We start from the raw sequence: 121,896 nt of genomic DNA on the forward strand, positions 1-121,896 counted from the left end.
CTTTCAGGGAGCAGGAAAATTTTTTGCATACCTTTCCATGTAAAAATCGCTTACAGCACCTTTAAGGTTTTACTGAGCATCCTCATATTTAAACGTATGAATGTGTTTTAAATGTCTGAATGTTCACAAACAGTACCATTGCTTGGCTGTTTCGAACTTCTTTTTACCCCTGAATGAAGAACATAGAAGAACTTCTGTGGAAGTATATTGGGGCCTTCAGTCACCATTCAGTGTCATTGTATAGAAAAAATAGCAGTGTCAACATTTGTCCTCATGTTCCACAGAAGAAAGAATGCAGGTTTGGAATGACGTTAGGGTGAGTAAATGTCAAAAGAATAAAAAAAATGTTGTGCAAACTACCCTGAAACACCCCCATGTGATAAATTTTCATGATAAAGCCAGTAAAAGTGTTTACATTTGCGTAGATTGAAATAATGATAAGAACTTCCTTATGCCACGTCACTGGATTATCTGAAAAAAAGCTAAAGCAAAACTGAAAGGAACAAAAAAGTTTCATGCAAGCTTTGACTTTGTCAGTATGATTTCTGATATTCTGATTACCCAAAACTGAAATAATGCATACACTAAACCACTTTAGATTTTAATGTCTGAATCAATTTCCTTTCACTTTGGAGTTTTACCATGCGCTAGCAAACAGAGGTATGTACAGACACACACAGACCACTCCAGAAGGCAAGATCAAGGGATATGATTCCTTTTTGCAAAAGAGATTTATTGTTTCAAACTAAAGGTATTTCAGCAGGAAACATTGGGGTTTCCCACAAGATATTAACACTGATTTATGCCAAATGACAGCAAGGCTACTTTTAATTCAGTCAGTGGCCCATTATGCTGTTGTAATACAGATAATGAATACACAGATATAGTACAAACTCTCCCAAGACAATGGCCTTCCTATTGCAAGTGTGGATAATTTTCCAGAGACAGGCAGGGCGTGTTTTTGGCAAATTGCACCAGATTCATCTATTAGGCATCCCCTTTCATTACTGAGTTTCTGCTGTCCATCTCTGGGGCAGGCTTATCATGAGGCTGCCTCTCAAAAGCCAAGCCATTGCTAAGATTTCAGGTGCTGGGGGACTGGGCTAGCTGGAAACAGGTGTTCCCTCTGTTTGTGGGCCACAGAGGTCCCGGAATGGAAGCATGGGAAAGGGCAGTCACTGCCATAGTTCTACATCAATGGGCAGCTAACAGTGAGCCATTGATTTCATGAATTCAGCTAAATTGGCATACTTAAGTAGAGGCTATAAGTAGTGGTAAAAAAAAGGGGAAAAGAGAAGTCTCCCATCAGTAGCTTTAGGAAGTGTGTGTTGCTTTTAATGACATACCAGAGCTTGAGTAGAAGCATGCCGCACAGACTCCCACCCGCCTATGTTTTTTTGTTTTTTCTTTTTCTTCAGAGTGTCAAGAATTTCAAATATGACCATTAAGGAAGTATTTATGGACTTCTACCTAACCATCTTGGGGGTCAATTTAAAAAGTAACAATAAACAGCAACACAAAAATAATTTCTGAACACATTTCTAAGTCATTCATGGCCAAGGTGGGTGATGTGGTGATTGGGAATGATCTTACCTGAAAACGGTACGGTTCTTATGCTGTGATATTGACAGCAAGGCCTCAGTCTATGGCTGTTCCCTATCTGTCACTCACTCGACGTTGTGTCGATGTAGTGACACTAGGACACTAGGGGTCACTCTTGGGAGCCCCAAACACCTCTGCTTTTTGAAAAAAAGGCCAATGGGAATTGGCGAGTGGAATTTGCATGCCACTCCCCCGGACATACAGGTATAAAAGGAGCTGGTATGCAACCACTCATTCAGATTTTCTCTTCAGAGCCAAGCGGTTGCATTCAGTGCACTGAATTCAATTTCTCCCTACCATTCACCTCAAACTGCTGGATTTATGGCACATTTCAACGGCTTCTCCCCCTCTGCACCCATGGAGTGCAGAGAACGCCCCTGGGTGCTTGACAGAGCAAAACAAAAGAGTATATTCTAAAAGAGTGTATTTTCAATTCTAAAAGAGTGGCACACACGGAACGTCTTTTTAAAGATGCCTTTCCGTTTGTGTGTTATTCCTGGTTGCGGTCGCTTCTGACGGCCACGATCGCTGTCTTATGTGTCTGAGCGCTGCCCACGCGGAGACATCGTTCGTGGATGGGTATTGTCCTCATTGCGAGAACATGACCATGGCAACGTTGCGGTCACGGCTTGCCTTCGTAAGAAAGCAAGCCACCCCAGCGGCTCCCCGCCTCTGTCCTTCTATCTACGGGTATGAGGCCGCATCGGTTAGCACTGGGGGCGATTTGGGGACTTCAATGGGAGCACCTCCACCAGGTGACCCCCCACGGACCTCCCATTCCTCAGCACGCTCGCTCGCTCAGGGCGAGTTCGACCTCTTATTCGGGGCCTGGGAAGACGATGAGTTATCGAGCGCAGCATCGGAGAGATGGCTCGTCCAGTCTGATGCAGAGGCTTCGGCTGGGCTTCCTCCTTTGGGTATGGTCACCCAGTCTCAGGCCGACGCAGAGATGACGGACATGCTTTCCCGGGCAGCCACGAGCATCGGGCTAGAGTGGAACCCTCCACTCTCCCCTGAACCCTCGTGGCTCGATGATTGGTTCCTGGGCCCATAGCGCCGCTCACGGCCGCACCCCGCCCCAGTTCCTTTCTTCCCGGAAGTGTATGAGGAGCTGACAAAATCATGGGGGGCACCTTTTACTACCCGATCCTGATCTTTCAGCTTCCCCTCTCTTACTACCCTCAATGGTGAGGCAGCCAAGGGGTATTCGGTGATCCCCCAGGTGGATAAGGTGCTCATGGTGCACTTGTGCCCGCAGAGTGCCGCCACCTGGCGCTGGCGCCCGAAGCTCCCGTCCAGGGCCTGTAGGTTTACGTCATCTCTGATGAATAGGGCCTACAGTGCCGCTGGACAAGCCGCCTCCGCCCTGCACGCCATGGCTCTCCTGCAGGTACACCAAGCCAAGGCACTAAAAGAGCTGCACGAGGGTGGTTCAGATGGACTACGGGGACGATATTCCTCCTCCCCCCTCCTCGACCAATCTTATGGTGGGTGTCAGAAGCCAGGTAAGTGCCTCAATGACTCTGGACTCAGCACGGCCACGGGGTTCGAGCCTCCTCGAAATGGCGCCTCAGGCTCCGCCCCGCCGCGAGGCCCCACCCGCCGGTAAGTCCGATGCGATTGTCCCCTTGGTCCCCCTCACCCGGAGTTTGGACGCATGGCTCGCGCTTTCTCGTCGTGATGGCTGAACCGAACGAGCACGCACAGTCGGTGCTGAACTGTCTGAAGGCATTCAGACAGAAGACAGCGGTTCCACTGAAATTTTTCAGAGGCTCCTGGGGCATATTGCATCCTCAGCAGTGGCCACAACGCTCGGGTTGATGCATATGGGACTGCTTCAGCACTGGCTTCAGATTCGAGTCCTGAGATGGGCATGGTGCCATGGGATACATCATGTGGTCGTCATGCCGATCTGTCACCGCCTCTTAAGCCCTTGGACCGACCTTGCATTTCTACGGGCAGGGGTTCCCCTAGAGCAGGTCTCCAGGCGCATCGTGGTCCCAATAGACGCCTCCAAGACGGGCAGGTGCGCAGTATGCAATGGGCACACAGCCACCGGCTCCTGGACTGGCCCGCGGCTGCGTTGGCACATCAACTGCTCCGAGTTGTTGGCAGTACTGCTCACCCTGCGGAGGTTCCGGCCGTTGATCCAGGGCAAGCACGTGTTGGTCCAGACGGACAACATGGTGACAGTAGCGTACATCAACTCTCAAGGCGGTCTACGCTCCCGTTGCACATCACAACTCGCCCGCCGTCTCCTCCTCTGGAGTCAGCAGTGCCTCAAGTCGCTGCGAGCCACTCACATCCAGGGCGACCTCAACACTGCAGCGGACGCGCTGTCATGACAGGTCACGCTCAGGGGAGAGTGGAGATTCCACCCCCAGGTGGTCCAGCTGATTTGGAGTCGATTCGGTCAAGCACAGGTAGACCTGTTTGCTTCCCAGGAATCCTCCCACTGCCCGCTTTGGTACGCCCTGACCGAGGCACCCCTCAGTATAGATGTGCTGGCACACAGCTGGCCCCCGGGACTACGCAAATACATGTTATCCCCCAGTGAGCCTACTTACACAGACCCTGTGCAAGGGTAGGTGCTCCACATGTCACAACACTGAACTACCTGCTGAAATGGCCGGGACCTTGTATCGGCTCCTCAGCACAAAACCTGAATGAGTGGTTGCATACCAGCTCCTTTTATACCCGTATGTCAGGGGGAGTGGCATGCAAATTCAACTCGCCAATTCCCATTGGCCATTTTACAAAAAGCTTGGGGCTCCCAAAAGTGACCCCTAGTGTCCTAGTGTCACTACATCGACACAACGTCTCATTCCCTTCATCAGGGAATGGAGGTTACGAAAGTAACCAGGATGTTCTCCTGACCAGCATGGTGAGATCAAACACAGGTTATATCACCTCTGGTGACACCTGTCAGAAACACAAGTGATCAATGGGACAGGTGTAAATGTGGGCATGGATGTTTCTAGAGATTGTTCGAGTGCAGTCTTGCCAGTGGAACTTAAAAAAATGTAGCAGATATCCATACATGTGTTTAGAAATATGCAATAATAGATGCACTGTGTAAAAATATACATTTAAATGTTTATTTTTGTCTGAATATAAAAAAACACATTTTCTGTTCTCCAGTCAACTGGCCATGAGCCAAGGGCTGTACACCATACACTGACACTGACATTTTGAATATTTGTTTACATCCGAGGCCATTGATAAAAGTAGTAGTAACTCTAAAATTAAGAAATGATTGCTATTTTTACTTGTAGTAGTAGCCCATGAAGTAATGGTGTAAAATAAACAATTGTAAACAATATCGAGAAGCACATTTTGATTTAATAGATTAAATTGGAAATGGCCATTCTCAGCTACGTAAGCCTGCCAATTCATTAAAAGGGGCATTTACTGTAAATTGCAATCTCATTTGAAATTACATACTGTATATCCTATGTCTGTAATCATTATTTAGTAATTATCTAGAGCTACTGGCAAACACCAAATGACTAGTAGCTTTAAAACTGAAAAATCAGCTAGTCCAGTCAGCTATGGCGTTATTACATTACGGGGATAATGAACAGCTTTTTAAATATGGCAGATATGTCTGCACCCGAATTTCACAGCACATTCATCTTAAACCTGAAGTGAAATCATCATCATGAGGCCACGAGCCGAAAACAAAACATTTGCAAATGCCATTAACCTGCCCTCTCCGTTCCAATCTGCGCACAAGTGATAATATATAGATGGGACTGTCATTAAAAAGAGTTTCGGGCTCCTTGTGGATTCATTTGCACTGACCCAGAATGCAGTATTTTCTTAACACTAGCAGCAGGCCGCTTTGATGTTGTCTGCCTGTCCAAACAGCCCAAGTGCCGCTCATGGAGTGCAGCCCATGCGCCCGATCTGCTGCGGTGGACCGAGGAGCCATATTAATCATCGTGAAGTCAACGAGAGCGCCATCATAAATCGCGCGGCTCTGTCCTTAACGGAGAGAGTCTCTGGCCGCCCTCTCCTCATTTATCAACAAGCTCCGACTCCGGATGCAGGGTAAATATGAAGGAGGGATAAGGGGTGGCTGGAGCTTGTGATGTTGAGCATACCAAGGAGGGTCGTAATGACTTTACTACTATGAGTGATGTGCTTTCTCCTCACGCTAACCTCACGAACAATAAATACATACGTCACAGCCTCGCAAAGTTGTCCTGAAGCGGATATCACGTAGTGTAGGCCCTACGGGAATGTGCGCCTACTTCATACAGGTACACTCAGTATATTCCTAATTACAAAATTACCACTTTTTGCATTGACAGTTTTGTCCCCACCACTTTTTGAAATAGCTTTCATCATATAAGTGTTTGATGCAGAAGAAACATCTCCAGTTCTTGAGCAGAAGTTTCCATTTCATTCGTATGTGTTATAAAAAGTGGCGATCCAGCGCTGGAGTTTGTCATATTAATATTATAATTGAGTGCTCGTCCTTGTACTAGAGGCAGAAACTTTACCATGAAACCAGTCAGTAATTCTGGCTATTGCTAAAGCCTGTCTGAGACATGTAGGCTACTTATCCACTGACTAACACAATCCCAGTCCTTACAGGTTTAGATGTGGATTAAGCTATCAAATTAATTATGAGAAATATTTATTGGAGTGCTTGAATTGGTCATCAAGAATGGCTATTTATCAAAATACATTTGACATGGACTCTTTTCACAGTGATGACGCATTTATGCCTTAGCAGCGTAAATCTAGCAAACTTTTTTATATTTGCAATTTTTTTTACAATTATTTAGTTTACATTTTTTACGTTATACTTTGTATTATATTACCCTGGAATACATTTTTTAAAAACTTGTTACCACAGCTGCGATGAGATTTCTCATACAGTACATCTGATGAGGGACTGAAAGAAAATTTGGACTCTTTCTCCCTTCTGACTGCTGTAATCCACCACTCTCTATTTTTTTTGTTCTTTTGGAAAGCTGTGAAAGCGTCACTTTGTGATGCCATAATAATGTTAATATTAATAATAATTATGTTGTTGTTGTTGTTATTATTATAGCAATAACCAACAACACAAGAAAACTTAATTTTAATAATGTATATAGTAGGAGGCAGAGAAAAATAACATATGAACAGGAACAAAACAAAACAAAAGATAAACAGTTCCAGTGTGAAAAGGCAGCAGTTAAAGTTCACCAAAAAATTATAATTCTCTCATGATTTACTCACCTTTAAACCATCCCAGATGTGTGTGTCTTTCCTTCTTCAGCAGAACCAAAATGCTGATTTTTATAAGCACTTTTCAGCTCTGTATGTCCATACAATGCAAGTGAATGGGTGCCACGAGGCAGCTGGCTGTTTGACGGTCCAAAAGGCATATTTAGGCAGCATAAAACCAATTCACACGACACCAGTTGATCAATTAATGTCTTCTGAAGCAAATAGATAGGTTTGTGTAAGAAACAAATCAATAATTAAAACGTTTTTAAACTTTAAATCGTTGCTTCATCCCACCACTGTATTGGTGTTTGAAATGACCTAACTCCCGTGTGATGTTCGTTCCTCTGTTGTATACAAAGAGCGCACTTCCGACTTCTCACGTGAACACGCCATTGCACTTACGTCACGCCACAGCTCTGTGATGGGTCGACTGGTAGCAGGAAGCATTTTTTAAAAGTTAATAAAGTGTTAATTATCGATTTAGTTTTTACACAAACCTATCGATTTGCTTCAAAACACATTCATTGATCGACTGGAGTGGTGTGGATTACTTTTATGCTGCCTAAATATGCCTTTTGGACCATCAAACAGCCAGCAGCCTGATGGCACCCATTCGTTTTCATTGTATGGACAAATAGAGCTGAAATGTGCTTATAAAAATCTGTCACGGTCCTGTCACTTTGTCAGGTTGGGTTTTTGTCTGACGGGACCGTGACATCATCCTCCCATGTTCTGTTTTGTGTTTTGTGTCCTGTCTTTGTGTTGAGCGCACGGGTCTGGGTGTGAGTTACCGCAGTGCGCTCTTCGGTAATGTCACGGTCCTGTCACTCTGTCAGGTTGGGAATTTTGTCTGACGGGACTGTGACATCATCGTTCCCTGTCTGTCTTGTGTTTCGTGTACGTCCTTTGTGTGAGCACATGGGTCCGGTTGTGAGTTACGGCGAGCAGCACCTGTCCCTTGTTTGTTCCTGCTTATTTTAATCCCCTCATGTGTTGTGTCCTTTGCTGGATTGTTGAATGTAGTTTAGTGAATAAATGTATTCTTTAGTGATTGTTTGTGTGTTATCATTATAGAAAGCTGTTTGGTGTGAAGTAACTTACCTCACTCTCTTTGCCTAGTTGGTCCTGTCTCATGTATCTGTTTGGCTGCCATCTCTGTCTGCATGTCGGGAGTGTGGTTGCCTTCCAGTTTGCTGTGTGCTTGTTCCCTGTGCTCACGAACCTTCAGCGGAGGATTCCTCGACTCTACCCGCGTGTCGGGAGAGTGGATACCCTCCAGTCTGCTTTACGCTTATTCTCTGCGCTCACGAATCCTTAACGGAGGATTCCTCATCTCTGCCCACATGTCAGGGGAGTGGTTACCTTCCATTCTGCTGTGCGCTTGTTCTCTGCACCCACAATGCTTCAACTGAGAATTCCGCACAGATCTACCTAAATTAACTTATTGTTAATTAATCCTTTGAACTGTTCCTCTGCTTTTGGGTCTCTTTGTCTTGCTCTCGCTTTGTGACAGAACAATCCAGCCATAATGGACCCAGCGGAGGAATCTACTCTTCGCTCCACCCTCTCTTAGCAGGGAGCTTTACTGGGATGTCAGCAGGATAAAATCTTCGCATCTAACCGGGCTCTGGAGATGGTGGTGCTGCAGCTCGCTGAGCTCACCTCTGTCATTCAACAACTCCACCATCCTCCCGATGTGGGTCCCACTCAGGAAGCACCCTCACCAGCTCTGGTGGTTCCCTATGTTTCTGGGCGCTCAGAGGCTCGTATCCCTCCTCCAACCCCGTTTTCAGGTGAGGCAGGATCCTGTAGCACATTCCTTTCACAATATTCCTTGTTCTTCACGTTACAGCGCTCTGCTTTCCCGTCAGAGAAAATGAAGGTGGCATTCGTCATCATGCTCCTCACCGGAAGGGCCGTCATTTTGGCGGCACCTGCCGAAACAAAGACGTGATTAAGTATATTGTCACAGAACTTGCAAAGTTGTGTATCCAGTGCACAACGGTACAGGTTTGGGAAAAAAATTTAATACATTGCAGACACAGTACAAATTCGTGTTCATTTCGAGGGCTAGCTAGTCTCCAGAGTCTGATACCTCAGCTTGATTTTCCCTCTTACTTGTAAAAAGGGCGGAAAATTAAGGGCGGTTTTAGGGGAACACTGCAGGGCTTTTGACCCGATGGTGGAAATGCAGATCGATTTTGGTCTCACGGCTCGAGGTCGATAGCCCTGGCTCACACTGGCCCAATAGTGGAAAAGTGGTTAATGCCTCCAACTTAAGGCCATTCCACACTGGAGGCGATGTGATTATTCGAAGCTGATCGCAGATGAATGGCCCTTTCACATATAAAGTGATGCAAATGTTCTCTGTTAGGACATTCACGCATTTACAATTGGTGGCGCTAATCGACAAGCAATTTTACTGCGGTACGGTAGGTAGCTCAATGCACCTTTGAGCTGGTCTGCATTCCGTGTATGTCCAAAGTGGGCAGCAATATAACCTCGCAAATTTTTTCCAGGGCCGATATTTGTTACCAGTCCACCCCTGGTCATACCTACAATTGGGTGACATTTTAGTTCTCAGTGCAAGCTGTGCTATTTCTGTTTATATTTTGTGTGTCCCTCAATTTATTGTCCACTCTGTTATGTCATGATTCTGATTTAATTGAAGATATATGTTATGAAATGAAATCACACACAAAAGAGGTGACATTTGCCGTTCAGCAAAATTAATTTAAGTTATTTGAAGTACTTAACTCTTTTGTTTTATTTATGTTACTTCTTTGGGGCTTAATGTCGGTGGTCCAAACAGCTTTCTGTCCTTTAGCGGCACCAAATGCACTGGTTTTGGTAACTGCCACAGCTACTAACGCGTGATCCACAACTAAAATTATATTGGTTGAAACGTTTCTTTGCCGGGCGTCAAAAAAAAAAAAAAGGCTTTTACACCTGTTTTTTTTTCATTGTGTTTACCTGCTACTTTACTCCATCATCTTTCTTTTTAGGGCAAAAGATACATTGCACTGAGCAACCCACAAGAACAGCTCATCAACACTATGAGTCCTTTTAACGTTCATACCTCCAACTCCTAAGATGGCTGTGGTTAGAAGTGGCTCATCAGTGCAGTGTGTGAGTGATGACTCTCTTAAAGCCCAAGACAATTGTCATGGTTAGGTTACACTCTTGGACACCTCCTCAGCACACACACTCACACTTGCGTTTGTCTGTATGTGTATGAGGAGTCACGCACATATGCATTCAGACACATGCCTCTAGGACATCATTTACAGCAGTGCCACAGATAACACCAGCTCACTTTCAGCATTCACGTTTACTTTGTAAAGGAATAATTTTAGACAAAATGTTCTAGAATGAGGATAGGGAGTTTTGGCTGGGATGTTGTTAGGAGCTCAAAACAATTTCTGTTCCTCAAAAACATCATACTCAGGTTTATCGTTAGAACAATCCTTCTAATAATCCTTCTAATATTAAAATGATAATGCAAGTAAACCGTAATACTTCAAAAGTACATCTATGCACTGCACACAATAAAACTCTATTCTAGAAACATATGAAGGATTTAATAATGATGGGGATGAAATATACTATATCAAACATGAAAATAATATGCAGAAATGTGCAATATAACAATTACAAAATAAGTGTCATTAATCATTTCTTTAGCAGTAAAGTTATATTAGAGAGATGGTTACAACCTAAACAAATATGTAATATGTACATTACTGTGCTATGAAATCGGAACATATAGACAACTTGAGATGATTATGCATTTCATTGGGAACTAACTTATAGTGGCTTTTAAACAGACTTTTAAACAGACTAGTATCTGCTAAAACGACAATGGAAAATTATAAATGGAGAATGTGCTTTTCTGCAACTGGGGTAAAAGAAACGAGAAAACAGCGGCACACAGACACTTAGGGAATCTCAAACGGCAATGTTATAAAATACTCAAAAGTCATGAATATTAGAAAACATGTTACAGTAACTTCACAGGAAAACGTAGATACAACACGATCAGTTAACACACGAGTAATGTTTGATTCATAAAAGCAGGATAAGCAATATTAACAACCCTACCAGAAAACATATCCAAGCATTATAGCAAGTAAAGAACTTCGCTAAACTGTTTACAGATAAGCATCCATCCAGACTGCTGCAATGTTGTCCTGAACTGTGTGACTGATTGAACATCGTGGTTTCCCCAGCCGGAACATGCGATAGACGGTACTTCTTTTCTGTGTTTACGGACATGACATAAAAATGCAAGGGAGAATAACATAAGCCTGCGATTTCGTGCCAAATCCGACCCTTACCGTAGTGAATCGGGGTAAGGCAAGGACATTGTTTTGAACACTGATTGTTTATGTACTCAATCAATACTAGAATTTTGTTAATTTTTTACCCAGAAATCTTCTGTAGTGCTGCTTTACATTTTGTCAATATTTTGTCATGTCATATTCATTCATTTTGGTCCATTTTACTCTAACTGAAATGGAATGCAATTTTAGTTGACAAAAAATAAAATTTTAGTTAACAATAATGTGCAAAATGACAAAAACGTCAAACTGCAATAGACCAAACTTTAAACATTTTTTTTAAAAATTATTTTTATTAACGTATCAAATAAATAAAAATGTATCAACATACTTTTGAAATACTTGTGAAAACTGTCTTTGTTGTGAAAACCTTAGCTCCTAAATAATAACATCTTATAATATCACATATTAGCTACTTTTATAGAAGTTACTGTGTTATTACAGTAGGCTATTTTTCAGAGTTTAAGAGACTGGGATAATTACGTGGGATGAAATGCCATGTAGGTCGTTGTTGTGTTGAAAATACGGCATAGTTCTGACAATAATGTAACAAGTTCACCAATGCATTCGCTTCATTGTTCGTGTTAATGTAATATTACATTTATGTTGTGAATATATCTGCATTTGATTGAGCTAACTAGGCCGCTAATGAATTAGTGTAATTTCTTTCTCATTATATTTTTGTCAACAGTTTATTTTTATTAAAAATCATTTAATTGGGGCCTGGGTAGCTCAGCGAGTATTGATGCTGACTACCACCCCTGGAGTCGGGAATTGGAATCCAGGGTGTGCTGAGTGACTCCAGCCAGGTCTCCTAAGCAACCAAATTGCTAGGGAAGGTAGAGTCACATGGGTTAACCTCCTCGTGGTCGTGATTAGTGGTTCACTCTCTCAATGGGGCGCGTGGTAAGTTGTGCGTGGATCGCGGAGAATAGCATGAGCCTCCACATGCTGTGAGTCTCCGCATTGTCATGCACAGCAAGCCACGTGATAAGATGCATGGATTGACTGTCTCAGAAGCGGAGCAACTGTGCTACCACGAGGACATAGTAAGTACTGAGAATTGGGCATGCCAAATTGGGGAGATAAGGGGATAAAATTAGAAAAAAATAAAATAAAAAATAGTTTACTTATCACCATAATCTGTCTTTTTAGCCTTTTCTTTATTATCCATAAGAAAGTTCAAAGTTTAAAACAAAATTGTTTTAATTTTATTTAATTATTATCATAATGTGTGTTTTTTTAGCCTCGTCTTTATTATCGTTGACAAAATCCAAAATAAATCTTTGGTACTATTTTCATCAGTAATTTCGTTGACAAGATTACCATTCTGCAACCAATGGTAGCTGACTAGCCACATATTTAAAGAGAACTCAACACAATTTGAACAACTGAGCCACCACCCTCTAATTCAAAGGCCCATACACAAATGATCAAACAGCAAATAAGTGGTTTCCCAGGGTCTCTATGACGACTGTGAGGGGTGTGGACATGGCAATCTCAAGGTTATAACATGCTTCCCTGTGAGGGGCAGGACAGAGGGACAGAAAGTCCATCATCAGAACCACACTGGACTTGTCCACACTGTGGCAACCCAACAAAGCTACCCAAAGACAGATGACAAGCACACAAAGAAAACACAGGTGGCTATAGACCACCTGGACAAAGAGAGAAAGAGAGAGAAATAGGTAGCTCCCCTTTGAACTTTCCGCTTTGGGGATATTCCCCCCCAGCCTGTAGTCTTCTGGTCAGAATCCTTTGTTTCCTTTGACCAATATGTCCATGACTATGTCTATAGTAGTACAATGTTTATGACTTAACTGGCTTTGTTTGAATGTGTATTGTTAAATTGATATCAAAGCAATAATAAATGCACCAAAAGCCTGCTTTATGATCAAATGTCAAAAAGAAGTGAAGTAAGCTGTCAGGATGTTTGTTACAAAGTGTTTTAGTTTAGCTTACCTGGCTTGTCCATTGTCTGCCCTACAGGTTTTGTAGTTACAGGTTATATTTCATAATAATGTTTCACTGCTGACCCTTTCTTCACCATTACTTTGATCAATACTGTTTGATAATTAATGGAGTTGTTATGCTCACTAATCCAATTACATGCTTTGCTCTCTGAAAGGTCTTGGTCTGATCAAGATTAATTTCAAATGGAGGGCTACTTCTATATCTACTTTTGATCTGAGAGTGATATATTAATTCACTGACCTCCATCGATTTCACTCAGAAATTCCACAGAGCCCAATGTGACAACAGTGATGATTGGGAATTTTTAAAGCCAGTAGATCTTTTTAGGGAGGAATAGCATCCAGTGAAAAGGGAAACTACTCTGCCTTTCAGAGCCTTCAAATATATGAGCTGAACTTAACCCATCCTGCATAGATATTAAAGACCTTTGGAGCAGATTAGACAATCTAATTGATGTAACAGGCAAAGCAGTTTCCCACAGGAAGACTTAACTGCACCTTTTCCTTTTTGTATTGTCTGCATTATTCTATTGTCTGAATCTGAGCTGTCTCCAACAGCACTTCTTGGAGTACTGTTGAAGACAGTGCTCAGATCTTTCCAATTATCATTACAACAGAACTAAAGCTGCTGAAAATAACATTGGGATTGTGCTAAATTCAGGACCTGGAAGTGTCCAGAATCCATACGGGTCAATAGTTTTGTTACAACTCTACATGAACTGTGAAGTTTGTCAAAGTGAAGGAACTCTGCAAATCCTTTCCATTCTTCAACTATTCAACCTCCAGTTTGAAATAGGTTTAACCTTGTGACATTACTGGCATAAATCCTCACATCCAGCGAAGGCTGTCTGCAAGTGACTTCTGTGGCTATCATAAAGTGAAACAGACAGTCTTAATTGCTGTTCCAGACTCAAGGAAATGGGACTAAAATATTTGCATAATTTCACGGAAGGCAGAGGAAATTGCTAAAACATGTGAGCCAGAGTCCGTGTGCAACCCAATACCTGTTCTGCCTGGCTCTTGGGTGCCACCCAGTGCTGGATGTGCCAAGAAGAAGGCACGTGTGTGTGCGTGCGTGCGTGCATGCTTGTATATGTGTGTGTGTGTGTGTGTGTGTGTGTGTGTGTTTGTGCGTCCAATCAGAGGGAAAGGTCATGGGCCGATCTTATCTTACCTCTCTCTCACAATCCCGAGTGAGACAGCCTGTCAGAGCTCTGCACCAAAGTTGGCATATTAAACACACAAAGGGTGTTGTATTTCATATTTTGTGACATTTTGTTGGTTGGCCCCTACATTACAGACATATTGGTGTGATTGCTTTAGGTTACTCATTTCATTCCAAACCCATTTGACTTTCTTTCTTCTGCGGAACACAAAAGGATATATTTTAAAGAATGACGCAATCTCTTAAAAATGTACCCAAAAGTGTCATAAAGTAGTCCATGCAACTTGTGCCTCAGATACCAATCTTCTAAAGGCATACAATCACTATATACGATGAACAGATATTCATTGTTGTTATTCACTCTCAGGTCAATATCAAGAACAATGTATACAGAGCCCAAATCAAATATGGCGATACGTCAATAACATTAAACCTCACTGGTTCTTGGGTCATGATGTCATGACACTTGGTGACGAGACAAATGAGGTTGGATATTATTGATGCATCGCCAGATTTGTGCTCTGTTTACAGGAGTTAATGAATGATTTGATTTCATTTAAGAGTGAATAACGACTTAAAGTAGTATTCCGGGTTCCATATATGTTAAGTTCAATCGACAGTATTTGTGGCATAATATATTTAGACTCGTTCCTCTTTTTCTTTAAAAAAAAAGCAAAAATGTGGGTACTACAATGGAAGTGAATGGGACTAACCCATAAACGTTATAATACTCAAAGTATAGCCACAAGAAGTAAACAATATGCATGTTAGAATGATTTTAATGTTATAATATCATTTACTAACCTTTTCTGTTTAGTTTTTATAAACGTGCCTTTATAAAATTATATGTTTTAAATTTCTACCTGTGAACCCTCCAAAATTTGAGTCGAAATAATGTTTTGTGGTAATGAACATTATGCCACAAATGCTGTCGACTGAGCTTAACTCGTATTGAACCCAGAATATTCCTTCAAATTTCAGCCTATTTAACGTACAAAGTGATCGTGTGGATTCAGAAGACTTGGAATATGAGGCACAATCGACTATTATTTTTATGAAAATCAGCGTTCACAGCATTCTTTGAAATATATCCTTTTGTGTTCTGCAGAAGGAAACAAAGTTAACTGGGTTTGGAACAAACTGAGGGTGGATAAATAATGACAGAATTTTCGTTTTTGGGTGAACTATTCCTTTAACACTCAATCTTTTTTGGACAAGAGGTATGCACTATGTCTCCAACTTCGTCATAGTCCTTCCATTTTTTTAAGTATTCCAGCAACACTTTCCGAACTGCACAAGACAAATAGCACTCACTTAACAACGTGGGAGAAACAAAGCAACAAGACATCTAAGATTTACAATCAATCATATTAATTTCATAAACAGCAATTACACATCATACCACAGTGAAACGGAGAGAGTTATGCCATGGCTGTTAGCCCGTAAGGTTTTCAGCACAGGCCGTGCTTAGTCTTTCTTTTCCCACACAGACGCAGACAGCCGTGGGTGGAAGGTACAGCTGAGCGGCGTAATTAAGCCCACATCGACATGTGGAAAAGGCATAGAGCCTGTAGAGTATGGAGGAGAGTATATGAACACTTCATATAGATCTATAGGGAGACTTACAAACTCACAAAGATATCAACCACACTGAGATGTTGGTAAGGGTTTGTAACATTGTAAAGGGAAGAAAAGAAAGTTGTCAAGAATCATATAGTGTCTTTTTGTTTGCCATCAGAGGAATAAAGGACATTGATGGTGCAGTAATCTCTAAAGCAGTGTACTGATGATTGGCTCTGGGGAACTGATGAACTGACCCTTCGCTAAGCCCCGCCCCCCTTGGTTACAGTTGCTGCTCGTACTAATAAGCTCTGCAGAACTTCTCACAGGAATGAATGGGAGATTGCCGTGAACGATGCGGTTTTTGGCTAAATATTCTCATAAACGGAATGGGTAGTATTTTTATGTGGGCTGGTATGAAGAGTGACATTGTAATGCATATTTATCTTAAGTTTTTTTGTAACAGAAATGGTTAACTTACACAGTCATTGGATTAAAAACTGTGTAGACTGTGAATAAGAAGCAAGGCAAAAGATTATTACAGTCACTTTAAAAAAGAAAAACTTCATTAAATAGCGATTACACATCTCTTAACATTAGTGTAAGTGCACAGAGCGTCATGGTTACTTGTGTAACCTCCGTTCCCTGATGGAGGGAACGAGACGTTGTGTCGATGTAGTGACACTAGGGGTCACTCTTGGGAGCCCGAGACACCTCTGGTCTTTGATAAAAGGCCAATGAAAATTGGCGAGTGGTATTTGCATGCCACTCACTGGACATACGGGTATAAAAGGAGCTGGTATGCAACTACTCATTCAGGTTTTATGCTGAGGAGCCGATATAAGGTCCGGCCATTTCAGCGGGTAGTTCAGCATTGTGGCAGGAGGGACACAACGTCTCGTTCCCTCCATCAGGGAACGGAGGTTACACAAGTAACCATGACGTTCCCTATCTGTCACTCACTCAATGTTGTGTCGATGTAGTGACACTAGGGGTCCCTATACAAAACGCCACAATTGGCTGAACTGTGTTACGTGAACTGGCGTGAACTGGTGTGGTGGGAAGACTACTGTGTGCCTCATAGCCAGCACACCAGGTCGACACGTAACCTCCCCCAACATATTTATGTGTCGAACGGCCCTTTTTGGGGACAAGTCGACTACCCAAAATATAGAGACAGGCTAAACCCAGTCGTGGCCTCTTTTCCCCTTCTTTTTTTCCACTCCCTAAAAAAGACGGGGATTATCCGCCTGGGCCGCCAGGTCTAGTCGGGGGGTGTCCCTCCCGAGGGGAAGACACAGCGGAGACCACACCTCGGCCAAAGAGAGGGGGGGATATTTAAGTGGAAAAATACGTCACATGGTCTTTCCAACCATGTGGGGAGTCTTCAAGGTAGATCCTGCCCAATGGGGGAGGAGTTACTACAAACATGGAGACTGGGGCAGAGGGGCTCTGCCCAAGGAAGACACAGTTTGCCAACAGGGAAACTAATTAGCGGAAGATATATAATCGCATGGGGTTAGCCTTACAGGGAACCACCACATACAGAGCACCTACCCCAGAACAGGGCTCTTAGCGCATGTACTGGGCCGGCAGCGAGTCTCTCTGAAAACTCGACTGCCACAGGGCTCGGAGGAAGTCAACCAGGGAACAAAGTTTGTGAACACTACTGGGAATTAATGGCGTGCGTCTTCAGCTCCAAGGGAGGTGGAAAGCGCTTTGTGAGATACACCTGGCCAGCTATCCCGGGCTTATCCACTTGTGTTGCGTGCCACTACCTGGGATGAATCTGGTTCCACCCGGAAGTTGTAGAACCTTGCACAGGTGTTGGGTGTTGCCCAGCCCGCTGCTCTGCAAATGGCTGTTAGAGAGGCACCCCTGGCCAGGGCCCAGGGAGCCGTTACACCCCTGGTAGAATGGGCTGGTAGCCCTACCGGGGGCGGCATGTCCTAGGCGACATATGCCATAGTTATGGTGTCAATGAGCCAGTGGGTGATCCTCTGCTTGGAGACAGCGCTTCCTTTCTACTGTGCACCAAAGCAGACAAAGAGCTGCTCAGAGATTCTAAAGCCCTGCGTGCGATCCAAATAGATGCGTAAAGCGTGCACCGGACACAGCGATGACAGGGCTGGGTCTGCCTCCTCCTGGGGCAGCGCTTGCAGGTTCACCACCTGATCCCTAAAGGGGTGGTGGGAACCTTGGGCACATAGCCCGGTCAGGGTCTCAGGATCACATGAGAGTAACCTGGACCGAACTCCAGGCACGTTTCGCTGACAGAGAAAGCTTGCAGGTCACCTACCCTCTTGATGGAAGTGAGCGCAGTCAGGAGGGCAGTCTTCAAGGAGAGTGTCTTAAGCTCGGCTGACTGAAGATCTACGTTGCAAACAGCACCCCAGCCCATTTTGGAGGCATTTGTCATGACCACGACGCTCCTGGAGACCAGTTCTAGAGGAACACCTGCCCGTAGGAACGAGAGGTCAGTCTAAGGGCTGAAAGGACGATGACAGACCGGCGTGATGACCACGCAGCGTGTCCCGTGGCACCATGCCAATCTCGGGACTCAAGTCTGGAGCCAGTGCTGAAGCGGCCTCATATGCATCAACCTGAGCGGGGTGATCACTGCCGAGGATGCCATATGCCCCAGGAGCCTCTGAAAAAGTTTCAGTGGAACCACTGTTTTCTGTTTGAACGCCTTCAAACAGGCCAGCACTGACTGGGCGTGCTCATTCATAAGGCGCGCCATCAAGGAGACTGAGTCCAACTCCAAACTGAGAAAAGAGATGCTCTGAACCGGTAGGAGCTTGCACTTTTCCCAGTTGACCCGAAGCCCTAGTCGGCTGAGGTGTGAGAGCACCAGGTCCCTGTGTGCACACAACATGTCTCGAGAATGAGCTAGGATTAGCAAGTCATCGAAATAGTTGAGAATGCGAATGCCCACCTCCCTTAATGGGGCAAGGGCAGCCTCTGTGACCTTCGTAAAGACGCGAGGAGACAGGGACAGGCCGAAAGGGAGGACTTTGTACTGATATGCCTGACTCTCAGACGCAAACCGAAGGGTCTGTGTCGAGGAAGGATCGAGATGTGGAAGTACGCATCCTTCAGGTCTACCACTGCAAACCAATCTTGATGCCGGACACTCGCCAGAATGCGTTTTTGCGTCAGCATCTTGAACGGGAGTCTGTGTAAAGCCTAGTTCAGAACTCACAGGTCCAAGATTGGCCACAACCCACCGCCTTTTTTCAATACGATGAAGTATGAACCCCTTCTTCATCTCGGCTGGAGGGACAGGTTCTATCGCACCCTTCCGTAGGACGGTAGCGATCTCCGCGCAAGGTAGCAGCATTTTCATCCTCCACCAAGGTGAAGCGGACACCGCTGAACCTGGGCAGACGCCCGGTGAAGTGAATCACGCAGCCGAGTCGGACGGTCCGGACCAGCCCTCGTGATGGATTGGATAGCACAAGCCATGCATCCAAGTTCCGCACAAGGGGGACCAAAGGGACAACGTCACCGGACGTACCGGCAGGTGGGGCCTCGTGGCGGGGCGGAGCTCGAGGTGCCACACCACATCATGGCCGTGCTGAGTCTAAGGACATCGAAGCACTTACCTGGCTCCTTGTGACAACCCCCGGAACAGCCTGGGACAGGGGAGGAAGAGGCCTGTCCTCATGACCCGTGGAGACTGTCACATCAGGGGTGGACCGCCGCTGGAGCGCCAAGCCTGCCAAATAGAGTGGTGGACGGTGGTCGTGATGATGGCCGTGCACACTGCATACGTGACCCAGGGAACAAGGAAACAGCTCTTGCTGAGCTCTTGAGTACTGCAGCCACTTGGGCATGCAGCGCAATTAAATGCAAAAGGTAACAAAAAGATGGAGAGATCTGCTTACCAGCTCCAGAGCAGCGGGTTTCGTTGTACCTGGGTTGCCCATCTCAAGGATGCTTTGAAGCCTTTCACGGGTTCTGGGCGGCCGCGAGACAGGTGGCGTCTACTTCCTGCAGTGGGCTCCATGCCGGGGCCGGGCCGAAGGGGCGGGCTGTGGCGGAGCCGGTGCAGTCACCACAGGGGGACGCCCTTGGCGATGAGTAGACGGTGTGCGGGATCTTGAGCCTCTCCGGGGCAGGATATGCCGGCTAGCATCCGTCTACCGCTCCACCATCGAAAACTACTGGGCAAAGTCCTCGACGGTGTCGCCTTTTAGGCCCGCCTGGGAAATGGGGGCAGCAAGGAATCGTGTCTTGTCGGCCTCGCCCATTTTGACCAGGTTGAGCCAAAGGTGGCGCTCCTGGACCACTAGTGTGACCATCGTCCGCCTGAGAGACTGCGCCGTGACCTCCATCGCTCGGAGAACGAGGTCGGTCACTGAGCACAGTTCCTGCATCAATCCCGGGGCGGAACTACCCTCGTGCAGTTCCTTTAGCGCCTTGGCGGACTTGCAGGAGAGCCATGGCGTGCAGGGCGGAGGCGGCTTGTCCAGGGGCACCGTAGACCTTGGCCGTCAGAGACAACGTAAACCTACAGGGCTTGGACAGGGGCTTTGGGCACCCGCACCAGGTTGCGGTGCTCTGGGGGCATAGGTGCACCTCGAGCGCCTTTATCCACCGGGGGATTGCCGAATAGCCCTTGGCTGCCCCACCATCGAGGGTAGGGTAGGGCGGAGAAGCTGAAAAGATCGTGACCGGGCAGTAAAAAGTGCCTCCCGCGACCTTGTCAGCTCTTCATGCACTTCCGGGAAGAAAGGAACGGGGGCGGGGTGTGGCTTTGAGCGGTGCCGCGAGCCCAGGAACCAATCACTGAGCCGCGAGGGTTCAGGGAAGAGCAGTGAGTTCCACTCTAGCCGACACTCGTGGCTGCCCGGGAAAGCATGTCGTCATCTCCGCGTCAGCCTGTGACTGGGCAATCGTCCCCGAAGGGAGGAGCCCAGCTGAGGCTTCCGACTGGACGAGCCCGCTCTCCAATGCTGCACTCGAAAGCTCATCACTTTCACGGGCTCCGAATAAGAGGTCGAACTCACCGTGAGACGAGCCGGCGGACTCATCCGGAAGCCCGGTCGGGGCAGACGAGCGTGCTGGGGAATGGGAGGTCCGCGGGGGTATACCCGGCGGAGGCGGTCCATTGGGGTCCCCAAATCGCCCCCAGTACTAGCCACACTGGCCTCATACCCGTGGGTAAAAGGACAGAGGTGGGGAGCCTCTGGGGTGGCTTGCTTTCTTACGAAGGCGAGCCGCGACCGCAACGTTGCCATGGACATATTCTCGCAATGAGTACATGACCATCCACGAACGCTGTCTCCGTGTGAGCAGTGCCCAGACATGAAAGACAGTGATCGTGACCATCAGAAGGCGAGAGATAACGAGCGCAACCAGGAATAATACAATTGGAAAAGCATCTTTAGAAAGACGCGTCTTTAAAAAGATGTTCCGTGTGTGCCGCTCTTTTAGAGAAATATACTCTTTTAGAGAAATATACTCTTTTATTTCTGCCGAAGCACCCAGGGGCATTCTCTGCAGTGCACCAGTGCAGAGGGGGGAGAAGCCGCTGAAATGCGCCGTCAGATCCAGCAGAGGTGAATGAACAGTAGTATTCAGCTCAGTGAGCATGACCGTTTGGCTCCGAAGAGAAAATCTGAATAAGTGGTTGACCAGCATACCAGCTCCTTTTATACCCGTATGTCCAGGGGAGTGGCATGCAAATACCACTCGCCAATTTTCATTGGCCTTTTATCAAAGACCAGAGGTGTCTCGGGCTCCCAAGAGTGACCCCTAGTGTCACTACATCGACACAACTTCGAGTGAGTGACAGATAGGGAACGGTTTATTTACTCACAATGATGCTGTGCACTATTTGCTATCGCTTTTACTATGACCTGAATCAATGCATAAATAAATGAACGTGCAGTTATTAGCTTTGTTTGACCTTGGAGCAAATGTAGGTGTTGTTGCAGATGTTATAAGTTCATTTTAGAATGAGGGCTGACACAGTTTAATCCATAACATGCTCTTCTCCAGATTTATTTAAAGATTATAAAAAAAAAAATAAAAAAAAGAAAGAAAGAAAAACACGGCTTCTATCCTGTCTAGGTAACGTGTGTCACTATTACAAGTGACCCGGCAGCAACAGTTTGCAGACATGTACATTTAAATTTTATAATGAAATAAATTTATATGGTGGCACAATTATACGTTTGTCTACAAAACTAATTTCAAACATTTAAGCATACACCTTCAGATCAAAAGATTTTTAAGATCATGAGAAAGTCAGTTGTTTCAGAACTTTTGACCGGTAGTGTGTATATATATATATATATATATATATATATATATATATATATATATATATATATATATATTAGTATTATTTTTTTATAAAATCCCGTTTAAAAGTACTTAAACACACATTACTCCCATACACTCTCATTGTAAAAAGGCAAACCCGTGTCAGAGTAATGGCGGCAGGGCAACAGTTGCTAATACAGGATTGGTCAGAAGCGCTTTTAAGGCAGGGCTTAGCGAAGATTCAGTTGTAAGGTATGAACTAGGATGGTGATGATTTATTTTTAAGCCTCCATAGATTGTTAAAGGTGCAATATGTAAAATTTTTCATGTAATATTTTTCTTTTTTTTTGCCAATATGTGAACGGCTTGTAACGCAAAATAAAAAATAAGCCCTTCCCGGACTTCCTAGTTTGCCTATTAAAGCCTGTAGACTGATTTTCATGCGAAGGGAGCGGGTCGCTTTTGCTGGGAAAATCCAAAGGATGTGACATTTATGCATGCTCCCGAGAGCCTTGCCTCAGACAGTAGCTTCTCTTCCGCTATTCAACAGCGTCAACAGACAGTCTGCAACACTAGGTAATGTTATCTAAGAGATGGAATCCAGCAAACGTCCGGCTCCCAGCACAACACCGACTCCTACACAAACTCAGAGTAAGGCAAAAAAAGTAAGACTCTAGTGAGTCCCGTCTGGCTAAGCGGGAACGTGATCGTGGTCGAGCGAAAACTAGAGTGAACATCGGCAGGGCATTTGATTCCTGGAGGGACCTTCGTTTGGTTTTGGGGATCAAAACCGACCCTGAATTGGCATTCTTCTTATTGGACAGGTAAGCTTACATAACTGCAAAGCATGTGAAATATAGTGCCATAAGGACTGATCTGTGTAATTTTAGCTAACTTGATCTTGCCTGCTAACGCTGACGAATTGCAAGCTACCTTGTTTCGTAACTTTCAAATAATTTCAACGATCTTCTCTTTATACTAAAAGTCAGGTTAATGTCAATATCAATCTGTAGTCTAACAGTTACTTACTTTTAATCTGTCAAAGCAGTTACTATATTAATATCTGACTAATTTGCTGATGTTTAGTTGAAGAGACACTAGAAATTTGTTTTAGAAAATTGTATTTTAAGAAATAAAAAAGAAAAAAAAATCTTTGTTTGTATTTACCTCCTGTTCACGTCATTTTTGAACAGTTTAATCTTGGTCAAAATGCCTTTGGATTCTCAACAACAATTAATAGATGAATTAGTAAATGTAAACATTTGTTTTAATTGTTATGATACTTGTTTATGTTTCTGCAAAGTCAAGACCATTTTAGAGCTGCACTTTGTAAGATTTTTTGGTTAAAAATGAACAAATTGCCTTTATTGATTAAGTACATGAACAATCAGTGTTCGAAACAATGTTCTTACCGTACCCCAATTAATTAAAAATAATTTGAATTTTTAGCTGTCGGGTCGGATTTGGCGCGAAATCGCTGGCTTATGTCGTTACTTTTGTGTCATGATGTCATGTCCGTAAGCACAGGAAAGAAGAGCTGGCTGTCACATGCTCCGGCTGAGGACGCTGTTCAGTTCAGTCAGTCACTGTCACACAGTTCTGGATGGCATCACTGCAGTCTGGATGGATGTTTATCTGTTATCCGTTTGTCGAAGTTGTTTACCTGCTATAATGCTTGGAATTGAATACAGTATGTTGTCTGGTAAGGATAATGCTTTTATGAATCAAACATTGCCCGTGTGTTTGCCCGATCTGTTGTCAGGGGAGTTTACTGTATGACTTCTGAAACTGACTTCTTGTACATATTATTTTCATGTTTAATAAAGTATATTTTATTCCCATTATTGCTCATTTTATGTTTATAATTTACAGTGTTATTAGGCCTACAGTTTCACTTGGTTTATCAACTGCCATGTTCATTGTTCAGTTTTTCATTTTAGTAACAGTTTTAGTCTTCTGATAAAAATGTACTTTAAAAATAGTCAATATTTCGTCGCATTATATTCATTAATTTTAGTCAGTTTTACAAAAATTACATAAAAGTTTAGTCAGCGAAAATAATATCTTTTACTTGATGATGATGTGCAAAATGGACAAAAAATTGTCAAACTGTAACAGACAAAACTTTAATGAAATATTCAAGTATTTAGAAAAAATAAATAATCTTTTTCTAATGTAAACATGTATCAAACATACAGTATAAATGTACATAGGCCTACTGTCCTTGTTGTGAAAAACCTGAGCTCCAGAAATAATAATGAATAGACAGAAGTATTAGCTACTTCTTAGAATTTAGCCTTTACTCTGAATTCTTCATGATTTAGAGGCTTATTAATTGTCCATGAAAGATATTACATTGCGTGTAGCACGTTTCTTATGGAAACAGTGTATTCACAATGCAAGTTACGATTATTCTGACTAGCGCATCATTTAATTCAAGTTCTCGTTCTTTCGTTTCGTTATGCAGATGTAAGTTGTTCCATAAATGTTGTGGATATATTGATGAATCTCATGTAATAAAATCATTTAATAATCTTCATGATGCGCCTTTTTTCGTCTCATCTTCGTTATCGTTGACGAAAAAAAAACTTTTTTCATCAATGATTTCATTGACAAGATTAATCATGTATAAATAATGAAGTCTTGCATTGAACTCGAATCAGCAGCATCACGAGTTTCACCTCTTAAATTGATAATACAATACAATACTTGGCGGCCTGTGTATTTCAGCGAGTAAAGACGCTGACTACTACACCTGGAGTCGCGAGTTTGAATGCAGGTTGTGCTGAGTGTCTCCAGCCAGGTCCCCTAAGCAACCAAATTGGCCCGGCTGCTTGGGAGGGTAGAGTCACATGGGGTAACCTCCTCATGGTTGGTATAATGTGGTTTGCTCTCGTTGGGGCATGTGGTGAGCTGTGCATGGATGCCACAGAGAATAGCGTGAAGCCTCCAGGTGCCATGTCTCCATGGTAACACGCTCAGCAAGCCACGCGATAAGATGTGTGGACTGACGGTCTCTGAGATTCGAGATTCGTCCTCCGCCACCTGGATTGAGGCGATTCACTACACCACCATGAGGAGAAAAAAATAAATAAAATACAAAACAAACATTAATAGTCGATAAAACACTTGAATAATCATATTAAAATATACTTGTAACTGGTGGTGATTCAGGAGAGTCCCCTGTTCTCTATGTAAAAGTGCTTTGAGTGTACTGTCAGAAATGTGTATAATTCATTAAAAATATGTGAATACAAGTGTTGTTTATCTTCATCAAAGCAAGTAATATTTCAGTTTTAAATGTTTAATCATATAACATTATCTCAACATGAAAATAGCATGTTATGACTCTGGCTCTGAATATCTCCATGATCACACAGGCGATGTCCAGGTAAGCTCAGATCATGAGATTCATCCACCAGAAATGCAGTGCCAAAACACGAATCACGTTTAGTGTTCTTCTGCAAATTGCTTGCAATTTTAAGTTTCAACCACAGTTGTCTCTAGAGAGCACGAAGTTACGTAGTGCAGCTTTAAACTAAATACAAATTTCTGCCGTGATTTCTCACTGTGATGAAAATTTAGAATAGAAACAATGGATTTTTATGAAGACTTTCACACAAGAAATGAGTATTTACGTGACAACAAAGCGAATGTTTTTTTTTTTTTTTACGGTGAGTGTGCATTTTTTATTTATGTATTTTTTGTTTAAATGGTCCGACCAATAAAATTTGAGCTTTTAATTAATTTTCTTTGATTTTTTTTTCTTTTTGATCGGCTCACTAAAGAACTCGCTTTCTTGTCTTTCGTACTACGATTTTGTTTTGCAAACTTTGGATGTGTTCCATTCAGAAGTGATCATCCCTGTGCCCTATTCCCTTCAAACACTTTACCATAGCTTTAGGAGGGCTGAAAGGTGTGGGGCTCAAAAATAACGATTATTCAGTCATTTTTATTGAATATTCATTTTGAAGCGATCTCACAGCATGGCTATCATGATTGTTCTCCCTTCAGTGTGCACTTCAGAGGCTGATTTATCCTGTTTGGAACTCAGGGTTTTTAAGTACTTCTTCTCATCTGTGATAGGTGAAGGGTGGACCAGCTGAAAGGGGCATTGCACTACCGGAGTAAAATTGACTGTCGATCAGAGCAGCTAATTTTAAATGCCTGAATGTGCTAACGGTGAGTATTTGCATCGCTTTTTTCAGCAATTAGTCTCACTTTGTTGCAAAGCATTCGGTGTGAAAGGGCCTTCAGGATGTTTTGGGTGGTTACTAATATGTTGCTAGGTGGTTGCTAGGGCATTACTTAGTGGTTGCTAGATGATTGCTTACATGCCCAAGTCAAAAGAGACCATCCCCGAGTCTCTGTGACATACTGATCCCTAGATATTTGTGGGGACCTTTTTAATGGAATTCAATGGGATTTTCCAATCATTTTTTATCTGCCGGACAAACATTTATATTTTGAAATAAAAATCTTTTAGCATATATACCATGATTCTGTATCTTCTGTAAAAGTAAAGTACCACCACTGACAACACCAGATGACGCTCTATCTAGATAAAATGCTACTATAAAAACTTGTGTTCAGTGTGGAAAAACAAGCCTTTGTCAATGTTCATCTTTATAATCAAAAGGGAGGTGTGCTGTATATCTGCTGTACTCTACCGGGTACAGACAAAAAACACAGAAAAGTTGTTTTTAATTTTCTAATCAATCTAATCAAATCTATATTAGGGGGGTTGACTTCTTTACTTGCCCATATGGTCAAAGCTTCCATCATACAGACCAAATAAAAGATAAAGGATCCACTGATATATGATACACTAGAGCAAGCCTTCCACGTGGTCACAAAAATCCATCAATGAAGGAGCTGTTGAAGAAAAATGTGTTCTTGTGGTCAAAAACAATCCCTCTCTCTCTGTCATGCATGGCCTTGCTAGTCCTTTCTGGATTAGCTGTCTGTCGGCACAGGTTCTGAGGTAGCCTTGGACCTTGTTGTTTGTCTCATTCTGCACCAGTTGCTGGGCAAACAGTCAGCCCTCATCTCTGCTCACTCATCCCCACGCTTAGCTTTGATCTGATAGCCTCTGAGCACCCCTAAGGGCTCTGAGGTCACAAGCCAGAGAGGAGGTCAGGGGCCTCTGTCCATCCTGCCCTTGCCACAGTGTTTACACTCATTAAACCATGCAAACAACACCACAGCTACTGTTAAAACACACTTTCAGCATCACCTAGACACAAACATACACATTAGGATGCAAACAGATGAAAACGCACATACGCACATCTTCAGACTTACAATCCAGATGTGCTTTTGATTGATTTGTCCTAAGCCAGGTGCCTTCCTGATGAAGATGGATGACTTAGGTTGACGCCAGTGATTCATGGGCAACTCGCAAATGCTGACAAATATCGGGGGTGATTCTCACAGGTCTATAGTGAGTAACAGCACAACATAATCAACATATGACAATATTCGTGTGACTCTGTCTTAGGTAGAGATACGGTAGAGCCCTGTCAAGAGAATCTAATGTTGTGGTTCTTTGTTGTCTGCAAAGTCCTCTGGTCAGGTTACTACCTTTACCACAAAGACAATAGGAAAGGAAAGAGTCAATTTCTTACTGTAGGATTATGACCAGGATATGAAATTAGCACTCGCCACCCACCAAATGTGGGTATTTCATGTGCAGTGGCAGGTAATTTTGCGCATCTATCTGACACCATGGCGGGCGACCTGTAAAATATCTCGGGAGTGACAAATTACAAGAAATGCCATTAGACACAAAGACGCGCATTTGAAGAAGCACATTTGATTATATTTTGAAGAACAGACGAAAGAAAAGGCGTCACTGATTCGCTGTATGTTCAGAGGTTTATTGGTGCTCATGCACGCAGCGTGAGCGTTTCTTACGGAACATGCACATATGATGAGTTCTCACTATTTCTTCTCCATCAGTTACCTGGGAACAATTTGCAAGTATAATGTTGTCTGTGAGAACACTGCATATGACCTCAGACCATCTCAGGATGCAATGACAATGGGACTACAGGTGAATTGTAATGTTTCATGATTCAGTACAACCACAGTTCTTGATGGTTCTTGAACAAGAAGTTTCTCTTCTGTGCTTGTTCACAATCTAGCCTCCATTAGAATGTTGCAAAACTATCATTATGATAATAATATTAGCCTGGTATTATATGTTATATTTTATATTCTAAAATAGCATTGTTAAAATTTGTTTTTGATTATGATGGCTAATCAAGATAATCCAGTTGTGTGGCAGTAGGGGTTCCTACAATTAAAGATGAAGTGTGTAGTTTATTGCCAAGAGGTTACTAAAGTGTTTTAGGTTATTGATAGGGCCTTGCTACGTGATTGCTATGGTGTTCTGGGTATTTGCTAGGTTGTTACTTGCAAGCCCAAGCCGAAAGTCTAGGGGGGTGGGGGTTCTGCACATTTTGTTGTCCTCCAGGCAGATTGAAAGTAATAGCACAACTCTAAAGCTAATCAAGCTAATCCAGTTTTGTGTCAGTAGGGGTACCTACTGTACAATTATTTAATAACAAAGTGTGTAGTTTCTGTGCCACCAGCATCACCAAATGTAATTGTAAAATTAATGACTGTTTTTAAACGGTCATCCATTGGTCGGAAAAATAGATAGTCCCGCCCCAAACGCACACCATTGGTTGAGCTAATGCCGCCACGTCTGTCTGGCATTGTTTTGATCACACCAGAGCAACTGTTTACACTTTTCGTGGAAATCAACTTTTTCACCTTCTTTTATTTCAGTGGAACACAAAAGGGGATATTAGGCAGAATGTTAGCCTTGGAATTTTTGACAAATGCCAAAAATAAAAAAATATATATCTTTTTCCCATAAAATCAAAGTGAATGGTGACTGAGGTTAATATTCTCCTTAACATCTCCTTCTATGTTCTACAAAAGAAAGTCATAGGGAGCTGGGTACATAATGACAGAATTAGCATTTTTGGGGGATTGAACTATTCCTTAAAATGGATAATTCCCAAGAAAATACACACTTCATCTTTCAAAATTAATATTTGACTGGCCACCATCGACCACCTCCCCAATTCCCACACAGGTTGAAATCACACACACACACACACACACACACACACACACACACACACACACACACACACACACACACCTGAGCCTCATTCACAATGACAGGCACTACTTACCTGCCCACACGCAGACACACTCTCACACACACTGTCATGAGAACAATCACTCACCCACATTGACACTCAGACATCAGCGCCTGCTCTTTGAAGTCAGTATAATTAACAGGCCATTCGATACACTATCTGCCCAAGAGGCTCCTGGTTTCAGAGGCACGTAGGAGATCCATCAGTGGTTGCTAACTGGATGCACAGTCAACGATCCCATTGTGACCCTTTAATGCACCATAGACCTCCAGCAGAACATGAGGTCACACCACCACCCTTAGGTTCTCCACATATACATACTGTACGCATACAGACGTGCAATGTGTTGCATGCAATTAATAAGATATATAGTCTGTGTAGCCTGTGATAAGTAATTCATGGATGTGTGTGAATAAAAGATGATGGCCTGCAAACTGGTGCATGTCACACAGATGTTAATGAGCTGAAGTAAATGAGACAGACGTACAGCCGATGACTCACAATATGCATAATGGAGGACAATGACCGTCTACGCTGAGGTAAGACTGACCTCAATAATATGGACTATGTATCCAGTCTCAGCATTAATGTTTATTGATTGTCCTAGTGATGGCTTAAGTAAAATCTACCAGAAATGTTAAAGTCACTGTTTATAGAGTGTTTAAATGTAGGATAATGAACTGTTGAGGAATACACATAAAACCGAGTCAAGGTTACAGTCAATTGACAGAGTTTACTGAAGACAAGGTGTTTTCCATTCTCCACAATTCCAATTGCAACAGTCAGAAAGATAGGTTACAGATGAGTTCAGGGAGTGAACTAACTTAAAATACAGAAATAAGGATTTATAGGCATATGCAAAATTGGTTTACATCATAGATTTTCAGATATTCTAATTGGTATAAACATATTTAGATGAAACCACTTCTATCTGCATGACAACATTACTATTTAAGAGATAACATTTTTTATCTTAACCATAACTGATTCTATTTTTAATAGGTATCATGAGTTGATGGCCATCTTTTCTCGTGATGTTCATGAAACATCCAATCCATAGAAGTTGATTGGCTAAGAGGAACCTAATTAACAAAAACATAGTCACATTCCCATGAAGGAAAAATGATTCGAGAAAACAAACAGGTCTTATTTACACAAGGCTACATGGCATTCAGACCTACCAGGAAAATAGGGCCTGCAAGGAGACTTGGAAAACATAGAGAAAACAATAAACACATACTGTACAACCCATAATATACCAGACTTCCACTCACTGTATAAGTAAATCAAACATATAATATAATCTAATCTTACTGTCACTGAACATTATTCACTGTATTCAGCCGCACCCCTTTTCCATGCTCCACTCTTCCAAATTTTGTCATCTAACTTCCTGTTTGTATTCAAGCTACTGAGAAGAGTCAATCAAAATGGATTACGAGTGGGCGCACAGATAGTATTTTTCCCCAAGAATTGATGGTGTGAGTTTACATCACCTCTTTACTACCTGAAAATGCACGTGAGGTGTTTTTTCTGTCACTCTAAATGTTAGTATTTTCCGACACCCATGGTGGTAAATTGGACCTGGCAGATCACATTCAGACAGCTACACACCTGCACTTTTTCATAATACAAGCGTTTAATTGTTATACGTGTAATTCTGCTTATTTTCTAGGTTTCAGCTTGTTAATAATTTGTGTTAAAATGTGTAGTTGATATGACATTTCCAACAGTGACAGCTCGTATTATTACACATGCAAGTTCATAACATTTAAGAAAATTACAATTGTACTTTTTAAAATTATTTTGTCACACTACATTTTTTTTAGATGCTTAAATGTTATAAAATTTTTTGTAAATTAAATATAAAATAAAACATATACTTCTACATGTACTGTATATGTGTATGTGTGTGTGTATAAATATAATCATCCTTCCCCCGTCCCGGTTTAACACTCAAAATATGTGCTTACCTTAACAATAACACGATGGGTGAATGACACGAAAAAATGGCCAGGCAGTGGTGGTTCTGGCTTACTTGGTGAGATCGGATGTGAATCATAATTTGGATTGCCCTCGGAAAGTAATAGCACAAGTCTCAGCAAGCTGTACGATTTGACTTACTGTATCATTCATGTACCCTGGTGGCCAAAAGTTTGGAATAATGTACAGATTTTGCTGTTTCGGTAAGAAATTGGTACTTTAAGTCACCAAAGTGGCATTCAGCTGATCACAAGTATAGTCAGGACATTACTGATGTAAAAAACAGCAACATCACTATTTGAAAAAAAGCCATTTTTGATCAAATCTAGACTGGCCCCAATTCCAGCAGCCATCACTCCAACACCTTATCCTTGAGTAATCATGCTACATTGCTAATTTGGTGCTAGAAAATCATTTGCCATTATATCAAACACAGCTGAAAGCTATTTGGTTCATAAAATGAAGCTTAACATTGTCTGTGTTTGTTTTTGTGTTGCCACAGTATGCAAATAGACTGGCATGTCTTAAGGTCAATATTAGGTCAAAAATGGCAAATAAAGAAACAGCTTTCTCTAGAAACTCATCAGTCAATCATTGTTTTGAGGAATGAAGGCTATACAATGCTTGAAATTGCCAAACAAAACCTGAAGATTTCATACAAAGGTGTACACTACAGTCTTCAAAGACAAAGGACAACTGGCTCTAACAAGGACAGAAAGAGATGTGGAAGGCCAGATGCACAACTAAACGATGATAAGTACATCAGAGTCTCTAGTTTGAGAAATAGACAACTCACATGTCCTCAGCTGACAGCTTCATTGAATTCTACCCGCTCAACACCAGTTTCATGTAAGAGAAGACTCAGGGGTGCAGGCCTTATGGGAAGAATTGCAAAGAAAAAGACACTTTTGAAACAGAAAAACAAAAAGAAACGGTTAGAGTGGGCAAAGAAACAGACACTGGACAACAGATAATTGGAAAAGAGTGTTATGGATCTTAACCCCATTGAGCTTTTTTGGGATCAGCTAAACTGTAAGGTGCGTGAGAAGTGCCCGACAAGACAGCCACATCTATGGCAAGTGCTACAGGAAGCGTGGGGTGAAATATCACCTGAGTATCTGGACACCTTACAGCTAGAATGCCAAGGATCTGCAAAGCTGTCATTGCTTCATGTGGAGGATTTTTTGAAGAGTACTCTTTGAAGTTGTTTAAGAAGTTTTGATTTTTTTTTTATTATTTATTTATTTTCAAATTGTAATAGTAATTTTTCACATTATTAATGTCCTGACTATACATTGTGATCAGTTGAATGCCACTTTGGTAAATAAAAGTACCAATTTCTTTCCATTAGAGCAAAATCTGTACATTATTCCAAACTTTTGGCCACCAGTGTACGTAACAAAAATGGTGCAGGACAAGTTACGTTCTTAAAGAGTTTGTGTTAGCAAACACCACTGATAATTATACAGCCAATTGTTATTTATGGTTATCAACATGTGTGGCCTGTTCAATTGTTGCCATGAGTTTCTAAATGCCTACATTTTTGTGTTGTCTCTTTTGCAACCTTAGTTTTAATGATGTTTCAAAAATGTGCAAAATAATATTTTCTTTCTTTCTGTCAATAATGGGACCTTTAAAACTATGCCATTTGTTTGACCATTCAAAGAAATGTAATAATGATAATTCATTGGTCAAACACAATCTTGTGGACTACATTATCTGATATCCGTGAAATTTATCTGATGCGGTCACTGAAAGGTCACCACAGAGAGCATTGAATTAGCACAGTAGTTGTTTAGACATCTCCATCAAAATGTATGACATGCCTGTTTTTTTTTTTTTTGTTTTTTTTTTTTTTTTTTTTTTTTTTTGGTTGTTGTTTTTAATGTCAGCTCATTCCTCACTTTAGGGGGGAAATTAGTTTTTGTTCATAGAATAGTTGGTTGGAATTTGCTGTAAGGGCATGTTATTGATTTCATTAGGTGCAGTACAGAGGTGGTCAGTGCCATTAAAGAAATATCCCGGGTTCAATACAAGTTAAGCTCAATCGACAACATTTGGGGCATAATATTTACTAGCACAAATATTTATGTTGACTTGCCCCTCCTTTTCTCTAAAAAAAAAAAAAGCACAGATCTGGCACTTACAATGGATGTGAATGGGTCCAATTTGTAAATGTTAAAATACTCAATGTTTCAAAAGTATAGCCACAAGGCGTAAACAATATGTGTGTTAACATGATTTTAGTGTAATAAAATGGCTAACCTTCTGTGTAAAGTTATACAATTATAAGCTTTACATTTCTGCCTTTATACCCTTCAAAAAATGGCCCAATTCACTTTCATTGTAAGTGCCTCACTGTAACCTCGATTATTATTATTATTATTATTATTATTATTATTATTATTATTATTTTAAGAAAAGGAAGGCCGAGTCAAAATAATTTTTTTGTGGTAATCAACATAATACCACAAATGATGTCGATTGAGCTTAACTTGTATTGAACTCTGAATATTCCTTTAAATAAAAGCTTATTCTCATGCTATGTACCCCAAATTTTACCTTCATACTAATAATTTATTATTCATCCTCACTATTTATTTTAATATTTGTGTAATGGCAAATATTTTTAGCCATTACAGGTCAGAGCACCTTAAAATGAGGATATTTATTTAGGTAAGAAATATATTACTATGATATATTGCATGATATTATAATATTCAAAATAAAAACAACAACAATCAACAAAATATTACTATAATATAATATTCAGGTTGGCTAGGTTTTTAAATATTTATAATAATTTTTATTAAAAAAAATATTATTTATACTACAGTGCAATATTTATTTACAAGGAAGGGAAATTAAACATTTTATTGTATGATTTGCAAATTTAATGTACATAAATAACATGATGTGCATTAAGCCTAAATTGTAAAATTATGCGAACAAAACAGACTATTAAATCATTAATCGCAGCTAAATGTTAGCCACTTTTTTGACAGCCCTAGGCAGAAGGTATAAAAAGGAAAGGGTGTATTTATAACATTTGAGAGTAATCTCATTTTTGTGGGTTACTCAAGTAATTGTCTATACTAAAGAACCAGTGAGTAGCACAGTGCCGGGAAAATTCTTTGTTTGATGTGGTGGACACAGCCAAAGGCTATGGCTATAAGGGAGGAAGTTTAATCCACACTCGCAGGTGTGTCACACCTTTGTTGCCTTCTCTGAAGTTCACAACGGGCTCGGAGACAAAGGCGAGAGTTCCATGTGCCCATTGGAGCCCGGAGAACAATACAGTGACTGTGACTTACTTTATCCCTGTGGACCGCTGACAGCTCAGGCCTAAAGCCACACTAGGCTTCATGTTTGATCAGTGACTCTGTGCTGTGTCTGTGGACCAAAGCGATGGGAACAGTGAGTATTTATAGTAGCCAGAGTCTTGCCAAAAAGGGTGAACCAAAAGCCATTGTGGGAGAAAAATATTATCCTCATTGTCAACCTGCGGCCATCATTGCTGCACTTGATGGATGAGAAAGTATGTGTCTGGAGGGGAAATGTCTCACTGACTGCATGAAAGCTTTTCAGGCAGCCCATAGATATTTGTAATGGAACTGTCCCATAAAGAATAGAAAGAAAAAGAGAGAGAATGAATGTAATGAAAGGATGCTCCATTGCAGTTTGCCTTTCAGAAAGCAGGTATCTGTCTAAGTTGATAACTTGCATCACCTTATTCCTGGACAGATCTACACATTATAAAAGACTAAACAACATTTTGGTCCACATTTGGTGACTTAAAAATGAAAATATTTTTTACAAAGAAAAGGCACCATTTAGGGGTTCCACAGATTGCCAAACAGGAGGAACCTTCAAGAGAACCTCTAGACAACTGTGTCAGGGTGTTTCTAACATCATATTGCTCAGTGAACTTTATATATGAACTTTGATAAGGCCTCGAAGCCTTTTGTTTATAATGAGGTCACTACCAGACTAAAAAAAAAAAAAAACACACCAGCATATGTTGTGTTTTTAAAGTTGGTCCACAAGATGGGATGCTGGGCTGGTCAACCAGCTTCACCAGCTAAATTTTGCTAGTGAACAATGTGGCCATGTTGCTAGACCAGCATAAACCATCCATTCCAGACTTTGAATCCCACAGTAAATTTGGCAAAGTACATGTAGCAGGGTTCCCACACATCCTGGAAAACCTGGAATTTTGCTATACAGTTTTCCAGTCATGGAAAATTAGGAAAATACCTAAATGTCCTGGAAAATAATTATTTGTCCTGGAAAATATTTAAGTATAATAAAATTGTTTGACTGTGTGGCTTACATGGTTTTTGTTACATGTACAAAAACATGGTAACGATCAAAACTTGGGATAGGTGTCAAATACACAATTTCAAAAGGTTGTCACTGCTGGCGGCTACACATTGTGAAACAACGTCAGCAGTTGACTGTCATAAACAAAACCGTCACGTACATTCACTGCTCATTTGCTGTCCTCTCTGATTTGCTTCGACTAAATAGTATAAGTATTTATACAGTGAAAATATATATATATATTTTTTTACATTCTAACATTGCTGTTGTTTTAACTACAAAAACATTTGAGTTGTAAACCTTAGACAACGGTTGACGGTCAGACTGAAAATTATGTTTTTGAAAATTAGTTCATAAAATGAGTGGTAGCATGGTGATGCAGCCTTTACACTTCGGGATGTTAATTAATTTTGAACAATCCGAGTACACTTATACCGTGTTTACCATATGTACGACCCTATGATTTCTGCGATGCTGAAAAAAGAAGTACTGAATCACTGAATCCAGTCATACACATGGCAATAGCTATAAAATTTGGAATGTCTTGGAATTTTACATATTCTGTTTGAAAAGAATGTTTGAATGTACAAATATTACAATTAAAATTGTGTAATGCCCTAATGTGATTATTAAATTGCAAAAGGATGATTTAATTAAATAAAAATATAATCTGCATGTGCTGCGTGCTTTAAAATGAATTTTGCTTAATGTATTCAGAAAAAAATAACCATTCAATATCCACAATATACAGTGGTGTGAAAAAGTGTTTGCCCCCTTCCTGATTTCTTATTTTTTTGCATGTTTGTCACACTTAAATGTTTCAGATCATCAAACAAGTTTAAATATTAGTCAAGGATAACACAAGTAAACACAAAATGCAATTTTTAAATGAAGGTTGTTATTATTAAGGGAAAACAAAATACAAACCTGCATGGCCCTGTGTGAAAAAGTGTTTGCCCCACCTGTTAAAACATAACTTAACTGTGGTTTATCACACCTGAGTTCAATTTCTCTAGCCACACCCAGGCCTGATTACTGCCACACCTGTTCTCAATCAAGAAATCACTTAAATAGGACCTGCCTGACAAAGTGAAGTAGACCAAAAGATCTTCAAAAGCTAGACATCATGCTGAGATCCAAAGAAATTCAGGAACAAATGAGAAAGAAAGTAATTGAGATCTATCAGTCTGGAAAAGGTTATAAAGCCATTTCTAAAGCTTTGGGACTCCAGAGAACCACAGTGAGAGCCATTATCCACAAATGGCGAAAACATGGAACAGTGGTGAACCTTCCCAGGAGTGGCTGGCCGACCAAAATTACCCCAAGAGCGCAGCGACGACTCATCCAAGAGGTCACAAAAGACCCCACAACAACATCCAAAGAACTGCAGGCCTCACTTGCCTCAGTTAAGGTCAGTGTTCATGACTCCACCATAAGAAAGAGACTGGGCAAAAATGGCATGCATGGCAGAGTTCCAAGACGAAAACCACGGCTGAGAAAAAAGAACATTAAGGCTCGTCTCATTTTTGCCAGAAAACATCTTGATGATCCCCAAGACTTTTGGGAAAATACTCTGTGGACTGACGAGACAAAAGTTGAACTTTTTGGAAGGTGTGTGTCCCATTACATCTGGTGTAAAAGTAACACCGCATTTCAGAAAAAGAACATCATACCAGCAGTAAAATATGGTGGTGGTAGTGTGATGGTCTGGGGCTGTTTTGCTGCTTCAGGACCTGGAAGACTTGCTGTGATAAATGGAACCATGAATTCTGCTGTCTACCAAAAAATCCTGAAGGAGAATGTCCGGCCATCTGTTCATGACCTCAAGCTGAAGCGAACTTGGGTTCTGCAGCAGGACAATGATCCAAAACACACCAGCAAGTCCACCTCTGAATGGCTGAAGAAAAACAAAATGAAGACTTTGGAGTGGCCTAGTCAAAGTCCTGACCTGAATCCTATTGAGATGCTGTGGCATGACCTTAAAAAGGCAGTTCATGCTCGAAAACCCTCCAGTGTGGCTGAATTACAACAATTCTGCAAAGATGAGTGGGCCAAAATTCCTCCACAGTGCTGTAAAAGACTCATTGCAAGTTATCGCAAACGCTTGATTGCAGTTGTTGCTGCTAAGGGTGGCCCAACCAGTTATTAGGTTTAGGGGGCAATCACTTTTTCACACAGGGCCATGTAGGTTTGGATTTTGTTTTCCCTTAATAATAACAACCTTCATTTAAAAACTGCATTTTGTATTTACTTGTGTTATCTTTGACTAATATTTAAACTCGTTTGATGATCTGAAACATTTAAGTGTGACAAAATGCAAAAAATAAGAAATCAGGAAGGGGGCAAACACTTTTTCACACCACTGTACATCATGACATCTTGTGTGTTTTTGCTTAAATATTACACCCGTTGGGCACATAAAATGTCCTGGAAAATTGTGCCTTGAAAAGAGTGGGAACCCTGATGTAGGTAAAAATTTCTTCAGCTGAAGTCGTTGTGTTTACCGAAACTCAAACCACTGCCCCATTTCCAGTTGAAATTACCAAAGAGTGCCACCAAAAGCAAGTTATTTTTTTTATTTTAAGTGATGTTCTACAGTCAACAGGAATGCATATTTTATAAACTAACCCAAAATCCAACCCTAAACCTAATCTAAAATGTAATTTTAAAGCAAGATGCAACCTCCTAATAACGCTCACCATTGTTTATGTGGGACCTACATATTTTCTGTGCAACATGCTATTAGTAGCACTAGACAAAATTCGATTTAACTTTAAACTGATGCAAACATGCCTGTTTGGGAATGGTGCTTCTCATTAATTTGGCTAAATAAGGTTGATTTTATGATACTTTTGGAAACAACATTTTAATTTCCAGCCTGACTATGTTGGCTCTTCATAGAACTGCCTTTTTTGATCAAAATCAAATCCCTTTTTGATTGGGTGCATGGAGGTTTTTTCAAAGGAACTTCAAATGGTGCCTCAATTGTTTGACTTTTACAGTAGGTACTTTTTGTACAGAGCATCAGTTATTATATTCTGGACCATCTCCATGTTGTGAAAGCTGACACCTGGAACGTTTTCACAGGTGACATTATTCTGAAACACACCTTAGCCCTGGAGACTAACAAAATGTGCACCGTTGTGAACAACAATGCCTTTCAGGAGCTCACCTAAACCTTTTTGTTTGGTTGACAGTGGCTGAGGTTCCCTCCCTTTTCTTGTAAACAGTAAGGAGAGAAGGGTGCATACCTTGCAAGAAAATATCATTGCCCTGAATCACACTTCTGATCAGGACAATGGTATGAAAATAGTTTTTTGCCAACACTACACCTCATACTTACAAAATGACCAAGAAGAGAAGATGAAAAAATGAAATTGAGATGAAAAGAACCAGTAGGAAGAGAGGGATCTGGTGGAATGTTTTCTTGTCAATGTTCAAACTCATAACCGCCCCCCACACCCATCCTCTTCTCCTCTCTTCCCTGGTTTGACCTTCCTCTGTAAGCACATCGAGCCACAAAGAGGCTCCATTCTCTCGGGTGATAGAGCGCCTTGCTCTTGTGCGGAAACTCTATCACCTGCCTAAAAGAAAACTGTGTCATCTCCCCCCACCGTCCCAGCAGGAAGTCTCCAGCCAAGCAGATCACACACCCTGTAATATTCGCAGTGACCTTCAGAGCACCACCAAACTTTCTCACAGTCTCTCGTGCTCTGTGACACTTATACTGACTACAATGGATCTAGTTGTGGATTACACTGAGCACAAGGCAGTGACTTGGCACGATGAATCGGAAGCCATCTTCAAAGGAAGTGGATGGGCAAAAAGCGTGGCATGGTTTTTGCAATGCCAGTGAAAACATACAATATTTTCATAACCTCCCGTAGTAAAATGTGAGAGTTTGGAAGGCCTATTTAGATCCAACTATCATTGTTTAGTGGTATATTTATTTTATAAATTGGGCAATATTTTTCATGAATAGTTTTTTTTTAAATGTTCCAAGATAAAGCTAAAAAGAAACAAGATTAAATGGCCTACTTGTTTTAAATTAAACCAAAATAAAACAGATGTTAAACTGATAATCAAAGTAATAGGCTCTGTTTAAAATTTTCTTCCTCCTTGCTTTTGAGTGAATGGATATTAGATAACAAATAAGCTCAGAATGTTCTCAGAATCTTGGCCCGCCGTGGGTATGCATTTAGTCCTTTTGGTTAAACTACAAAGAAACCCTCCGTGAACTGTGCTGTTGGCTTTGGACCTACAGTTCCTTCCTGTTCATGGAAATTTTTGTCTGAAATGTGTTTTGGTCCTCAAAAATTTGGACTTGCTTATGGGTTAATGCCTGAAAACACAGCTCCATGTTAATGAAAATGTGTTCCACCTGAATAAAGGAAGGTTAAACATACAGAGTATTTCAAGAATTTAATTAAGCTTTTGGACGTTTTTGCTCAACACAAACACACCGTGAAAGAAAGCGGCAGTTTGCTAAATTTAGCATTAACTGAAACAATTTTTCATTACTCAGTGTAAATTAGCCAAGCATTATGGTTCAAATGACATACAAAAAACTTATTGACAGTGAGTGTCAAAATGTAGTTGCAGCTGTGTTGATTCTGAAATGAGGGCCTGTTTAAGGGCCTTTACATAGTGTTGTATTATGGACCAATATGGACCTCTGCTGGCCATGTACAGTACTTTTAAAATGTTGGAAATAAATTTTACTCAAATGTTTGTTTTAATTATTCAAAGTATAAAACTAAAACAAATTAAGATACTGTATTTTTTCTCCATACGAGAATTATATCTATTTTTCCTTTTTTTCTGTTTTTGATATGAGTGCGATATCCACTTGTATAAATCATATAACTAATGGGAAATATTTTACTTTCAAAATGTGAAGGAATGTTGAACTTGGCTGTTTCGCTGTCTGCAGATTTTATTAGTTCGGCCAATCAAACAAATTATAGGCCTATTATATATACATATTATATCCATGTGGCCAGAACAAGCAACCTGTCACCACTAGATGGAACTATTAATGTATTTATGTGATGACTAAATCATGAATCTTATACTTAAAACAATGTATTTATTAAATTCGTATGTATGATGCATGAAATGTACAATGTGTATTGTACACATCCTTTTATTTTAACTCACTGTGAGCTCAGTGAAGCCCAGAGCGCTCATCAGAGGTCGAGAATGTGAGAGCCATTTCTTAGCTGTCCTTGCCTGACAAAGTGCTTCATCTCCTGTGAGAGGATCTCAGGGGACCAGTTCAGTGTTCTGGGAAACTAACTGCTCGACAGCTGCAATCCTCCACGAACGTGATGAAAAGTCGGCTTCCTCTTCAAACTGCAACATTATAATTACCACTGTGCACATGGGCTCTTCCAACTTGGGCAAAACTCACACAATGTTACATTTTTGTACTTCTCAAAGAATTCAGTGGGTTTCCACTGTCATTTAAAACTTGGAAATGTCAGGAAATTTTAAAACTGTAAATTCCATTCCTGGAAAAGTCATGGAAATTAACAAAATCATAAAGAGTAACAGAAATGTCCATAGCGACTATACATTTTTCTAATTATGCTTGGCTTTAAAATATTTCAGTCACTAGAAATTGCTTTTGATGATTTAAAAAATATATAGTCTTATCCAGTAATCACAAATGTTAGAAAAGTGATGGAAAAATTATACAAATTCATTGGTCAAAATGTGTGATATATCTGTTTGTAGGCAGCACAAAGACATAAAAAAGTTCAAAAACCTTTTCAAACAATTAAATGATCTGAGTGAATATCTTTTCAATTGATTCTCTGCAAATTCTCTGGAAAACATGGCGTAAAATGTTTTTTAAGCATATTTTGAAAATGCACTTAAGAAATTAACCTTTGACACAGTTTATCTTTGAAATTACACCGCATTTTTCGATGCAGTACAAGTTACTGCACTACAGTCTGTTAGTTACTAATGCATTCTGCAAGAGACCTTTTTTACCTTTTAGAAACTAAATCAAATATTTGATTATGTCTATATTAAATGCATTAAGCAAGCTGGCACAATGATGATTATTATGAACAAATAGCTTTCACTAACATTTATCATAGTAGCCTATTCCTTAAAAAAAAAAAAAAAAAAAGCCAATACTGAAAAACAGAATAACCAAACAAATGAACAAGTATATCACAGATTCAACAAGCTAAATGTGATACACTTGATCGTGTTATCATAATCACACATGTGTACTGAGTTCTATAAATGAATTACACATATAATGACATTTTACGCTCATCATCTCATACAGAAAGAGGAAGATAGTTTATTATGCCTGATTAAATGGGACATTTAAGTGATGTAGACATAGACATTGAGCGATTAGTTTCAGTGAGAGTGTAGTAGAGTTAAGAATACAAATCATTGACCAAATAACAAACTTTACAATCATAAATTAACAAACACACTTTTGGGTACTAGAAAACATGTGAACAAATGCCAAGATACCAGGGATATTTACTGTCCTATTCCATCTGTAGCATTAATTACATAAGTCATACTGCTGCTTAGTGAAAAAAATAAATAAATAAAAAATCTAAACATCTCCCAGGATAAACAAACTAAAGAAGATTAACTTCCTCCAGTCAAGCTGACAGAGTGATTTTATAGGAAAACATCCTATCTAAAATATGATCTTTACATGTCTGGCGGGTGGTTAGAAGTATTGCATTTGCCTTAAAACAATAACTTTTTCATTTTGTGTATTTCCATGGTGATGCAATCCATTTGTATTTTTTATTTTATTTCTCCCCTTTTCTGACCTAAGCAATAGATTCCAATATTTCAAGTGTTACTGCCTTGGTAGTAATACAGAAAGCATTTAAAATTAATGAAACATATACTGCATATGTAGTAATATTTGCATTTCTTTGCTAGAATAAACATCATCACTTTATCATTATTATAAGCAAAACAATCAAGCATAAGTGATACTCTTTTCTTACTTTCTAGTAATAGAATGCCATTAAAGAAACGTCTTTAACTTAATTCCAAATTTATATGCAGGCATTAAAGACTATGAAGACAGATGGTTTCCAATGATTTTGCTACTATTTATTTACTTGTATGTAGCACATGTAGTCTTCACAGTGTAATGGCCCTTGCTTTAAGTTCAAAGGAAGTGCATGAGTACAGACAGTAAAGAGAGAGAGAGAGTGTGAGATAAAAAAGAAAAAGACAGAGAGGTGCCAGATGTTTATGCTGTAGCTCCACATAGTCTGATCGCTGTGGGAATGTCTTTGGTGTCCTCTAATCGTGCTGAGACCCCAAAAGGCCAGGTCTGTGAAATAAGAATAAAAATGTTTTCCACATATTGCAGGTTAAATGGCATGAAATGCATTGAAACCTGTTCAGTGTACTACACAGAGATGTACATGTGCAATACATTAAATAGGCTAGGCTTTTGCAAATATGTAGACTTTAAAATCTCTGATAGAACTGACTTGACTTGAATGTGTCATATACTGTATTTATGCAGACTTAGAGACAACATATGTAGGCAAGGTAGTCTCATTCAGGCATATTCACATTTAGCATTGAGGATAAAATATTTTAAATCCCTTACAAAAAGGTACTATGCTGGTATCATGGTACAGTGGGGGTTGTAGATGTTAATACCATGGTGTTTTAGTAAATGCCATTGCACTAAATGATTACCATATTCATGTAACTTGGCATTTCATGATACTCCCATTAAGGTATTTTTGTAGAATATGGTACTATCATGGTACCTGTCCAAAAAACAATGTTGTACCATAGTACTTTTTGGTACCTTTTTTTTAATGATATATGTAAGAATTTAGTAAGTAAGAATTTAAAATATGTACTAAAGTCCAATACAGGAATCTGATATATGAACACACACATACATTTATAATTCATATATTTGAACATAAATTAACACATTAAAATTCCATAATTATTTGGGGAAATGGATGTTACGTATACAACCCCAATTCCGAAAAAGTTGGGACAGTATGAAAAATGCTAACAAAAACAAAAATGAGTGATGTGTAAATTATATTCACCCTTTGCTATATTGAAAGTACTACAACTACACATTATATGATGTTTTACCTTGTGAAATTTATGGTTTTTGTTTAAATGTACAATCATTTCAAATCAGATGATTGCAACACGCTCCAAAAAAGTTGGGACAATCGAGTGTTTTCCACAGTGAAACATCACCATTTGTTCTAATAACACTTATTAAGCATTTGGGCACTGAAGACACAAATTTGTTAAATTTAGAAAGTGGAACTTTCCCCCATTCATCCATTATGTAGGTCTTTTGCTGCACAATTGTACAGGGTCTTCATTGCCATATGGTGTGCTTCATAATGCATTCTCAATTGGAGACAGGTCAGGACTGCAGGCAGGCCAATCTAGCACCCACACTGTCTGCTCACACAGCCATGCACTTGTAATCCAGACAGTATGTGGTTTGAAGTTGTCCTGCTGTAAAATGCAGGATGCTGGAAAAGATGGTGCTGGATGGCAGTATATGTTGCTCCAAAATTTTGACATATCTGTCTGCATTCATGGTGTTCTCACAGATGTGTGAGTTACCCATGCTATGGGCACTAACACACCCTTGGCCCATACAGACACTGGCTTTTGTACCTGACACTAATAACAGCTTTGATGGTCCTTTTCCTCTTTGGCCCAGATAATACGATAGCTGTGTTTTTCAAAAACGTTTTGAAATGTAGACCAAATGTGTACCAAAATACACAGTTACACCGTTCTACTTTCCATCTAAGATGAGACCGAGCCCAGAGAAGTCGTCAGCGCTTCTGGACAGTGTTGATGTATGGCTTCTGCTTTGCATAATAAGTAACTTAACTTGCATCTGTGGATACAGCATCGAGTATTGCTGACTAACAAAGGTTTACTAAAGTAATCCCAAACCCATGTTCATGATATCCATTACAGATGAATGCCGTTTTTTAAGACAGTGACGTCTGAGGGATCAGAGATCATGCGCGTTCAGAAGTGGTTTTCGTCTTGCCCTTTACGCACTGAGATTTGACCAGATTCCTTGAATCTTTTAACTATATTGTGCACTGTAGAAGGTGAAATGCCCAAAATCCTTCCAGTTTGTCTTTGGGGAACATTGTTCTCAAAGTGCTGGATTATTTGCTGAAGCATCTCTTGGCAAATTGACAAGTCTGGAATGATCCTTGCTCTTGAAGGACTAGGCTGTTTTTGGAGGCTCCTTATACAGAATACAGTACTATGACACAACTGCCTCACCTGTTTAACATCTCCTGTTTCACATCGCCTTGTTATTTCAACTCGTCAAATTGTTATTAGTCTTAAATTGCCCCTGTCTCAACTTTTTTGGAGCGTGTTGCAATCAACTGATTTGAAATTACTGTACGTTTTTTAAAAAACTATAAAATTCACAGGTTAAAACATCATATAATGTGTAGTTGTAGTGCTTTCAATATAGCAAAGGCTGAATGTAATTTACAAATCACTCCTTTTTGTTTTTATTAGCATTTTTCATACTGTCTCAACTTTTTTGTAATTGGGGTTGTATGAAAAAATTAGTATTTAAAAATGTATATTAGTTACATGTACAGTGCATGTACAAGTATGAAACTTTTTATCGAAAACCATTTATGAACACACATATGTGTCTTAGCAATAGATATTGCCATATATCACACTGCAAAAAGTGGTAACCTGCAACCTGGAGCTATTTCTATCTGACCAAACCCTTAAAAATTAGTTTTGATGGTGTAGCCTAATGTATTCAGGTTGATTCAGACATCTTTGATAACACTTTTGACTTGAATCAGACCAGACCATATATGTTACCACATAAAAAAAAAATTTTTAGTGCAGATTTATTTATGGGCATAATAGTGAACAATAAAAACACCAAACAAACTTCTTGACCAGATGTGGATGAATATAAAATCCAATTATAAAGTCGGACAACACTCACTCATACCAAGTTTACAGGATGAACAAAGTCGTTCTCGTATCTGTCCTCTTGTAAGAGTAGTCTGAGGTGAGATATATAGCTGGATGCCAGACGCAGCGTGTCCAGCTTTGACAGTTTGGTGTCTGCAGGTACCCATGGCAGGCTGGTCTTCAGCCGTGAGAAAGCTTTACTCAGAACTCTCATCCGCGCCCTCTCTCTGGCATTAGCTGCGTTTCTCTGAGACTGTCGGCCATCTTTTGCCATCTTCATTTGCTGCTTGTTGTTGTCGTTGGCACCAACTCGTGGTCGTTTTGTCTTTCCTTTCAGATTGTCATCGACACTGAATTCATCGTCTGAGTTTTCTAGAGAACGTTCGTCCATGCCAGTGATTGACAGCTCCTGGACGTCTTCAGGATCACTCACTGAACCGATGGACATTGTGACTGCACCTGTTCCTCAGAGTGGAGAACTTGCTTTCCAACAAATTTGTGTCCTGTTTTGCAGTGGTATAAGATATTTAACGTCCTTGCTGAAGGCTCAATGCAACAGCTGCAGCCTTAATTTCAAATCGCAAAGAAGCCCAGACAGGACATCAATACAAGGCCATTATAAAAGTACCCAAAGTTCAAGGTCATTCAGCATCTCCTGAATATGAAGACTGTATCTTGCACCCCTCCTCACGAGCATCTCAAAGCTTGCCCTGTGGCATACCAAGCACCAAGCATTTAAGTTTTGGGATTTGGCAGGGTCACTCTGGATTAGGGATTTCTCCTCCCCTTTCCCCCATATAACTTTTCCCACAGTGATCACACTTGTGATCTCAGTACCACTGATAACATAGACAGCATGAATGTATTATCTGCCATGAACTGGGACAATGAGTTGTTTAACCTAGAATTAGGTAACAGGCTAATAATAGACTAGCTTAAATAGACAATTCACCTAAAAATGAAAATTATGTAATCATTTACTCACCCTCATGTTGTTCCAAACCTATATGACTCTCTTCCATGGAAGAAAAAAGGAAATGTAGGCAGGGACTCACAGCCTCAGGCTCCATTCACTTTAAAAAATAAATAAATAAATAAATACATTTAAAAAACTCATCAGTCAATCATTGTTTTGAGGAATAAAGGCTATACAATGCTTGAAATTGCCAAAAAACTAAAAAAAAAAACTGAAGATTTCACTCAAAGGTGTGCACTACAGTCTTCAAAGACAAAGGACAACTGTCTCTAACAAGGACAGAAAGAGATGTGGAAGGCCAGATATACAACTAAACAAGAGGATAAGTACATCAGAATCTCTAGTTTGAGAAATAGACACCTCACATGACCTCAGCTGACAGCTTCATTGCAATTCTTCCCATAAGGTCAACATTCATGAGTCTTCTCTTTACTGGTGTACATGAAACTGGTGTTGAGCAGGTAGAATTCAATGCCACTTTTGAAACAGAAAAACAAAAAGAAAAGGTTAGAGTGGGCAAAGAAACAGACATTGGACAACAGATAATTGGAAAAGAGTGTTATGGATCTTAACCCCATTGAGCTTTTGTGGGATCAGCTAGACTGTAAGGTGCGTGAGAAGTGCACGACAAGACAGCCACATCTATGGCAAGTGCTAAAGGAAGTGTGGGGTGAAATGTCACCTGAGTGTCTGGACAAACTGACAGCTAGAATGCCAAGGATCTGCAAAGCTGTCATTGCTGCACATGGATGATTTTTTTATGAGTACTCTTTGAAGTTGTTTACTATTTTTTTCAAATTTTTCATGTTATTAATGTCCTGACTATACATTGTGATCAGTTGAATGCCACTTCGGTGAATAAAAGTACCAATTTCTTTCCATAAGTGCAAAATCTGTACATTATTCCAAACTTTTGATATATATATATATATATATATATATATATATATATACATACACACACCCCCCTCCCCCCACCCCCCACCCCACCACCACATGCAGTTAAGCAAATAGAAATGTCTGAAAGGCTTATCAAAAGTTCTTAATCCACTGGCTATTTCACAGAGATATTGGGTTTCCACTTGGTTAGAACACTCTCACACAGCCGCTGCACTTTGGCCACAGCTGTCAGCACTTTACATTACATCTGCAGGAATGGCAGGATGGGGGGCAATGACTGAGACCCTGTGGGTGAAGGGGAAATATACTTGTTGACATTCTTCACATGACCAGATTGTGATCTCATGTATCTCCCTTATCATATATAAACTTATAAGCATGTAAGGTGCGTGGCAGAGGATGGAAATGTGCACGCCTGGCAAACGAAAAAATGATTTATCATTCAATTATTCTAGGCAGATGTCAGTTCAGCTGTGTTATGAAAAACTTTGTATGACTGCATCCTCTAGTGTAACTGTTCTTACACCGAGGCTGCAGTGGGCCTACAATCTGTGTACCTCAGCAATAAATCGAGATTCATCAGACAAGGCTATGTTTTTCCAGTCTTTAACTGTCCAGTATTGGGGAGCCTGTGCCCACTGCAGGCTCAGCTTTCTGTTCTTGGCTGACAGAAGCGAAACCCGTCGTGGTCTTCAACTGTTGTAGCCCATCTCTCTTAAGGTTCGACATGTTGTGCATTCTGAGATGCTATTCTGCTCACTTCAATTTTACAGAGTGGTTATCTGAGTTACCGTAGCCTTTATGTCAGCTCAAACCAGTCTGGCCATTCTCCGTTGACCTCTCTCATCAACAAGGCATTTCTGTCCGCAGAACTGCTGATCACTGGACATTTTTTGCTTTTGGCACCATTCTGAGTAAACTCCAGAAACTGTTGTGTGTAAAAATCCCAGGAGATCAGCAGTTACAGAAATACTCAAACCAGCCTGTCTGGCACCAAAAATCATGCCAAGTTCAAAATCACTGAGATCCCATTTTTCCCCATTCTGATGGTTGATGTGAACATGAACTGAAGCTCCTGACCCGTATCTGAATTATTTTATGCATTGCACTGCTTCCACACGATTGGCTGATTAGATAATTGTATGAAACTATAGGTGTACAGGTGTACCTAATAAAGTGGTAAGTGAGTGTACAGTGTATATATAAACTCAGGAAAAAAAATAAACGTCCCTTTTTCAGGACACTGTATTTTAAAGATAATTTTGTAAAAATCCAAATAACTTTACAGATCTTTATTGTAAAGGGTTTAAACAATGTTTTCCATGCTTGTTCAATGAACCATAAACAATTAATGAACATGCACCTGTGGAACGGTCATTAAGACACTAACAGCTTACAGACGGTAGGGAATTAAGGTCACAGTTATAAAAACTTAGGACACTAAAGAGACCTTTCTAATGACTCTGATAAACACCAAAAGAAAGAAGCCCAGGGTCCCTGCTCATCTGTGTGAACGTGCCTTAGGCATGCTGCATGGAGGCATGAGGACTGCAGATGTGTCCAGGGCAATAAATTGCAATGTCCGTACTGTGAGATGTAGTACAGCACTACAGGGAGACAGAAAGGACAGCTGATCGTCCTCGCAGTGGCAGACCACATGTAACAATACATGCACAGGATCGGTACATCTGAATATCACACCTGCGGGACAGGTACAAGCAGGGTTGGAGAGTTACGGAATACATTTAACGGGATTACGTATTTAAAATACAAAATATAAGTAACTGTATTCCACTACAGTTACAATTTAAATCATTGGTAATTAGAATACAGTTACATTCAAAAAGTATTTTGATTACGGAAGACATTACTTTGCATTTTATTGTCATTTGTTTCATTTAATATTTAGTACATATACATATAAATGATGCGATCCAAAGTGCACTTGAGCAGCGTTGAAACACTTTCTTATGATGTGTTACATTCATACGAGCAGACAGAGAAGTACGTTTGAAGTAAGTTTGGAGCACAAAAAATAGAAATAAACCTTGTGTAAATTGTCAGCTTTACGCTAAGCTAAAATGCTATTTCTAGCCATTTTACATGCACATGTTACCAGGCACGATCATATTTTTTTATCAAGAAAATTCACGTTGGATCATAATTTCTTTTTTCTAGTAAGACCTTTGATATTAGGGCAGAAATCTTATTCTTGATAATAATTTTTGTATTGTTTTCCTGTAAAAATATCTAAAATTCCTTAAAAACAAGATCAATTAGATTTATCTTGTTTTAGAAACAACACTGCATAAGATATTTAGGTTTTTCAGAGAATGTATTTTTAACGTGTATTTTATCTTACTGTACTGTACTGAGTTTTTATAGTCAAAACAAGTGAAACAATCTACCAGTGCTGAAGAAGTAATCCAAAGTATTTAGAATACGTTACTGACCTTGAGTAATCTAACGGAATATGTTACAAATTACATTTTACAACATGTATTCTGTAATCTGTAGTGGGATACATTTCAAATGTAACCCTCTCAACAGTGGGTACAGGATGGCAACAACAACTGCCCGAGTTACATCAGGAACGCACAATCCCTCCATTAGTGCTCAGACTGTCTGCAATAGGCTGAGAGAGGCTGGACTGAGGGCTTGTAGCCCTGTTGTAAGGCAGGTCCTTACCAGACATTACCGGCAACAACGTCGCCTATGGGCACAAACTCACTTTCGCTGGATCAGACAGAACTGGCAAAAAGTGCTCTTCACTGATGAGTCATGGTTTTGTCTCACCAGGGGTGATGGTCAGACTTGCATTTATCGTCAAAACAATGAGCGTTACACCGAGGCCTGTACTCTGGAGCGGGATCGATTTGGAGGTGGAGGGTCCGTCATGTTCTGGGGCGGTGTGTCACTGCATCATCGGACTGAGCTTGTTGTCACTGCAAGCAATCTCAATACTGTGTGTTACAGGGAAGACATCCTCCTCCCTCATGTGGTACCCTTCCTGCAGGCTCATCCTGACATGACCCTCCAGCATGACAAAGCCACCAGCCATACTGCTCGTTCTGTGTGTGATTTCCTGCAAGACAGGAATATCAGTGTTCTGCCATGGCCTAGTGAAGAGCCCGGATCTCAGTCCCATTGAGCACGTGTGGGACCTGTTGGATTGGAGGGTGAGGGCTAGGGCCATTCCCCCCAGAAATGTCCATGAACTTGCAAATGCCTTGGTGGAAGAGTGGGGTAACATCTCACAGCAAGAACTGGCAAATCTGGTGCAGTCCATGAGGAGGAGATGCACTGCAGTACTTAATGCAGCTGGTAGCCACACCAGATACTGACTGTTACTTTTGATTTTGACCAACCTCCCCCCCCCCCCCCCATTTCTGTTAGTCACTTGTCTGTGAAACTTGTTTTATGTTCATACAAATATTTACACATGTTAAGTTTGCTGAAAATAAAAGCAGTTGAAAGTGAGAGGACTTTTTTTTTTTTACTGAGTTTTTACTGTATATACAGTATTTACTGTATACAGTATACTATATACAGTCTAGGTAGGGTTAATTAGGTATAAAGTAGTCGAAAATTATCCTGAAAATGAAGTTCAGTCATGAAACTCTGCATGGTGAAAGCTGATAAGTTCTTTGAACATGCAATCTGTTAGCCAGTTGGCTTGCACACTCATTGGCGAAGTTGATACTGTAGGTCCTTGACATGTTACCTCTTAGCTAATCAATTTATGTCTCTCTTTGCCTAACATTTATTGCCTCAGTTTTTCACAGGTAAGTTTGTTTCACTGCAGCATGCTATGGCAGTTTTCTCTCTAAAACCCTCCTCTTCCCCAGCACCACTTGTCTAGATCTGCTTCAAGGGAATTGTATCAGTGGTATTTTCTCTGATGAGGCAAAGGAGGCAGTGCCTCCTCAAAAAATTTGGATGAGAAAAAGAACTGACAGTACATACAGTACATAAAACACATTAAATATTACAAAATGTGTGCTCAAATAATGTGTATATCAGTCATATTTCTAAAATTACACAGTCCAACAGCAACTCTAGCGGTTAAGTTTCAGAGGAAGGCATTGCCTCCCTTCAGCTCATTATGATCTCAATGAGCTCCTAAAGGGTGGCGTGAATGTGAGTGGGATAACTGTGGAATATAGGCAAAAAGTCACATGAGTGGAGATAAACTCTACATTTGATTGTTCAGTGTCCTGTCATTCATTCGTCAATATGATAATACCCAGCCCACCTATCATGCTTGCACTGTGAATGGAGTGAACTGGTGGAAGTGGGTGGACTAATTACAGAGTAAACGATTCACCGTCACAGACAACACCACTTCTGGTCACGTCAGAATAAATATGAATTTGAAATTACTTGAAAAAGAGCATGAAATGGTTTGTGAGTCAGCTGTTTTTTTTATTTTTTTTTTATTTTTATTTTTTTTGTTGTTTTTTTTTTTGTTTTTTTTTATTTATTTATTTTTTTTGTGGGCACTTCTTTTAATTTAAAAGCGCTCCTCTGTGCCACCATGACACCTGTGGTACTTACAGAAGATTCCCCCCATTATTATTCTGAGAGTTGTCATGAATGAATTTAAAGAATTTGAACAGCACAGTGGTACATCTAGTACATAATTGCTTTGCCTTAAAGGGATAATTCACCAAAAAATCCATATCCATGCTCCAAAAGTACATAAAGGCAGCATTAAAATGAATCCATACGACTCCAGTGGTTAAATCCACATCTTCATATGATAGGTGTGGGTGAGAAACAGATCAATATTTTAGTAACTTTTTGCTATAAATCTCCACTTTCACTTTCACAATCTTCTTCTATTGTTTTTGATGATTTGCATTAGTTGTTCATATCGCCACCTAATGGGCAGGGAGGAGAATTTATGGTAAAAACGGACTTAAATATTGATCTGTTTCTCACCCACACCTATCATATTGCTTCTGAAGACATGGATGTAACTACTGGAGTCTTATGTATTCCTTTTATGCTGTGTTTATGTGCATATTGGTGTAAAATGTTGGTACCTATTAACTTGCATTGTGAGGACCTACAGAGTTGAAATATTATTCTAAAAATCTTTGTTTGTGTTCAGCAGAAGAAAGGAAGTCATACACATCTGGGATGGCATGAAGGTGAGGAAATGATGAGAGAATTTTCATTTTTGGGTGAACTATCCCTTTAAATCTAAAAGGTTTAAACCTTGTCTAATTGTAAATTATATGTTGCGTAATACATAACAATAAGCTGCACTTTGCATAGTTTTGTATATCTCTACATAAGAAGCAGAGGTGTAAAGTAATTGAGTAAAAATACTTGAGTATTATACTTATTATTTTTTGGGGATTTGTACTTTTCTCGAGTGCAGTTTAAACTGAATAATTGCACTTTTACTTAATTACATTTCCAAAGAAAAAATAGTGCTTTTTACTCTTTACAATTACATTTTTGCTTGAAAAGTGCTCATTACATTTTTTGCAATCATTTTATTTTGTCTTACTGGACTGAAGCCGCCTTTTCACTGTATCTGACAAACGAAAGATGACAGACCAGTGGTCAGTCATTTCAAATGGAGCGTCACATGGTGGCTGTGTGGAGTTCCGACCATCTGCAGAGGCGGAATTTTGGATCTGTTTTGAGCTTCGGATATGTTGAAATATTTGTTAGATAAACCGTATGTGACCACCCGACTGAATGTAATGTATTTATTCAAAACTATGAGCACAAAGTGAGAAACACTGATGGTTTTTGTCCTAAACTTTATTCTAAACGCCTGCTACTGTAAGGCCACAACCAGAGACTCACTCATCCCACCACCAGAGGGAGCCCTCTCCCGAATATTGACTCCACTCCGTTCCTTCTACAGTCACTTCCTGTTTAAAAGCCATGTGCTTCCATGTGCACATTGCGAAGTATTGCCAGTTCACCTGCCTTACTGAGCGTTTTACCAGTGTATTCTCATCTTGCCTCATGTTATGATATTCTGCCTGTTTATTGTTTGCCTGATATCAACCTTTGCCTGTTACTGACCATGTTTGAGACTTCTGATTTGGATTTGTTCATTAAACTCTTCTGCAAAATGGATTCTAACTTGATCTCCAGTCTGAGTTCAGATTGGATGATTATGAAGTCAAAAATGATCATTCACGTTGCATATATATATATATATATATATATATATATATATATATATATATAAACAATAGGCTTTGTAATTAAATGTGTACATGTCATTTATTTGTACACTTGCCTTCATATTTAAATATAAATATCTATGAATTTCTACTCCCTATTATTATTGTTGTTGTTGTTAGGCAACTATTCATTATAATAACTATAAAACCTAAACTTAACTGATATTGTCATAAAGAAGCAACCACATAATGTTTTGGTGCTTCTATGACACTTTCGGCTCATGTTTTGACTCGCGTACTCTTCAGGACTCGTATGCAACACTATCAGTTGAGCTACCGAGCAATTTGATCAAACTTAAGTTGTAAATGAACTGATAGTCTGTCGTTTTACTCGTGATTTGTGTGAAAGGGGATAAAAGTAATTGTTGTTTTAGCGCATCTAGTGTTCATTCAACCAGGAAATCGTCGTGTTATGTACAGCAGGCCACATAAAAATACATTTGCAAAAATGTAGTTATTGTAACATGATTCTTTAAACAGGTTGCAAATGCCACTTGGGGAGAAACATAACAGTCGTCAGAGACAGTAAAAAGGCGACTTAACAAACCAATCGAATTTAACAATATCCTCTCTCAAACAATCTCCTATCTTGATGTCATTCTAGCTAGGAAAAAAAATACTTTTTAATTTTGTAATACTTAAGTATAATTGAATGTGAATACTTTTTACTTTCACTCAAGTATGTTTTTAGCTAGATACCTTGACTTTTAATTAAGTAAAGATTTCACTCAGTATCCATACTTTCACTTAAGTATAATTTCTGAGTACTTTTTACACCCCAGATAAGATGTGTGTGCAACACAGGGATCTCTGTTACCAAACATGAAGAATGCTAAAACCAAATTTCCCACAGTTTAAATTTTCTCAGCATCTCACAATATTCTCACTAAACTTGATATCTATGAGTCTTCTTTCCCACTTAATGAGTGTGAAATGAAGATTTGATATTACAATGGTCACCCTTAGCCAGAAATTGTCCAAAAGCACAGCTGACTTGCATGCTCCATTTTTAGAGGGTATCTGCCAAGTGTAGATAATTTTGAAACAGACTACAATAAACAGTTTACGCTCCTTGTTCTGTGGAATTTAAAATATTAATTCTTAAAGTAAGACCATTTTTATTCATTGTTAACTATCAGTTGATTTGTAAAATATTTTGTTTTTACTCTCATATTTATTTACTAAATAGTAATTATTTACAATGTAGGCCTAATGACTGCACTAAAACATTTATTTATAACCAGAATAGATAAAGAAAAGTTTAGAAAGAACGGTTTAGAAAGAAAAACAAGAACAGTTTTTACCTTCAGGTCATTTACCACATGAATAATTAAACTGCCTTCAGGACTCCCCATGGTGCAATAATGTAAATAAATATCTTATGTACATATGTAAATTCACTCATATTTAATTCAATAACTATAAATGGCCCTACCTTGCACATATATTACCATTTTCACATGTACATATGCCATTCTATGTTATATGTCCTTTTTTTTTTTTTTTTTTTGTATGTCTGTTTATACTCTTACTTTGTTTTATATTCTGTGTCTCACTGTAATGTTCTGTGTGCACTTACATACAATACATACAAAAATAAATAAAAGTCCTTGTGTACGTGAGCACACTTGGCAATAAAGCTCATTCTGATTCTAAATACTAACTGTGTATTTCTAAAGGTGACAAACCACTGACACAGACTGTGAAAATGTCCACAATATTGGTGTTCTATTCACCAAAGTGAGAACAAAATTCAGTGACAAAAGTTCTTCAGCTGAAATTGGTCTGTGCTCACTGAAATTTGAATCACTGTCCCCCAGTGGCTGAAGCTGGAAGTGTTGTTGAACACATGGGCACATGTGAGCTCTTATTTCTGGGTGAAATTTCCACAGAGTGGTGCCAAAAGCAGGCTGTAAATCGAGTTGTTTTTAGATGTAAAAGATGTAATACACTCAACAGTAATGCATATTTAATTAACCATATGCATTAGCATATGCATAACCATGTGCACCAGATGCATTAACCTTACCCAAAGCTCAACACAAAAGTTAACAGAGTAAAAATTTAATCTCAGAGAAAAAAAATGCAACCTCCGAATGGTTAATTGATTATGTGAACCAAATGTGCAACACGCTACCAATAACGCCATAGGAAATGATGAACACATTTAAAATGATGCAAAAATGTCTGATGTAAAATGCTGCTTGTCAGTAACTCTGCAGAATAGGGTCTATGACAGGGTACCAGAACATTCGGTAGAAATATGTCGATTGTCATGTTCCCGTGCATGGCCAAAGACACTCTGTAAAACTGCTTACATAAAATTCTTCCATAGAAATCTGTAAACTTGCTGAAATATTTGTGCAGGCTATGTATACAGTTGTTTTGGTGACTGGAATTTTCTTTAGTCTAAACTGATATCACATCTCAGGAATTCTCACATTTCTCTTTCTCATAGGACAGGAATGCTTCTGAATCCTAGAACATATTCACATGCTTTCATAATCTAGTAGGTCTAAACTTGAGCACATGAAAACATCAATTAGCTTACAAATATGTTGCTTTGAGCTTGCATGGATTATAACAAAAAAAATGTATCTATTTACTATCTCTTTGAGGAAACCTCTTGTGGATGCTTCAAGCTGCCTTGCTAAATCTTCATGAAAAAAAAAAGAGTACACAAACAAATTTTAGTATATGAAGCAGCTACAGAGGCACCTTTCATGGCATTTTAACTCTAATCTCTATTATAAACAACAGTATAAGCTTTTCATTCCCAAGCTTCCACATGAGGACTAATTACAACAGTGGTGGCACTAAATGCTCCCACATTGTTTTAGTACAGAGCAAACATGAGAAATGTGCAGTTGTCTGTCAGTAAGCATGTTAGTGGTCGTAGTGTGGGCAGTGCCTCTTTTCTTTTTCTCTCACACACTGTTTTGTGTGAATGAGTAAGGAGGACAGGTGCAGGGCTATGACATCAGCCACTCCGTGTGCTCTCCTCCTGCCTTGGTTCCCATGGTCACCATAGTCTCACAGCTGCAGTGTAAAACAAATGGCGTGTAACGGCATCAAAACGGCCATTAGGAAAATCAATATGCCCCATTTTAGCAAAGCCTCCCATGACTTCAATCAAGCACATTTAATTGAAAGATGTGAGTGGCTGAAGAGTGAACTATCCATTTCCTCCCAGGCCCAGTCCCTGACTTTGACAACAGTGATGGGGTGAATCTTCCCAAGAACATGCTAAAAAAACATATAAAAGCAAAAGTTGCTGTTAAACTAAGGCGTGAAGTCCATAAATGTTAAATACACATGTTTGAATACACATTATTTCAAAAGTATAGCCACAAGATGTAAACATTATATGTGTCAACATGATTTTTACTATAATAAAATTAGAGATTTACCATAGTTTACTAGATTACAGGGTTTACAGGTTTATGTTGTCATGACAACAAATTTGTAAAATTGGATATAACTTTACACAGATTTTATCACACTAAAATCACGTTAACACGTATAATGTTTATGTATTGTGGCTATACATTTGTAAAAGTGCATATTTTAACACTTACTTATTGCTCCATTAACTTCCATTGAAAGTGCCGCACTATAGTCACAAATGCTGTCGACTGAGCTTAACTTATACTGAACCAAGGACATTTCTTTAAGGAACATAAAGATTTTTGGTATTGTGACACTGTTTTCATGACAATTAAGCACATAAACCCTCTGATTCTCAGTACCATAATGAAAAAAAAAAAAAAAAAATATCATTCTCAGGACTAAAATGCAAAAAAATAATGATACATTATGGTAGTAGTTGACTTGTACTGTCTTTTATTTATTCTAATTTAAATAAAACAAATGATTGCATCACAGTAATTTGTATCGTAAAACAGTAAAATAAAATATTGTAAAAAATCATGAATAATGGAAATTGCAAAAATCTCAAAGGTAAAAAATCATGGCACATTAGGGTAATAAAACTTATCTTAAAATAATGTCACTGTCAAAATCATAATAGTTCTAAAATAAGGTTTTGCTTTCTTTTGATTGATTGATTGATTGATTGATTGATTGATTGAAATGTGACCTCGACATGTTTTAATGACAAATGCTTGGCAGAAGTGCAAAATGTTGCACATTTACTGAGATAAACTGAGAGATCAAATGAAGTTTAATTATTTCCTCACATTACAGAACCTTCAGAGATTGTCAAATCTGTTTATCAAATCTGTGATATCGAAAGATGTGAACACTCTGTGACTGAGATCTTTTTACATCTGTCTAGCTGAGAGCTGGCTGGTGCGTGTGAGCAATTTTGTGCTGCTTACCCTTGGGAGGAGCAAGTGATGTACTGTATCTGAGCTCTACAAACTCCTGATGCTGTAAAGCACTGACCACATGACGGATGAGAATTGTTGTTCTCTCTCTCTCTCTCTCTCTCTCTCTCTCTCTCTCTCTCTCTCTCTCTCTCTCTTATAATGGCATTTGTCTCCCTGCTTTTGAGAGCAGCGGATCAGGCTTTAATGTAAGAAAATTAAAGAGATAGTTCACCTAAAAATTTACATTCTCTCATCATTTACACACCTTCATGCCATCCCAGATGTGTATGACTTTCTTTATTCTGCTGAACACAAACAAAGTTTTTAGAAGAATACCTCAGCTCTGTAGGTCTTCACAATGCAACTGAATTGGTACCAAAATTTTGAAGCTCCAAAAGAATCCATGTCTTCCGAAGTGATATGATAGGTGTGGGTGAGAAACCAATCAATATTTTAGTCCTTTTTACTATAAATCTCCACTTTTTTTGTTTTTTGGCGATTCACATCATTTGTGCAAATCACCATCTACTGGGCAGGGTTGAGAATTTATAGTAAACAAAGACTTAAATAATGATCTGTTTCTCACCCATACCTATCATATCACTTCTGAAGACATGGATTTAACCACTGGAGTTATATATATATATACTACTTTTATGCTCTCTTTGTGTGTTTTTTGGAGCTTCAAAGTTCTGGCCACCTTTCACTTGCATTGTATGGACCTACAGAGCTGAGATATTCTTCTAAAAATCTTTGTGTTCAGCAGAAGAAAGAAAGTCACATTTGGGATGGCATGAAGCAAATTTTCATATTTGGGAACACTCTTAGAACTCTGGCTTCATGCTGAAAAGACCAGCTTAGACCAGCATGAATCCAGGTTGGTTTATGATGGTTAGTGCCGGTTTGATGTCTGTCCATCTGTAAATCACTTGCGTAAGCATTTTTGTGATTGTTTTCTTTTACTGGCAGCATGGGTCAAGTAATTGTACTCAATTAATGCTTTTATTATGGCTGAAAAAATGAACCTGTATCATTCATGAGCGACCAAATCAAAAGCAAATCCATTCCATCTGGACATTGTGATCCTTGTCATCAAATTTATTACATCTCATGACGTGCATGCAAAATCACAAAGTGATTTTTACAGTGTTTATATCTGTGCAGGTGCATATCTTAATCTATGCCCAACATGAGTGACTTTCACTTAAGTCTGTGAAATCACCATTGACAATCTGATTAACAAGATGATTTTATGTTATTCTGCTTTCATGGGAATTTGGCCAAGATGTTGTGGTGGAGATATTAAAAAGTGAGTTGAAACAGACCCAAACAAACGAGGGTTACACACTTGTGCTACCCTTTGGCAGAACAACTTTAAATGTAGTATTTGATATGACAAAGCATCTCAGGGTTACTACATCTGGGCACAAGGCCAGAGGAAATTTACATAATTCTTCTATTCGGAGCACAGCTGGTGGACTGATCAGGGTGATAAATCTGTATAGGTGATGCTTCGCAGGTTGAAAGTGGTCTATGAGTCCACTTTAGGGGCTTGAAGTGCATTATACTGTAGTAATCATATTAACCCTGCACAATGCATTTCTCAAACCACATCTTATTTCACACCTGGAGCTATTCAGGATCCTCATTGCATATCAAAGCATTGCACTGGATCCTGTAAATGGTTTAAACTTGAGTGACATTATGAACATCCCTATAATTCAGAAATCATTCCAACAATTCTGTTTCTCTGTTCAGTACAAACCTTTTAATAGACTTGCTCACAATATATCTGTCAGTGTATCAGGTAGGTCACTTTCTAAATACATCACAAAAAGTCAATTAGAATAAAAAAAATGAACATAGTGGTCTGACGATCACACTACATATATAAACCACAATATATAACCACAATATATAAACCACACAGTTAACCACCAGATATGCATGCTAGAAACAATAATAATAATAATAATAAACACACACACACACACACACACACACACACACACAAAAAAAACACTAATGCTCTAAACTATGACATAAATATACCTAAAAAAAAAAAAAAAAAAAGTAATATCAGAAATGATGGCTGCAGGGAACATTGGATTCGTCCATTATGATGGCTACAGCATGATGTCATTGTATCTGATTTTACTTCCTTTTTGCAAGTGCTTGCATGAGAGGGACCCACTTTGACTTTTGGCATGAGGAGGGAATATGTCTTAGAGCTCTGGGGTTCTGTGGGCCATCACATTCATCAGCCTCAGACGTGATTTCCATCTTCTGGATGATCAGATTCAGCAAGTTATGCTGCTTATCAAGCACACTGGACATTTCTTTCAACCTACAGAGAAAAACAGATTGAACATGGCTCATACCATCTCCATAAGTCTAAGAAATTTATTGATGCTAAACACAGTCACTACGGGGCCTGGGTAGCTCAGCGGGTATTGACGCTGACTACCACCCCTGGAGTCACACGTTCGAATCCAGGGTGTGCTAAGTGAATCCAACCAGGTCTCCTATGCAACCAAATTGGCCTGGTTGCTTGGGAGGGTAGAGTCACATGGGGTAACCTCCTCGTGGTCTTGATTAGTGTTTCTCACTCTCAATGGGGCACGTGGTAATTTGTGCATAGAACGCGGAGAGTAGCATGAGCCTCCACATGCTGTGAGTCTCTGCGGTGACATGCACAACGAGCCACGTGATAAGATGCGTGGATTGACGGTCTCAGAAGCAGAGGCAACTGAGACTTGTCCTCCGTCACTCGGATTGAGGTGAGTAACCGCCCCACCACGAGGACCTACTAAATAATGGGATTTGGGCATTCCAAATTGGGAGAAAAGGGGATAAAAAACAAAAAAACAAAAAAACACAGTCACTAGAAAAAAACTAGAATTATTCTTATATATATATATATATATATATATATATATATATATATATATATATATATATATATATATATATATAAATTATGGTGAGTTAAATAAACACTAATACACATGGTCTACCCTACAGGCCTCTTCTCAGAAATTGCCAGTGCTATTTACACAGAGTGCACAAATATTAATTGATGCCACCACTACTGTATCTCTTCAAAGTTTCATTTGAATGATTGTGTTTGTTAAAAACTATGAAACTCTTAGCAGAACATTTCAAATATTACTTTGAAAATGATTTTAAATCAAATGTCAGAAATTAGCTTAAAAGGTAGTGTAGGAAAGCAAAGTATAGTTGATGGTGTATTTTAGCTAATGAACACTAGAGGCTGCTCTCCCACAAGTCTGCATGGTTTGTGGTGTTCAAATAAAGTATACCATCTTTTATTCTCACTCATCTGCATCCGCCAGATCCACCATTAGATACAACATAGAGTCCATAATTTGAAGCACACCACTAAAAACAAGCTCAGAATATTGTCTTAATTCTCAAATGATCCTTAAATGTACAGGGTACAAAGTCTCACAGGTTGCTTATCGCAAGGGCTAACCTCCCTTTTCAGTTGTGATGTGATGTGGAGAATGAAAATAAAGTCACGAGAGGCCGTCCATTACAGTGATCTTTATAAAACATGATTTCTATAAGTATGATAAAACATGTTCAATTAAGTGTTAAATGTATTATTAATCAGCAAACAATAAAAAAGAGAGCAATGGCTTCGTGTGCGGATCATCCAATGAGAATTTACAGCTGGAATCCTTTTTTATAAATAGATTTTGACAAATCCCCCTATATAGTTCACAGGGTTTTGACTATGCTCACTTTTGAAATCAGACCCATAATTTTGCTCAGGGTGGTGTTCCTGAGTAAACATTTGCCAAAAAAAAAGTATTTTGTGGTGAAGTAAATATATCAGATAAGTTTAAGAAGTTTCTACATTGAATAAGTTAGTTTAAGCATGCACTTGAAAATATTAAGTCAATTCTACATTTGTACTCAATTCAAACATGTAAAAATGAATGCTCTAGCTAATAAGTAAATATTATTTATGATTGTCTGTCTTTATGTGTCATCATGTATCAATCCCAAAGTAGAAAACCTTGTCATATTTATTTGCTTATTTGAGTAAATTTCACAGGTAAATAAAATAAGTACATTTTACTTACTGTAACTTTTCAAAGATTGTGTTCCCAGCATGCACCGGGCGTGAATAATTAATGAGCTTGCATGGTTTCACTGTTTGCAAGTTAAATAACACCATTTTTATTTATTTTATTTATTTTTATCTTTCTCCCCAATTTGGAATGCCCAATTCCCAATGCGCTCTAAGTCCTTGTGGTGGCGTAGTGACTTGCCTCAATCCGGGTGGCGGAGGACGAATCTCAGTTGCCTCCGCGTCTGAACCGTCAATCCGCGCATCTTATCACGTGGCTTGTTGAGCGCTTTACCGCTGAGACATAGCGCATGTGTAGGCCCACGCTTCTCTGAGGCATCCATGCACAACTCACCATGCGCCCCACCGAGAGCGAGAACCACATTATAGCGACCACAAGGAGGTTACCCCATGTGACTCTACCCTCCCTAGCAACCGTGCCAATTTGGTTGCTTAGGAGACCTGGCTGGAGTCACTCAGCACGCCCTGGATTCAGAATTGTGACTCCAGGGGTGGTGGTCAGCGTCAATACTCGCTGAGCTACCCAGGCCCCACCATTTTTATTGCTGATTTTTTGTTATGTTTGGTAACTTCTTGTTTTGTGAAGTCTCAAGTCAAAATTACCCATTTATGATCAAAACAAATTAATTGTTGATTGTTACAGTCATTGTGTTTTGTGCACCAAGTGTTGAAGTCTGCTTGGCAGCTCAGAATTGTATTTCTGTCACCAGTAATGCAAGGGGATGTTGTCAGTTAGACCACATAGCATGCATTAGCTTCCCTGTGGAAGGTTTGTGTGTGTTATGTGGTACTGTACGAGACTAAATATGTTAGAAAATCATTAAAAAGCTAGTATGTATTTAAAAGCAAGGCTTAAATCAGTGCTACATTACTTGAGTAAAATGTACAAACAAAGACTGAGTAACATTTTCTTGAAACAGTGTATTGAAAACTAAATTTGACTTGAGAATGTATAATTTAAGCCACCAAGAATTGTTTGTGTCCTATACTTGAAAATATGGTCCATTAAATTTACTAGCAATTTCTGCATGGAAGTCAACCCCACTCTAAGTAAACCCAAAGCAGTGGTGGTATTACAGAAGGATCACCTGTTCTTCTGTTTGTGCAGTTCCCTCTCCAGAGGTCCACCCTGGCGTGAGCAGAGGTTCAAACGGGTGCGAACTGTATTTTGGATTTCACCATCGATACAGACCTGCATCAGCACCTTCTGTATAACAAATCATCGTCATCATTTAAACAATTTAAATATTCATTTAAATTTCACCTGAATTAATTGAGAAGCATTAATTTACTAACAGCAGGGAGAAGTTCATGTGTGACCAGAGTATGTGTTTTTTCTTAGACAAACCTTGCATTTATTTGGATAGACAGTGATAGTGGGTTTGTCCACTCGTATTAGAAACCAGTATGGCAGCTTTTCTTCAAGGGTAGTGTGAAGCTCTATCTGTATTGGAGAGCTTTTTCATTAATGTATTGTACTATACAGAATCCAACACAATATGTTTATGTTCAGCAGTTCTTATTAAAGTGATTTCTTTTTATTTCACCCTGTTACTTATACTTGTATTTTCATATTATATTTAAAGACCCCATGAAATGCCCTGATGAGCTCAGTTTTCTTTCCCTTGTTTTAAACACCAGTATTTTTCTTTCATTTTCCCAGAGTGGAAAGAATGTAAACTTCAAATGTGTATACAGTAGGGAAACCCTTAGATGACAGGGTGGGATTTTTTTCTGAAATAGTTTTGCGTTCCCTCACAGTAAATGTAACATAGTTTTACTACAGTAATCATATTTTAACCATGATATTCATAGTAAAACCATTGCAATAATACGGGTGGGGGGGGGGGGGGGTTTATGGTAATGAAAATAATAATGTTGTGATTATTATGGTTTTACTGTACAAATACCATAGTTTAACTGTGGTTCTACTATAGTAATATTGGAGACTGTAGTAACCATAGTTTATGGTGGAAATAATTTTGGTAACACTTTCTATGAAGCCCATATTTATAATGCATTCTAAAGGCATTATACTACATTTGTAATGCCTCATAATACACCTTATAATAAATTATAACTTCTCATAAATAATTATAACTATAGTTATAATACATTATTATACTTTAGAATATAATGCATTATAACACAAGCAACATCCAATTATAACGCAACAGAAGTTAATTAAGTTAATGGTGCTGTATAGTGTAAACAGTCAAATGGCTTTATGACGTGATCATATTATAAGTGGTCTTTGCCTGCTTCAAGTAAAGTTACAAAAGCAATATATTCTTATAAACAGCCATAACATAAACTTGTAACATACATTACATTACAAGTCAAACTTATATAATGGAAGTTATTTATAAAATAAGTCTCCAAATATGATGCACAAACATTAAAGTTTACTGAATAGAGTCCAGCATAGAATCAGTTAGATTTTTTTATTCTTGGCTACATGTGTGATCTATATATATATATATATATATATATATATATATATATATATATATATATATATATATATATATATATAAAATTATTATTATTTATTTATTTATTTATTTATTTTCTTTCAAGAGAGAGTTTCTGATATATTTTAACCTTGTTGCTTTACAAGTTTTTTTCGTAATATCTCAAAATGTATATTGAATGTGTGTTATTTTGTATTTTATGCATGTGCAATGTATATAACTTCCATCATGACTTGTAATGTCTTATAACCACTTAAAAATATCTTGTGGATGACATTGCTTTTGTCACTTTACTTAAAGCATACATACTGTAAATATTACAAATATATATTACATTATAACTTCTGCAGATAAAATTAAATGTTGCTTGTGTTATAATGCATTATAAACTACGGTATAAATAAGAATAGGTCATTATTATAATGTATTATAATTGTGGTTACAATTATTTATGAGAAGTTATAACATATTATAAAGTGTATTATGAGACATTACTAATGCATTATAATGCCTTTACAATGCATTATAAATATGGGCTTCAGAGAAAGTGTTACCATAATTTTTTTTATATAATAATAACCATGACTGTTGCAGGCTAATCCTGTTTTGCTTTTAGGCGGAAACCATGGTTTTACTATGTAATATTGTAGTAACTATGAAAGTAAGTAACCATGTATTTTTGGTAGAAACCATGGTTTTAATACAGTATACTGTATCCATACAGTAACCGTAACTTATTGTGAGGAATGCAAAACCATTGCGAGGGCACACAAAGCTTATTGCGAGGGAAAGCAAAACTATTTCAGAAATAAAAAAAATTCCACCCTGCCCTCCAAGGAGTTCTGTAATACAGTACACTACAGTATATCTTCTAAAAGCTACTTTTGTCAGCTTTTAAAAGTACACTATATCATATGGCTTCAATTCTAACAGACATGGTCTAAAAGCCCCAAACCTCCAATTTGGATTTCAAGGGGTCAATAAATCTTAGGGTGTCAGAAAATAATTTAGTAATTGCTCAAAATATACGCCAATTAATTACAGGTGTATATTTAAAGCAATTGCCTTACCTGCATGGCTATCCTCTTCAACTCTGCGTTTCTCTGTACCTCTGCAATGTCTCCTACAGCCAAACCAATCTGCAACATGATTGAGACAAATAAGCTTAATACTTTCCATCAAATTGCAGCTATCATTAACAATAATAGCTGGTTTCCAATGTGCCTACCATTAGGTTCATCAGAAGGATGGGCATGAGGAGAACAAAAAGCACAAACATAAAATAGGTGATCCCAGGAAACGCCATCTTCCCATTCTCAAAAGCATCTAGAAATGTGCTCTGGTAGTTCAGCTCTCCCACCGTCATTACAAAAGTCTGGGCCAGTGAAAGGCTGATTGAGCTGAACTCATTCTGTTGATAGAAACAACCAGTAAGCATCATTATCACACCGCAAAGATTTGCCAAGACTTGATGTGTCTGTCATGCGTGGTTGATATGATCTCTCTTTTTGGACATACTCGGTGAAGCATCAATGCGTAGAAGGACAATCCGAATGCCAGCAAGAGGAAGACAAAGAGAACCATGGTGCACACCAGTGTTCTAATGATTCCTCCAAACATTACCACGTAAATTCCAATTCGCTCAAACCTGGGAAGTAAAGAGGGCATATAAGTGATGTTTAATATTTTAATATTATTATATATTTTTTTGTCATTATATTGATGTTTCCTTCATTGTGAAACACTGTGGACAATGTTAAACCAGTAACTATAGTAGCTAGTACCAAATGAGAGAATTCAATCAAGGCAATTTGTAAATGGGTAGTTGACGCAACATGTCCATGAACATTTTTGTAATCAATATCAAAGTTTTAGGTTAATATATATATATATATATATATATATATATATATATATATATATATATATATATGAATGTATAAAGGATGATCATACTGTGAATTTGGCGACAGGAGGTCAAAATTGTTCTATGCTTAGCTAAATTTGACTCACTGCCCCCAAGTGGCTGAAGCTGGAAGTGTTGTTAACCACTTTCCGAATGAAATGTCCACAGGGTGGCACGAGTTGTATTTTTGGTTGTAAATTATGTAATACAGTCAACAGGAATGCTTATTTTTTAACTCTACCCCGTAACCCAAAACCCCAAACCTAAACCTTACTGTCAGTGGAGTAAAAATGTAATAGCGCTCACCTTTGTTTATGTGAATGCAATTCACAGAGAAAAGTAAACACATTTGAATTTATGCAAAAATGTCTAATGGTGATGCCACGGTAATTCAGCCAAATGGGGTTAATTTCAAGGTACATGAATACTCAACAGCAGCATGTCGATTCCTGATTGATCATGTTGCTATATTTTAGGTGCTGTGACTTGTAAACATTTCATTTCATTTTTTTATAACTGCATGCGTAATACATACAGTATTTAGCAAAATGTTGTTTAAATTAGTTACTATATCCCCAAATAAATTTTTGTCCTTTGTTCAAGAGAGAAATAAATTAGTATTTGGTCACTGAGAGATATGTTTTTATAATGAAATTAATTTGGGTTACATAAAAGTGTTTATAGCATAGTTTTATATAAAAATTATATTGCAAACCCTAAAGGCTGATAAATGTACCTCTGGAAGTAAAGCAGGAAGCTGACCCATGATGTCAGAATGGCCACAGCTCCAGCCTCCCATTGCCATGTAGTGTCTATACCGAACCACATGGGAATGACAAAGAGCAAAGAGCTAATGGCTGAAGTCCAGTCAGCTGGGTTAGAGTAGTCCGTGAAGTAATTTATTCGCTGTGGAATGTGAAAGACAACAGGGGTTAAATAAAGTCACCTTAAGGTTGAAAACACAGTGCAATTTGAATACCCTATCCAGAGGTAAAAACCATGGAACAATGCATGCAAAATTGAGTGGTATTTTGAAAGGTAAATTATCTGGCTGGGAGCACTGTCTATTTATTATAAAGGAATTCCCAATGCTCAACTGCATGTATATTAACTGCATGTATATTATGTCATTTATAATTTGTGGTGGCTTTATTGCCCTCTACTGAGTGACTCTGTAGTATGAGAGGTATTTATAGTGAAAGTATCATCCGTATTGATGACATGGCCATTACCTGCTGAGCCAACTGCACCAGCTCTTTGCAAATGGCATACACATTCATGACAAGCACCATGATTATAGAGACTGAGATAAGACATTTTTGCTGGAGGCAGGGAAAGAGAGAAAGGGAGAAAGAGAGTTATTATGATATCACCAAGTTAATCACAGCCAAAATTTACATAATAAGTGTGTCACTTTGCACACATAAGCCAACTTGTCTATTATCGCAAATTGAAAATGGTCTGCTTTGGTGTGCATCTGTTCCACAATAATTGCTAATATTAATGCCAAAACTAACAATACAAAAAATATGTTGTTAATTAGTGATTTTGTCTGGTTTTCCAGTAAATATTAAAAAAAAAAAAATCAGTAAAACAAAACAAAATTTACTTTATAAAAGGACTTTATTTTATGGTAACACTTCACAATAAGGTTACATTCATTAACATTAGTTAATGCATTAGGTATCATGAACTAACAATGAACAATATATTGTTTACAGCCTTAATCTTTGTTAATTTTAGTTAATAAAAAAAAATATATCATTGTTCATTGTTAGGTCATGCTAGTTCATAGTGCATTAATTAATGCTAACATACAGTATACAACTTTTGATTTTAAAAATGTAATACTATATGTTGAATTTAATATTAACCAAGATTAATAAATGCTTTAAAAGTATTGTTTATTGTTAGATCATGTTAATGAATGTTAACAATATTGATCCAAAGGGTTACATAATTATTTTTTTTTACCCCATTGGCATTGTTTTAAACATTAAAACCTCACAAAATTATGTTCATTTATGCTTTAAAAAACATGGCCAATGGGGTAAGAAAAAACAAATATAATTTAAGATATATTCTCTACAAAAAAACAAGTCTTAAAATCTCATGCAATTTTGCTCAAGTACCTTTGTTCTGTACGAATGTTTATACATTTTTATACTGGAAAACAAGACAAAAATGCTGATTAAGGAAATTATTTGTTGCAGCAAGTATTGCATGCCATTGCTTAAAGATAAATCGTAATATGCATACTTTATTAGCTATACTTCAGTTTATGGGCTTAATAACCTTGAAATTGATGAATAACTATAAAGCTGATGAATGCCATTCCATCAAAATGACACTTACTAAATTAAGTAATATGACAGGTAAAAGGTTATAACCAAGAGAATGCAAATGGAAGAGTGATTATAAATGTGATGGTAAATAATAGCATGTATAATTAGCTTGTCAAAGCATAACAGATTAGGCCCACATGGAAACAAGAACCATGGGTTATTCTGACCCACCACATAGTGACTAATAAGACCTGAGATGGATAATGGCAAAAAAGATGACATCATCTGTGTTCTTTAAGTAACACCAATCCCTCTCATGTGTTATGACACCGTTGAAGTGTAGTACCACATTTAGAAGACAGCTGTTGGGTAAACTGTCAGATACGCATACAATAATCAAAATTCAAAAAGGGCAATGCAATTTTTCTCACTGTTCCTTTCTTTTTTTTTGCATTTACTATGACATGGTGTGACATTGAAAAGTATTTCAGATTAGTCTTATTGTCATCTTAATTCAACTACACTATTGTCTTTCTCCATTTTCTACTCTACTTGTCACTGATAAGCATCTCCAACTATCATTTGTTCCACACACCAGAAATCAGTATCTGCATTGTATTCACTCAAAGTCTATTGTGCTCTTTCAACACATCTCTTCCCTACAACACTCCAGAGAGTTTTGAATAGAGGCTGTCTACCTCTCTGAAAGATACTGGCACCATGATGACAGATGTGCCATTGGTGAAAAAGTCCTGGCTCGGTCTCAGACTGAGGATAAGGTATGTGAGGGGCAACAAGCCAAGCAGGTAGACAGCCAGGTTGAGCAAATGAACCTTGCTTCCATACGCTTTCCTGTCAGAGTAAAATGGAACAGAAGCAAGATATTCAGTGGTGTGTTTTCCGATGTTTCTTCAATATGGGCACATTTGGCCCAGTGGAGTGTACGAAAATGAACTTTATTAAAACATTATTTGCACACTCTCAGTTTATTTAATTTGTTGGCTAACAATGTCTAACAATTTTGTGATGGAAATGATGCCACAACTGAACGAGAGCTGCAATTTGTGTTCAAATTGATAAAATGTATTTTCAAACCATACATATTGATAATGAACGAGCGGGTTCACCCCTGTCTCTTCTGCCTATTGATGAGTTGAATACATTCACCAACAATCATTGTAATCAAAAAGTAATCAAAGCATTTTTTTTTTAATCATGTGCATTTATTCAGGTTATGTTATAATTTATGAATGGTATAGGTCATTCGTGTATTTGTCCCCTGAGGAGTGACTGAGGGTCTGATTTATTTCAGGAATGCAGGAAACAGTCCTTACTCATTTAGCCCGGCTCCCAGAGAACAGATATACATATTGTAATCATTGATCAAAATTAAGCAAGAGATTTATTGTATTTAAATTTTTGGTAAAAAGAAACCTTCTGTACCCTTTCACCTAGAAATATTCAGGCCCTAAATGTGTGTACAGTATGTGCAAGCTGTGAGTCTTATCAATGTTTTGTTCTAGACGAAAAACAAAACATTCAGCCTGGGTCTCGATGATATTCAGCATTAAGATACAGTCTCTTCTTTCTCTTAAGATACAGTATTTTCTTTTTCTTTCTTTGTATTTCTCAATCTCTCCTATAGTCTATTCTCTACTATTGTCTTTATCTAAATCGATTACAGGAATTGTTGGAGTGATGGAGCCAGGTGATCGGGTGAAATGTTCAGTCACCCTCTGGCCCCAGGTCTAAAAGAGTCCTTTTCAATTTACGATTACATTTGACTCTGAATTGTGGACCAACTGAAACTTCTTGGTTCCACCTAATCAGTGTTATGTTTCTAAATAACAACTTTTGCATAGATCAGCAGTTTACCATGTTTGAATAGTTTCCAAAAATATCTGTATGGTTAACCTATCAGAATCCTGTAAACCTGTAAAGATGACGTCAACTCATTTGCATATGCCTATAATTATGGTTGTTTCTGTAATCCAAGTGAGTTCAAGGTTAGATCCTTAACTCATTTTCTGTTTCTGTCTTTACCTTTGGAAATGTGGAGAACTTTGTCTTCAGTAAACTCTCTCTCTATTTATTGAAACTTCAACTTTGACTCCTGGTCTTCATTGTTCAAACTGGTCTCATTACTGGGTATAGCTTAAAACTTTACAACAAGTTTATATTCATCAACATTAGTTAATGCATTAAGAGGGGCCTGGGTAGCTCAGCGAGTATTGACGCTGACTACCACCCCTGGAATCGCAAGTTCGAATCCAGGGCGTGCTGAGTGACTCCAGCCAGGTCTCTTAAGCAACCAAATTGGCCCGGTTGCTAGGGAGGGTAGAGTCATATGGGTTAACCTCCTCGCATGGTGAATCCTGCGTGGATCGCGGAGAACAATGTGAAGCCTCCACACGCGCTACGTCTCCGCGGTAATGCGCTCAACAAGACGCGCTCGATAAGATGCATGGATTGACTGTCTCAGATGTGGAGGCAACTGAGATTCGTCCTCCACCACCCGGATTGAGGCGAGTCACTACGCCACCACAAGGACTTAGAGGGCATTGGGAACTGGAGTGGTGGTGGTGTAGTGGACTAAAGCACTGAACTAGTAAGCAGAAGGTTGTTGGTTCAATCCCCACAGCCACCACCATTGTGTCCTTGAGCAAGGCACTTAACTCCAGGTTGCTGCAGGGGGATTGTCCCTGTAATCAGATGAACAGCAACCAAGATGAATACATGCCATAAAAGTATTGTTCATTGTTAGTTCATTTTAACTATTGTGTTTACTGATGTTAACAAAACATTTTTGTATTATTATTATTAAAATGGTTTATTATTTCAGAATTTGTTTAGATTGTCATAGTTGTTAAATTTGTTACAATTCATGTTTTTTTATGATGAAATTTCATATTTTAAGATTGAAAGTCTGGGAAAAGGTTGAAACAATACAATCTCTTTATAAAAGCTTTGAAAAAAAGCCAAATGAAATGGTTAAGGCATGGCAAAAAGTTTCCAAGACAGTTTTAATGTGACCTTCATATAACAAAAAGAAAAAGGTAATACTTTACAATAAGGTTCCATTTGTTAACATTAGTTAACAGCATTAGATAAAATGAACCAGCAATTAACAAAACTTTTACTGCATTTATTAATCTTAGTTAATGTTCATTTTAACATATAGTATTAAATTAAAATCAAAAGTTGTATTAGTTAACATTAGTTAATGCACAATGAACTAACATGAACTAACAATAGACAATTGTATTTTTATTAACTAAGATTAACTAAGATTAATAAATGATGTAAAAAATATATTGTTCATTGTTTGTTCGTGATACCTAATACATTAATTTAGGCGTGAGGCCACATAAGGGCCAGAGTGGCACTAGTCCACCCAGATTGACTGCTGGTCCACCCAATCAAAACTGCAGGAATATACTAACAGTTTGCAAATAAAAAGAAACTGCTTTTTGTCGAATGCAAAATAGCTCACATGCAAGATAATCAAATTCCTGTTAAGAATATAGTTAGAAAAATGTGTTTTTATTTAAAATGAAAAGTTTGATATGATTATGGGGAACTGAAATAGGCTGCGGTGTGCTTCTCACTGAGTCGCTCATGTTCTCTGCACTGCGTAGCGCTACAGTTATGCCGTAAGCAGATCCGCTTAGCACAAGATAATTTATCCACGCTTTGCCTCACTTCATTTTTTATTATTATTATTATAATTTTACATGGGAGTGTGGTAGGTGTTTCTGTAGTTGACATGGCAGGGTACTGTAGGTGGCTCACACAGACCCAAAACTTAGAGTGAAGTATTAATACTGTATATTACAGTAAGTATGATATAATTATTGTATTAATATATACGTATTATTTACTTTTAATATTTGTAGTATTTTAAAGATTCAAGTATTTCAAAAAAATTGCAAAATTTCGCAAAATTAGCTGCAAAAATAAAGAGCATCTTGTGGAGCACTTGCTTCTGTTTCACACATAACAATAAAAGACTGAGCACAAACTGGTCCTGAATAAATTATTTAATCACTTACAATAATGGCAATTGTTCATGTGCACAATTTTTCTTTTTACTCTGTGCTTGTGCATTGTGGGATTTAAATGTATCCAAGTGGCTCGAGTGTTTTGACTATGTTCACCAAAATTCCTTCAGATCCGTTTAATGATTCAGTGACCATTTCTGGTGATGCCAGAAGGTGGTGACAAATGAGTGTCTTGTGTGAAATTAGTTAGTCACTGAATCATCAATCAAAAGAAAATTTTAATACTTTAAAATTACATTAATTTGTATGTCTACAGACCTACAAAGAGACTTTAGTAGAGGTTTTAAGCATTACAAGAACAAAGCAAATCTATGATTTCCCTACAGTTTGTGAGCTGCTGAGCATGACATTTATCAAAAGACAACAATAATAGTCTTATAGAAATTATAATGAGTTTCAAAAACGTCTGTACGTTTTCATGCATAAAATATTGTCTACTTATGTATTCCATTCAGTAAAATGCCTAAGTGTTCTAAGAACACAGCAGATCTGTCTTTTTTCCTACAGTTTGTCAACTGCACACCAACACAGAGGTAAAAAAAGAGGAGCTGATATTAAAAATAGCTTTACATATTTAACACAGATCGAGTAATCTGCTTAAATTGGCAAAAAGAACTGATCAAACTATTACCTCACAAACATAATGTAAAAAGCGTAACTTAATTAAGACTCATGCGCTGATATAAACTTCACTTACAATGTGTGCTTTAAAAAAGGATTGTCCTTTGTTTTTTTTTTCTGTAGTACATTTCAAATAATGCTGCAATCAAGAACGATATGTCGATAAATAACTCTTGTTTGTGTGTTCCTCATCTCTAGATTATTTAGATCAACATCAATGCTGATAAAAAACATGGATAAATGAGCATTGTTGAAAGCATCTTTGTAGAAATGAACAATCTTGATTAGATTGTCTGACTGACGGCCTATTACGTAAGGGTTATTTTGGCTCATGAAACTCACCTGTGATTGGCAGGTTGGTCGCTCAATCAGCCCAAAGTAACAAAAAGCAAAGAATACTGTATGCAAATCCAATATTTGGACTCGGTATGGGTTTAGCTTGGAAAAGTGTGGGGGACAAAAATCACCTTTTTAAGGGCTGCTACGCCCTTGAGTGATATGAATTGCAGTGACTTATAATTTCACAATATAGCCCATGATGATTAGCATGCCTCATTTAAAGTTTGCAATAACATGGCTAATTACTGTATGACTTGGACTAGTGAAAGTAGGCTCTATATAAAACAGTTCAGTAGTCCCTCATTAACATACCACTTCATCTCCAGGTATTTTTGGCTCACGGGGTGAGTGAGAAGATCCAGTCGGTTGTACTTCACCATAGCCTAGTGAGACACAAGGATCATGATGATTCAATCACACACCATTTTAGGAAATTAAATTAATGAGACTTTGTAGAAGTCTTTAAGAATATTTTAAAGAAATACAGTATAACAGCAGTATTTAAATGTAAAATAAGCAGTTGCTAATATACAGTATAAGACAAATGAGCTGCATGGGCTTGTGTGTGGATTTGGAATCTCCTCCACATATTTGCTCATAAAAATTCTCTCTCTTTCATATTGTACATTAAAACATTGCTTTTTACATTAGTGAACATTCGCACCGGCCTCTGTGGTTTCAGAATATAAATGCCTTGAAGGAACATACGTAAACTAGTAACATTTAAAGGGACTTACATTCAGAGCTCCCAGTGGTTGGAAGTTCATTGCTTTGTCTGTTTTAGCATACTTCTTCAACTGTATGGGAGCCTGAAGCCAATGGAAATCATAATTGATCTGTCGAAACCATTGAACATTTAACTTTAGTTAAGAACATATTTAATGAACCTCATTACAGCTAATGCAACTTTTTCAAAAATTTTCTTAGGTTATTATTAAACATTTGTGCATAGCTTACATGGTACTCTGGACTGTTGGCATCATGGTCTGACTCTTGCATACACTGGTCCAAAAGATGCTGTTTAGGAGAGAGAGGTTTAAAGGATCAGTCATCATTTACTCACCCCCATGTTGTTTCAAACCCACATGACTTTCTTTCTTCTGGGAAGCACAGAAAGAGAAGTTAGGCAGAATGTTAGCCTCAGTCACCATTCACTTTCATTGCATCTTTTGTCCATACAGAGAAAGTGGATGGTGACTGATACTAACATTCTGATATAAAGTCAAAGAGGCTTGGAAAAATATGAAGGTGAGTAAATGAAGACAGAACATCAAATCATCTAATCAATCGTGGCTGATAGATTTTCATAAGGTAGGAATGTATTAGACAGACCTTAAAAGACTCTGGGAGGAACTCTATGATGTCCATCACAACACAGCGGGATGTTGAACAAGCTTTAAATGACTTTATTGCCTCGGCACACCTGCAGTGAATTAATATAGTTTTGTCCACTGGAAAACTCAGAGGAGAGAAACAGTATAGGTTTAAAAAATAAAATAAAAATCAAATTCATAGTGTCTTGTAAAGGTAGACCTTTAACAAGTCCCCCTCAATGATCAGGTATGGCCAAATTGTCACCACGTTGTCTAAGAAAATGATCTCACAATGTAGTGTTATCACCCATAGATTAAAACTATAACATGGTAAGACCTGTGACTTGTTGGTTACAACTTGAGGGCAGTAAATCATTTTGTAATAATTGTAATTTTTGTGCAAGCATGCGCTAAGTCTAGGCGCAAGTGGGTTTGGCAATATTGCGTGCGCAAAGCGCTAATGGGCTGGGCCAAGAGGAATTTCATTCTGAGGATCTTCTCTGGTTATTCCACCATCTGCTTCCTATTATAAAGTCCATTCCCTGTCAACCACTAGCAATATAAACAAAGAAAGCACATTACAGATACATCAGTGATGAAAAGTAATTATAATTATATTAATCTTTTCTTTGAGACAGCACAAAAAGAAAGACAAGATGACTGAAACAGGCAAATTGCTAGCAATACAGACACAGTGTTTGTCTTGTACTGTGTGAACTTAAAAAACATGTATCTTATCTTAAAAAATCGTATAAAAATGTGGCCATTTAAAGCCTTTATTCAGAAAATGATTGCATTATGCGTCTTTACCATTGTAAAGGACCAAAGAGGACCATTATATTTCTGTCCTCAACACCCTTCCAAAAATGGTTTGGTCCCCACTAATGTTCAAGACATGGTTACGGCCTTGCCTTTAACTGTGCCTCTAGTGACACCAAACAGAATAGCAAAAATAATTGTTTTCAAACAGGTTTCCCGAACACTCAACGTTAATACTTTCTCCTATTTCACTGTAAAATCCAGTTAACTATCAGAAAGTAATTTGTGGGACATTATTTTTTTTCTGAAAAGTGTAAACACTGTGGCTCTGTGGCACAAACATTGCTCTGTTTTTTTTTTTTTTTTTGAGTGTCACAACCAGCCTGAACATGAAAACATTTGCTCAACCAATGGCGGGAGTTTGGTGGGGGGAATTTTCTTGAAACCTGTTTGAAAAAATTTCATTATTTTCCTGTTTGATGATGCTAGTGGCCCTGAAATTACACACTTTTCTTTTTTCTTTTTTATCCTACATTTGAAATGAAGTTTTCTGTTTCTATTTTAATTTCTAAGCACTCAAACTGAATCTTAAAAATTTTAATGTGTTCTTTAATGTATTATGGTTAAAACTTACATCTCCATGTTAATATTTTGTAATGCCTTTCCTAGCAAGTGTTTGGGGTAAGTGTGTACCAGCAAAGCAAAGGCACTATAAGCTTTATGTAAACATTAAAGGTAGTCATGACCTGGATAGCTCAGTAAGTAAAGACGCTGATTACCACACCTGGAGTTGCAAGTTTGAATCCAGGGTGTGCTGAGTGACTCCAGTCAGGCTTCCTAAGCAACCAATTGGCCCGGTTGCTACGGTGGGTAGAGTCAAGTTGGGGTAACCCCCTTGTGGTTGCTATAATGTGGTTCTCACTCTAGGAGGGGTACGTGGTGAGTTGTGCGTGGATTCCGCGGAGAATAGCGTGAGCCTCCACACGCGCTAGGTCTCCGTGGTAACGCGCTCAACAAGCCATGTGATAAGATGTATGGATTGACTGTCTCAGATGCAGAGGCTACTGAGATTTGTCCTCCACCACCTGGATTGAGGCGGGTCACTATGCCCCCACAAGGACCTAGAGCGCATTGGGAATTGGGCATGCCAAATTGGGGATAAAAAGGGGAGAAACCCCCCCCAAAAAAATTAAAGGTAGTCATCTTGAATTTGGATGCCTTCTTACCTCTCACTTTCGATGGTGGCATTCACTACATCTTTTTTCTCGCTGCGCACAGCCTCATGCAGGAAAGAGCAGTCAGCGTTGTTAAGAGTGATATCAGCTCCTCTTTCCAATAACAGGAGAACAGCACCTACATAGCCTGCCTGTGCAGCTATGTGAAGAGCTGTGTTCTGTTAAAGCATATGCCGTGTGAAAGTTAAATTGCAGCTTAGTTCGTATTCATCGAAAATTGTTTCCATCATCTTTTGTCCTTTGCTTCCATGTTTAAATTACACTACAGTTTCAAAACAATTTTAGATTTTATCCTTTAGGTGTATAGACAATCAGCTTTATAAAATTGTAGTCATTAAAGGTGATGTGTGTATGTTTTTTTTAAAATACTAAAGTAATTCATTTGTAGATTTATTCCCTAAAATAGTATAAAACTGTGGCTCTATAGCGCCACCAAAACATTGCTCTGTTTGTCTGAGTGGCAAAAACAGCCCGACATAGCAACACTGGTTCAACCAATGGTGTAAGTTTTGGGGCGGCACCCTATCTGTTTTTTTTACCAATGGCAGATGGCAGTGTTTGGAAAAACTGTTTGAAAACAGTGATTATTTTTGTAATTTCATTTGGTGACTCAAACACAGAAATTACACACTTCACCTTTAACTATATCTTTAGTCATTGACAAATGTGAATTTGTATTTTGTTGTATGGTCTTTTGGATATTATTTTAATCTTTTTTTGTTTTTGTTTCATGGCTTAGTGATTTTATTCCTTGTAGTGATTGTCTTCCTTAGTCCATGCAGTTTAGTATTTTGATACTGCCTACCCCATCCTCATTTGTTCCATCCAACAGTTTAACATTGGCTGCCAGCAGGATTTCCATCGTCTGTGTGTATCCCTCAGCCGCAGCATGATGTAAACAGGACCAGCCTTTGTAATCACTAAAGATTAAAACAGACCTCATGACAGAATGTCCAGCCAAACTCACAATGTAACCAACTGCTTTTTACCAAGTTAAATCTTGGCAATATCATAATGAATTTGAGCTTTGGAGTTTTTGCAACATAATCATATGAAGCAAACTATGTTATTTCCTCTCTGTCATCAATTAGGTGTTTTCTTAGTATCTTTTTTTTTTTTTTTTTTTTTTTTTTCTTATTTTTATTAGTAGATTGTAGTGGACCAAACCAGATCTAACTGTGAATTCACAGTACAAAGTAGAAAAGAAAAGGGTAGAAAGTTCTTTAGTTGAAATCGGTCTGAGCTTACTGAAATTCGAACCACTGCCCCCAGTGGCCGCAGCTGGAACTGTTGTTGAACGTATGGGCACATAGTGAAATGTCCTCAGAGTGGCGCCAAAAGTGAGTTGTAAAACGAGTTCCATTTTCAGTTGCAAATGATGTAATACAATGAAGGAATATATATTTAGGAATACAGGAATGCATATTTTATTGACACTACACACTAACCCATACCCCAACCACAGTGTTGGGTGTAATGCATTACTAAGTAATGAATTACTGTAATTAAATTACTTTTTCAAGGGAAAAAGTAAAGTAAGGGATTACTCTTAATTTTTCAGTAATTTAATTACAGTTACTTCTGATGTAATTGTGTTAAATACTGTATAGACCATAGAACAATTCTATATAAAACAATAGTGAATTTAAAATCGAAATTTAACGTCTAATGTTAAAATGTATAATGTAAAATGTTTTACAGTTTAATGCAGCCCCCTTAATTTCTTTGGCCAGATCATGAATAATTTATTTGATTTTATATGATTTATTTGAAAGAATTAAAAGAACAATTTCATGTCTATCCTTGTATTTTTCATCTGGTTGAGGTTGATAAGGGTTTTAGAAAGTAATTAGTAATAAGTAATGCAATTACTTTTCAGACAGAGTAATTAGTACAGTAATCTAATTACACTGTAGAAGATGTTAATAGTTAGTAATTAATTACTTTTTTAGAGTAACTTAGCCAACACTGCCCAACCATAAACCTAACCGTCAGTGTAGTAAAATGTAATCTTAGAGGGAGAAGCAACCTCCAACTCGCTCTCATCATTGACTATGTGAATGTGATTACTTTCTGGTTTCTGTGGGACCAGAACCCTTGTCGCTGAGGCTGCTCAACACGCAATCAGTAGTGTCATATGAAAAGGTAAACAAATTTGAATTTATGCAAAAATATCTGATGGTAGATGGTGCTTCCTCAGCAGAATGGTATCAATTTCAGGGTACAGGAACATTTGGTAGCTACATATCAATTTTACCGTGTGATCATGTTGAACTTATTTATTTTTCAAAAGGAAGCTTGACTGTAGTTGAACTAAATACATTATAGCTTGTATGAATAGCTTCAACACTGTTACTAAGTTGGGACTGATTTTAGTTGAATGAATAATTAAAAACTGCTTTATAACTATTTAATGATTATTGTGGAAACAATGCAGTTTGCTGTTTTGAATGGTATGGTGGACCTTTGAAAGAGGGCTCCCCTCCTGAGTAGCAGATCCACGACTTTAGTGTGTCCTCCTCTTGAAGCAAGATGGAGGGGCGTCAGACCCTTTTCATCCCCCTCGTTCAACATCCTGGAGTCTGAGAGGGTCTCCAGCAGCCTGTTGCATGTGTTTATACGCCCATATCTGACAGAGAAATTGGGGAAAACACACTTTAATATTGACAGATTCAGCAGGAACTGATTTTGAAGAGTTTGAAGAAGAGGGCAGTGGCTCTCAACTGGTTGGTTTTGCTTCAGGGCTCTGGTTTAACTTTTGAAAAAGTGACAACCCAACAAAGTACCAAAATTACTTATCATACAAAAGTAAACAAGGTAACACTTTACAATAAGGTTCATTTGTCAACATTATTTAACAACATTAGTTAACATGAACTAACAGTGAACTATATTTTTACAGCATTTATTAATCTTGGTTCATTTTAATTTCAACATATAGTAATATATTTTTTAAATCAAAAGTTGTCCATTGTCCAAATATATCGTTCATTGTTAGTTCATGATACCTAATGCACTAACTAATGATAATGAATGAAACCTTTAAAGTGATACCATAAACTAAATGTCCTTAAAATCGAATATTGAAACTTATATTAGATATGGATTTTTCCATGAACTGCACAGGCCCAACAATTTGCAAGAATGTTAGCATGACATAGGCTGAATAGGAATATGTATTGTTGTATACAAGCCTAACACATGGAACAAACACCGGGCCAAACACTGTATTACACTGCTAAATCTGAGGAATGTGCAGCCAATCAGTGCCCAAAGTGCAGCTCTACGCGCTACGACCCTGCGTCTTATCCAATTTTCTTGAGAGCATTAATTCTAAGTGCAATTTTAGTGCCAGCACAAGTGGGTGTGGGTGGGAGTGTTTGCACTATCTGTGGGTGTATACACGCAAACTGTGGGTGTAGTGTATGTAAAAGAAGTGGCGCAAAGCGCAATTTGCTAATTTCCTGAGAAAATTTCAAAAGCAGGTCTGTTTGCAGCACAAAGTCCAAACTCGGTGCGTGCATTTGCAGTTTGTAGATTCCACCAGCAGGTGGTAATAAAGTTCAAGTACAAATTCTGAAAATATAGTGGAACATCAAATTATGTCCTTAAAGATCACTGTTGTAGCCATTTTATTAAGCGAATATTTATTTGATTTGTGTTTAACAATCTTTAGGTCATGGTTTATTTTTCACTTATTATAATGTTTGTTTTTACAATTGTATATATGATCTAATTTATATTGGTATTTTTCCACCTGTTGATGCAGAGTGACTTATAAGTCACTGCAAAAGGGGCCGGTGGAAGAAGTTGGAGAGAGTAAAATGTTTGGATTTGGTATGATTGTTTTTTAACAGTTCATTATTTTGATTATATTTTCGTTTCGTTTGAAGTGTAAATTGAATTTAGAATTGTTTTTGTTTGTTTAATGTTTTATTTTTTCAATAAATGATCTTCATTTTTCAAAATCGACCGATTGAAGTGAAGTGCGTTCTGATACAATCACTGTTAATGCTAGCCATGATTTGTGTGTCAGTAGATGAAAATAATTAATAATACTTACATTCTCTATAATATAACAGAGTGTAAATCCAAATCCTGACAACAAACACATTTTCCATGCATATAAAAGGAGCGTGTCACTGTCCTAGAATTATTCCTGACATTTAAAAGGGTTAATGCACAAAAGAACGTAAGTCCAAGTCTATTCTTCTAATTCATTGCATACAGACCATTTATACTACCAACTTCTTACGAATGTGCTTACTTTGTTTATATCGCTGGTGCTTGACAGGGAATGGATTTTATAATAGGACGCAGATGGTGGAATAACCAGAGAAGATCCTCAGAATAAAATTCCTCTTGGCCCAGCCCATTAGCGCTTTGAGCACGTAATATTGCCAAACCCACTTGCGCCTAGACTTAGCACATGCTTGTGCAAAAATACCAAAACTTCATGGCCATGCCTATTGACTTTGCATGAATGACTTATGGCATAGTGCTGCGCTTAGTGCTAGCACTCTTAAAATAGGGCCCACTAATTCACAGCAAAAATCACATTGTGGTTGGCACAATTCATGTTTATACTGGTTGTAAGTGAAACCATCACTTTCATCCATGCTGGCATCTGCCAAATTTGGGTAGTAAATGCTTGATTTTATTAACAGACATTGATGTTAGCAAAAATAAATAAATAATCGGAAGTATTTCTCCGTGCTTTTAAAAGCTGATAAGCCGTTTGCTATTCTAAACATGCATAATTGTATGGCTAGTTGTTTCGTATTATTTGCATATACTATTGCTTTTTTCTGCTGTCCGTAACCCTATCAGAACAGACCAACAACCCATTTCTGTGTCGCAACCCACCAATTGAGAACCACTGGGTTAGGGAATGTATATTCAGCATTCGCTTGTTTAAATGCCTGCAAAATTCACAGAAATGGTCATAAATACTTTTTATGTGCTATTGTAGGTCAAAAATTGTTACTCACATAATGTGTCATATACTGTATAAGAAAATAAGCACACAGGCTGTTAAAAGATCTAATGTTGACATCACGCTGACTGTGTTAAAAATGTTCTCACTCTGCAGCAAAGTGAAGGGCTGATTTCTTCTCTCTCGACTTTTGACCCAAGCAGATATTGAGACCCAGCATGTTTTTGACAGAGTCGTGGATGCCAAGCTTGCAGGCGTAGTGCAGAGGAGTGCAGCCCTCCACATCCTCATCAGACAACATCTCCTTCACGGCAGTACTCTGGAGGAGGCAACAGGCTCTTATAACTAAATACAGTACATACACATACGTACTTTCAAAATGGTACATTATGTAATCTGCAATAACACAGGGTCACTGTACTGGCATCCAATCGCTTAGACATTCTTTAAAAAATAACTTGGTCAGAGAAGAGTTGTGCTCTGAATTTGACAAACGGCACGGGATGTTTTGACATGTTTGCACACCTGTAAGATTGCGTCAGGCAGATTTTTCAGCCCTTTTGGTTGGAGAGTTGCAAAATGGAGAAAGTTGCGCCCCATTTTGTCTTTGATTTTGAAATCAGCACCTTAAACAATGCAATAAATTGTTAAATACACATACACAATGTGCATGCAAATGATATGGGAGCTGAAATGTGAAGACAATGCAAAATATAAGGAATGTAGTAAAATTAGACTCTCTAACAGAGGTATTATGTCATATCTTGAAATCTTAATCAGATAGTGTATTACCTTTCGACAGTAAAAATACCACTGTTTTCCAAGCACCGCAGCTTGAAGCTTGCAGCAGAGGGGACAGTCCCTTACAGTCAACACAGTCAACTTCTGCTCCCTTTTTCAAGACAAATGAAACCCAATGAAGTGAATAATGGGGCTGGCTGTATTAATGGACATACTGTATGATAAGTTAATGAGATATTGGGTTGTATAATCAAATTTTTAATTAACTTTCTGATTCTCAGGGTGGATATACACTAGAATTTGGATGTTTCAGCCATTCACAAAAGAGAAACCCTTTTAAACACATTTACCTTTGAAACAAGATATTCTGCCAGCTCAACATGACCAAACAATGTGGCCCTATTAAAAAGAGAAAGTGAAGCAAAACCATTGTTAATCACTGACACATGGAAATCAATTAAATATTATGGCAAAATAGGATTTCCATCAGGAACGCTCTCCAACACAAAAAGTTAGACTGGTTTAATAAATAGTTAACTATATTCTGCGGAATATGGTGCTTTCTTGTACCATGAATTAATTATGAGTGAGAAATCCACTGAAGTTCAGATTTCCTCTCAGGACAGACCTAGTATGCCTGGTTGCCAAGTATGTTCATATTATGTTTTTATACACAGAGTGTACTTAGCACTGTATCTTCCAGTTAATAATTAAAAGGATATTACTTTCAGTAAACCTTGCACACTGTCTATGGTTAATGTCTATGGAGTTTCTGTAAATGCTTCAGGTCTTCATACTGATTATACATAAGCATGAATCATATTTGACAGCTACGGAAGAGGGCAAGATTTTCAGTGAATTACAATTTAAATTTCAGTCTGTTCCTCTCACAAAGCTATTATATGGGTTCAAAATGACTTGGAATATACACTATATTGCCAAAAGTATTCGCTCATCTGCCTTTAGACGCATATGAACTTAAGTGACATCCCATTCTTAATCCATAGGGTTTAATATGACGTCAGCCCACCCTTTGCAGCTATAACAGCTTCAACTCTTCTGGGAAGGCTTTCCACAAGGTTTAGGAGTGTGTTTATGGGAAATTTTGACCATTCTTCCAGAAGCGCATTTGTGAGGTCAGACACTGATGTTGGACGAGAAGGCCTGGCTCGCAGTCTTCGCTCTAATTCATCCCAAAGGTGCTCTATCGGGTTGAGGTCAGGACTCTGTGCAGGCCAGTCAAGCTCTTCCACACCAAACTCACTCATCCATGTCTTTATGGACCTTGCTTTGTGCACTGGTGCGCAGTCATGTTGGAACAGGAAGGGGCCATCCCCAAACTGTTCCCACAAAGTTGGGAGCATGGAATTGTCCAAAATCTGTTGGTATGCTGAAGCATTCAGAGTTCCTTTCACTGGAACTAAGGGGCCAAGCCCAGCTCCTGAAAAACAACCCCACACCATAATCCCCCCTCCACCAAACTTCACAGTTGGCACAATGCAGTCAGACAAGTACCGTTCTCCTGGCAACCGCCAAACCCAGACTCGTCCATCAGATTGCCAGAGTGAGAAGCGTGATTCGTCACTCCAGAGAACGTGACTCCACTGCTCTAGAGTCCAGTGGCGGCGTGCTTTACACCACTGCATCCGAAGCTTTGCATTGCACTTGGTGATGTATGGCTTGGATGCAGCTGCTCGGCCATGGAAACCCATTCCATGAAGCTCTCTACGCACTGTTCTTGAGCTAATCTGAAGGCCACATGAACTTTGGAGGTCTGTAGAGATTGACTCTGCAGAAAGTTGGCGACCTCTGCGCACTACGCGCCTCAGCATCCGCTGACCTCGCTCTGTCATTTTATGTGGCCTACCACTTCGTGGCTGAGTTGCTGTCATTCCCAATCGCTTCCACTTTGTTATAATACCACTGACAGTTGACTGTGGAATATTTAGTAGCGAGGAAATTTCACGACTGGACTTGTTGCACAGGTGGCATCCTATCACAGTACCACGCTGGAATTCACTGAGCTCCTGAGAGCGGCCCATTCTTTCACAAATGTTTGTAGAAGCATTCTGCATGCCTAGGTGCTTCATTTTATACACCTGTGGCCATGGAAGTGATTGGAACACCTGAATTCAGTTATTTGGATGGGTGAGCAAATACTTTTGGCAATATAGTGTAGCACACAAGTTGTATGGACTACTTTTATGGTGCTTTTTGGAGTTTGACAACCCCTGGTCACTGTATGCTTTCATTATATGGAAAAGAGCACCAAGAACATTCTTCATATGTCTCCTTTTGTGTTCAGTCGAAGAGAGAAATTCATACAGATTTGGATCAACATGAGGGGCTACATGTTGTCAGAATTTTATTTTTGGGAGAATTAACAATTTAAGCAAAGGTGTTCAAATTTTAAAGACATTATTTCAAGTTTGGTTAAAGGGATAGTTCACCCAAAAATGAAAATGGTCTCATAATTTACTCACCCTTATGCCATCTCGGATGTGTATGACACAAATGGAGATTATTAGAAGACTATTTCAGCTCTTTAGGTCCATACAATACAAGTGAATGGGTGCCAATATTTTGAAGCTCCAATAAGCACATAAGTCAGCATAAAAGTAATCCATATGCCTCCAGTGGTTTAATCAATGTCTTCAGAAGCGATATGATAGGCGTGGGTGAGAAACAGATCAATATTTAAGTAAATTCTTACTTTAAATTCTCCTCCCTGCTCAGTCAACCTCCACTTTAACTTTCAATTTCACATTCTTCTTCTTGTGTTTTTAGTGATTTACATTCTTCATGCATACGCCCGAAGAATTTCTAGCAACAATGGACTTAAATATTGATTTGTTTCTCACCCACACCTATCATATCACTTCTGAAGATTTGGCTTTAACCACTGGAGTCTTAGGGATTACTTTTATGCTGCCTTTATGTGCTGGAGCGTCAACATTTTGGCACCCATTCACTTGCATTGTAAGGACCTACAGAGTTGAAATATTCTTCTAAAAACCTTAATTTGTCTTCTGCAGAAGAAAGAAAGTCATGCACATCTGGGATGGCATGAGGGTGAGTAAAGGATGAGAGAATTTTCCTTTTTGGGTGAACTATCCATTTAATGCATTGCAGAAATGCACGCTCCTGATATACAATTATATGTTGAATATCAGCAACACCTCAAATACTGTATGAGTTATGGGGTATAGTATGCCTTTTCCTGCATCTACACATCCATATTTGCAACCTTAAAATTAACTTTTCCCTTTTATTCAATTAGCTCTGAGATTAAATTAAAAGCTAGATCATGTCAGATTGTCAACTGGGCCGCAATATGACATCACACAGGCACTGACCTATGTAAGGGGGTCTGGTTGGCTCCATCTCTGATGTTGATAATGTCCTCCACTTTGTTATAAGAGGAAAGCATTATTTTGACAGCCTCTACGGCACCCTGAGTGCAGGCAAAGTGGAGAGCCGTGGATTTGTCACACTGCAAAACAATGAAGCCACACACACACAGAGAAACTGAGATGGAAACCAGCTATTAGCTGGATATAAGTAGAAGAGACAGGATCAGGTAATGCAAGAGGGAGACAATCTTTCAGCTGCTTTGTAACACAAACCATTAATGAGAGCACTCCCTGAATTGCTGTGGCAATGGACGGAACAGCCAAGCTCAGTAATAGATGCAAGCGACTGCAATTTGTATCAATTTAACTATCTGATGCTATTATTGAATGCATCAAACCTGCTGCTGTGGACTAAGGAGGACTAATGGAGGAGTGCGAGTGTGTTTGTATTTGTAAGGTGGAAGAGTTACAATGGAATCGAGAGTCAGGAAATCAAGCAGTTTATTTTATTCACTGCAATTGTTATTTTCCTAAGGGAATGTGTTTGAAGGAAAGGCTCAGCCATATGATGTATATGTACTGTATGCAACACTGTATGTGCCATCTCCTGCAGTGTGGGATGCTACACTTCATCTAAAACTATTTTTTATCTGATTTAATTATTATACAAGCAGTTATTATTTTATTTATTTATTTATTTATTTATTTTTGTCTCATTAATTGACCGATTATGTGGAACATTTGTATTTAACAAAAATTCATTTATCACTGCTAAAAAGCTCAAAGGTGATTCAAAATGGTGAAAAACTTAAAAGAAAGGGTGAACCGTTACAGCACCTAAAATATACTCTTTTACTGTAGGTAAAGTTTAACTAGAAATCTTGATGTTGGAGATAAAAAATGTTTATGGACATGTTATTTGTCAACTACCCAAATAATGAATCATTCTGTGTAAATACTGTAACCAGCATTCCCTGGTTGGTTTGTGGTGCGTCCCAAAAGCAGATTGGCTAGTTAAGACTAGTTACGAATAGACTAGAGATTAATGTCATACCTCGGTCAATTTAGGGTCATCAAGTCCAGTTTGTCAGTAAATGAGTGTCTTACGTGTTATATGAGTCATTTAATCAATAGATTTGTTCATAGATGAGACAAAATTGTGGAAATGTGATGAACAGTGTAAAATATGTATTCACATACTGTACATATGCCACATTCCAGACAAAGTCTGAGGTTGGATTACCAGAGTTTAAATTTCCCACTTAAGACCTCAATGCATTTCCAGACGATCACACGTCATGGTCACATGTACACATGTTTAAGGGGTCATGACATGCTTTTTTTAATTATGATTTTAACATGTTCCTTGAAGTTCAATTCTAATATCAGTAAAGTTTTTTGCACAAAAAAAAAAAAACAAAAGTAATATATTTGTAAAACATGATAATCTTCCACCCTCATTCAGAACCTGTCGGAAACACTCGGTTTTGCTGCTGCCTCTCCTTTAAGACTTGACAGTAAACGCCCACTGTTATGATTAGCTCTCTGCTCTTGACTAATCTGCTCTCTTCTTGCAATCTCACTGCTCACCACTACTGGGCAGACTATGGAAGTGATTAAAGGTAAAGTCTAGATTAAAGGCATTGATTAAAGATGAAAGGCATTGATGTGCTGTTGTGGAGGCAGTCAGATGCAAATGTCTACCACAGTGTGACATAACAATGTGGCGGAAGTAGAGAACGAGTCGTTTTGGCAGCTTTGGTTTCAACGAATGCTCTTTTTGCAGTGAGGGGACGTTTTGAGTTCTGAAACTTACAGAATGTTTTTATAGTACAATGTCAAAAGATCAAAGAAAATTTCTGATGTCATGACCCCTTTAAATATAATTTTATGCACATGTCTTCCAGATGCTAGCTAGCTGGCTGTTTAGTAACTATTTAACAACGAAAATAGATGAAAACAGATGTCTGACTTTGAGCGGTGTTCTAGTCATTATTTTCAAGTAGGAGGTGGGAAAATTCTGAGTTCCGAGTTGTCTGGAACACACCAGTAGATCATGCTAAATAACAAACCACATCCACAGTATGTGGTATGTTCCAAGGTGTAAAAAAACTGTAAAACTAATAAGACAAGTACAAGCAGACACTAAGCAAGTATCGCTCACGTTTATTTACAGTGGAGGATGACTTACGACTAGCTGTGTCAGGTATGGAACCACTGATTGCCACGATGTGCTCTAAGAAACAGGCTCAACTGTCACACTGAATACGGTAAGCTAGTGTCTATATATTTTAGGAATACGTGCAGCATGCCTAACTGTATGTCCTGAAAGGTTGAAAACCCCTGTTGTTAATACCATATTATTATTCATTAATTCATTATACTGTATTAATCATATATTTACTATAGCTCTTGATGCAGCGTTTACCTGTTGCTGATCCACTTTTGCTCCTTTAATGATGCAAAGTTTGATCATCTCTGTATTCCCTCCACGTACAGCCAAATGGAGGGGACTGCATTTGGTCTTATCCAAATAATTAATGTGCACTAAGGTGGAAATACCCATCTCCTCTCCTTTATGGGGATGAGAAAGAGAAGGAGTGAGACAAATAGTTCAGCTTCTGTCCCTCTTTCATAAACAGTTTATAAAGACGTATGGAGGAGTAGACCCTCATGATTCAATAATTCCTTCACATCACTCCCCTCAACTGAAATGGAAGCACGACTGGTTTGTTTAGGTACTATGCCACACATTTGCAAATAAATCCCATAATGCTAGATGTTGTCGTCATGTGAAACATTTTAATCTGTCTATCTGATTTGACAATTCGGCTCTTTTGCATTTAAAATCCATTAAAGCAGCTGCAAATTTAGGACTGTAAAGTAAATGAAAATTGTGGCATTTGTCTATCAGCCTAAAGGAGCAGTCTGAAAAATCTGCAAATATTTATGTCTGGAAACATAATTCCAGAACAGAGACCACCAATGTATCTTTAGAGTCTGTCTAAACAACATCGTGAATGAGTTGAGAGGGTGCGTCATGGTGAATTGGTGGAAAATAGGGCCATCATCGTGGGAGGGTTGGGGGGCTGTGATGGGCACTTTGATGAGTGGATTCACTAAAGGTCTTCCACAGCAATGGTGCACATTTTGTATGTCTCCCTTTATAACACACCAGATTCAACTTATCAGCTCATTAGCTGAGGCTCCAACGCTAGTCCTCCTGGGAAGTTTGCACTTACAAGCTTGGAAGTCACAATTACGATATTATTTTTGTCTGGGGGAAAAAATGGTAACACTTTACAATAAGGTTACATTCGTTAACATTAGTTAATGCATTAGGTATCATGAACAAACAATTAACAATATATTGATTGCAGCATTTATTAATCTTTGTTAATAAAAATACAATTGTTCATTGTAAGTTCATGACATGTTGGTTCATAGTGCATTAACTAATGTTAACAAACACAACTTTTGATTTTAATAATTAATTAGTGTTTGTTGAAATTAACTTTATAAATGCTGTAAAAGTATTGTTCATTGTTAGTTCATGTTAAGTAATGTTGTTAACTAATGTTAACAAATGGAACCTTAATGTAAGTGTAACCAAAAAAGAACTGACGCATTGGACAATTTTAATATTTCTTTTGATGTTTTTAACTTACTGAAAAACAGGACGTTTTAGCTCTACTGCAAAACAACTGAATGGCAAAAGATGCACATTTGGGATGTAATTGATGATGTATTTGATCAGTCTTGTATTGTCACAGAGAATAATGGGAAATGTAGTTGTGTCGCACAAACCTGTCTCCTCATAAACCCAACAAAAGGGGGCCCACCCATACAAAAGTTGCTCAGGGCCCAGTACATTTTGAACATAAATATTCAATTTAATTACCAATTTTCAAAACCTGTTCCATAGCCTCCATGGCACCTGCAAAAGCAGCAGTATGGATGGCGTAGTGGCCAAGTTTGTTCTGATGACACATTACGGCACCGTGTTTGAACTGTAAGAAAGGGAAGAATCACTTTTATCCCACGATATGGGAGAATGCATGTCAACACTTGATTTGCATTGCCCTGTAACTACTCACAAGAATGTGGAGAGCTTGGTAGTTATTGTTGGTGCAAGCCAGCATCGCGGGGGTGTTTCCCAGATCCCCCTCCAGATTGGCATCTGTTTTGACACAGGACAGAAGGAGCTGTGCCAGACACAAACAAATGATCATCACTATCTTGTCAGGATGAGGACAGTGTCCGCAAGGCTTTGTAATCAATTTAACTTCGCCAGCATTCTTCCCTGACAAGGAACAGATTCTAGATAGAGGACACTCTTAAGGTTCAAACTGAGTTGTCCATATGCTATTATACAGGCCTATTTGATACAGGCATGCTGTGATTTAGGGAAGTAGGACATCAATATCCTTTTTGCACCCTGAAACAGCATTATTATCAAAAATAGGTAAAAAAAAAAAAAAAAAAAAAAAAAAAAAAAAACATATATATATATATATATATATATATATATATATATATATATATATATATATATGTTTTTTTATTATCCTTAACCCTAACCATAATTGTCATTTTTGTGTGAACTATTAAATTAAGCTTTGATGCATTCAATTCATTGCAATATTGTATGTGCCAAATAAGAATAGCCATTTAACAGAAAAATAAGTTTACTAACAGACTACACTGAAGCTCAGTTTTTTCTGAGTCACGTTATAGATCATAGAGGCAACATACAGTATATTGCTTCAACAATTCACTCTACAGCTCACTGAAAGTGTGAAAGTGAGAAAAGCTTTGCATGCATGCCATGATTACAACCGCTGTGAACTGACCTCTACTAGATGGTTGTGTCCATTTGTGATAGCCAGATGCAGAGGGGCCATCAGGGCGCTGTTGAGGATGTTGGGGTCGGCACCTAGCTCCAGCAGTAATGCACAGCTCTGCACTTGATTCTTCTCCACAACCCAGTGCAGAGAAGTTCTGCCCTGCTCATCCTGTACATTCAATTCTACAAAACAAGATACATTGAATTCTGTGTTTATACAGTGTGTGTCCTGATGAGTAAAAAGTCTTCTGATCTTGCAGATTGGTTCTAAGTGTCAGGTTGTGAAGGATGCAGAAGACAACTGCGATCGGACATACTTTGCTGGAACTGCATAGCTTGATGAATTACTGCTGCCAGGATCAATAGAGAATGTAAACAAATATTTCTTGTTTTTATAAAATTACCGCTTACTTGTGGCAGGCAAATAGTGATGAATTTTGTGAATAAGGTGCAGTCTAAAGTATCATAAGCAAAATTTACATAAAACGAGATGTGTTTGTTATAAAAAAGATTGGCAATGACTTAATTTAGCTACAATTTACAATACACTGTAAACTAGGGCTGTCGATACAATCAAATATCGATATATCGCAATACTTTTTCTCACGATCCTGTATCGATACTTTGATCCATGTATCGTGATATATCGTGATATTTTCAGTGCAGTTAGAGACGCTTCTATAAGGTATGAAAGAGACAAACTGATCCTGCAGGATTCACCGTTTCTCTCACGGACATGCGAGACCTCTCTCATGCGTTTGGATCTAGGGCCGGATCCAAAAGCATTGATCTTTATTTGTACAATCCCAGTGTCGATCCTTAAAATGCCAAGATCGCTCTTTCTTTCTATCTGCAATCCCCAACATTCAGATGTGCATAAATACTTCCCATTTGCTACAAAAAATGTCTGTGATTAGCCACTGGCTGGTATTTATTTAGATTTCACTCACCAGTGTTTGAGTGGTGTAGTGGCATAAAAGTTCAGCACTGAGATCCTTTCACTGTGTACTAAGAGTAAAAGATTTGACTCTTTCTGTGTAATGTGAGTCCAAAAACTAGATCCAAGCAAACCATTTGTTGTTTAATATATTTTCTGTTCTCTACAGTCAGTTATTTATCAAAAAGAACAAAAGAAACATTTAATTATAATCACACATAGCATGGATGCTGTAAAGAAAACATTCGATATTATCGGCCGATATTAGCCTTTCACCGATATATCGGTATCGCCGTATATGTTTGCCGATATGCGCCAATATGAAAACTTTTTTTCAGAACATATAATGCAGAAATCAATGCTTTAGAATTGGTGTCATAGCGTAGTTTGTCAAGCAGTGTGTGCTCTGACTCCATTGTTTACAGAGCTGACTCTGAACTGACGGTGGCTCTGCAGACAGGGCGGAGTTCAGCAGTGTTTATTCATGGTAAGTTGCTAACTAGTTTGTGAAATACATACTGGAAAGTTAATAAACAATGACCCCATCATTTTCCCTTTTCAATATTACTAATATAACGTTAACCCTGTCCCTGACAACCATGTCACTTATGTCTGTTTGTTGTTAGCCAGCTGTAGTTTGTCAGTGCAGTAAGTAATGTAACAGATTGAAAGGTAAACATCAGAGCATCGTTTTCAGATCGGCAGACAACAGTGCGGTGGTGGATTGTGTCTGTTGAGTGTTGATTTCACGCTATGTTATTACCTAGTTGGTGAGACACAATGCTGGAAAGTAAAATAAACAACGTCCGTCTTTTACTCTCCGTGACAACGAGCTTATAGCTAACTAGCTAATCACGTTGCTACTTTCATTGTTGTCAGCTAAGTAGAAGCTAATGTGTAAACGTATTCACCAAACTGTTTTGTTCAGGATTCAGAGTTTGGTACCCCCTTCAACCAAACAATTCCAGTCATTGCATTTACAAAATGTAATTTTAGAAGTCTTGTTTTCCACCGTTGAAAGTTTCCCCTGAACTTGTATAGTAGAATACGGTGTAATAATGCTGCCGCTGTTTATCTTGACTCGGCAGTATTAAAATAGTCAGCATTTGACTGATACTAAACAGTAATACGTCATGGTTACTGGTGTAACCTCCGTTCCCTGATGGAGGGAGCGAGACGTGGGTGTCGATGTAGTGACACTAGGGGTCACTCTTGGGAGCCCGAGACACCTCTGGTCTTTGATAAAAGGCCAATGAAAATTGGCGAGTGGTATTTGCATGCCACTCCCCCGGACATACGGGTATAAAAGGAGCTGGTATGCAACCACTCATTCAGGTTTTACACTGAGGAGCCGATATAAGGTCCGGCCATTTCAGCGGGTAGTTCAGAGTTGTGGCAGGAGGGACCAACGTCTCGTTCCCTCCATCAGGGAACGGAGGTTACACCAGTAACCATGATGTTCCCTATCTGTCACTCACTCGACGTTGGTGTCGATGTAGTGACACTAGGGGTCCCTATACAAAATGCCACAAGGCTGAACTGTGTTACGTGAACTGGCGGTGTGTGGTGGGCAGACTTGCTGTGTGCCTCATAGCCAGCACACCAGGTCAACACGTAACCTCCCCCAACACAGTTTTGAGTGTCGAACGGCCCTTTTTGGAGACAAGTCGACTAACCAAAGATAGTGACAGGCTTAACCCAGTCATGGCCTCTTTTCCCCTTCTCTTTTTCCACTCCCTAAAAAAGAAGGGGGATTATCCGACTGGGCCGCCAGGTCTAGTCAGGGGTTGTCCCTCCCAAGGGGAGGACACCGCGGAGACCACACCTCGCCCCAAGAGAGGGGGGGATATTTAAGTGGAAAAATATGTCTCATGGTCTTTCCAACCATGTGGAGAGCCTTCAAGGTAGATCCTGCCCAATGGGGCAGGAGTTACTACAAACATGTAGACTGGGGCAGAGGGGCTCTGCCCAAGGAAGACACAGTTTGCCAGCAGGGAAACGAACTAGCGGAAGATATAGATCAAATGGGGTTTAGCCTTACAGGGAACCACAACAAGCGGAGCACCTACCCCAGAACAGGGCTCTTAGTTAGCGCGTGTACTGGGCCGGCAGTAAGTCTCTCCGAAAACTCGACTGCCACAGGGCTCGGAGGAAGTCAACCAGCGAACAAATTTTTTGAACACTACTGGGAATATAACAGCGCACGTCTTCAGCTCAAAAGGAGGTGGAAGGCACTATGTGCAAGCGATACACCCGGCCGGCTATCCCGGGCTTATCCGCTTGTGTTGCATGCCACTACCTGGGACGAAACCGGTTCCACCCGGAGGTTGTAGAACCTTGCAAAGGTGTTGGGTGTTGCCCAGCCCGCTGCTCTGCAAATGTCTGTTAGAGAGGCACCTCTGGCCAGGGCCCAAGAAGCCACTACACCACGGGTAGAATGGGCTCGTAGCCCTACCGGGGGTGGCATGTTTTGGGCGAGATATGCCATGGTTATGGCGTTAGTGGGCGATCCTCTGCTTGGAGACAGTGCTTCCTTTCCGCTGTGCACCAAAGCAGACAAAGAGCTGCTCAGAGACTCTAAAGCTCTGCGTGCGATCCAAATAGATGTGTAAAGCGTGCACCGGACACAGCAACGACAGGGCTGGGTCTGCCTCCTCCTGGGGCAGCGCTTGCAGGTTCACCACCTGGTCCCTAAAAGGGGTCATGGGAACCTTGGGCACATAGCCCGGTCGGGGTCTCAGGATCACGTGAGAATAGTTTCACTGACAGAAAACGCTTGCAGGTCACCTACCCTCTTGATGGAAGTGAGCGCAGTCAGGAGGGCAGTCTTCAAGGAGAGTGCCTTAAGCTCGGCTGACTGCAAAGGCTCAAAGGGGGCTCTCTGTAGACCCTGAAGAACTATGGAGAGATCCCATGAGGGAACAAGGCGCGGTCTGGAGGGATTCAGCCTCCTGGTGCCTCTTAGGAACCTGATGATCAGGTCGTGCTTCCCTAAGGACTTTCAGTCAACTGCGTCGTGGTGTGCTGCTATGGCAGCAACGTCCTTCAAGGTGGAAGGGGACAGCCTCCCTTCCAGCCTCTCCTGCAGGAAGGAAAGCACTGATCCGACTGCGCATCTCTGGGGGTCTTCGTGTTGAGAAGAACACCACTTAGCGAATAGACGCCACTTAAAGGCATACAGGCGCCTCGTAGAGGGGGCCCTAGCCTGAGTGATCGTGTCTACCACCGCGGGTGGTAGGCCACTTAGGTCTTCTGCGTCCCGTCCAGGGACTAGACATGGAGATTCCAGAGGTCTGGGCGCAGGTGCCAGAGGGTGCCCCGTCCCTGAGAAAGAAGGTCCTTCCTCAGGGGAATTCGCCAGGGGGGAGCTGTCGCGAGGAGTGTGAGATCTGAGAACCATGTCTGGGTGGGCCAGTATGGTGCTACCAGGACGACCTGCTCCTCATCCTCCCTGACCTTGTCTGTGCAAGCAGGCTTACTGGGGGAAATGCATATTTGCGAATGCCAGGGGGCCAGTGTGTCTATGCTGAGGGGAGCCTCGGTGAGGGCGTACCAGAGCGGGCAGTGGGAGGATTCTTGGGAGGCGAACAGGTCCACCTGTGCCCGACCGAATCGACTCCAAATCAGATGGACTACCTGAGGGTGGAGTCTTCACTCTCCCCTGTGGGAAACCTGCCGTGACAGCGTGTCCGCTGTAGTGTTGAGGTTGCCTGGGATGTGAGTGGCTCGCAGTGACTTGAGGTGCTGCCGACTCTGGAGGAGGAGACGGCGGGCGAGTTGTGACATACAGCGAGAGCACAGACCGCCTTGGCGGTTGACATATGCTACCGCTGCCATGCTGTCCATCCAAACTAGCATGTGCTTGCCCTGGATCAACGGCCGGAACCTCCGCAGGGCGATCAGAATTGCCAGTAACTCGAGGCAGTTGATGTGCCAATGCAGTCGTGGACCCGTCCAGAGGCCGGCGGCTGCGTGCCCATTGCAAACAGTGCCCCAGCTCATTTTGGAGGCGTCTGTCATGACCACGACGCACCTGGAGACCAGTTCTAGGGGAACACCTGCTCGTAGAAACGAGAGGTCGGTCCAAGGGCTGAAAAGACGGTGACAGACCAACATAATGGCCACGCAGTGTGTCCCGTGGCACCATGCCCGTCTCGAGACTCGAGTCTGGAGCCAGTGCTGAAGTGGCCTCATATGCATCAACCCGAGCGGGGTGGCCACCGCCAAGGATGCCATATGCCCCAGGAGCCTCTGAAAAAGTTTCAGTGGAACCGCTGTTTTCTGTTTGAACACCTTCAAACAGGCCAGCACCGACTGGGCGTGCTCGTTCGTAAGGCACGCCATCAAGGAGACTGAGTCCAACTCCAAACCGAGAAAAGAGATGCTTTGAACCGGGAGGAGCTTGCTCTTTTCCCAGCTGACCCGAAGCCCTAGTCGGCTGAGGTGTGAGAGCACCAGGTCCCTGTGTGCGCATAACACATCTCGAGAGTGAGCTAAGATTAACCAGTCATCGAGAGTTGAGAATGCGAATGCCTACCTCCCTTAACGGGGCAAGGGCAGCCTCTGCGAACTTCGTAAAGATGCAAGGAGACAGGGACAGGCCGAAAGGGAGGACTTTGTTCTGATACGCCTGACCCTCGAACGCAAACTGCAGGAAGGGTCTGTGTCGAGGAAGGATCGAAACGTGAAAGTACGCATCCTTCAGGTCTACCGCCGCGAACCAATCTTGATACCGGACGCTCGCTAGAATGCGTCTTTGCATCAGCATCTTCAACGGGAGTCTGTGTAAAGCCCGGTTCAGTACTTGCAGGTCCAAGATTGGCCGCAACCCACCGCCTTTTTTAGGTACGATGAAGTAGGGGCTGTAAAACCCTTTCTTTATCTCGGCTGGAGGGACAGGTTCTATCGCACCCTTCCGTAGGAGGGTAGCGATCTCCGCACGCAGGGTGACAGCATTTTTGCCCTTGACCAAGGTGAAGTGAATACCGCTGACCCTGAGCAGACGCCTGGCGAACTGAATCTCATAGCCGAGTCAGACGGTCCAGACCAGCCACCGCGATGATTTGGAAAGCGCAAACCATGCATCCAAATTCTGCTAGAGGGGGACCAAGGGGACAACGTTGTCAGACGTACCGGCAGGTGGGGCCTCGCGGCGGGGTGGAGCGCAAGGTGCCACAGCACGTCATGGCCGTGCTGAGTCTAGGGACATCGAAGCACTTACCTGGCTCCTTGTGACCACCCCCGGAACAGCCTGAGACGGGGGAGGAAGAGGCCTGTCCTCGGTCTTTCTACCAGCTCCACGTGAGTGGGTTCCCTCGTCCCTGGGTTGCCCGTCTCAGGGGCGCTTCGAGGACCTCCGTGGGTTCTTCGGCGCCGGCTGTGAGACGGGTGGCGTCGGCTTCCTGCGGTGGGCTCCACGCCGGGGCCGGGCCGGAGGGGCGGGCTGCGGCAGAGCCGGTGCAGTCACCGCAGGGGGACGCCCTTGGTGACGAGCAGACGGGGTGTGGGATCTTGAGCCGCGCCGGGGCAGGATGTGCCAGATTGCTTCCATCTGCTGCTTTACCGTCGAGAACTGCTGGGCAAAGTCCTCAATGGTGTCACCGAATAGGCCCGCCTGGGAAATGGGGGCAGCAAGGAACCGTGTCTTGTCGGCCTCGCCCATCTCGACAAGGTTGAGCCACAGGTGGCGCTCCTGGACCACTAGTGTGGCCATCGTCCACCCAAGAGACCGCGCCATGACCTTCATCACCCGGAGGGTGAGGTCGGTCGCCGAGCACAGTTCCTGCATCAAATCTGGGGCGGAACTACCCTCGTGCAGTTCTTTCTGTGCCTTGGCTTGGTGGACCTGCAGGAGAGCCATGGCGTGCAGGGCAGAGGCGGCTTGTCCAGCAGCGCTGTAGGCCTTAGCCGTCAGGGACGACATGAGCCTACAGGGCTTGGAAGGGTGCTTAGGGCGTCCACGCCAGGTGGCGGCGCTCTGTGGGCATAAGTGCACCGTGAGCGCCTTATCCACCGGTGGAATCGCCATATAGACCCTGGCCGCTCCGCCATCGAGGGTAGTGAGAGCGGGGTAACTGCGGAGTCGGGGCCGGGCAGTAAAAGGTGCCTCCCACGACTTCGTCAGCTCATCATGCAACTCCGGGAAGAATGGCACTGGAGCGGGGCACGGCTGTTTTGAGCGGCGCCACGAGCCCTGAAACCAATCATCAAGCCGCAAGGGTTCAGGGGAGAGTGGAGGGTTCCACTCTAGCCCGACACTCGCGGCCGCCCGGGAAAGCATGTCCGTCATTTCGGCATCGGCCTGTGACTGGGCGACCGTCCCCGAAGGGGGAAGCCCAACTGAGGCTTCTGCGTCCGACTGGACAAGCCCGCTCTCCGATGCTGTGCTCGAGAGCTCATCATCTTCGCGGGCCCCGAACAAGTAGCCAGACTCGCCGTGCGACGAGCCGGCGAACTCATCCGGAAGCCCAATTGATCTTACAAAAGCAAGCCGCGACCGCAACGTTGCCATGGTCATGTTCTCGCAGTGAGAACATGAGCCATTCATAAACGCTGCCTCCGTGTGGGTCGCGCCCAGACACGAAAGACAGCGATCATGACCATCCAAAGTTGAGAGAAAACGACCGCAACCAGGAATAACACACGATCGGAAAGGCATCTTTAGAAAGACGCGTCTTTAAAAAGACGTTCCGTGTGTGCGCTCTTTTAGAGAAATATACTCTTTTAGAGGGGAAAAACGCTCTTTCAGAAAATATACTCTCTATTTTTTCTGCTGAAGCACCCAGGGGCGTTCTCTGCAGTGCACCAGTGCAGAAGAGGGAGAAGCTGCTGAAATGCGCCGTCAGATCCAGCAGAGGTGAATGAACAGTGCTATTCAGCTCAGTGAGCATGACCGTTCGGCTCCGAAGAGAAAATCCGAATGAGTGGTTGCATACCAGCTCCTTTTATTCCCGTGGCATGCAAATAACACTCGCCAATTTTCATTGGCCTTTTATCAAAGACCAGAGGTGTCTCGGGCTCCCAAGAGTGACCCCTAGTGTCACTACATTGACACCAACGTCGAGTGAGTGACAGATAGGGAACTGATGTTTATTTAACCATTTATTTTATTTTTATTTATTCTTTATTTTAATGGTCAGCATTTGACTGATACTGAACAGTAATACTGATGTTTATTTAGCTATTTATTTTATTTTCATTTATTCTTTATTTTAATGGTCAGCATTTGACTGATACTAAACAGTACTGATGTTTATTTAACTATTTATTTTATTTTTATTTATTTTTATTTATTCTTTATTTGAATGGTCAGCAATTGACTTATGCTAAACATCCAGTACTGGTGTTTATTAAGCTATTTATTGTATTGTATTTATTCTTTATTTTCTCAGTGTTCATTTCTAGAATTTGTTGACAATGTATAATAATAATGTCAAATATTCTTTGATAAAAATATTTAAGAAAGCAGCCTTCTGAGTACCTTTGCATAGTCATATCAGTGCAAAAAGGTCTGTTTTCATTCCAGTTCAAAAATTTGCTATATCGGCCACCATATTGGTAATCGGTGAATTTTCCCTCTCTAAAATCGGTACCGGTATCGGTCTCAAAAATCCCATATTGGTCAGGCTCTAACTAAAACACTACTGTCTACACTACTAAATCCCTGCCACAGTTCTTAAAGAGGCAGTACCATTTTAGCATTTGTTTACATATCTAAGTAAATACTTGTAAAAAAATTAGGCATGTAAATAACAAACATGTAACAATATACTGTATATATGCAATATAATAATAGAAATAAAAAGCGAAATCAAACCATGATATCATGATGTATTGCAATATATCCAGGGTTGGGAGGGTTACTTTTGAATGTATTCTACTACAGATTAGAGAATACATGCTGTAAAATGTAATTTGTAATGTATTTCGTTAGATTACTCAAGGTCAGTAACGTATTCTAAATACTTTGGATTACTTCTTCAGCACTGGTAGATTTTTTCACTTGTTTTGACTATAAAAACTCTGCCAGTACAGCAAGACAAAATACATGTGTTAAAAATACATTCTCTGAAAAACCTAAATATCTTATGCAGTGTTGTTTCTAAAACAAGATAAATCAAATTGATCTTGTTTTAAGGATTTTTAGATATTTTTACAGGAAAACAATACAAAAATTATTATCAAGAAACGATTTTTGCCCAAATATAAAAGGTCTTACTAGAAAAAAGAAATTATGATCCAACGTGAATTTTCTTGATAAAAAAATATGATCGTGCCTGGTAACGTGCATGTAAAATGGCTAGATATAGCATTTTAGCTTAGCGTAAAGCTGACATTTCTTCTGCTCCAAACTTACTTCAAACTTACTTCTCTGTCTGCTCGTATGAATGTAACACATCATAAGAAAGTGTTTCACCGCTGCTCAAATGCACTTTGGATCACATCATTTATATGTATAAATGTTTTCCATCTGAAAGGACTAAATATTAAATGAAACAAATGACAATAAAATGCAAAGTAATCTCTTCAGTAATCAAAATACTTTTTGAATGTAACTGTATTCTAAATACCAATGATTTAAAAATGTAGTGGAATACAGTTATTTATATTTTGTATTTTTAATACGTATTCCCGTTACTTGTATTTTGTTACTCACCAACCCTGAATATATCATATCGTGATATGTGTATAGCAATATTTATCGTATCTTGAGGTGGCTGTAATCTAGTGTAAACCCTAATAGATTAGCAGAAGTTACTAAATTTGAGGCAATCAGTTACATCAAAATGTTTTAATTTAATGAACTCCCAAGTTTAAGTTAATGGAATTTTCAGATTTTAATTTTGTACTACACATGCATGTTAATTGTTCTTAACTTGAAATGTTGAGTAAGCTAACTCATACATTTTGATGACACTTAACTTTGAATTTAACTCTGTGTCTGAATTTAAAATTTAAAATCAATCTCAATTTAAATACTTCAAGTAGGGGAAACCTAGCTAGTTATGGCTAGAATAAGCTAGTACAGTGAATACTAGCATGCTAAATTGTAACACAATTAATTATTTTAAGCATTAGGTTTTACAGTGTAGGCCAAATCATCCTCTATGCAATTATGCAATTAACACATGCGCAAACTCAATTTTGTGCGTGGTTGCATTCCAAAATGCATTTGTCAGACCGCAGTTAATAGTGTAACACAACGCAAGTTTGTGTTTCAGTGTCAACGTTGCTGCAAGGGGCACTATAGCGGGCATTAGGGTAAACTGTCAAGTCAACTACTGTCATGGTGAAGAATCAGTTTGAAGAGAATATTGCTGAGCAAATAAAGTAAATATACTGTATTTATAGCTACTTACCTGATTAAAAACACATCCAGTTTAATGGCACAGACTTTTGTCGGTGTAACTCTATTGCCCCCTTGAGTACTGAGGTTTGTTACCGCCACAAAAACGCATGTTAGGTATATTCAACCAAGTAAGTATGCATATTTCCAAGTATGTTTTTGGCCTATTTCAGTGCATCTGCTTTGCGTCTGCATAAATGTATTGTATGTTCTTCGTAAATAAACGCTAGGGTATTGTTTTACACTAATTTGCACAATTGTGTGGCACTTAAAAACACCCACTAAGTGGCGCAACTGTTTAGTGGCTTCACCTCCATATCTCTTACCTCTCCTCTGAATGGCAGATTAGCCAGATTAATATCAGATTAATCATATTTCACCCAATATTTTATCATGTTGCTCTTTTACAGTCTCTTTCTACAATTTTGGGTGTTAACCTAAACACTGACTGTTCCACTCTAGTAAACAGTCAAGAAAAGTTTGAGAAAGAAAAATCTGAATATCATTTTGTATTTTTCCATTGTAGTGAGTTAACCAGTAGCTGTGTTTTGTCAGTGATTTATTGGAGGTCTGTGTTCACAATAAGCCGTCTGTTGACGTAAGTGTGTGATCCCCTAGGAGATTATGTGATTGTTTTATGATCATTAGAACATAATGAGACATTGGCCTGATGTGATCTGAATAGCAAGTGGGGTGAGGTAAAGAAACATTCTAAGGACAAGGCCTTCACAACAGATCTAATACATTTACAATGCAACTTTTTAAATAAAAAATATACTGGATTGCAACCCTTGATTCTTAGACCAATATTTTACTAGACTAATGCTATACATACATTTACTAGACTAATGCTGTACATACACAAAAACTGTTAGTTATATTTTTACTAAAGTTTACTTTAAAGGGGACCTATTATGCAAAATTCACTTTTACATGGTGTTTGAACATAAATGTGAGACGGCAGTGTGTGTGTACACAACCACCCTACAATGTTAAAAGTCCACCCACTCCTCTTTCTTATATTTCTATAAATCAAAAACAGTGTCTCAAAATGACTGGTTTTCGAATCTGCTCTAAAGTGACGTCACTTTAGATCAGGTCGCGCCCACGACTGGTGACGGACTCCACCCTATTATCATAGATCCTCCCCCGAGCGATTTACACACAGTCCGCCATCTTTTCCCTCTTCCGGAAAGGGGGCGGGGAGCAGCAGCTCATTTGCATTTAAAGAGACACACACGAAAACAGCGTGTTTTTGATTCCACTCAAAAAGAGGCACAACATGGTATAATAAATGATCCGTGGGGTATTTTGAGCTGAAACTTCACAGACACATTCTGGGGTCTCCAGAGACTTATATTACATCTTGTAAAAAGGAGCATAATAGGTCTCCTTTAAAGTTGTAGTGTGTCATTTTTTCTTCAATGATAAAATATGTTCTCTTATCCCAGCTTAATGTGTAGACAACTAGAAGTACACCATTTGCCGGTTGGTTTTCCTGAACAATGTCAACATTGTGGGTCTGACGCTATCAAAACGTTTCTTTGTTTGTTTAAGCATCCCGGCCAGGGGTGCGTTTCCCAAAAGCATCATTAGCCAACTTTGGTCGCAAGTTCCATCATTACCAACATACAGTAGTTCAGCATTTTGTGTCTACCGAAACCGTAGTTCCAATGAACATTTGCAAACTGCATCGCAAAGTTGTGTGGTTGGAACTACAGCTCTACAGCTGTGGTTAGAAGCTTAGTTCCTTGTTAGACATTTCACTTTGCTGAGGCTTCTATATATTCTATTCCATACACTGTATATCTTTCATTCTGTCATGACTTTGACCATATTTATATGCACTTAAGAAAACTGCTTATTCTGGGGTTTTGCAGAAAGCAGTGTTCTGAAACTTCATGTAAAAGCGAATGCAGCCGTTTAAGGGATTAAAGACTATTAAGAGAAAGCTATTTAACACACATGGCTTTTGTCGGAGAACACGGCTTATGTGTCCACACATAAGTGAAGTTCTTATATGTTTTTGAATAGTGCGCATGTGCGTATGTGCTCAAATGCATCAGGGGAATCTGATGTAAAGGGAAACCCCACTATTGCAGCACAATTTATCTGTCAAATTTGCATATTGCACACAGATTTCGTGTCTTCAGCAGCTTTCACACATTAAACAGCTTTCTGGAGTACGTGTAAATTAGCTATTATGATTTAATACCCGCAGAAGTTTTTACTCAACCCCCAGTTTAACGTCATTTATGACAGCTCCACATTGTTGAACCAACGTGGTTTGAACGGTGGATGTGCGGCATAGTTTCTATGGTTTCGGGAAACAGTCGTGACTACCTAGTTAATTTCTCCAAGGATGCATCGTACTATGGTGGTAAAGCAGTAAGTTTCGTAGTTGTTTGGGAAATGCACACCAGACTGATATAGCAACATTGTCTCAACTAATGGCATGAGTTTGATCTGTTATTTGACCAATGGGAGCTGGGGTGGAATGTTTGGGAAACCTTTTTGAAAACAGTAATTGCTTTATTAATTCCATTTGTTGATGCTAGTGGCACAGAAATGATACACTTCACCTTTAAAACTGTGTCAAGGAGTGAGCATTACCTTCAGGGCCCACAATAGAGACGATGAGTCTAATTATGTCCAGGTTTCCACCGGCTGAAGCATAATGCAATGGGCTTGCTCCATTCTCATCCCTGGAGCGTAGGTGTTCTTGACTTTTCTGTCTGAGACGGTTGATGGCTGAAGCATTCCCTTTGAAAGCCAACTGGCATTGGAGCAGTTATGAAAGCATGATGCCAAGGAAAGCACAATGTTATAAAATTCAGACTCAATTGAGCTATATATTGTACTGGATACACACACACACACACACACACACACACACACACGCTGATGGCACCGTCTTCTGTAAATGTTTGTGCTTCCCCCACATCACCCTTCCTCCTCTTGTTCTCCCCACATCCTCTGAAACCCATATGTTGGAGACACAACAGAGAATAAACTAAACAAATCTACACGCACCTCAAACACATCTGCAGAATCCAGGCCTGACTCCTCCTCATTTATCACACATTTGTAGAAGTTGTTGTGCCTCACAAACTCCTTTCCAAACTGCATTTGGAGAGCTTGGTGAGGATATTCTGTAAATACATTTGAAAGGAAGGGGGACTGAGGCTTTTTTTGGTTACATTTTGGTCTGTTACTAAGCTATTATATTACTTCAACAGGTTGCAATACAACGCACTGTACCCACAAGTCATATGGACCATTTTTATGATAACTCTATGGTGTTTTTTGCTTTATGGTGTTTTTATGGTGTCATTTTGGAGTTTTGCAGCCTAGGCCCTCATTCACTTTCATTATATGGGAAACAGTTGCTAAGATATCCTTCAAAAGTAAACTGTTGTGTTTAACAGAAGAAAAAAGTCATACGGGTTTGGAAAGACATAAAGGTGAATAAATTATGACATAATTTTCATTTTTGGCTGAACCATCCTTTTAATCAATTATATTCATATCCTCGGATGTATGCTTGGTCGTGTTCATTGTGTTTTCCTTTTGCAGCTGCTTTTGTGTGGTGAGGCTCAAGGTTAAACTAAGAGCATGTGATTGGTCAGAGTGCACAATAACCTCACCATGAGGTGACAAAGATAGCAATAGCTTGCCATGTGAGTTCTTAGAGTCTGGCATAGGTAAAACATTGCAACCATAAAGCCATTGTAACGGATGTAGAAATTTTGACATTTGCTTTGGAATAGTGTTGTACCATTCAGCTGACTCTAAAGCATCACTGACTGTGTGATGCTTTAAAAGAGGCTCTCACAGATATCTCACAGAAAAAATAGGAGTCTATTCAAAAATAATAACCAAGTGGCACATTGTCTGAGGTGTTCAGGCCACCTGGCACACTTAATATGCATTAAACTGTCTACTTATAATGACAGCTGGTTTCTTTATTGAAGGCTGAATCACTTTTTGAAGTGGTATTTAAGTGGAGTCGATATTTATTCTTACTTTTGTCCTTTTTTTCAGATTTTTTAGCATGGAACACAGATTATGCTCACAAGGTTGAATCTGAGGTTGAATTGAATATCCATATTGTCCTGCTTTAATGGATAAAATTGACAACTTTGTCCAAAGTTGCACACACAGAATATGAACAATTCACTGGAAAAATAAGTTTGTTGTCATACTTTACCCTACATAACCACAATACTTATTTAGTACAGCCTATATGTGGGGTGAACAGATACAGAAAACAGGAACAATATGCAAATATTCAAATACATCAAACAATACCTTGTCTAGTCTACTTAAAAATGAATGTCTTGTCATCATATACTCACCCTCATGTTGTTCCAAACCCATTTGACTTTCTTCCATGGAATACAATAGGAGATGTTGGGCAGAATGACAGCCTCAGTCACCATTCACTTTCATTCTATGGAGATAGAAAAAAATGCAATGACTAACATGCAGCCTTACATCTTCTTTTGTATTCCAAGGGAGAAAGAATGTCATACAGGTTTGGAACAGCATAAGCGTGAGTAAATGATGACATAATTTAATTAATTTTACTTTTGGGGGGTGGACTATTCTTTTTAATTACTGAACATACTATGATCCATGTTCTAAAGAGCTGCTCTTTTACATTTTGATTAAGGAAGTGCAGTGTGCATCTTTTGTATGAGACTATTTCTGGAAAATATGTTTTTTGAGAACTTTGCTTGTTTTAGAAAATCAGATTTTTGTGTAAAATGCATCAAATCATATAAGTTCCACTAATTGATGGATTTCTGTCTGTGTAATTTGCTGCAGACATAGAGGTTACAGGAAGTCTTTTTATTTTCAAGATGAAGCACTAACATTGGTTGCCAAGCAGCGAGAAAATAGTAGTGCAAATTGAGATACACACAGACTGCTGTAAGCGCAGCTGTCTGCTCTTGGAATATGGCCCACTACACAGGTGTGAAGAGATGCAAATTTTTTTCTTTTGTTTTTGTTGTCATCATCAAATAATTTGTATAGTCTTCTAACAATTTGGAACATATGATAGGGCAGAAAATACAAATTGTAGTTCTACCGAATTCACCCATTATCTATAATGTAATCTTTAATTAGTCAAAATCAGTCTTTAATTAGATTTCATTAAGCATACAAGCCATGCCATTCTATTAACACTGTCTCACAAGTCACAACTCTGGCCTCAGCAATCAATAAATTATCATAAACTTGCCAATGAAACTCAAAACTGAATAAAAAATGTCAATAGTGACATTGTGCTTATTAAAAATTATTGTTAAATGAGATGCTGCATGAGCCAACTAAAATCATATCACTTGAGAAATATTTTTCAAAAAATCCATACCAAAACATACATTGATTTTGTACTTTATTGTAAAGCATAATTCATAATTGTAACTGAAAGCTTGTTAATCATAAACCAGACAGTCATGCCTTTTACAATGAACACAAACTATTGCTTAAAATGTTTGTGTGTTGTCAATGCCATAAAGAGAAAAAAACATTACATACCTAGCTGATGTGTCTGCATTCAGTTGTGCAATGTGGTCTTTCTATCTCTCTCTCTCTCTCTCTCTCTCTCTCTCTCTCTCTCTCTCTCTCTCTCTAATAAGAGGTGAGTTATATACTGGGTTGGTTGAAGAGGATCCAGTTACAGTGGCTCTTACTCTGAGGTAATTTCCTCTGATGCAATCATTAAAGGCCATGCTAATTTGACCTGAGTCTTTAGTTCTTAAAATGCTTATGGTAAGAGTTAATGCAAAGTATTTCCTCTGGACAATGGACTGTGGTTTCAAATGTTATATTGCTTCCCAGAAATGAAAAAAAAAAACAAACACTTATTTGATGCTCTAGGTTTCTTTCACTGTAAGTTAAGTTTTGCCTTTAGTTAAACCTTTGCATTAGTCAAACAGTAAAGTTATACAACTGTAATATTTGCCACATGACCAAATGCTTCTTATTTTCATACCATATAGCAGATGATTTTATACAAAGAGATTCATAGTGTGTTTAGTGTGTGTCTGTTCCCTGGAAATTAAACCCATGATATTGGTTTTTGAAAGCCTGAAATAAAAAATAATAAAAAATAAAAATTGTGTGTTTAACTACACAAACTAAAAAAAAAAATACAATAAAAAAAATATCAATTGTTATATTGTTCTTGATTGTTACATAAATACTTTACAAATGTATCACAAACCCATTAATTTATCTTTTATTATCAATAGCTTAAAAGAAAGAAAGAAAGAAAGAAAACCTGTTAACACTGTCAAACTTTTTTTATTTTTTATTTTGGCATTGTCAAAATCACTTTAAAAGAGCTACCATCATTATTAATCATATTTTTTGGACTTCTCTTCAAATTGTCCACTGTTTGTCCCAAGCAACTTTAACATTATTAAGCATGATCTGATAATGCTCACTCCAATCTGTCTCCAAGGTAAATCCCCTTGATATTTTATCACAAAGTAGTGCTTCACTACAAGATCAAATCAAGCTGGACTCGTCTTGACTCCCCAGGAAGCTGATCATGGGATTATGCAATATTCATTTGGGAACGGGAAAGCTGGAATTAAAAGTAGGCCTACTGTTTATCAAGAAGGATTATTTGATAAAATGCATCATTAACTAGGGATTATGCTGTATTACTGGGGATATCAAGAACCACTCTACTCTCACTGTTGATGTAACATGCTTGTTTACTTTTTATTTGAAACGATCTTAACACTTAAATTTCATATATTTCAAAATTCATAAATTCTTTAATACATGAAAAACTCATGAATGTTAACTCTGCACAGAGGCAAATTTTATTGATCAGAGTTTTTTTTTAATTTTTTTTCATAGCTCAGGAGACTTAATGGAGATCTCAGTTACATTTAATTTAAGTATCAACTTTGTCTCAGATGTTTCTACTGAAATGCCTTACCAGGAGGTATAATATAGACACAAATAAGGCTGGGTAAAATATCGATTTTCTTATTAATCACAATCTTCATCTAAACAATTCCAAACTTGATTCAAGATTGATATTTTACTTTTACTTTAAAGTTTACTTCAGTTTTTGTTGTGTTGATTATTATATATTTTTAATAAGTATCAACTGAACTGCATAGTTTAGGCCCTGTTGTTATTTTTTTATATTCATCTTTTCACAATATACAGAGTTAGAAGGTTGCCTGTACAGCATTAGCTGAGAGAGCATTTTCTTGCAAATGTAAGCAAAATGGAAACAAATCAAAATCAAATCAAAATGTATCGAATCGAATCAAATAAAGAGATTGCGAATCAGAATCAAATCACGTTGGGAAATCTGTATTGATAAGTTTGCCCTAGAAACAAATTAGACAATTGCTGATATCCAGCAAAAGTATATAAATTAATATAAATGAATGTAGATAGCATAGCACAGATAATTTGAGTTTAATGAGAAATGTTAGAAATCTCTGGCTATTGATTGCAGATGTTGGTATCTTGTTCAATCTGAACACACACAGTTTGAGACACTGTTGATATCTCTCATTCAAGATTTCAGGAGTCTTTTTCTTAAGAGAAACATCTGGGAATAACAAGACTTAAAGGGTTATTTCACCCCAAAATTAAAATTCACTTACTCTCTCATGCCATCCAAGATGTGTATGACTTTCTTTCCTCTGCAGAACTCAAACAAAGATTTTTAGAAGAATATCTCAGCTCTGTAGGTCCATACAATGCAAATGAATGGTGACCAGGCCTTTGAAGCTCCAAAAAGCAGATATAGTCAGCATAAACATAATCCTTTTGACTCCAGTGGTCTTCTGAAGCAATCCAACTGGTTTGGGATGAGAACAGACCAAAATGTAATTCCTTTTTCACTATAAATCTTGACAGCAGTCTCATTCACAATCATGATTTCAAGCTCGATTATGCTTCCTACAGCGCCATCTAGCACTCTGCACATGTGTCAAGCGTTAGGAAGTGTAATCGAGTTTGAAATCATGATTGTGTCTAGAGACTGCAATGGCAAAATGTACAGTGAAAAGGGAGTTATATTTTGGTGTGTTCTCACCCAAAACCAACTGAATCACTTCAGAAGACATTGATTAAACCACTGGAGTTGAACGGATTACTTTTATTTTGACTTTTGGAGCTTCAAAGGCCTGATCACCATTCACTTGCATTGTATGGACCTACAGAGCTGAGATATTCTTCTAAAAATCTTTGTTTGTGTTCAGCAGAAGAAAGGAAGTCATACACATCTGTGATGGCATGAGGGTGAGTAAATGATGTGAGGCTGTCTCAATTGCTTCTGTCTCTTTATGTAATCTCAGACTGACTCGATGTTCAGTGGGGGGGCTCTGTGGCGGCAATGCCATCTCTTGCAGAGCGCCCTGTTCTTCTATTCTAATCTTTTCTATTTGCAAAAGTAATGTTTGGGAGTCTAAAATGTGTATTTCCTATTGACACACTAAAGCTGAAGACATAAATAACCATCTTAAGACAAATGTTTTTGTGAAACATCTTCAGTGCCAAAAACTTTTGCACAATACTGTATCTTTAAGCAAAGGTCTGTATTTGATCTTCATTTAACCTCATTTCTGTCTAGGAGAAACAACTGAGATGTTAAAGAGATCTCATTTGGAATTTTTCTTTCCAATGGGTGAGCAAAGGGAAACAAAATAATCAACACAAGGATCTTGCTCTCAGCAAAAGGTATCTAAAGCTTTCATTAAATCAATAGTCCATGAAATACTCTCAAGTAGAGAGAAATATTTATGAGGTTTGGGCAAGTGCGTTTTAGGCAGCTGTTCCTACTTTATGATTATTTATAAACACAAAAGAGAAAGCTAAACACAGAGGCATACTCATCATGCTTGTATTTTGAACCATGTCAGATAAGGACAAACATATTTTGCCATATCCATCCGTTCCACTTCATGTCCATCCAAATGTTTGTCCCTTCTTTATCATTTCAAATGAGCTATTATGATTGTTATAATAAACAGCATATTAGTTACTTATGCACAACCATTATGATATGTTAAGGTGTAGAGACTTCTATATTCTATATTTCAGAGGCTGTTACCTTAGCTGGTTTGTATTCATTATCTGTTTTTCAGTTTTGTGGAAACACCTGTCCACTGCATGTGCAAAATCATCAATGACTGTTTGCTTTGGTCATATTTCAGTAATTTCCTCAGACAGTTTAATTACTCTACACTAGTATTCTTACCATGTGACATCACAAAGTAAACAAAATCGTAATGGACACCATAAAAAGGTATAATTTCCTTTTTATTACACTCCAAACAACAGGCACTAGTCTGGCCTATTAGAATTTTCTAAATCAGTTGTTTTGCTTCAGGACCCAAATTTAACAACAAGGCCCAACAATATATACAAATATTCACATTACATAGGCTAAATATGAAAATTGCATGATTAAATTCTGCTGTTTCATGCTCTCGGCAGCCAATAATTCACTGCACTAAACAAATTTAAAAAAAATGGTTAGCACAACATGATCTCAAGTTAACCCATATTTTATGTAGTCTATGTGTATTTTCTTACCATGTGTCATTTTTTTTTCATGGTTTTCGACGATAAGGGCATGTGAAACATCCTTTCCATGTTGGCTTCTGCCTAATTTGGCTATCTTAAAGTAATAAATGAATTTGTGTAAAAATCATGTAATGGACCAAGAAGACAGCATCTAATGTAGCCTAATTCTTTCTAAACGACAAGCAAACATGATATTTCCCCTTATGCAGAGATTGTCATGGACAATCTCCCTTGCATGCTCAGAAACTCTAAGCAGCTACTGTTTAAATGACTCGGCATTACCAGCTTCATGTCTAGTGTATCTCAAGAGAGCAGGGAGTACTTTATGGAAACCTTTTTGCTAGCTTGGTTTCAACATGACACAAAGGCACAAAACATCTACAGAGAGGCTGGATTGTTTTGCTATTAATATGTACAGGGGAGAGCAAGGATAAATGTAATATTGTTAATAAATTAATACACAATGCACTAGCCATATTGTGCACATTCAGTGCAAACTTCTGTTTCTTTTTCTTCCCAAAACATCAGAAAGTTTTAATAACGACTGACTTAAAATAGATTTTTTTTTTTTTTTTTTTTTAAATACCTGTTTTGAGTGAATAATAAGTAAAAAGTGTTATGCAATGATTAGTTTTAGGATCATAATTTTATTTACAATCAATCAAATCATGCATCATTTTAAACCATTATTTTTCCTTTCAGAGTTGTATATGATTTTGTGTTCTTATCTGGTCTGATTTGGTAGCATGATCATATAAAACTGCCTCTAGACCAGTGGCAATATGGGCTCAGTGCATATTCTGCTGAAATTGGCATGGAAAGAATGCACAGAGCATACATTTGTCATGGCAGCTCATATTAAAGTGTGTTGAGAGTTAACTGCTGTCGTATTCTAATTATGCTATTATGTGTTTAAAAAAGTATTTTTGGGGTTTAAAATTTATTCACATATGGGTAACACTTTACAATAAGTGATTTATCAACATCGGTTAATGCATCAGGTGCCATGAACTAACAATGAATAATATATTTTTACAGCATTTATTAATGTAGGTTAATGTTAATATATAAAAATACAATTGTTCAGTGTTAGTTTGTGTTAGTTCATATTGCATTTACTAATATTAACATATTCGTATTTATTAAATGTAGTTATGCTGTAATTAACATTAGCCAAGATTAATAAGTGCTGCAAAAGTATTGTTCATTATTAATTCATGGTATCTAATGTAGTTAACTAATGTTTACAAATACAACCTCAATGTAAAGTTCAAGGAAATATGTCTTGCTTGCGCTGATTAAATGTAATCTGATGTCATGAATAAAACCTCTGCTTGATAATGTAAGTGTCTGGTGTTTCAGGATGTGTTTTTAGTATGTACACATAAAATATATAAAATCAAATAGAACTATAGAATTGCAGAGTTTTTTTTTTTTTTTTTTTTTTTTTTAAAGCTTTACTTATTACATACAGTACCATCATTACAAGTATACAGCATAGGTGTCATTAATGTGTAACATTGTCCTTTTTGTACTACTAGTTTAATTGCATCTGACCCAATAAATTAATATATTTAATTGACATGGGTAATAACTGCTGACATGTCTATGATGTTTCAGATAATATTTCAAAGCTTTAGTATAATATCTTTTGGAATAAATGATCAAAAACCAATATGTGTTACAATTATCCCTGCACTCCTTACAGAAAGAATGTCATTCTTTATACAGTACCTGCAGTGACCTTCATGGTAAGTGTAACATTGGATTTAGTATCAGACCTGCTCATGCTTTAACATATCTAACATTTCATATTCTGCCTCTTTGCTTAGTGTCTGATCCTTGAATTCACTGCAGACTGAAGTTACATGTAAAAGTTTAGAAGTGTGCAGTAACATATTCTGCACACATATTCATATTTACTTGCATAAAAGTATCGAAGAATAGACATACCACTGAGGTTGGATCAAAACTTAATTTGTAACACTTTACAATGAGGTTCCATTTGTTAACATTAGCTAAAGCATTAGGTATCATGAACTAAAAATGAACAATATATATTTTTTATAGCATTCATTCATCTTTGTTAATGTTAGTTAATAAAAATGCAGTTGTTCATTGTTAGTTCATGTTAGTTCATAGTGCATTAACTAATGTTAACTAACACAACTTTTGATTTTAGAAATGTATTACTATCTGTTGAAATTAACATTAACCAAGATTAATAAATGCTGTAAAATTATTGTTCATTGTTAGTTCATGTTAACTAGGCTAATGTTGTTAACTAATGTTAACAAATGGATTCTTATTTTAAAGTGTTACCTCTTAATTATAGATGAACAACTTATAGAAATGGCACAGTAAAGAGAGTATTAGCTAACTACAGAGCAATCAATCAAATCTTTGCCAAGCTAATTGGAAACTGAAGGAACTGAAAGTTATTTAGAAACTGCTTATTGAAATATATTCAATGTCAAATTAAAATATATAATATCTTAAAATGACTCAAGGAACAGGAATATAAAAGGAGAAAACTAAATTTGTATTTACATGTCACAGTCTGTCTCCATCATGTTCTTCAAGGACTCTTATTTTGAAGTGTTACGTTGAGTTATTGAAGTATTGCGTTGAGTTTATGAAGTGTTAAGTTGTGTAGCTAGTTTGTAATGTTTAGCATTTGTTCCACTCCAGTGATTATAATTAAAGGATTTAAAAATTCCACTCCTGCATCTCCTCTCTTCCTCTTCCACTCCTAGACACCAACGTTACAGAAGGACTGACCCAAAACAAAAAAACGGATATATTTACCTGTTCCTCCTAACGTCTTCCTCTACTCCAGCGATCCCGCTTATCCTCCTCTCCTACAAAGCCTCACCTCGATGTGCACATTACTGAGCATGGAGTCAACAGTATTATTCTTGGAGCAGTCAGCGGTAGCGACCACGGAGGCTGCATTTCCCCCATATGCTGTGAATTATGGAGGGAACCCCAGGCCAAAACCTGTGCCCATGCCTGCCACGGTTAATGAGCCAGTGCCCATGCCTGCCACAGTTAATGAGCCAGTGCCCATGCCTGCCACGGTTAACGAGCCAGTGCCTGTAGCCTCGACCGTCCCAGAGCCAGTGCCTGTAGCCTCGACTGTCCCAGAGCCAGTGCCTTTAGCCTCGACCGTCCCAGAGCCAGTGCCTGTAGCCTCGACCGTCCCCGTAACCATGCTCCCTGCTGGCCGGAGGGAGGAGAAGGAAAAGAACAACTTCTCCCCTGTCTCTGCCTATGCTCACGACCACGGAGGTCATTCCCCAGTCTCTGCCTATGCTCACGACCACGGAGGTCGTTCCCCAGTCTCTGCCAATGCTCACGACCACGGAGGTCGTTCCCCAGTCTCTGCCTATGCTCATGACCACAGAGATCGTTCCCCAGTCTCTGCCCATGCTCACGACCACGGAGGTCGTTCCCCAGTCTCTGCCCATGCTCACGACCATAGAGGTCGTTCCCCTGTCTCTGCCCATGTTCACGACCATGGAGGTCATTCCCAATCTCTGCCTGTACTCTCTTCCATGGCTCTCAGCCCCGAGCCTTCCACAGACTTTTCCCTCGATCCTCTCATAACTCCGCATTCCATGGCTCTATCCCTCGAGTCTCCCACGGCTCCGCTTTCCACGGCTCCTCCACCTTCCACGGCTCCACCTCCTTGGCTCCACCTTCCACGGCTCTACCCCCAGAGTCTTCCACGGCTCCGCCTTCCATGGCACCGCCCCTCGAGCCTCCCACGGCTCCTCCTTCCTCAGCTCCGCCTCCCTTGGCTCCACCCTCAGAGTCTTCCGTGGCTACACCCACTTCCCCAGAGTCTCCTCCTCCAGCGGTTCTGCCTCCTGACCCAGTCCTTGCCCTGTGGCTGCCTCCCAGGCCTCATGACACAGTCCTTGCCCTGTGGCCGCCTCCCAGGCCTCCTGACCCAATCCTTACCCTGTGGCTGCCACCCAGGCCCCCTGACCCAGTCCCTGCCCTGTGGCTGCCTCCCAGGCCTCTTGACCAAGTCCCTGCCTTGAAGCCGCCCCCAGGCCCCCGGATCCATTCCCAGCCCTGAAGCCGCCCCCCAGGCCTCTGGACCCATTCCCAGTCCTGAAGCCGCCCCCTAGGCCTCCTGATCATCCTCCTTGGTTCCCTCATCTTCTGCATCATCCTACCCTCATCATCCGTTTTCGGGCGCTAGGAGTCGCCCTTTAAAGGGAGGGTAATGTCAAAGTCTGTCTCCATCATGAGTTATTGAAGTAGTGCATTGAGTTTATGAAGTGTTAATTTGTGTTGTTAGTTTGTAATGTTTAGCGTTTGTTCCACTCCAGTGTTTGTTCCATTCCAGTGTTTGTTCCACTCCAGTGTTTGTTCCACTCCAGTGTTTGTTCCACTCCAGCGATTATAATTAAATGATTTAAAGATTTCATTCCTTCATCTCCTCTCTTCCTCTTCCACTCCTAGACACCAACGTTACATAACATTTATTCAATTATCAGAAACTTTTATCCAATGCAGCTTACAAGTAAGGAATAATACAACAGTGATTCATCATACAAGGAGACAATAACATTGGAAGTCAATTCGATCTAGTCCTACCAGTGAAAATATTTGCATAATTAATACACTAATCTAAAAAAATTAATACAAAAAAGACAGAATTAAGATCTATGATTGTCAGCATAGATCATAATATGCACAATGACATAATTGATCTTTTCACATTAAATTGGATGAATGGGTCAAAATGAATTCTAAATACATGAATACTGACAAAAAAGTGGATGTAGCCTTTTCTAATATTTGTGTTCCTGTAGCTCAACTGGCAGAGCATGGTATAGCAACACCAATTTCATGGGTTTGATTGATAAAGAATACCTTGATTGCACTGTTAGTCACTCTGGATAAAAAGCATCTTCCAAATGTACAGGATAAATGTAAAATTTAGCGGAACAAAACATACAAAGTGGTGGTGACCTAATGGTTGATGATATAAGCTGCTATTGCACAAAGGTTGCTAGCTCTTTTCCAAGCGGACGAGAGCCAAGAACTGGAGACTCACAACAGGGTCAAATCCTGTACTAACTTCATTATACCTGAGTATTAACCTCAAAATGCAAAAGGGACCCCTGTACCTGCAGTTAGTGTAAGTCACTTTGTATTAAAAGTGTCTGTGTAACCAACAAACTTTCAAAACAATTCTTCACACTTTAAAGCTTTGTTTACATCCAGTTAAAACAACATATACTGTACAATAAATTGCACATTTTATTTTATTTTCCACAACAGAATCAAACTGAATGAAAGAAAACTATTCGTGCGCCAGACAACACAAACACATCTTTATTACCAGTACTGTGCCAGTCATCACAGTAGTTCCATGGAGTGATGTTACCATTAGTTTGCAGCGAGGGATAGTAAACAGTTTAGAAAGGAACATCATATTTTTTTCCCAAAAGTCTTGGGAGTTCTAATACTGTAAGGAGTTTTCTCATGAGTACAGCATGGGAAAATGTTGTTGATCCAATTCCTTTTTGATGATGAATAAATGGATTTCCAGTTCACTAATATACATGTTTACCGGCAATTCCAGCAAGATGTTTTTATTTATTTATTTATTTATTTTTTATTTATTTATTTATTTGATTTTTTTTGTGGTGAACAGTTTCTAATAGGTCAATAACATGTAAAAAATAAAATAATAATAATCATTCTGAGGAGATTACTCATGCAACTGTCTCTGACCTTTGATGACACTTTATTTACTGTAGTTCCAAAAATCACTTAATGTCACACAAGTCCCAAAGCATTTCTTCAATATGCCACATGAACAAAGATAAAAAAAAAAAAAAATGTTCACTCAGAATTAAAAATTAGACTTTACATAATTTTTTGTGACATCGAAGACAAACAAGAAGAACAAAAGCTATAAACTGTATTATCTCAAACAGGGTGCACTGTATTTACAGTATGGGCCTCTCTGCAGGTGCAAAATATTGAATAGTGAGCTGGTGTTAATTTTGCTCTTTAATAGTGTCAATCATATAATATTACATAGCCATCATTTACATTTACATTTAGTCATTTAGCAGACGCTTTTATTCAAAGCAACTTACAAATGAGGAAAATACAAGCAATTTGTCATACAAAGTTCAACAGCATCTACAGTGTTGTACTGCAAGCTCTCAAGGTGGTTGGAGTAGTATAGGTGCTAGCGCAGAAGATAGATACAGAAAGAGACAGAAGTATTTTTTGTGTGTGTACAGTAATTGCAAGTTAAGCTCAATAGTAAGTGCAATTAGTGTGGATTGGTTAAATGCTTGTGGAACAGATGTGTTTTCAGCTGGTTCTTGAATGTTGAGATGGTATCTATATGATCGTGAAATAGACTTTGTGATGGGACCACCAGGCACCACTTGTTCATAGATCGCTCGTTCATAGCTCATAGATCGCTCTCTTGACTGATCTCATTTGAGTATTCAAAATCCAATTCAAATTATCAAAAATGTCTGCATGCACTAATAATGCATGACTAATAGCATGTCCCTTGAGTCTGTTTGTGCTTCATTCAAGAAGCCACATTAATTACTGTATCGATAACAAAATTTTTAATGAATCTATATTAGTGCGTTATCATTTCATCTCTGATTAGCAGCTGCAAAGCTTTGTATATGCCATTTGTATTCAATTGTGTTCAAAGCTTGGTTTAATTAAAATGAATTGTATTGTCAGTTCAAATGTTTTCTCCTATATATACTGTCTATATTATGTTGTTATTATACACCGTTTATGGAGGAATGGCTAGAATGGCCAGATCAGTAATATTCCTTAACATTTCTGCATGAAAAGACATTTCTGTCTCAAATGTCTTTCTGCATTTGTCAGTGGACATGAATAAGTTAAACCCAATTTGTCAAAAACTTATTTTGGTTCCATCCTCAAACACTCTATTAGACTATTCATTCTCTTTATGGTAGTAAATCACAGAAATATGTATGTTTACATCATTTACCGTATTGGCTATGCCCTGTAAAATCTAGCAGATTCAGACAGTGCACTCAGTGCAGTGGCGGGTTTACGATTTCTGAGGCCCCAAGCAACCGACCAACCTGGGGCCCCATTTAGAAAAATGTTGCTTAAAAAAATAACATAAAATTGATTTTAAATCATAATTTTACATTCATCCTATCAGAAATACTTTCAGAATGTTTAATAAAATAAAAATTTAGTTAATGATAATTAATGCATTTTTTCCAGTTTTCCACAATACAGTGATAAAAAAAAGCAATATTTACTTACACATATTTTAACAAAACACTCTTCTTTTTTTATGAACAGGGTGTGCAAAGCCTACTACACTTGCTAACATTTTGGAATTCAGTTTTTATTTTATTATTATTAATTATTTATTGTTGTCCAGTTTATCATTATACAGTATTATTATTATTACTTTGAGGATTTGTTGTATACAATAGTAATATATTCCTGTCTTATTTACTTTAGTTTCACCTGGAGCTTATATTCTTACACTGCAGTGTCTTGCTCACCATGTTGCAAAAGGCTGTATTTTATGTTAGCATCGTGGCAACATTTGTTACAGTATTGTAACAGTAGACATACATGGCGGACCCTCAGCACACTAGAGCAGAAGAAAAAAACATTGCCGTTTATCAAGTACTGAAGCTTTGCTTGGTGCAGAATAATCTGGAATAATGTTAAACATTGTAACAGTCATCTCTTTGCATCTTGAACTTGTTCAGAATGTTAAATCTTTGTGACACCTGTGCTAAAAACAATCTAGACGCAGCACAATCTAGACGCAGAGCAACGAATGAAACAGTACTCAGGTGTCTCGACATGCGTTTTTAAGACCTGAAGTTCTTTTTAACTTGACTCTGTGTCTAAAAATGTGCCAGTCCTGTGAGACACTGAAGAAACAGCGAGACACGGTGCAGCAGGTATGAATGAATGAATGAATGAATGAATGTTACATTTATATAGCGCTTTTTCTGACACTACAATCAGAGCACTTTACACAGTGAACAGGGGACGCTCCTCAACTTCCACCAGTGTGCAGCATCCACATGGATGATGTGACGGCAGCCATCCAGGGCCCTATGCAATTGCGTGGTTTGCATGGTGGTTAAAACCTCTACTGACTCACTGAACTGTTTCTATTGTCTTTGAGCTGTATGTGGCTCTCCCTTAAGTTCACTGTGCATGACGGCCAGCCAGAAGTTTAAGGAGGATATTCCATTTTGTCTGCCAGCACCTTTGAGCCCTAAGTCCTCTTAATTATCTGCAGATTTGTACTTAATGTCATCACTGAAAAACAAAACTACTGAGAAAAGCTACAACAGCTCAACAGGTTAAGTGTATTACAAATGTGTGCATGACTGATCATTTTAATACACTGATGTATGTTTTCCAGAACGAGTTGAATCCAATCAAGCAGAGTCAATTCTAGCCTTCATTAGGTCTCTCTTTGATAGTGTTTGTTCACTTGCTGTGAACGAGACAGGTTTGTCTCCAAAGATTCTGTAAAACCACCTCCCTCCACCCTCTGACTGCTTAATCTTATTTTCAAGCACTATCTGTGGTATAGTTTGGTGGCCTCCCCAATTTCTATCCCAGGCCACTTACTTGAGAGAAAGAGAAACAAAGTGAGTGACTGGTAGTACTGTTAGTGGCTTTATAACCTCTGCACATTTGATGCTTGACCTTATTTATCAGGAAGGGTAAGAATGTACCAGTGTAAGATGTCTTGCTTATGAAAGACATATTCCTACTATACTGAACCACTCATGAAGGTCAATAACAGAGGTCATGACTGCACTCAAGCGGATGATTCCCTTCAAGATTCATTATGAAGAAAATGGTGTATGGTTTCATGATATTGGATGGCAACTGGATAGAAAAATACTCCTTAAGCTATATATACACAGCACTGAGTGAAGCTTGGACTAGTTTTATATTTCTTTAGGAAACTAATTATAATCAGAAAGTGTTTTATTTGCCAAAATATAGCAAAAATAACATAACATACAGGATGTATACAAAGAGACGGACACAAGATAACATATGTACAGAAGAGTTGCTATGTAGAGAAATGTGAAAAGGTGAATGGGTATGCACAGATAGTATAATGTATACATAAATATGTATTTACATACAGAGTACTACATATACATACATAAAACATTTTTATGTAAAAAAGTTTTTCCAGTGTGCTGAGTAGTAGCCTATACACTGAAATCATGCAGGGTTTTGATAAAAACATCACATTTTATTAATTTTTAAAATATGGACATTAAAATCATCTAATGGCTTTGAGATTTGAAATGCCAAGCTAATAGCTAATGAGCACATCTCCACCTTGTGGACGTTGCACAAATTTGGACAGAAGATGTAATGAGAGTAGAGGAGTTTGTTTTATAGTTTTGAGAATAGTTTAGAAATGTAGAATAATTTACAGTACATACAGTAAGTCCACATTGAGAAGTTGGGATTTAAAATCTAATTTAAACTTTGAAAAGAACAGAAAGTTTGTTGTTAAGTTTGTGACATACAGTGCATTCGGAAATAAAAATTTTTTTTTGTTTTTTTCACATTTTGTTATGTTGCAGCCTTATGCTAAAAGGCTTTAATTTTTATTTATTTTTTCACATCAGTCTACACTCCATACCCCATAATGACAAAGCAAAAACCAGATTTTTGATAACTTTGCAAATGTATTAAAAAGAAAAAACTGAAATATCACATTGACATAAGTATTCAAACCCTTAACTCATTACTTAGTTGAAGCACCTTTGGCAGCAATTACTGCCTCAAGTCTTTTTGGGTATGATGCGACAAGCTTTGCACACCTGGATTTGGGGATTTTCTGCAATTCTTCTCTACAGATCCTCTCAAGCTCTGTCAGGTTGGATGGGGACCATCAGTGGACAGTCATTTTCAGGTCTCTCCAGAGATGTTTGATTAGGTTCAAGTCCGTGCTCTGGCTGGGCCACCCAAGGACATTCACAGAGTTGACCCTAAGCCACTCTTGCATTGTATTGGCTGTGTGCTTGGGGTTATTGTCCTGTTGGAAGGTGAACCTTTGGCCCAGTCTGAGGTCCTGAGCGCTCTGGACCAGGTTTTCAGTAAGGATATATCTGTATTTTGCTGTGTTCAGCTTTCTTTCAACCCTTACCAGTCCCCCATTCCTGATGCTGCCACCACCATGCTTCACCACTGGGATGGTATTGCGCAGGTGATGAGAGGTGCCTGGTTTTCTCCAGACATGACGCTAGGAAGTGAGGCCAAATAGTTCAATCTTCATTTTATCAGACCAGAGAATCTTGTTTCTCACAGTCTGAGAGTCCTTTAGGTGTTTTTTTATGTGTCTTGCACTGAGGAGAGGCTTCCGTCTGGCCACTCTGCCATAAAGCCCAAAACGGTGGAGTGTTGCAGTGATGGTTGTCCTTCTGCAAGTTTCTCCCATCTCCACACATGATCTCTGGAGCTCAACCAGAGTGACCATCACGTTCTTGGTCAGCTCTCTTAGCAAGGCCCTTCTCCCCCGATTGCTTTGTTTGGCTGGGCGGCCAGCTCTAGGAAGAGTCCTGGTTGTTCCAAACTTCTTCCATTTAAGATTTATGGAGGCCGCTGTGCTCTTAGGAACCTTCAATGCAGCCAAAACAATTTTTTAGCCTTCCCCAGATCTGAGCCTCGACACAATCCTGTCTCTGAGCTCTGCAGGCAGTTCCTTTGAACTCATGGCATGGTTTTTGCTCTGATATGCATTTTCAGCTGTGAGAACTTATATAGACATCCTTTCCAAATTATGTCCAATAAACTGAATTTGCCACAGGTTGACTCCAATAAAAGTGTAGAAACATCTCAAAGATGATCCAGAGAAATGGGATGCACCTGAGCTAAATTTCAAGTGTCATAGCAAAGGGTCTGAATACTTATGTCAATGTGATATTTCATTTTTTTCTTTTTAATAAATGTGCTTTGTCATTA

General features: G+C 39.1%; 2 protein-coding genes across 3 annotated transcripts; both read right to left on the reverse strand.

The window, feature by feature from the left end:
* Positions 1 to 42,839: 42,839 nt before the first annotated feature.
* LOC127432006 (transcription factor 21-like) lies at positions 42,840 to 46,126 on the reverse strand. 2 transcript variants are annotated; one of them, XM_051682734.1, is made up of 2 exons: positions 45,639 to 46,126; positions 42,840 to 42,962 (listed from the first exon to the last, which is right to left on the reverse strand). In XM_051682734.1, the coding sequence occupies exon 1, from the start codon at positions 46,053 to 46,055 to the stop codon at positions 45,639 to 45,641; it is 417 nt and encodes a 138-aa protein (XP_051538694.1). In that variant the 5' UTR covers positions 46,056 to 46,126; the 3' UTR covers positions 42,840 to 42,962. The 2 variants fall into 2 exon arrangements, with proteins under 2 accessions (XP_051538694.1, XP_051538693.1); XM_051682733.1 differs by having other exon boundaries at positions 42,879 to 42,962; positions 45,645 to 46,126.
* Positions 46,127 to 59,299: 13,173 nt separating this feature from the next.
* On the reverse strand, positions 59,300 to 106,908 carry LOC127432138 (transient receptor potential cation channel subfamily A member 1-like). The gene is made up of 29 exons (XM_051682975.1): positions 106,849 to 106,908; positions 105,660 to 105,754; positions 104,335 to 104,453; positions 103,915 to 104,077; positions 91,026 to 91,201; positions 90,270 to 90,377; positions 90,074 to 90,182; positions 88,601 to 88,746; positions 86,176 to 86,312; positions 83,170 to 83,218; positions 82,871 to 82,970; positions 82,604 to 82,704; positions 82,228 to 82,397; positions 79,607 to 79,771; positions 77,948 to 78,062; positions 77,134 to 77,300; positions 75,168 to 75,258; positions 74,793 to 74,852; positions 74,573 to 74,671; positions 74,148 to 74,218; positions 69,513 to 69,666; positions 67,762 to 67,851; positions 67,266 to 67,435; positions 66,142 to 66,271; positions 65,852 to 66,034; positions 65,694 to 65,762; positions 63,498 to 63,593; positions 63,238 to 63,356; positions 59,300 to 60,376 (listed from the first exon to the last, which is right to left on the reverse strand). The coding sequence occupies exons 2-29, from the start codon at positions 105,694 to 105,696 to the stop codon at positions 60,184 to 60,186; spliced, it is 3,387 nt and encodes a 1,128-aa protein (XP_051538935.1). The 5' UTR covers positions 105,697 to 105,754; positions 106,849 to 106,908; the 3' UTR covers positions 59,300 to 60,183.
* Positions 106,909 to 121,896: the final 14,988 nt, after the last annotated feature.

The sequence above is a fragment of the Myxocyprinus asiaticus genome, chromosome 41 (genome assembly GCF_019703515.2).
Source record: "Myxocyprinus asiaticus isolate MX2 ecotype Aquarium Trade chromosome 41, UBuf_Myxa_2, whole genome shotgun sequence".
Lineage (NCBI taxonomy): Eukaryota > Metazoa > Chordata > Actinopteri > Cypriniformes > Catostomidae > Myxocyprinus > Myxocyprinus asiaticus.

What these genes read in the sequence shown, in the direction of transcription:
- LOC127432006 (XM_051682733.1), bottom strand. Translation starts at nt 46,055, where the DNA reads ATGTCCATCGGTTCAGTGAGTGATCCTGAAGACGTCCAGGAGCTGTCA. An exon ending in TTGTTCATCCTGTAAACTTG is followed by an intron (nt 42,963 to 45,644) that starts GTATGAGTGAGT and finishes CTTATTTCACAG; the next exon opens with ACCTGGCCTTTTGGGGTCTC.
- LOC127432138 (XM_051682975.1), bottom strand. Translation starts at nt 105,696, where the DNA reads ATGGAAGAAAGTCAAATGGGTTTGGAACAACATGAGG. An exon ending in ATGGAACAAATGAGGATGGG is followed by an intron (nt 77,301 to 77,947) that starts GTAGGCAGTATC and finishes ATGCTTTAACAG; the next exon opens with AACACAGCTCTTCACATAGC. An exon ending in CCAACAGTCCAGAGTACCAT is followed by an intron (nt 74,672 to 74,792) that starts GTAAGCTATGCA and finishes TGGTTTCGACAG; the next exon opens with ATCAATTATGATTTCCATTG.